This window comes from Antechinus flavipes, chromosome 4 (assembly GCF_016432865.1).
Source record: "Antechinus flavipes isolate AdamAnt ecotype Samford, QLD, Australia chromosome 4, AdamAnt_v2, whole genome shotgun sequence".
NCBI classification, from domain to species: Eukaryota; Metazoa; Chordata; class Mammalia; order Dasyuromorphia; family Dasyuridae; genus Antechinus; species Antechinus flavipes.
The window spans coordinates 463,917,751-464,061,929 of NC_067401.1; the positions used below are offsets into that span (position 1 = coordinate 463,917,751).

The 144,179-nt window shown below is 42.4% G+C and overlaps 1 protein-coding gene across 3 annotated transcripts; it reads right to left on the bottom strand.

Annotated features, from left to right (window-relative positions):
* Nucleotides 1–4,652: 4,652 nt before the first annotated feature.
* ATG4C (autophagy related 4C cysteine peptidase) lies at nt 4,653–115,115 on the bottom strand. 3 transcript variants are annotated; one of them, XM_051999526.1, is made up of 12 exons: nt 114,719–115,115; nt 106,290–106,394; nt 93,193–93,324; nt 91,573–91,656; nt 89,539–89,778; nt 85,835–86,159; nt 81,580–81,650; nt 76,352–76,488; nt 71,248–71,326; nt 70,505–70,581; nt 59,807–59,926; nt 4,653–4,890 (listed from the first exon to the last, which is right to left on the bottom strand). In XM_051999526.1, exons 2-12 carry the CDS (start codon nt 106,348–106,350, stop codon nt 4,690–4,692), a joined length of 1,527 nt encoding a protein of 508 aa, XP_051855486.1. In that variant the 5' UTR covers nt 106,351–106,394; nt 114,719–115,115; the 3' UTR covers nt 4,653–4,689. The 3 variants fall into 3 exon arrangements, with proteins under 3 accessions (XP_051855486.1, XP_051855488.1, XP_051855487.1); XM_051999527.1 differs by lacking the exon at nt 4,653–4,890 and adding an exon at nt 45,219–46,459 and having other exon boundaries at nt 114,719–114,851; XM_051999528.1 differs by lacking the exon at nt 114,719–115,115 and having other exon boundaries at nt 93,193–93,328; nt 106,290–106,387.
* Between the last annotated feature and the right edge of the window lie 29,064 nt (nt 115,116–144,179).

Consider the following 144,179-nt stretch of genomic DNA (forward strand, 5'->3'; position numbering starts at 1 on the left):
CTACTGATAGATGTACTCACTTAAATTGGATTGGCAGATAATTGGACAATGATCCCAGAATCAAATAGGAAGAATTTGGAATTGACTTTATGAACATAGATATTTTCCTGGTAATGCTGTTTGCCTAAAAATCATGGGAATATTGTGGTCTAAGAGAAATCATAATTGCTGATAATTGCTAAATGCAAGAAAGAAGCTTAGAGGACCTATCTTCACTATAATGAGTTGCACAGGAGATGTGGGAGAGTATCATAGATTTAAACTGAAAGGGACCTTTTAGGAAATTTGGCCACTTGTGAAAAAGCCCAGAGAGGTCAAGCTGCTAAAAGATATCACTGAGAACATTGCAAACAAGAAAAGTTTGGGAGGAGAGGGTACAAATGAATCATGACCTGCACTGGGGGAAGCACCATCCACCCTGATGAAACTATGGATACAAGGAAGTACTTCCATTCATGAGCCCACTTGACTCATTCAACTAGAGTTAGTAAGGGCTACTTATTTCCTTGTAGAAATAGGAAAAGAAATTTCAAAATTGACTCCCACTGAAATATCCTAGCTCTCTTCAAAAATTTCATGGTAAGATTCTGACCCAATCAGACTCACTTAGGATAAGAATTATAAATAAATCCTAAACACAAAAGATTTTTTTTTAACTCCAATATGTGGATACCTCTTCCTAGAACTCTTCAGAAGTGACACGCATATCTTATATGGTGAAATGTTGGCGGAGGCTAAATCCTGTCTGGTACCCATGAAAATAAAGATGAGAATTTAAGTTCTTCAAAAGAAGTAACAATCTCATGTTTGGGTTTGTATCCCTAGTACCTGGCATAGCACCTGTACATGGTTGGCACTTAATAAATACTTAATCAATGAATTGAACTGATCAATTAATGGCATTCCATTCTCTAATTCAAAATCTTTTCTTTTTGCCTGTTCATTAACTAAAGAAAGACAATGAGAAAATTCAGCTTTCATGAAGGAATCTTGATTTTTCCTACTTTCACATCAATTTTATTAAAGCAAACACTTTATCTTTTTAACATTGATTTTTTTTTTTCATTTACAGAAATTCTAAATAAGTGTTTATTTAAAATAAGATATTGGCAGTTCAGATGTAAATCTACATAAAGAGAGATAAAAGCAGAGGTTTGATTTGAGGTGTCAACATGTGGCAACCAGATATCAATCGAGATAAGAGACAGTAGTTAAGTGGGAAAACTAGATGGTGAAGTGAATAGAGCAGTGAACCTGGATCAGGAAGACCTGAATTCAAACTCAACCTCAAATAGTTAGTACCTGTGTGACTCTGGGCAAATCATTTATCTCTATCTGCTTCAGGTCCTTCAAGTGTAAAACAAAGATCATAGTAGTTCCTACCTCATAAAGTTGTTGTAAATATCAAATAAGATAATATAAAGCACTTGATACACAGTAGGCACTTGATAAATATTTATTACTCCTATGAAGAGGCATGAAAGACTCAATACTGTAGAGAGAAAGAAGGGAGGGGATGAACATAGTTTGAACCTTAATCTCATTAGATTTGGCTCAAAGAGGGGATGTGCTTTGCTGGGTATAGAAATTTATCTTACACTATAGGGAAATAAAAAGGGAAAATGGGGGGAAAGGGAAGAAGGAAGGTTAACAGAAGGGAAGTCAGAAGTAGAAAGGGAAATAGGGTAAGAAAAGGGGGAGATGATAGAAAGCAGGGCAAATTGAAGGAAGTGGGGATCAGAGGCAAAACATTGATAAGAATGGAAAGGGTGAAAGAAGAAAGAAAAATATAAATGAGGAAAATAGGATGGAAGGAAATACAGAATTAGTAATCATTATTGTGAATGTAAATGGCATGAATTCTCCCATAAAACAGAAATAAATAGCAGAGTGGATTAAAAGTCAGAATTTTATAAATGCTTGCTTGCTTGTTATCTTTTTTTTGGGGGGGGGGTTGGAAATGTGTCTCATAATAATTCAGATTCATTAGATAATCAGATAATAAATCAGATTTCATCAGACTCCAAAATCTGATGGAAGCATAAAACAATTGTAAAGGAAGACAACTTTGAAAGACAATAACCATGGACAATTCAATGACTAATCATGACTTCAAAAGAATGATGATAATCATGTTTACCACCTCTTAGGAAAAAGATGGTAGACTAGGAATTCAGAATGAGATACACAGTTTGAAATATATCTAAGGTGTGGGCCTATTTTGTGTGACTGTATGTATTTGTAAGAAAGGAAATAGTTATTCTTTGTGGGGGTGAAGGGATGAGATAAGAATGTATTGGAGAATGAGGGGAAACTGGTGATAGTTGGGTCTAAAAAATGAAGACAAAAAATAAAAAAGCATTGTTGTTAGTCATATATCCTATTCTTTGTGACCCCATTTGGGTTTTCTCAGAAAGAATTCCATTTCCTTCTTCAGCTCATTTTACAGATGAGGAAACTGATACAAACAGGTTTAAGTGATTTACTGAGAGTCACACAGTGAATAATTGTCTGAGGCCAAATTGAACTAAGGTCTTCCTGACTCCAGGTCCAACACTCTATCCACCACACCACTAACTGCCTTATGGTTATTACTACCATGTTTAATTCACTATAGTGGGGGCAGGGGGAGAAGCTGTGCATGAAAGACTCAACATTTCCATTATTTTTATATGAAAATGTTCATGTTTGATATCTATCAAGTTCACAATAAAAATGATATTATTAAAAAGCATGAAAAGCATCTATGGAAATTGGCATATTGAATGGAAACCCCAAAATGGAAGATTTTACTAAGTTTCCTAGAAGAAAGAGAAGTATCTTAAGGAAACTGTTTGGCTTGTCACCATGGACAGCAACATCCTCTATGGGAAAGTAGAGTTGTTCATATTGTTTTCCCAAGCATAGAAATATCCAAAGGATGCTCTGTTAATCCCCAGTATTGTCAATGGAGGACAAAATGAAGCTTAAAGAAACATATGTTTTGTGTTACCCAAAAGTTAATTAAGAAAAATATGTTAAGAGGCTAGGAAGGGCTAAACAATCCAACATTAAACTAAATTTCATTAAATTAATTCGTAAAATTCATTAAATCTCATTAAACTAAATCCAACAATCTTTCATTATTTGTCCTCCATTAGAATTCTCTCCTTCATCTTCTCTACCTTCTAGCTTCTTTCAGGTCCCAGCTAAAATTCCACCTTCTATAGGAAGTTTTTTTTCTGATCTCTCTTAATGCTAATGCTTTCTCCCTATTATCTCCATTTTGTATTTTGTATAAATATATGTATATGCTATGTGTACATATATCTTGTTTGTACCTAGTTGTTTGTATGTCACCTCTCCCAGTAGACTGGGAGTCCCTTAAAAGCAGGAACTGTCTCTTGCCTTTCTTTGCATTTCAAGCCATCATTTAGCAATGTCTGACAGATAACAGGTGCTTTATAAATTCTCAGGGCAGCTAGGTGGCAGAATAATAGAGTGCCAGGGCTGAAACCCAGAAGATTCATCTTCCTGAATTCAAATCTCAGATGCTTCCTAGCTGTATGACTCTGGATGAGTCACTTCACCCTGTTTGCCTCAGTTCCCTCATCTGTAGGATGATCTGGAGAAGGGAATAGCAAACTAGTTTCTTTGTCAAAAAAAAAAAAAAAACTCCACATGGAGTCATAAAGAGTCAAAGGACTGATACAACTGAGGAACAAATAATACATTTTCATTGACTGAACTTCACTACTATATTTGGTGCTCTGTGCTAGGCCTAGAGACTATGAGGATAGATTTAATACAAATCCTTTTCTGAAGGAAATTACAGTTTAGTGAAAAAGAATAAGCATAGGATAATTGTGATAAAAGAGAGAACGAGATAAGAGCAAAAGAGGCACCCATGCAAAATGTCCTGAGAAATTTAATAGAAATTTTTAAAAATTGATTTACTACATTAACAAAAAGAGACAACAAACTTCAAAACAAACCCATTTATACAAAGTAAATTCTGAGAAAAAACATTTGTCTGTTGATTATTAGTAGGAAAAAAAATGATGTCTGGTAGATGAGAATTTTAAATTTACCACATATGGTTGTTATGAAGAAAATATTTTGTGAATCTTAGTGTCGTACAAAATATAATTATCAAATTAGTCATCATAATTAGAGTATTAGATATTTAAATATTCATGATAATAAATCCCTCTACCTTTTATTCAGTCTGATAAATGAGACATCAAAATTGAAATTGTTAATAAATGTATTATTGAATATAAGTATTGATGTTTGGGGAAGAACATGTAATTTAGAGATATCTAATTTTATTGGTAGAGAAAACTCCCTTTGGCCAATGCAGATTAATAACTAGTCTGCATTTTATAGGTAGGTCATAGGGAGCATTGAGAGGGAAGATGAGTCCCCTAGAGTCACAGGGGTAGGAGACAATGAACACAGGTCTAAGGTCAGCTCACAATACCGCCTCTCATTACTGCTGTTGGGAATGATGAAAGGGGTGATGTTCTGTAGCTATGACCAACACTTTGCTCCCAGCTAAGCCAGACACTCCCAGCATTGAAGGGAGGGGAACAATAAAAAAATAAAAATACACACTTTCATTCCTCTTTAAATCTATGACTTAATAGTCCAAAAGAGAAATGTGTTTGTGCTTTGGTAGTCAGGTTTGAAATACGATTTATTTTTCAGTCACTTATATGCCATCATCATCATTTCAAAGAAAGAGACATCACAGAAAGGCCAGAAAGGTGGGAGGAAGTGGGGACAAAAAGAGACAACGTAAAAGTCTATACACAACATTTGAGGGAGGACACTGAAAAGCCAGAGAGGGGAGAGGACCTTAAGGTAATGTGAAATGAAGATCCAGTGAAGGGACTGGTGATATTGAATCTGAAGAAGAAAAGAGATACAATGGTAGTCATCAGTATCATCATCATCATCATCATCATCATCATCATCATCATCTTCATGACTATTATTATCATTATTATTATTACGAAATCACACTATAAGGTATATATATATTTCAAGGGCTGTTTCACAGAAAACAGATTACTCTTGTTCTGCTAAAAGGCACAGTTCATAGATAGATGTGGAAAAGAAGTTTTGAGCTCAACAAAAAGGAAAACTGCCTCATGGGGAAAAAAACAACTTCCTTACTTCCTACATATATTTTTGTAACAACACCTACTATGTGCCATGTACTATGTGTGACCCTCATCTGACCCTCACAATAACCCCAGGGGAGTAGTGTCATTATCTTTATTTTCTTTTGAGGAAACTGAGGTAAACCAAGCTGAAATGACTTACCCCAGCTCACATGACTAGTAAGTGTCTACAGTGGGATTTGAACTCAGATTTACAGTGTTGGACTCAAGATCAAAAATAAATTGTGTCTTTTGGGGGCATGACCAATGTGGGTATTTGTTTTGCCTGACTCTGCATATTTATTCTATGGATTTGGGTTTTCATTTTCAAAGGGAGAAGGAACAGAAGGGAGAGAAAATAAATGTTGATTGAAAATGCAAAATTACATCAAGTTAAAATGCAGATACTCTTAACCGTAGCACCTTCTTTCTTGGATTGCTGTGAGACTCAAATGGTTAATGTAGGCAAAGGATTTTGTGGACCTCAAAATGTTTAATGATAAACATCAATTATAATAATAATAGCTAATTGTCATGTAGCATTTCAAGATTAGCAAAGCCCTTTCCACACCTAGGACCTCATTGGATCCGAACAACATTTTAACAATCATTAATCTCATTCTTCGATATCTTTTAAAAGGCTGCATTTTTACTCTCTTCCCCAGGATGCCACATATCTTCTGTTTTCCATCCCCAAGAATTTATTATTATTATATTAGTATTATTATATATTATCACAATTATTTATCATTTTATAAGCTCTGCTGTGTGCCAAGCACTGTGCCAGGGGCTGGAGACGCAAAGATGCAAAGCCAAAAGAGAAATGCTTGCTGTCCTCGAGGATCTTCCATTCTATCAAAGGCTAGCGTCTCTTTACACATTCTCCACTCCTGTCTCACTGAAACTCGCACTGGGAAGTCTCTGGACTACAATGCCGTGTGCCCACGAAGGGAGAGCCAGACATGTGCCTCGTCCGTGTTCCTTCCTGTTTATGCAGTCGGTTTACATATTATTAAACCACCCATCTGATCTGTGATGGCAGTCCAACTGACACCGCCTGACCCAGGTTGACAATCTGGATAGAAATCGTAGGGCCGGCTGTTCAATGACTGTGACTTTAACAGCACTGCTTTGGGCCCGGAATCAATTCTCTCTGTTTACAGACCATTTCACAGCCCTTTGCCTGCAACATCACTTGTGTCAGTCCCATAAATACTTTGGTGTATATAATGCTTGAATTAGCATAATGGCTCAGGCTCAGGGCTTGCAGCACCAAGAAGGACATGTCAACATGTTCTCTTCACTTAAGCAATTAAGAGCCATTAGGCTGCTTCCCTGGAAATATCGTCAAGGTTAAAGACAATCCCAAATACCCCCTCTAACCTTTTTATTCTAAGTCTAATAAATGAGGCATAGAAATTGAAATGTTAGTAAACAGTCCGACTTGCCGGCTCTTTCTGTATCATGTTTAATCAGAGCTTTCATCCACCGTGGGCAACGCTAAGGGGTTCAGAGAGGTTCTTGGGAAATTCAACCTCTGAGTGCAGAGGACTAAGCCCCCAGGTTCGACTTCAATGTCCGCATGAACACCATTTTCCTCAGGGAAAATTTCTCTTCTTGATTGCAAAATTCTCCCATGAAATGGGGATGACTAGGACCTGCCTCCCAGGGCCATTAGGAGGGTCATTGAGTGCATGGATATAAAATATTTCACAAACCTCACAATATGAGATCATTATTATTATCATTATTGTGATATTGTTTGGGAAAGAGACCGTATGGAATAATGGAGGAAGGTAACAGGTACAACTGCAGATTCTGACACATTCTGTGGATATGACCTTGGGTGAGATATTTAACCTCTTAGACAATTTTCCAAAACTATTCGTTGGTGAAAAGGTACCAGGTTGCATTGATTTAAAAAATTCCTCAGCAGGAGCTCCCTATACTGATAAAATCATGAGTTCATTCAATAAAGTCTATGTGAGAATGTCCCAGTCTGTCAACCACTGGGGGTAAGGATAGAAGTGCTTTCTTCTTTTAACGAGTCCCAGATTTGGGGTTTATATAAATAAGGGGAGCCTGTTCTAAACAGCCTAGATTGTAAAGGAAGGGGTCTTTTTCATCTCTAGTTCCTCATGCTCCCAATCCCCCTAAAGAAAGTCACTTCACTTATTATTTTTTTTAAATCATTTGCCTCATGTTTAAAGTCTATACAAAATGGAGTAGAAAGTCACTCAATGGACAATATAAATCAGATATAGGACAGTTATTTATTTTGATCAAATAGTAGAATGGTCTAAAACACAAAAGACTCATAAGCATGAATTGAAAGAGACTTAAAACATGAGAAAGTCACTCCTAACTGTTATTATATTATCCCAGGAGGTTGATATTAAACATTAAAATATGCAGCATTTTGTAGAATTATTGAATAGACATTTAACCTTTACCTTGTCTTTGCAAAGCACAAAGAACTCCTTCATTGTCCAGATTTCTTAGCAAGCCAGATTATAGCTGGGATTCATCTTCATGTGAGTGATGGTTATCTCTGAAAAGGATATAAATGCAGAAAACTCTTTCTCTTCCTACTAGTCAACTCTAATTGAAGCATCGATGAGTTCCTGACCTATAAAATTCATAAAGTTGTTCCAAGGCTAGAAAGTTCATCTCGTAATTCCTACTCAGTCATCTCAAACACAAGATTTTCTGCTTCCTCATGGGATATCCAAGAGAGATGTTCGTAGAGTTCCAACACATTTGACAGATGGAAATATAGCAATCCGTGTGATGGAGGCATTTCTTTGTGATCTATTGAATGGCCCTCTCTTCCTAGCTCTATGTCTCGTCCTCTATGACAAAGCTTCTCCCTCCTGATGCCATCGTGGAAATCAAAGGTTTGCTGTATCAATCCAAAGTCCTTGAGCATGAAAACCATCTCCTAGGAAGAAGCCAGCAGAGCTCCAGCTGCACACATAGTGTGTAGAGTGAACTCAACATTCATTACGCTTATATAGTCTAGGAAGAAAGCTGTACATTTTCAAGTTCTCCTAAGAGGACCTTCCAATTGTGATCTAGTTTTCATTGTTACACACAAGGAATTTTATTAAGTCTCTTCATGATTCTAACAGGTTTTTTCTCTCTTAGGTGGCTCGTGTGACGACCAATTATGATAGACTTATGACTTCTTCAGGAATATAGTGATACAAAACAATTCCATGGAAAATGCCATCCACATCCAGGGAAAGAACCATGAAAACTGAATGTGGATTGAAGCATACTATTTTCACCTTTTTTATTTGCTTGTTTTTTTCTGTCTCATGTTTTTTCCTTTTGTTCTCATTTTTCTTTTCCAATATGACTAATATGGAAATATGTTCAAAATGATTATACATATGTAATCTACATAAGATTGCTTGTTCTCCTGGGGAGGGAGGGAGGAAGGAGAAAATATTTGGGAAAATATTTTAATATTTTAAAACATTTTAAAATTTGGAACTCAAAATCTTACAAAAATGGATGTTGAAAACGATCTTTGTATGTAATTGAAAAAGTAAAATATTGAAATTTTTTAATAAATGAAAAAAGAAGCATCCCTTGTAATAGTTCACCATCACAGCTAGAATTCTTAAGTTTGCAAAAGGCTTTACATCCAATTTCATTTCATTTGATCTTCACAACAACCTTGGGAAGTAGATGATATTGTTACCATCTTACAGAGAAAGAAACAGAGGTAGCTAAAGGTACAATGGTTTATTCGGGATCACACAAATAATGAGTTTCTGAGTTCAGATATGAAATCAGGTCTTTAAAAAAAAGAAGAAGAAGAAAGGAAATCTGGTCTTCTTGACTCCCCATCCAGCATTCTCTCTAGTGGGCCACCTTGGTAGACCAGGTGTCATTAAGACAAAACAAGTCAACACTTGCCACTGGCCACATCTGAGAGTATTCTACTACTTCTCTCTCGACCTCTCTATGAAAGAAGGATGTTTCACCATTGGTTCATGAATGTCCTAGCTGGGCACTGTGTTGAGCAAAGCTCTGACATCTTTCACTGTTCAGAGACTCCCAACTCTGGGGCAAGAAGGGATCTCCAAGACCATCTTTCCAACCCGTTGCCCATGGAGTCCATCCCAGAGATGTTTGGAACCAGAATCATATGGAGAAAAGCATCAGAGGCAAAATTTGAATCCAAGTCCCCTGACTCTAGAACCACCCAGAGTGGTTCCCTTTATCTCTCTGAGGGGGTTCTTATTTTTCCCTCCCTGTGTTCAGAATCCTGCCAAAGCAAGCTACAAGATGGGCCCTCCATTTTTCTCCTAGCCCTCCTTAGCTGTTAGGTACATTTTCAAGTCATATTTGGAAATCTCTCTATCATGATATTCTTTTCAACAAACTAGTGGCAGAGCAAAACAAAACTGGGGAAGGGAATGTCAGGCAATGGCCAGCTTCCAATTTTGTGCTGTCAACTCAGAATGAGGTTGTTTGGGGGTTTGGGGGGGAGGCGATGGATTGTCCGTGGGATTTCCCCCTACACTATGCTTAACTGGAATTTCAAAATAAATCCATTTTGCTCCTTCTTAAAGACATATCGCAAAATGATCATGGGGTCATTTTGTTTCCCTCCTGGCTGGGCTTCGAAGACACGCCACTGTGAGATCCACTGGAATTGGAGCAGGGACAATAATAAGCAAACATTGCAGCTTGGTTTGATTTAGGCTAACTCTCGTGTAATAACTTTCCTTGAAGAGTGGGCTGAGGAACAGGTTAGAGGCCCGAGGCCACCAGCTCATCACATTCTTGTTACAAGTCGCCTGCCCTGCAGTCCCTGTACTATATATCAGAGGGCCGGCGCGGGCTCTGGGCTGATCAGGAGTGGAGCCCTCTTTCCTAGCAAGACCGAGCTGCCTGAGACGTGCTCATGTCTCGATTTGCTTTAGAAATCTTCCATGAGCAAATGACAAACGTGGGCCCTAGAGAGGCCTGGGGGTCAGGGATGGGCTATGATCTCTTTGCCATTATTAGGAAACAAAGCATTCCCCCCAAAAAGCAAACACCCCACCGGAAAAGCAGAGGGCCACTCCCGCCGCCATTCCTGCCACTTCTAACTCTGTCGTCACCAGCACTGCTAGGACACCTCACACCTAAATGATTTTTTCTATATATTTTACACACACACACACACACACACACATACACACACACAAAGTCCTTATGGATTTAAGTTGGTTCTACATCCCCCAAGAGCAAAGCCATCCCTCATCTTTGTTTACCTCTAAATCCAGAGCTTGATGCTGACTTGAAACAGTAGTTGTTGTTGTTTAGTTTTAGTCATGTCCAACTCTTTGTGACCTCATTGGGGGTTTTCTTGGCAAAAACACTGGAGTGCCATTTCCTTGTCCAGCTCATTTTATAAAGAAACTGAGGCGAACAGGGTTAAATGACTCGCCAGTTATGTAAGATACTCAAATATTAGATACTTTAAGTATCTCAAGCCAGATTTGAACTCTTAACAGGTAGAAAGAAAGTGTGCACCATCATTACTCCCCTTCACATTCTCTATATTCCAGAAAAACTGGCTTTTTTGCCATTCCCAGACCTGGACATTTACTTCTTGGATCCATAGTTCTTTTAAAGACAAACTCCACTTCCTACAAGAAGCCTTTCTTGATTCCTCTAATCTTTAGGACTCTTATTTCCCTTCAAATCACTATTGTATTTTTGCTTTTCCTTAATCTGTAGTCATGCTATATCCTACCCCCAAATAGAATGGAAAATCCCTAACAAGTGGTATTATTTCTTTTGGCAACCCAAGCACAGTGACTAGCAAAGAGTAGGTGCTTAATACATGCTGACTGAACAGAATTGTTGTTGAATGAAATTAATCTGAAGCCAATAGAATTTCATCTGACTGGTTAAACGTTGTGATATAATAAATAATTAAATGATGGACACAGTTATTTCTTGTAAAACTTAAAGGAAATGGAAGCTATGGAGAAAGCCATCTGATTCTTGACCCTGACTTCCCTCAAGATTCAGCTCAGATACCACCTGCTGCCAAAGGGATTTCCCAGGCTCTTTCTTCCCTTGTAGTTCCTTCTCTTCTAAGATTCCTTCCCACCAACTCTATGGGCTCTTGTCTATACCTAGATATAGGAATGCCAATTTCTCCATTAAAAGGTAAATTTTTTTGAGAAAAGAACAGGCTTGGGAATTTTTGTACCTCTGAATCTTAGCAAAGTGCTCAGTACACAGTAAGAGCTTAATAAATATCTGTTAATTGATTCACTGAAGAATCACCTGATAGCAGAGAAATGATTCTAACAGTGAGACCACATCAGAAACAATGATGGAAAGATCACAGGTGAAAAAAAGAAATCATTATTAAAAAAAAAATTAACCAGGATTTAATTCAGGAAATCATCAAAAGAAGGACAATGAATTCCCAAGCTAAGAATGGGCTTGTTTTTAGCAATCAAGCCATTTACTATTTTTAAGTACCTATCATATGCAAGACATTGAAGAAACAAAGAATAATTGAATGTACCCCCAAAGAAGCTTCTATTCTAATAGAAGGGAAGACTTGCTCATAAATCAGTATTTCCTTGATCCATGCAAAGTACATGGAAGGGGAGCTGAGAGGTGAAGGGACTATCAGCAGGAGGAACTAAGAAAGGCTTCATGAGGAAGGAGACTGCATCCTAATGAGAATACAATATGTACACATATATAAGTGTATAGAGAATAAATACAAAATAAGTAAATGATGGGTTTTAGAGAGGGGGAATGAGGATGCTAGTTGCTGGAGAATTAAGAAAGACTTCTAGAAGTCTTGAGATCATCTTGAGGTCAACCAGGGATTGATTCCAACCAGGAATCTACCAACAAATCTTCTCCTTTTGGATAAGAAAAAAGCAATGGAATAAACCAGAAAGAGCCCAAGAAGTATCTCCGTTCAAATTTGGGGACGGGCGTTGTTTTCAACTGTGTTTTGGGTTCAAAGTAAATATTCTACAAAAGAATGAATGTGGAACAGAAAATTAATAGCCAATTCCAATGATCCTATAAGAAAACTTCCTACATATAAATCCTAAATGACAGAGTAAGTTCAAAAAAAGATGAAGATTATCAATAGAGAAGCCTGACAATTTAGAGGAGATGATTAAAAAGCATATGATCAGCAGTAAAACTGATCATTCACCACATGCAAGATTCTGGATAGTGCAGTGGATAGTGAGTTCAAATCTGACCTGAGACATTTACCGGCTATATGACCCTAAGCACATCACTCAAACTCTATCTGTTTTATTTTCCTTGTGGACAAAATGGAGATAATAATAGTTTCTATCTCCCCAAAGTTGTTATCTGGGTCAAATAAAGCATTTTATAAACCTTAAAGCGCTATATAAATGAAAGGTATTATTATTACTAATGATCATAATTGAGGGCTAAGTTCAAGGAGGTAAATTAGACATCACAGCTACCATGGAGATTTGGAAGAATATGACTTAAGATTGGACTAAGGTAATGGAAGGGTGTACCTATTCAAAAGGGCCAGATAAACTAAGAGAAGCATTATTGTATATAACAACAACAACAGGTAGTTATTTATACAGCACTTCAAGGTTTGCAAAGGGCTTTACATGTATTATCTCATTTGACCCCAAGTCTGAGAGTTAAGTGCTACCATCCTCCCCATTTAATAGATGAAGAAACTGAGTAAGAGAAAGGTGCCTGAGTGCCTTAAACCTTGGGGTGCTTGACCTTCTAGATCTATACAGTGCCTGCAGAATATTACTTGATAAGCAGTGGATTAAAACACTGAGCTGAACCTGATGAGATTTAGTTTAGTAGGAATAAATCTAAAGTGCTAGACCTGATCTCTAAAAACCAACTTCACTATTACAAAATGAGAGAGAAAGGATAGACAGTAATTTTCTGGGAGGGGAAAAATCAATATTTGAGTGGAGTGGGGTTTTAATATGAGTCATGAGTACAATATATTAGCCCCTCCAAAAAAACTCTATTTAAAGACATGAAGAGGGTCTAATGTCTAAAAGAAATGAAATGAGAATCCTTTCCTTTTCCCTTCTTAGACCACATAGGGAGTCATAATCAGTACTGGACATCACACCTTAGGAAGGATATCGATAGACTAGAGACCACTTGGAAGAGAATGACTATGATGGTGAAGGGCCTCAACCAAAGGGAGACCTTGGGGAATTTTAAAAGTTGAAAAATATTGGATTTCCCATGGGATTTCTAGTAATGGCCCCAGAGTAATAGTGGCTGATGGCAGTCAATACCAGGGGTTAGGACAAATAAGTCGGACTGAAGAAAGAAAGCCTCAAAACTATAGAAGGAACCTTCCCTCCTTTCCTCTCTCTCTCTCTCTTTTCTTCCCTCCCTCTCTCCCTTCTTTTCCTCCTTCTTCTCTCCCTCCTTCCCCTCCTCCTTTCCTCCCTCCCTCTCTTTCTTTCTTTCTTTCTTTCTTTCTTTCTTTCTTTCTTTCTTTCTTTCTTTCTTTCTTTCTTTTCTTTCTTTCCTTTCTTTCTTTCTTCCTTCCTTCCTTCCTTTCTTTCTTTCTTCCTTCCTTCTTTCTTTCTTTCTTTCTTTCTTTCTTTCTTTCTTTCTTTCTTTCTTTCTTTCTTTCTTTCTTTCTTCCTTCCTTCCTTTCTTTCTTTTTCTTTTTACCAAGCTGACTTTTGTGACAAATTGAGCATAAATTCACAATCTGATAGGTACATGCGACCTCAAGGACCATATAGTCAGTTGAACCCAAACCTGAACAAAAATGCCTTCTACCCACCAAGCATGTGGCCATCCAGCCTCTGTTTGAATCCTCCCCGTTCCTGATATACAGCGGCAGTACACTTGACCTGGGAATAGCTCTCATTGTTAAAAAGTCTTTCCTTGTGAAGCTTAAGTTTGTTTTTATGTAATTCTACCTTAAAATAAGTACATGGGACAGGGGATGGAGATAATATAAATTAAGATTGGAAAGGTAGGTGGGAGCTACACTACGGAGGGCTCTAAATGCCAGGCAGAGTATCCTCCATCAGCTGGTGTAGCTCACAATCCCAACATCCCACAGGACAGAGGTTCCCAACCTGCAGTTATTGCAAGGAGTTGAGAAATCCATAAATAAGCAATCATACCTTCTGTGAACTGAATAATGAATGAAAAAGCATTGATTAAGCACTTCCTACGTGTCAAGAACTGTACTTATAAATGATATATCTCACAGACATATATATTACTATTTTTCAAATACATGTAGATGCTGTTATGAGTAGGAAAAGTACAAATTCATTTTAAAGTGTTCCTGGTTTCTCTGATAAAGGTCTCATTTCTAAGATATATAGAGAACTGATTTAAATTTATAAGAATAAGAACCATTTCCCAATTGATAAATGGTCAAAGGATATGAACAGGCAGTTCTCAAAGGAAGAAATCTCATCATTAATAATTGAAGAAATCCAAATTAAAGCAATTCTCAGGTTCTACCTCATACCTATCAGACTGCAAAACTGACCCAAAAAAAGGAACTAACAAATGCTGGAAGGGCTGTGGGAAAATTGTTGGTGGACTTGGACCGGTCTAACAATTCTAAAAACTAATTTGGAACTATTCCCAAAAAGCTATTAAATTACGGATTCCCCTTTAACCCAGATGTGCCAGTTCTAAATCTATCCCCAAAAGAGATCAAGAAAAAGATAAAGGACTCACATATACAAAATTTATAGCGGCTCTGTTTGCAGTAGTACGGAATTAGAAACTAAGGGATACCTCGAGTGTAGAGTGATTGAATAGGTTATTTTATACGAATGGGATGGAATATTATTATGCTGTAATAAATGATGAAGGGAATGGATTCAGAGAAGGGTGGAAAGAGTTTACGAACTGATGCAGTGACATGAGCAGAACCAGGAGAACAATTTATACAATAACAATGATATTGCAATGGTCGACTCTGAGAGACTTAGAACCTCAGGTCACCACAGTGACCAATAACAGTTCCAGAGAATTCATAATGAGAGAAGCTGACCATCTTCTAATAAAAGGTGCGAGGGACTCAGAAGGCAGATTGAACCATATTTTTAAAAAATATAAAGCCAATTCAGAAATTTTTTTTGACTATAAATGTTTGTAAGAGGGATTTTGTTTTTCTTGCTTTCCCAATTGAGGGAGGAGGAAGGGAAAATAGGAGAGCAAAAAGGGAAGGGGGAAAGAAAGGATCTTACATTTATTAAGGACCACTGTGCCAGCCACTGGGCTAAGTGCATTGCAAATATGATCTTAATTGATTTTCATGACAACCCCAGGAGGCAGGTGCTCATAAGGTAAATCTTCACTTGAAAAACAAAATCAAATTTTATTTAAAATATAATAGTCATGTCCCCAAATTCATGGCAGCCTTTTGTCTTTATCACAGAATTTCAGAATTGGAGGCCAACCCAGGCCTGAGAAAAACATCACCATTACAACACTCCCAACGGGAGATCATGCAGCTTTTGTATAAAGGCAGTTAGATAGCAAGTAGAGGACACATCTCGCAGCCACAGAGATCTGAGTTCGGATGGAGCTTCAGAACCTTTGAGTGCTGTCGGTCCACCCCAGCAATAGCCGGATGACAATGTAGACTGGGTACAGCTCAGCAGCTCAGCCAGAGCTCTATTGCTATCCTGGGTACATATTAACCAGGCCTGAAACAACGCCCATTGGAAGTCTTAAAACCTTAACCACCAGTTTTACTTCTAAAATTAAGTAAACTGCCAAAAGTTCTGATAGAAGTGACAATTTATATTTTTAAGTGGTACAACTGGAAATTTCCTATGGCTGTAGACAAAGGAATCCTTATCTGGATAAGTAGAAGAGCACCAATAAATTTAAGGTAGCTTATGCAAGTTAGGCACTAATGAATGTCATCTTCTGTTTTGTCATGAAAAAAGATCTTTCTCCTGCTAAAGGAGACGGATTTAGATTATGAATAGCTGTAGTGATTTGCAAAAATGGCTCCAGAGAGATAGAATGAGACTCCATATACTCAAGACACTTGAGGTTTCTGCCCTTTTTGTTGGAAATTAATTTGTCCTGTGGGTTATTGGATTCAAGCTCAGCCAATGTATATTGCTCAGTCATCACAAATTTACTTAAAATTTAGTGGCGCTCAAGTTCATTCAACAAGACAAAAGTCTACAGTTGAAAGCTTCTAAAAATCTTTTTTAAAAACTGGCTAACGGTGTAATTGAAAGTGCTAGAATCTAAGTAGATTCACACAATGTTTTGCAGGTATCAATATATGATCTTTTATTAGGTTAGAAAGGGATTTTTTTTCCACTTGTTTTCTAAGAAGTCACATACAGAAGAGAATAGTGCTCTCTTGGAAGAAGCAACCCAGCCAGGGTGAAGAGATTTGGGTGTGTTTGTGCAAATACCCCAAAAATCCTTCCATTTAGATTGAGGCTTTTTTTTAAACATACAACAGTCACTCAAGCTGTTCATATGGCATAGGGGTGCTTTTGTAAACCCCTAGACAATCATTTTTCAAGTCCACAGGGAAAGCAACAACTAACATCCAAGAGGTTCTAATATATTTAAGGCAGAGAATTTTGTGTTTAAATTCTTTATTCTAATTTGAGAAGAATTTACTGGAGGCTCCTCCTTTCCATCTTAGCAGGATGGGGTAATGATATTTATGGCTTAGAAAGACCAGAGTGAAGGCAGTTTGGCAGTGTGAGTAGTGTTTGAGAGCGGAAGCTACTCATTCTCAAACGCACAATGGTTGGAGTAACAAACACTTAATAAACGCTTCTTCATTTACTCACTCACTCATCCAAGAGGAAAAATATTTCACTCGTCAAGTTAGTCCATGAGTGGGCAGATGCTAATGATGACACAGGCAAAGAAAGCTTTTGGACAGGGCTTGGGGGAGCAGAGAGCCTTTGGTTAATCCTTATAGGACAACAAATTTTCCTTAATTTCCTTCCTGGAAGTCACATCTCTCAAATCGATTAGTGGTCATTTGATTTTGAATCCTGGGTTGCTTTTATTCTTAGAAATACAGATGGATACCACAAAACTTGCTAACTAAAACACACACACACACACACACACACACACACAAATATCCACAACTGGTTGCCTGTAATTAAGACCACTCAGATGGCTCATAATTAAATTAATCATTCACAGAACAGAATGTGCATCAATTGTGTACTTCTCATTCGTAGAGGTGGATTATTAGATCATAAGTCTACATTTCTATTCAACAGCTTAACGCTGCAAATTAATTAAGAATTAAATCTAAAAATGATCAGACGGAACGTGACACACTTCATTAAGAAAACAAACACTATTTGAGGCCACCCAGGCCTGGGCGATTGGACGGTTTCCTTTCTGAGCCATGGTTCGAGCTTTGTTCTTGGCTTTGGAGCGGGAGCCGAGCACCCCCGGGAAAGTTCAAGGCGGAAGCGGCTCTCCCTCATCCCTCTCTTTTGCTTGGGGTACCACTGCACGAAATGAGATCGAGAGAGCTAACCAAATCATGACACAATGGACTGGAAATTTTAGATTAATAAACCTCTTCCAGTGGAGAACTAAATAACTTTTACAGTTTTATCTATGGTTATTTGTTTCTTCGAAGATTTATGGGGCTCGCCACCGATCTGCATCTTCTCCCTCACTCTTCAGATTAAAGGGAGGCGATTTTCAACAGGCTTCTGACTGGCATAATCTGAAATTGCCGATGATCTCAATTTTTTAAAAAATGCTAAAAGTGAACTTGCAAGTCAAATGAGACAGGTTTTGCGCATGTCGAGTATAAAGGCGCGCAAATGCACACACACACACACACACACACACACACACACACATACACACACAAACACATTTGCATCTCTCTAAATCAGGCAGATCTCTGGTTCGCAAGCCCAGCAACCATTCCCTCCCCCCTCACATCATCCAGCTGCAATCCATAGGTGCTTAACAAGGAATTAAGACTCTTGGGGCTGCTGTGGCTTTAATTGAAGGGTGCTCAAAGTTTAGAAAATAAAGGCTAACCAGATATTCCAGCAGGCGCCTCGAACCGAGCCTTCGCCTTCGAGAGCACGATCTTCAATTGGAAGTGGCAGATCACATTTTTAGGTTTCGAGCAGCTCTGTCATTCTACATGGAATGTGCCTGCCACTTTACACGATAGCTTGAGCTGAAAGACATGTACTTGGAATCAGAGAATCAATAGAACACTTAATGGACAATTAGGAGAACAGCTGTAGAGCTGTCAGAGACCCATCTGTACCCAGCACAAGCAGGCGAGCCGGACAGGGTATGGAAAACAAAGTGTACTGCTCGGGGGCACTGGCCCCATTACAAAATCTCCCTCTCATTTCCCATTTCATGTTAATCTAGTATTCTTTTCCATTACAAATTTTAACACGTGTAGAAAATTATGGAAATTGCCGAGGCCATTTGTCAACTTATATCATGCGAATTGATCAATAAATTTCACTACTTGGTTGTTAATGTAGATAAATTTTGGCATTTCATTAAGCTCCCGTGAAAATGTGGCCACTTTTAATTTCAGCAGATGCTGTCTTTTCATTTGTAATCCATAACTACAGGGGTAAATACAACCCCATCATGAGTTAGCACCAAATATTTATAGACAACACAGCAATTCTGAAAATAGACACCAAAGAATTTTACATCGAAACAATTACTCCGCGTAAAATCTGAAAGAGGTGGTGATGAACTCAAATGCAAAGCCGTGAAGCGAATTTTAATCTCCTGGCTCCACAAAAGAATTACGGATGTGTATTTTTTCCACTTATGACTCTGCTTCTGCGGATTACATCTATCCGCTCAGGAAGCTCATCTGTACATCCTTCCTACAAAATTATTAGAAAGGTCGAGAGAAACCATTCCCAAAATGTATTTTAAGGTTTTCGTAAGCTTCCAGAGATTGAAAATACACACACACACACACACACACACACACACACACACACACCATGTATCTTATATTTATTTTGATCAAATTTCTTTGAATTTTGTAGATTTTTTGATTGCTCCAAGGAGACCATTTTATTGTGATTGATTTCTTTTCATCAATGGGATAAAATGTTAAAGACGTCTTTGGTTTTAAAACATAGCTTTGTATTTGAGGCACAGAGTAGGAAGGGGATGGGATGTCAGACAATGGAAAGCAGGACTGAACTTTCTAGGCTCCTTCTCTCTGGCCTGAGGGGCCCCCAAGATGAAATCCCACTCTTGACAGCCAGAAGCCCTATAGCTTTAACCCTCCCCAGTTCAGTTTGACATGATAAACTGCCAGAGCCATTTCGAGGGGGGGGAAATGGGCTGCCTCTTGGTGATTTTGCAGGTGCCTTCGGGGAAAGGGGGGATGCGAAAATCACACGGCCAGTCGTCTTCACTGCGAAATCCACTCCCACGACCGATTCCCATCATTGTCTAAACTCCGGCCGGGGTCTCACCAGCTGCACCAGTTCTGAATTTTGAGCCGGAGAGGGCTGTGCACGTTGTGTGGGCACGGCCACAGGACACTTGCCTATTTCCTCTCGGGCATCAAGAGGAGGAGATTGGGGAAAATCAAAGCTGAAACTTGGGTCCCATTTTTGATATTTTCCACCTTAAATGGCAGTGACTGCCAAGGCCTTTAGGATGGGCTGTTGTCCTGGCAGAGGATGATGCGGTCGGATGCGACAAGCCTCTCAATTCAGACTTGTTAGAGAAAGCAGCATTGAGCAGTGGCTAAGTGGAAAACAAATTTGTTTTCCTCCTGTTTGTTCTAGACTGGGCCTTCTTGCTGAAGCGGGCCCAACCTTCCAAACTCACAGAAAATGTTCTAACTTTGGCTCATTGTCAATTTTCAAATTTCAGTCTAATATTCAGACCAGTACTAAGTATACTTGCGTGAATATTTGTATATATTATATGTATAGGGGGGGGTGTGTGTGTCTATTCTAAGGCTACTGAAATGTAGAATAGCTTTTCTCCAAATTATTGGTAGATGTTTATAAATAGTCAAATTAAACTATATATATACACACATAATATATAATATATACATACATATGTGTGTATATTTATATATGTATATATACATATGTTTGTATGTATTTAAACACACATATATACATGTGTGTGCATATATAGGTACATTTAAACATACATCAATAAAAGAGACTGGGAAATACTTCAGCAATTACATCCAGTGAGAAAGACTAAGTATTATAATTATTTTCCAGTCTCTGAATGGCAGGAGCTTCACAGAGATTATCTTCTCAGAATTTCTGCAGAATCCCCTCATCTTTGGAGAAACTGGCATGAGCGCTATATTATAGGACCTTACAGCCTGTGATCACAGCATTACAGATTGAGAAAATGGAGGGATCATCGTTTATTCCCATGTTACAGATGGGAAATTGAAGTCAAGAGAGACTTAAGCAGAAGCCCAGGATTTGCATCTAAGCCCTCAGATTTCAAATCCAGTATCCTTTTCATAGTAGGTATCACCCTGCCTCCATGGTCCACTAAATGCTTAGACATTTGTTAACTGAATGAAAGACTGATTAGTCTTTAGACTAATATTATACTGGGGCTATGGAATATTCATGATGGTCTTTGAAATATTCTTCCACTCCAGTGTTCCTCAGGTTACTCTTCCTGATATAGCGATCGATGGACCCTGGGTTATCAAAGGCCACTCGACAGGTATAGCCCCGGTTCTGGCAAACTCTGCTTAGGACTGGCGAGGTTCCTGGGACCGGCCAGTGCCAGACGGTGTGTCAGCCTCTCAGGACTAAGTTCCAAGAGGCTCATTCCCAGCTTATCTGCAGAAAAATGGATTCCTCATCCACAGCAACTCTTTAAATGGCCGAACAAATCATTGTGCTCCTTACCAAGAAGGGGACGGAATCCTTGCCATATTCTAAGTGCTAAAAACCTCCCTTTGCCTAGGCCACATCACTTCAGATGATTCCTTTTTTAGGCTATATCAGATTTTTACAATCTCTCTCTCTCTCTCTCTCTCTCTCTCTCTCTCTCTCTCTCTCTCTCTCTTTCTCTCTCTCTCTCTCTTTCTCTTTCTCTCTCTTTTTGGTAGGCAGTTGTGGTTAAGTGATTTGTTCAGGGTCACATGGCTATTAAGTGTCTAAAGTGAGATTTGAACTCAGATCTTCCTGAATTCAGGATCAATGCTCTATCCACTGTGCCACCTAACAACCCCTGGGTTTATATAATATGAAAAATATTGGAAATCCATGGGAGAAATTGTGAATTTTTTTAAAAAATAAATTAAATGACGGCTGGTTTTCCACCTCAGATCCTCACCATCACACAGTGTATGTCAGTCAATCGATAGCATTGATTAAATGCATTCAGTTAGCATAGTGCTAAGTGCTAATGATACAAAAAAGGCTAAAAACTGTTCTTACCCTCAGAAAACTCTGGAAGAGACCTTCAATAGGAGTCATTAACCTGTACACCACAAACATGTTTTTTTTTTTTTTTTTAACATTTGGATAGCTATATTTCTATGTAGTTGAAAGTTTCCTTTGTTAATTCATTTAACAACATGTCCCTGAAGATCCTGTAGGTCTAAAGGGTCCCTGACCCAAAAAAGGTTTAAAAAAACAAACAAATTTTATCCCAGAAGTCATCAAGTCAGACCCAAGATATGGATGCTACCGACCAGTGGGGTCAGTCTCTGCCACAGTTCACCCAGGTAAGTGGCGGAGGCCGGCTGGGAACCTTCCACCTCCTCAGATGAACTGCACCTTATGTTCTCCCCCTTTCCATGACAAGAGTCACCACTCACAATGGCATTCAGCCTTTCTTCTGGCTTTTCTTATACTGCCCTACAGAGATTCAAGATCCAAAAGGCAAACCAAGAAACAAATGTCAGAAGCCTTATTCTAAAGAAAGTCTGGTTCATTTCTCCCACTAATCATTGATCCAGTGCATTCTTAGAGCTTTACACAGATTTTTAAACCTACATCAAGGCTTTGTGACCCTCAAAAAGGAAAACAAGCACCTGCCACCAAAGCTCCATTAACACGAAGCCTTCTCCGAAGAGAAAGACTGAAAATCAACTGAAAACTAGGGAGACTTTCTTTCCAAATTATTGGCAGATGTGTATAGTCAAATTATACTACAGCCTTCCTAGAGGTAATTAAGTAATGTAGTGGATGGAAAGCCGAACCTGGTGTCAGAAAGAGCAACTTAAGACATTTACTAGCTGTAAAACCTTAGCCAAGTCATTTTATTCTGTGCCTGCCTCAGTTTTCTCAGCTGTAAAACTGTACAATATAAAAATAAATAGCATTCCCCTCAAAAGGTCATTGTGAGGATCAAATGATTTAATTGGCAAATGCTCGGTATAGTGCCTGGCACTTATTAGGCACTTAATAAATGCTTGTTTCCTTTCTTCCTGCACTCCATTGCTCCAACAGAAGTGGGATCTCATTAACGTGGTCAATCCACACAGCCCATTCATAGCTCCCCATGCTGTGAGTCTCATTCATGTTCTACTATAAATCACTTAGAGGGTGTCACCCCAATGTCCTGGGGCTTTCATTTAATTCTCATGACAATTGTCCGGATAACAATGACACACACAGTTGGCCATCAGCTTTCCCTGCTCTTGCTCAGTAACAAACCCAACTTTTCTTCTCTTTCAGCATTTCTCTGGTGGCCTCTTTACACCACTCTTTCTGTGTGATTCCATCTCTGAATATGTGACACCTTAGCCGTGCCCACCAGGTTCACTGCCCTTGCCCTTTGGGCAAACCTTTTCTTCTATTCTTTGGAAACTCCTCCACAGGCATGGAACATGTCCAAAAGAAATCTGATGTTGAAAAAACCCAACCATCCAAAATAATTGATTTCTCTGAACCAACAGAAAAATGTCCACCATGATTTGGGTGAGCTGCTGGTTCAAAGGCTAACTGAGCTCTGCCTCCTCATCTCCACGAGGATCAATCAATCCAAAATAAATTCCTATTACAAGTTAGGCACTATGCTAGGCACTGGAAATGAGACAATCAGGCAATGAGCATTTATTAAGTGCCTACTATATGCCAGGAACTTTATGAGACACTGTGGATGCAAATATAAAGGATCACCTTTATCCAAGATGAAGGAACACTGTCTATATAGGCTCGTGAGAAAAAAAAAAAAGGAATAACAATTTTTGAGAGTGATGTTTCTCCCCTAAATTTCAGAGGTCTGACTGCCTGTGTGTCTTTCTAACCATAAATAAAATATCTAAAAATGTCATTGTTTGGGGATCACAATTTGCTATAGGTAAAGCAAACTGTTTTAAAGAGAACAAAAAAAGTGAAAATCTATCCCCATATCATGTTCCAAAATACACAATTCACACATAGCTCCTTTAAGCAGGGTAATAGTAACTGCTAACCTTGGCTAACCATCAGAAAGGACCTTGCCCAAACAAATGACAAATTACTACTGTTTGGCACATGGCAAGTGCTATCTAAATACTAGCCCTTGTTATTATTATTAATTGTCGCTCAGTAGGTTTTCTACAGTGACCAGATTGATTTGTTCAACTGAACAAATTCAATGCACTAAGTATTTATTGAGTGACTGCACACAGTAATCAGAGCACTTTGCTTGATGGGACACTGGAAGCACCAAGTTTAAACACAGCACATTTCCTGCCCTCGTGGAGCTTTACTACATTGGACAACAGATTAAAGAGAGCATAAAATAATGCATCAAAGAGTGTGACAAAAGTAGGGGGGGAAGCATGTCTTTCTCATGTACTTATATTTATGATTAAAATTTTATATTCTTTTATCTGTATTTGCTTTGGTTTTCATAAATTGTGAGATTTTCAAGCTCATCTCATTTCATGGCTTTTAATCGATTGTTTTTCTATCAAGAGTCAATCTTGTCAATAGATTGTCAATAGATCAACTTCTTCCCACTAAAACTATTACCCTCTGGTCTAATTAGGGGGAAAACTTAATTCGAATTTCACACACTGTCATGGGATTTGGAACTGGAAGAACCCTTTGAGATCATCTGGACTTTATTAACCCTTATTATGTCCTGGCTCCTTTTGGAAATCTGTTGAAGCTCACTGATCTTTGAATAATCTCCATAAATGCAGAAAATAAAATTCAGAGGATTTTACAAATAAGACCAATTATACAGAAATAGTTATAAAATATTCCAAAAAATTCACAAAACCACTAATTTAGATCTAATTCCTCATTAAAAGAGGAAACTGGGATAAGAAGGAACAATATCCTGTCTGAGACCACACTAGTAACTTCTTTCTTTCCTTCCTTCCTCTATTCCTCCTTTCCTCCCTCCCTCCCTTCCTTCCTTCCTTTTTTTCTGTTGGCACCTGGAGTCCTTTGAGATTCTGTGGTTTGGAAGTACAAGATACAATCTAGCCTGATTCCCTTGTTTTATATACTAGGAAACTGAAACAGACTTTGATTTGCCAATAAATTACAAACATGGTGAATGGCAGAATCAGACTCTTAGTCCAGTTCCTCTGAATCCAAATTCAGAATTTTTTCCATCAAATATTCTGGTTCCCAATATGTCAATACATTTACTAATCTTATAGCCCCATCAGCACACACACACACACACACACACACACACACACACACACACAGGAATAATGAGCCTAAGGTTGCTTATTCTACTCTAGGAAAGACTCCCCCCCCCCACCTTTTCATATCAAGCCTTAATCTGCCTCTTTGCAATTCTAACCCATTCTGTTCAGCAGGCTTCCTTCTTTCTAACTTTAGTCCATTCCCAAAAACAAATTTAGGTTACAATAATACAAATTTGTCACTAGTGGAACATTCCAGTTGCAACTAATACAATGCCAGAAAAGGTCAGCAGTGTTTCGAATAATAGAAACATGATCAGATGGAAGATGGCCTTAGACTTTGAAGAACAGATTCATTAGTCCATATAAACTTTTGTTATGTTTATTTATTTATTTTTGGATCATCATACGGGAAGAAGAAGAAGAGAAAGAACTGGATTAGAAGTTAGAGAATAAGGGATATGCAAAGGAAGGAAAGAAGGGAGGGAAGGAGAAAGGGAAGGAGGAAAAGGAGGGAGGGAGGGAAAGAAGGAGGAAGGAAGAAAGGAAGGAAGGAAGGAAGGAAGCAAGGAAGGAAGGAAGGAAGGAAGGAAGGAAGGAAGGAAGGAAGAAGGAAGGAAGGAAGGAAGGGAAGGAGGGAGGGAGGGAGGGAGAGAGAGAGGAAGGAAGAAAGGAAGGAAGCAAAGAAGGAAGGAAGGAAGGAAGGAAGGGATTATAGTAGTTTCCATTATGACCCTGGGAAAGTCAGTTAATCTCTCAGTCTCAGTTTCCTGGTGTGTAAAATGAAGATACCTCATAGAATTGCTGGATAAAATGAGCTAATATATTTAAAGCACTTTGCAAAGCTTAAAGGGATATATAAATGTTAGCTATTCTTATTATTAGTTTAATTTTTAAAGGATTTCTTAAGATGAAGGAGGAAGTACATTTGTTTTGCTTGTCCAGGAGGCAGAATTAAAAACAGTGGAAGGAAGTTATAGGGAAGATTATTTCATTCAATATTTAGAACTTACCAAACAATAGAAATACCTATTACAGTAGAGTCCTAATGAGCCCCTCTCTGGAGATCTTTAAGCAAAGGCTAGATGCCCCTTTGTCCTGGAAGTTCATAGAAGAGAGTCCTGTGCAAATATTGACGGGACTGGAGGATCTGTGAGACTTAGGGTTTAGGGATCATCTCAGGGGTCCTCAAACTTTTTAAATAGGGAGCCAGTTCACTGTCCCTCAGACTGTTGTAGGATCGGACTATAGTAAAAACAAAAACTTTGTTTTGTGGGCCTTTAAATAAAGAAACTTCATAGCCCTGGGTGAGAGGGATCATCATCCTCAGCTGCCGCATCTGGCCAGTGGGCCGTAGTTTGAAGACCCCTGAGTCTTAGATGATCTTCAAACTGATCTCAAAGACCTCCCCCAAACTGGGTGAGATGCTTCAGTGGTAATGTCAGCCCTGGTTCAAATATGCAGCCCGGGGTATAGAAATAATATACTTACTAGTCTGGTCAGTGTTGGTTTAGATCAAATTATACAGAGTTTGAAATTGCAACAAACTACAGTCAAGCTGAGAAGGATCTCTTCATTGACGATGGCTAAAGAGCACTAAAATGCTAAGCAATGAAAAGCCAAACCCCTCCCCACCCCGATCACCCCCACGGTGAATGTGATCGGCTCCTTCTCCAATTCACTAACTGGATTTCATGTGGAGACTGGGGGAGTGGGTGAATGAGTGTGTGTGAGAGAGAGAGTGTGTGTGTGAGTGTGTGTGTGAGAGAGAGTATGTGTGTCAGTGAGTGTGTGTGTGTGTGTGTGTGTGTGTGTGAGAGAGAATGTGTGTCAGTGAGTGTGTGTGTGTGTGTGTAAGTGTGTGTGTGAGAGAGAGTATGTGTGTCAGTGAATGTGTGTGTGTGTGTGTGTGTGTGTGTGTGTGTGTGTGTGTGTGTGTATGACTAGGGGGGAGGCACTCCCAAGAATAAATACCAGAAGAAAAAAGATAAAAGACAGAGAATCTAGAAATGCTTGACAATATGCATCCATATATACAAAGGGAGCAAAGAAAGGGTAATAATCAGCTCTCAAGTAGTTTCACTTCCGACCTTTCCAGATTATGGGGGATGAAAATCAGGCAGTGAGAAGCAGAGAAAAGCAATTTGATTCAATAAATTCAATGTAATAAGTATGATAAAGTACCTACTATGCACCATGCACTATGTCAGGCTCTTAAGTGGCAGCGGTGTGGGGAGGGAGAATGAACCAGATCCTGTCCTCATTGATTTTATATTCTACTGAATGTACATATTATATATGTGTATGTGTATACATATATAAAATATGTAGGAGATAAGTAGAAAAGCCTTTTCAAGGTGGTAATAATCATTAATAATAGCCACCGTTTGTAGATCACATCTCTCCACTCCAGGCCATCTTCCTTGGTTATCTGAAAGACTCGGCCTAGTCATGTCTTCTCCCCATCCAAAAAACCCAGTGGCTCCCTCTTCCCTCCAGGGTCAAATATAACATCTTCTGTTTGACCTTGAGAGCCCTTCACAACCTGGAGATCCCTGAGTTTTCCAGTCTTTTTGCACCTTCAGGCCTTATTTGTTCTGCCATCAAATGATACCAGCCTCCTAGCAGTGATTCCTACATGATGTTCCAGCTTCTCACTGGTCGGCCCCCAGGCCAGGACCTCCCCCTCCCTCATCTAGCACTTGGTTTCCTTGGCTTCCTTCAAGACTTAGCTAAGTCCTACCTTCTACAAAAGCCTTTCCCAGTGTTCTTCCCTCTGAGATTATCCCTAACTTACCCATATATTTTTCATTTGTACATAATTGCATGTGATCTCCCTCAGTGAGCCGTGAACTCCTTCAGAGCAGGAACTATTTTTTTTTCTTTTTATATCCCCAATATGAACTGTAACTACAAGCAAGCAAGACAATCGTGGCCTCAAGAAGCTTATATATACCGGGAGAGTACGATACAAAAAAGTTGCTGAGAGGAGAGAAAGAGAAGGAAGAGAAAGCATAGTAGCAACGTCCAGAGAAGAAGCAGATGTGGGAGGGGGTGGAGGAATGGACAGTGGCTAGCCTGGGTCCTCCCCCATGTGGAAGGACTCGCCCAGGAGAAGGGAGCTGCAGACATGGAGAGATGCAACATGGGAGCAGACAACTTAGACCAAACATTACTGAAGCAAAACCAGACCATCCCCCAGCACCCCGATGACCGAACTAACCAGAGGGATCTGAGCTTGTAGATTTAAGTGTTTCTAGGCTTTTTGCGGAACCCATGTGAGTGTGAGCCACTGTTGTATTTATTACTAAATGTTCACTAAGTGCTAAGCAACCACCAAGTACACAAATTCAAAAATAACTAAACCAGTTCCTGCCCTCAAGAATCATATATTCTAATAAAAAGAGATAATATTTTTAGGGCAGTAAAAGCCAGGGAGGGAACTTTGGGTCTGGGGAGTTGCAGAAATGGTGAATGGAAGCATAGGATAGCTGATGGATTTCCTTTTTTTTTTTTTTGGCCAAGGCAATAGGGGTTAAGTGACTTGCCCAGAGTCACACAGCTAGAAAGTATTAAGTGTCTGAGACCAGATTTGAACTCAGGTCTTCCTGACTTCAGGGCTGGGGCTCTATCCGCTGCACCACCTACTTGCCCCTGGACTTCCTTTTCTGCAACAGTAGCAGATAACTGTCTCCAGAGCCATTCATGAAGGTGACCAAGGAGCAAGACGGTGGGTCTGGGCAGGGCTAACATGGTGAGCTCTCAGCGTTAGGAAATCCCAGCCTCCGGATGGGAGCCTGGGAGCCAAATGGGAGACCACAGCTTTCTTCTAGGAATTGTAACAATATGGCAAACCACAGGCACATTTGTGGGAGGCTCAGGAAGAAGCTGCCTTGCATGGGAAATGAGGACCCAGCTCGGTTCCCGGAGCCCTCGTCATGGATTACTGATCCCAGCAGCACCTCATGGCTATGCTGCTGTATACACCTATATTAAATGTACATAAAAAGTATCTTAATCCAATTCTATCTCAACAGATTTAATTCTTAAATGCTACATATAATACTTGTTTAATCTCTCATTTTAAAAGTAGAAAAGGTTAGATTATAACATCAGGTTAGCTCTCTTTGAAGCAGGTAATAATTAAGTTGATTCACTGTTGCAATTACTGTCAAATCCCCCTTAATTACCCCAGGTTTTATAGCAGCTTCATTATACGTCTGCTGTAATGCATCGTGGCCCAAAGGAGAAGGGTTGCAGGAAATTCTGCATTGCATGTATAATTCTAACCTGCAGTTATAGCTTCCAGTGAAAGCGCCGGTACTAAATTTATCTTTTTTTGACATTTCCCCCTGTTACTTAAGCAGTTTAACTGGAGTAACATCACTAAAATATCTGCCTAACTTTCTAAGAGAGAATTGATCTCTTCGTAGATATTAGATACAAAAATGAGATAGATTTAGGGTAAATTAGCAGCTAATTATTTCTGGAAATGTACTAAGTCAGATGTAATGATGAATCTCAAATGTGGGATTCAAAGAGAGATGGGGAAGGAGGGGGTGGTCGTTAACCCACCCACAACAAAAATGGGACTGTTTTATATTTTTATTTCACTAGATTAAAAACGAGTAGTTATTTCTTTAAACGAGCAACCAAATGGCTTTGAAAACAGATTACACAATCATGCTGAAATAGTCCTTTATGTCATAAATGCTCACTCCACAAAAATGCCCTACCCCACCCACCCCCACACATATCACCCCCACCCTCCATTTGAGACTAACTTCTCAGCAAAAGCAACCCCCCCCAAAAAAGGTCAGTTTTTCAGCTCCCCCAATTCCTGCTTGTTTCCACTGGAAAAATCTTTACAGATCAGAGCCTGTAAATTGAACTTGCAACAGTTCAAAACAGATAACTGAACAACGTCCCTCACAGATCCCATTTTAACCGAGGAATTTATTCCCCCAAATACATTCAATTCCAAGGGGGCTGCAATGTCAATAATCCTACTGGTAGCTGTGTTAACAGCTAAGGAGCGGGCTTTGTAAAGCAGTACAGTTATTAAATTTCTCCGGAGACCGTGACTCATTAATCAAATATTCATACATCTCTGTAAATACACACGGAACAGAGAATACCCTCAGAGACCAGCATCCCCCCAGTACAAGCCCTCTTTCATAGAACCCTGACAGAAGCTGGAGAACATGCAGTCATGTTTTGCATTTCTAATGCTCTATGTTCTCCTCAGTGCCCCATTTCCTAAAAACAGGACACAAATGTACTTACTGATCTCAAGTGTTAGAGGGTTACAATTAAAATGATTCCGCTATTGCTTCATCCCATTTTTTTTTAAGGGAGGACAGGGGACCGATTCTTCTACCCTCTGTTTACCATCTCACCAGTAACTTTTTCCCATACAGCTGAAGGAAGCTCGGGCCAGGCTTCTATTAATACAAGAATTTGTGTTAGCATGAAAACAAGCCACTACTCAGACCGAACAAGCCAATGGAGCTGCCGATCAGCAGCTGGGAACTTGCGATGTTTTGCAAAGTTTTCGATCTGCTTGGTATTCATGGAGTCTTCTTCCTGTTCTGGGGCACAAAAGGGTCCCTCGGGCTTGGAACGAGAAAAGATGGAGGTGTAAGTTTTTCTGATTCCAAACCTAAGGAAGGTCGGTCCTTCTGGAAAGAAATCAGGTTCTCTAGCTCAGGGCAGGATAATGTGCTCTAGAGAAGAAGATGAGAAAAGAGGATTCCTTCAGTAAATATCATGTCTTTAAATAAAAACACAGCCTATATTTGCACTGCTTTCTGCCCAGAGCATCATTTCAGGTGCTTTAGATGGCCAGTCATAAGAAAGAAAAAAACTCACGTCCAATGAGTTCACAAAAGAAATCCTTGTCAGAATTAAGATGACAAAAATGATTTCAATAGTTTGGATATTGTGCTCAGAGAGTAAACAATGTTGACAACTTCCATACATGGGAAGGGTGGGGTATTTATATAATTATCAAGTGATCCTACAGTTAAAGCTCAAAGAGACCTTAGAAGCCATTGCATCCAAGCCCCTTAATAAGTGACTTGCCTATAAACCCAGTTGCCTTAGGTTGGAAGAAAATCCAGGTCTTTCTGTTTACAAAACCAGGGCCTTATCTACTATGCTATATTGCCCCTATTTCCACATTTTACAAATAGGGAAACTGAGGCCCCATGATTTGCCCTAGATCACAAGTTGCCATTAGAATGCCTCTATCTATAACCTAGAACCAATTTTAAGACCAATTCATGTTAGTTCTGCAATATTTTTAACCTGAAGAAAATAATATTCTCTAGACCCTCATGCAATGGGTGGTTATCAGATTCTCACAGTTGATAGTGATAAGATGACAGATTCATAAAATCATAGAACCGGGAGGGACCTTAGAAGTCACTGAGTCCAATCCCCGTCCATCCACAGATGGCAAAACTGAGGCTCATTGAGGTGAAGTGAATTGTCCACTGTAACACAAGCAAGGAAGTGGGAAAACTGGGAATAAACCTAGATTTCTTGATTCCAAACCCAGCCTCTTTTCCGCCATATCACTCTTCTAGTCCTAAGAGTGTCTGTTGTTTTCATTTAAAGGAAAACACATATTTAAACACACATACAAGTCCAAATGGATATTGTGTTCCATCTCGGACCCTTCCTGGGGGAGCTGTGCAAAGGCACTTTGGGAGGATTCTCTGGGCAAGCAGGCTAAGACCTTCCCGTGCCTCATTATGACATTGATTCTGCTGTAGCACACCCCACTGACATGGAGTTAGGAGTCTGCCTCCTGAGCCTTGACAGTACCATAATTAATAGCTGCTGCCCCTCAGGCTGTTTAAAAGGGTTGGGGGACTGAAAAGAAAGGGATAAATAATTCTTTGCCCTTCTCCCTCTAGACTCTATTCAGAACAAGAGTATTCCATGAGTTCTGTTGATGTGACTTTATGTTGATTCATAATTTGCTGGTTCAGCTTTCTGTCATAATTAAAGCTTGATCTCCTTGATTCAAAACTAGCTCCCTCCTTGAACAGGGGTAATGAACGCTGCCCTACCAAGCTAGAAATGTACACAGAATGCCCTCCACCCACAAACAAGACTAAATCCTGGCAGAGAGCAGGTCAAGGTGTAATAAAGCTTGAAGATTATGGCCGTCTTAGGTATTCCTTTCTCATCTCTTCTCCAGCTAAGCCAGTGAGTTCTTCACAATGTTTGCGTCATGGAGCCCTTTGGCAATCTTGAGAAGCCTATGGTCCCTTTCTCAGAAATAACATATTTAAATGAATAAAAGACAAAGGATGATGAAGGAAATTAATTCTATTGAAGTACTGTTAATAAAATTGCTTTTTGAAAAAATAATTCCACTAAGCAGAAGTTAATTCTTGATCTAAGGCAACACCCTCATTTTACAAATGAGAAAACTGGTTCAGAGAGGAAAAGTTATTTGTGTCAGGGTCACACAGTCAGGAAATAATAAAACCAAGATTCAAACTTAGGATTTTTTAATCTTTAAAATATAAAACCAAATAAACACTTTAAGTACTTTAAAGTAGTTTCAGATGGACATTTATAAGCTGGGCAATGTCCAGAGAAGGTTACCATTGTGTTGAATGGCCCTAAATTTATGTTTTGTGAAGAAAGAGTGAAGCAAAATGGGTTTGTCTACTCTGAGAAAGAAAAGGCAGGGGTACAAGATGGCGGCCTTCAATTATCTGAATGGCCATCACATAGAGGGATCAGATCTGTTGTGATTGACCCCAGTGGCAGAAATGAGGAGCAATGATTAGACAAACTTAAGCATAACAGAAAAAGAATCTTCATAACAATTGGAGCTGATGTTGGATAGAATCAGCTATACCCAAAGAAAGAACACTGGGAAATGAATGTGAACTTTTTGCATTTTGCTTTTTCTTTTCAAGTTATTTTTACCTTCTGAATCCAATTCTATCTGTGCAACAAAAGAACTGTTCAGTTCTGCACACATATATTGTATCTAAGATATACTATGACATATTTAACATGTATAGGACTGCTTGCCATCTGGGGGAGGGGGTGGAGGGAGGGAAGGGAAAAGTCAAAACAGAAGTGAGTGCAAGGGAAAATGTTATAAAAAAATTACCCAGGCATATGTACCGTCAATAAAAAGTTATAATTTAAAAAAGAAAAAATAAAAAACAATTGGAGCTGATGAAAGGGGGAACGAACTGCCTCAGTAGACAATAGGTTCCCCTTCCCTAAAAAAGTGTAAAGCAAAAGTTGGATAACCACTTTTCACATTGTTAAAGAGAGAATTCTTTTTTATTTATGCATTGAGCCAGTTATTATTGAAAGCCTTTTCAACTCTAAAATTCTCTTTCCCCTTATCTGTATTACTTTTTTCTCTTACAAAGGGTACGGTAATAGGGAGCATCCTTTATCATCTTGGTAGAAAATCTTTCTCTTCTTCCTTTTCCTCCCTTCCCTCCTCCTTTTCCACTTCCCCTACCTTTTCCTCTTCATTATCAGTCTCCTTAACAAACAAAAATAACTCACATTGATCAAGTCTGATGGACGTGGCTCTTTTCGACAATGAGATGATTCAGACCAATTCCAATAGACTTGTGATGGAGAGAGCCATCTGCACTCAGAGAAAAGACCATGGAGACCGAATATGGATCAAAACATAGCATTTTCACCTTTTTGTTGTTTGTCTGTTTTTTGTTTTCTTTCTCATTTTTTTCTTTTTTGATCTAATTTTTCTTGTGCAGCACAATAATTGTGGAAATAGGTGTAGAAGAAGTGTACATCTTTAATATATATTGGATTACTTACTGGCTAGGGGAAGGGATGAAGGGAAGGGAGGGAGAAAAATTTGGAACACAAGATTTTTCAAGGGTGAATATTGAAAACTATTTTTGCATATATTTTGAAAATAAAAAGCTATTATTATTATTAAAAATAACTCATCTATATAACATTTTTTAAAGTATCTTTTAACTGATCAACACAGAGCTAGCCATGATATAGAATTAGAGGATATCTGATTAACAATTTTTGATCTCAAGAAGCTAATTATCTAGTAGAATAGAAGAGGCAGGAACTACAGATAAAGCCAATAAAAGAGACTTTTTGATCAGTGATATAAAAAAGTACCAAGAGTTAAGAGTTCGGATGAGAAGAAATCCCTTCCAGCTTTGGGAACAGTGAAATCAGGGAAAACTTAAGGAGAGAATTAGGAAGACAGTAGCATTTGAGCTGGACCTTTAAGGATGAGCAGGATTTCATTAGGTAGTGGTGATAGGAAGGGATGGGAAAGGGAACAAGCATTTATTAAACACCTGCTAAGCAAAAACAAGATGTAGAGGCAAGAATATAGAGGTCATATAGAGAATGGCAGGTCTGTTAGGATATTACAAGGATGTAAATGTAAATAAGACTGGAATGATACTGTAGAGGGCTTTGATGTCAAAATAATATTTTATTTGGTAAGGAACAGAGAGCCACTGAAGGATTTTTAATAGAAGAGAAATATGGTCAGGACTGTTCTTCAAAAAATACATATTAAAATTTTAACAAAATAATTAAAAATATAATACAGCAAAAAAGTACATATTGCCTTGAACATAATAAGTGTTCTATAAATATTTGTCAAAAGGGAATTATATGAAACTTGTTGGTAATGGATGGGATGGATTAAATGTGGTGGGAACTACAAGTGGAAAAGGCCAGCCAGTCAAGAAGCTAATATGATAAGTGGAGACTATTTCTAGAAGGGAGTTGAGTAGGGGGAACAGCAACAAGCTAAGGCTAAGGGAGATTTGAGTGTATGTGTAAGCACAGAAGTAAGAGGCAATCAGCTGAAGACTGATACTGTTGGGAGGAGGAAGAAAGGGAAGATGATAATAAATTGAAGAAAGTCTAGAAAATTGAGATTAAAGGAATCAAATCTACAATTCAGAGAAGTCTTCTTGTAAATATTATCTTTCTGAAAAGTGAAATATAAGTGAAATGGAAGAGGAGAAGAAAGGATCTTCTTGTCCTAAGCTAGGACAAGGGAAGCTGAGGGTAGTCACAATCTTAGGATGCAGGAATCAAGTGTTACCTATTCAGAGGGAGTGAGGAACAGGAAATGATCTGGAGGGCCTCAGGGGGAAAAAATGGTTTTTGGAACAAGCAGTATAGAGAATTTAAGTGGGAATGTTTACTTCCACTCAGTTTCTCTTCCCAGTGTTGGTAGTACTGGCACTAAGAGGCTTTTCATTCACACTTTCTGACCTACGTAACAGTCAACATTGAGGCCATATACCAGTGGGCATTTGGATGCTGCTAACTGATGATATCAGCTTTGCAATATTTCTAATTATCAGGCCCCTCTATTGGATCTCCACCGTGAGCTAGCTTTTCTCCTTTAACATCTCCTCAAAATGAATTCTCTGATCGTGAATTTGGTTGGGCTGCTTTCCAATGGTCGGCCTGAGAAATGAGGCTTTGTTGAATTTCTTCTTTTACGATCAACTCTGATTTTGTGGCCCAGAATCTGGCTTTTGTTGAGGGGACACTTGGCTCCTAAGCTCTTCAAGGTATAAGGAGTGAGGGGTATCAAAGGAAATTTTTCTACTGGATTGATAACATCCACGTATCCCTTCCAAATAATCAGTTTCTAACCAATTTTTCCTGTCATGGTGAGGGAAGAAGTGAAATTTTATAACTGCAGCTGTGAATGTTTTGGACCATTGCTTGCCACCAATAATGTTGAAGAGGATTGTAAACGGAAAGAGAGGAAAATGCTAGCTCAGAAACATATCTGCAATACTGGCTCTAAATATAATATTTTTCAAAGTTTATAGGCTAGGAGAAAGTCTTTAAATAACTATGAAAACCACACAAAAGTGCTTAGGCTTTCTAAACTGACTTGGGATTCAAACTAAAATATGACAGGAATTTGTTTTCCAGAACTATTAGGCTGTGTCCAATTTCTCCCCATCTGCTATTTCACCTTTTCAATCTGGGATCCCATGAAACACTGAGGAGAAAACTCAGATTTGGCCTAACAGCTCAAGTGAACAATAGTATGCAATCATCATCGATTGTCCGTATTAAGCCGGAGATGATGGTGAATGATAAATGTTTATTTGTCTATAATTTCTTGGAGACAGAAAGGTACTTTTCTTTTCATGGATGGTAATTTCCATTTCTCTGTCCTAATAACTGCCTGAATAAGGCATCATGAATAGCCCACTTCTATTTCTCCATTATTTTTATTCTCAATTTCCCCCTCACCTCATATCTATTCCATTTTCACCTCTTTCATCTTTTTTTTCTCCAGTTTTTGCAAGTCTTTCCTAGATAGGATATTTTGTTATTTTCTTCCTTTCTCCTTTTTAAAAGTTAGTGTAGTTTTTATAGACTTTATAGATGAATATAAGAGCTATTACTTATTTCACACTTAAGATACAGCACATCACGCAGATGATCAGCAGCGAACCCGTGATAAACCAGGACAATGACATTCTCAGGTCCGCAGCATTTCTGAATGGCAAATAAGAAATAAAAGCAGGAAAGTGTCTATGGCGCCAGGCGCGATTCTGGGTGCTAGAAGTACAAACGTAAAAATGAAACAATCCTTGCTTTTGAGGAGCTACGTTCTACTGGGAAAAAACAATAAACACAGAGAAGTTGATAGAAAATATCCGCAAAGTATTTTCCACGAGGACAGGACAGATGCTCACAGGAGAACTCTTAAACAGACAAAGCAGCAGAGCCCTGAGCCCTGCTTGGAAACATCTACCATCAGTCAGTGATGTTGTCTTTGTATATTATGTGGACGAGAGTCTAAAAATGTTCAGAAATGTGTTTCTTTAACTCCTAAAAGAAAATCCACAAGCAGACACCACCATTTTTAGTCACTGGGATTCTGAAGACTTTGCTGGACTTGGGATGGTTGGTCACAATTAGTGGCAAATACGTGTTTATCCTTGGATGATGTTAAATTCTACAAGGAAATAACCTTGATTTTTAACCCTCTCAAGTTCGCTCTTCACTAGTACAATTTTAATGGGGTTGGTAAATCAAATGCACCAATGAAAGTTGTTCTTTTTATTTTAAAACAATAAAAGCAGGATTGAAGTGTAGTTTTATTTAAATACATATGTATGTGTACATACACACACACACACACACACACACACCCCTAAGTGTATTTGCCCTTGGATAATGTTAATTAAGTCCTACAAGGAAATGACCTTAATATTTAACCCTCTGAAGTTCACTCTTCACTATTACAAATTTAATGGGGTTGGTAAATCAAATGAACCAATAAAAGTTATTCTTTTAGTTTTAAAACAATAAAAGCAGGAGAAACTATAATTTTATTTAAATACATATATATGTGTATACATACAGAGAGACACACACACACACAAATCTACATTTAAGTGCATTTGCCCTTGGACGATGTTAAATCCTACAAGGAAATGACCTTAATTTTTAACCCTCTGAAGTTCACTCTTCACTAGTACAGATTTAATGGGGTTGGTAAATGTAATGACAGAAAAATGAATACCTTCAGGAAAAAAATTGAATATTACTTAGATTATAAAGGATCTTTTCATTCAGTCACTCAGCAAATGATAACTCTCCAGGTTGCCTGCTGGTGGTTAACACATGACAAAGGGGAATTTAAAGTATCAAATCTCATGAAGAACGGAGAGCAGAAATCGTAACCATCCAAAAGTCCCATTAAGAATTTTAAAAATTCATTTCTGAAATGTTAATGCTCAGATCTTGAGTCTCAAAACTGTTGCTTAAGCTGAGGATTCTTCTGATGTGATTTCTCACAGCACACCTGTCTCAGACTCCTGTCCTTTCTGACTTCCCTTGATTCCTAGCTGAAAGAGACCATCCATCAGTTTTACTGAGTTTACCCACTGTCAGAACCTGAAGGAGAAAAAAAATCTCTGAGTTCAAAACAAAATCAAAACTCAAAATATACAGTACCTCTAAATCTAGTGATAGGAAGGGAAAACTACGAGCAGCCACAGTGAGCCTTTATCACAACCTTCACGACATCTGCTTGGCCCTCCGTTAGAGAAGTTGTCTGCAAGCATGAACCATTATCATGTAGCTTCGTATTTCCTAAAGACAGCGTTATACTCGATTATATTCAAGAGCCATCGCTTAAAATCATAGGATTGTAAGTTTGGAAATGGAAGAGACCGTAGAGATCATGAGATCTCACCCTCCTAATTTACAGGAAAGGTTGCCTGAGATCACACAGGTAATCGGTAAATAGCAGAAGTAACATTTGAATGGAGATGCTCCAATTACAATTCCTCCCAGCAATAGGACTCTCACCATCTCTGGCAAGGGGACAAACTTCTCTTAGAGAAACCCCTAAAGCAAACTCGATATACTTACGGGGGTTGGATGGGAAAGAAAAGTTTCTTAGGTTTTTGGAAGGACTCTAAACAAATACAACGTGTGAATTTTTATTATTGTTCAGTCTTTTCGATTGAACCCAACTCTTCACGACCCCAGTTGGGATTTTGTTTTTTTGGCCAAAAATAGTGGAGTGATTTGTCCTATAGTTCTCTGGCTCATTTGACAGATAAGGAAATGGAGGTAAATGGAGTTACATGACTTAGCCTGAATCCTACAACTAATAAGTGTCTGAGGCCAGATTTGAACTCATGAAGATGAAGTTTTCTGACTCCAGGGCTAGCACTCTGTACCCCTAATGGGTCTTGCCTTTCTTTTCTTTTTTTAAAAGTTAGCTGTTTTCATTTTTGAATCAATAAGGACAGTCATATAAAAAGTCACAAGAAAAAAATATAGCCCATGTAGGCAGCAGGAAATACTGGCTAGAAAGGGGGCCTCAGAGCTGAGACCTGGGTTCAAGACTTGCCCTCTGTCACATATAAGCTGTGTGACTCTGGACAAGTCATTTAAGTTCTCAATGTTGTAGGCAACTAGGATTATAAATTGTGAGTGAAGCAGAGGAAATTCGTGAAGGGGAGTTTCCCCGCACCATGTCCTTCTCTTTTAAATGTTAAGTACTTTCATGTTAGGACTGCTGAATCCAGTCATTTCTTACTAGCTTGTTCAAAGAAGATTTACTTCGGAAACATAAACCCAGTATACCAAGAGGAGCCCACACCCTCCAGAGGTGGCCAGTTCTATGTTGGGAATGTTCCCATTGTTCTAGGAAGTTTTTCTTGACTGAGTTTGCCTCTCTGCCGCATCCTCCCTCTGCTCCTAGGCTTGCCCCCCAGGGCCATGTGGGAAAAGCCTAATCCTCTCTCTCCAGATAAAAGGGCTTCCATATTTTCCCCATCTCTTCCATTCTCAGGACTGAAACTTGGTAGTTCCTTTAATTGATCTATGTATGGAATAAACTTCACCATCCTGATCACCTGTAATTGTCCGTGGATGATAACACCTGAATGATGATGACTGTGATTGTCCATGGATGGAACACCTGAATGATGGTACCTGTGATTATCAGTGGATGATAATACCTGAATAATGGTACCTGTGATTGTCCGTGGATGGTAACACCTGAATGATGGTACCTGTGATTGTCTGTGGATAATAACACCTGAATGATGATACCTGTGATTGTCCGTGGATGGAACACCTGAATGATGATACTTGTGATTGTCTGTGGATGATAATATCTGAATGATGATACTTGTGATTGTCTGTGGATGCTCTTCCCAAATGGGTGGCCCCTAGAACTACAGTTCTTCTAGTTTAATACTACAGTTATGGTCTGACTAGTCAACCCACCACCTCCTAGATCTTGGATGCTACACCTAGCTTAGTATGTCATGCCATTACTTTTGTGTCCCTGACTGCCACAGCACCCAAATGCATCTTAGACTTGTTGTGCACTAAAATTCCCATCATATCTATCTGTTGTCTAACCATACTCCCCTCATATAATACTGATGAATGTAATTTCTTGAACCCAGATGCGACACATTAAATTTCTTCTTCTTAGATTCAGTCCAATGCTCTGCTGCCAAGATCATTGTTGGATCCTGACTCTGTCACCCAAAGTACTAGTTAGCCCCACCCCAGCCCAGCGTCATCAGCAAATGAGATAACTAAGCCATCCATGCCTTTATTCCAAGTAATTGATAAGTTCATCAAGTTCAGATACTTAGGTATTCTTTGAACACTGCTCCTACCTATCTTTAGCATAAACTATCTGTTAATTATTTTTGTTTTAGTCATTTCTAGATCAAAAATCATTTTGCTTGACGGGAAAAAAAACAGAAACAAGAGTTAGGATTAGAGTTCCGTCTTTTCTTCATCATCTATTGTTATTGTTCGTTTAAGTCAACTAGATGGTGCAGCAGATAGAGCGCTGGGCCTGGAGTTAGGAAGACCTGAGTTCAAGTTAGTTAATCCTGTCTGGCTCAATTTTCTCATCTATAAAATAAACTGGAGAAGGAAATTACTCCAGTATTTTTGCCAAGAAAAATGGGTCAGTGACTGTTGGAGGGAATGTGGGGAAAGTGGGACACTAATACATTGCTGATGGAGTTGTAAACTGATGCAACCATTCTGGAGAGCGATTTGGAACTATGCCCAAAGAGCTTTCAAACTGGGCATATCCTTTGATTCAGCAGTGTTTCTACTGGGCCTGTATCCCAAAGAGATCTTAACGGGGGGAAAGGGACCCACAAGTGCAAAAATGTTTATAGCAGCCCATTTTGTAGTGTCCAGAAACTGGAAACTGAGTGGATGTCCATTAGTTGAGAGTGACTGAGTAAATTATGGCATATAAATGCTTTAGAATATTATTGCTCTGTAAGAAATGGCCAGCAGGATGAATACAGAGAGGCTTGGAGAAACTGACATGAACTGATGCTGAATGAAGTGAATAGAACCAGGAGGTCACTGTCCATGACAACAGCAAGATTATATGATGGTCAATTCTGATGGATGTGGCTCTCTTCAACATTGAGATGACTGATGCCAGTTTCAATGGTCTTGTGATAAAGAGAGCTATCTACACCAAGAGAGGTTATCACAACATAACATTCTCACTCTTTTTGTTGTTTGTATTTTTTCTTTCTCATTTTTTTCCTTTTTGATCTGATTTTTCTTGTGCAGCAAGATAATTGTGGAAATATATATAGAAGAATTGCACATGTTTAACCTATATTGAATTACTTGCCCTCTAAGGGAGGAGATAGGGAGAAGAAGGGAAAAAATTTTGGCATGAGATTTTGCAAGGGTGAATATTGAAAATGATCTATGCATGTGTTTTGAAAATAAAAAAAGTTTTAATAAAAAAAAGAAGAAGAAAGGGTCAGGAAAAGCCATACATGACTGAAAAATGACAAATAGCTTCTCTCCAGGCTGGCTTTTTTCTACTATGTCTCTTTATCCTGGGAGCTCAGTGCAATCTTGGAATTCACATGTTGGAAATACCCTTCCCTCACCCTCTCCATTCTTCTGCTTTTCAGCTCCCTTCAGACATCCCCCATTAGATTGTAAGCTCCTTGAGGTCAAGGGACTATCTTTCTGCTTGTATTTGTAAACCTAGTACTTAATATAGTGCCAGATATAATAAGTGTTGAATAAGTGTTTGTCCACTTGCCTATTGTGTGCTAAGCTAGACACAAAGAGACAAGCTCTTGTCTGATTCCCAAGCCACTAGGGAAGCATTGGAGTCTGGTGATGAAAGACCTGGGATGATCAGATTGGGCTTAAGGAAAATTACTTTGGTGCTGGTGTGTGGAGAATGGTCTGAAATAACTACTAACAAGGTATGGGGTTTATTCAAGTCCTTACAATAATTTAGGGGATCGTGATAAAGGCTTAGATTGGGGTATGCTAGTAAATATTTCACAACCAGCCCTCCGAAAAGCAGGACAAACTGTGTTATTAATCACATTTTCTTCAGTCTAGTTAAAAAACAAAAAATAAACCAAGCCCAATTTATGATATTTGTTGATTTCCAAGGAGTAAGTAAATGCTCATGCTGGAAATTCAACAACTGGCTCGGCCAGTAAAAGGCGGCTGGACAGAACTAAGGTAGCAACCATGTAGGTGGAGAAGAGACTGGATGCTAGAGATGGCGAGCATGTAGAAATGGCAAGATCTGGCAAATGACTGAAAACACAGGGAATTAACAATAACGCCAAGATCACAAACTTGGAAGACTTGGAATGGTTGGACCTTCCGCAGAAATAGGAAAGTTGGGAAGAGAAAAGGATCTGAGGAGAAAGATGAGTTCTACTTTGGACATTCGGAATTCGAAACGCTGACACGCCATCTAGTTTGAAATGTCCAATGGACAACGAATAATGAAAGAACGAAGCCCAGGAAAGAGTCGAGGGCCAGACACATAGTTCTTTTTTTCTTTTTTTTTGATTTTGATTTTTTAAAATTAAAGCTTTTTATTTACAAAGCATATGCATGGGTAATTTTTCAGCATTGGCCCCTACAAAACCTTCTGTTCCAAATTTTCCCCTCCTTCCCTTCACTCCCTCCCCTAGATGGCAGATAGTCCAATATATGTTAAATATGTTAAAATATATGTTAAATTCAACATACATATACACATTTATATAGTTATCTTGCTGCACAAGAAAAATTGGATTAAGAAGGGAAAAAACTGGGAAAGAAAACAATGAAAGCAAACAACAACAGAAAGAGTGAGTATGCTATGTTCCACACTCAGCTCCCACGATCCTCTCTTTGGGTGTAGATGGCTCAGACACATAGTTCTGAGAGTCACAGGCTCAGCTGTGATAATTGAATGCCTAAGAACACATGAGGTCACCAAGAAAAATAAATGGAAGAGGGAGAGATCTCAGGAAAAACCTTGGGGAAAACTCAGCATTTGGGGGCATGAAAGGAGACTGAGTAGTCAGAAAGGGAGAATCAACAGGGTAGTGGTGACCAGAGAGAAATATCTGCCAGCCAGAGGGTGGACAAGTGTCAAGTGCAGCAGGCCCAGAATTCTGGACGAGGCCTGAACATGCCATCAGATTTTGTAATTGAGAGATCATAAGGAACTGTGGAGAGAGGGTCAGCACATGAGGTCAGAAGTCGGATTGCAAAGGCTCGAGGAATGAGAAGAGGCAATGGCTCGGCTGAAAAAGGGAAGAGAAATAAAGGCTGTAGCTTGAAGGGATGATAGAGCCAACAGAAGAATTTTTGTTAAAGATGTGAAGATGAGCGTGTTTGGAGGCAGTGGGAAAGCAGCCAATAAATAGGGAAAGGTTAAAGATTAGAGAGAAACAGTTTTCCAATTGAGATTACAATCAATTAGAGAGACAGAAAGGGATGGGATTAAGGGTCAATTCCATTTTCCACTTGTCTGTATTAGTCTGGATTTCTCTATCATGGAAGTTTTCTATTTTATCGAGAACCTCATTACTCTACAAGATTGTACCAGTCTTGGTACTCATCCATTATCAGTACCCTCGGAACTCTCTGCCCTCTTATTGGAACGTGTCAAAGGGTTTTTCTTAAAGCCTCCATTTAAAAAGAGCACCCAAGTCAGCCATCTCTTCCTTTCCTACCCTTGTACTCCTTTGGCCCAGAGGAGGGGAAACCTTTCCCATTCTCTTTTCAGTTTTCTTTTATCTGTATTCCTTCCCCTTCCATTACATTGTAAGCTCGAAGGGAAGGGGTTGTCTCTTTTTTTGTACTTCTATCTGTGGCTCTGAGCACAGTTCCCGACACACAGTAGGTAGTTACTATTTATTGTCTGACTGGAACATATAGAAGGTTTGGTCTCCACAAAAAGAGACATCTCCTTGTTAGAGACAGCTGGAAAGTGATATTTAATGTCAAGAGATTTTGAGATGAAAAGAAATGGGAGCTGACATTGAATGGTTCGTATTTTCTCAGGAAAATGTTGAGATCTTCACATGATAGGGTATAGGAAGTTTAGAAGCCTTTAGGAGAGAAGAAAATATTGGGGGGGGGAGAGAGAGAAAGACAGAGAGAGAGAGAAGAGAGAGAGAGAGAGAGAGAGAGAGAGAGAGAGAGAGAGAGAGAGAAATGAGAGAGACAGAGAGAGAAATGTGAGAGAGAGAGAGAGAGAGAGAGAGAGAGAGAGAGAGAGAGAGAGAGAGAGAGAGAGAAAGGGGGAGGGAGGGGAGGGAGTAAGAAAGGAAGGAAACAAGGGAAGGAGGGAGGGAAGGAAATGAAATAACTTTGCTCTGACAATAATGTCACCTGCTCCTGTACCCCCACACAAACCAATAACGAAATACTAGATAAACTGCAATGTTTGCATCCTCTTTCCGCTCTACATAGAGTCATAGACACTTTTTAATGGAGAGATCTTAAAATCAGCCCCAGAGCTCCCAGGGACATACTTGTTTGATGAGTTTATTGCTGAGGATGTGACCAGGGCAGCCATGACATAACAGAAAAGCAATAGAGGCTTGCGGTGGATGTCCCGCTGTGAAAATTGAGCACACATTGTTTCTGATCTCAAAATGCAAGAACTTGTAGGAATCAGCTCAACTCTGGGTACTAGACATTAGGAGGGCTCTGATAAGTGGAGAGTGTCCAGAAGGGGCAACCAGACTTGCAAAGGGCTTTGGGTCCATTCCAAAGGAGAACATTGAAGGAAATGTGGCTGTTGGGCCTGAAAAAGAGAAGGCTCGGGCTTGATGTGCTATGGTTGCCTTTGAGTACTTGAAAGGCCCTGATGTGGAACAGGAATAAATCTTATTCCCTTTGGTGTCAGAGGGCAAACAGAATGAGGACAAATGGGAAGAAGTTCAAAAAGCTCAATTTAAGCTACATCTCAGGAAGAGATTTCTAACGATCGGAGCATTCTAAAGTGGAATTGTAGCATTTTTAAGAGTGGGAAAGCTCCCATTTAGTCCAACTCAATCCCCAACATATCACACCTGACAAATGGTCATCAAGCCTTTGCTTAAAGACCTCCCCAGAGAAGAACGAGCAGTTTCAAGGCGAGGTGGGGACCTTCCAAAACTGGTTGGACAACACTGGATTGTTGTGGTCAGGACTCCTTTCTGGGGTTAAACGAGATGGCTACTGAAGTCCCTCTTGGCTCCGAAATTCTGCGGTTCTTTGGCTTAATTTTCTGTCGGCCAAAGGAACGATCTGGGATATTGGGATGTTTTCTTTATTGCATCAGACCGCCTTCACTCCAAAATGTTGCATCGGTCTTATTACTACAAAGCACTCCGCCCCACACAGTCGGTGTTCCGGCTTTTGTAGACCAACAAGCCACTTTTGTGATTAGAGATCAAACGACTTCAGGGGACACACAAACACACCAGCTTTTCCACTGAGCCATGGAAGCTCCATAAAAAGTTAATATTTTGCTTGTAGAGCAATAATACTATTTGCCTTTATTACAAATCAACAGGATTCATTTGAGAAATGATTCTCTCAAATGAAAAGACTAAAATAATCCCAACATTAAAACCAAAGCAAAGGCATTTAATGGTCTCACATCTTTATTAACACATTTGTTTTACAATCCTGGCTCCGTAATAGCACTGGTACTTTTAAATCACAGATTTGCTCTTAGTGAAAGCATACTACTACTTAAAGAAGATTTACCTGGTAGATAACCTCGATGACTGAACACCCACACAAATGCACACTGATTTACAGTCACAGCCGAGAGACCAGAGGACGGACAGCTCCCAAACAAGGATATTTACTGGCTTCTCCCCTCCAGGTTTTCAGCCTAAATTGTAATGCTACAGCAGCACAAGCAGAGTCTTAATAAAATGACATGGCTGAGGCAGGAAACAAACATCGTTCCCACGTAATAATTGACTTTATCTGGCTTGATTGGGCGCAGTTAATATTAATAACATCGCTCTTAAAAAATGGGGAGAAAGCCAATATTTCAGTCACCTCTCATAAGAAGGCTTCATGTTAAGCTGAAGGAGTGGCCATTATGAAATCATACTGCTAAGTAGTATCTTAACTCACAATTCTGCCGCTATAATTGCACCCGTTACAGTGAGTAATTGCTATTCAGACTGAACAAGAAACACCTGGATGGATCCTTTGGCTGCATTAACATGTGGAGGGGAAGGCTAGGAGACATCAGGGGTTAATTGTCCAGTCTCGTCCATCAGCGAGACGAGTCTAAATCTCAGATGGCGTGTAGCAGCCTCGGGCTCCAGGATCACAGATGGGCAAAACCAAACCCCCGGGCCGCTCACAGTAAACGGGTCCCAGATCTATTGGACTGTGGGGGATTCATTTGGAAAACACACACACACAGATCATCCACCAGCCACTCCGCAATATTAGCCAGGACTGCCAGACGTTCATCAGCAACAAAGATTCTTTCAATCGGTCGCTTTCTGAAATATATACATCTTTAAAAATGTATATTTTCAAATGCTCTTTTGTGAAAGAGCGTTTAAAAAAAAATCCCTAAAATATTTACAAAAATAGATCAGTTTCTATGTTGTAGGTCTCTCTTATTTTTTTTTCTTTATTTTCAAAGAAATGTTCTGAGTGACTACAAATGCTCTGATGCAAAATGTCCTCAGAGCAAGACAAACTCTTCTGTGCTAAATCTTTTCAATCTTTTCTTTTCATCTTCTGAGAAAAGGTCGTCCTCATTGGTTGGAGTGCATGTGAAATCATAGTCTCTGGCATGACCCTTGACAAAAGTAAATAAAGGGTATTTCTCTCGAGAGGAGGCTTTCAGTACCTGCAGAAAGGACAAAGAACACACCCTTAATTGACAAGGAAGAATGCAATCGGGCCTCGTGGCAGCTTCGCCCTCGCTACCACTTGCAGCCATAGGAAAAAGCCGCCCCTCCACTGTCCCTGCTCACCAAAACCTCTGGAGGAGCAGCAGCCAGCCAAAATCTGCACCCAGAGGGGCCCACCGCCAGGGGAGACGCATCCCCCAAACCAGAACCCTTCCCTACAGCCTCCTCGGCCATTGACCTCTGGCCTTTGCTTGAAGACCCAAAATGGAGAGAGAGCCCCTTGTTTTTCTCTTCATCTGGGGATTCTTTCTCAAATTACTGCTCCTGGTTCAGTCGTCCAGGGCCAGACAGAACAAGGCACGAGTCCTTCACATGTCGACCCTTCAGATACGGTTTCCCTCACAGGATCACTGTTTCTGTAACTGAGAATATTTCTCCTGCAATGCCTGTCATAAACCAGTAGATTATAACTGATATAATTAGTGTGTGCAAACAGTCGGCTGAAGTCATCCTAAACAAACGGTTCTACTGAGGCCTGTGTCATTTGGACAACAGATCTGTACTTCCTGGAACTGTTTTGAAGTGTTCACAACTCAAGGAGCCTACGACAATAGCCTGCCCGCCTCGGAAATAGTCATTAACTGATTCAGCAGCATCTTCCAAGTTAAACCAAATTCCATTAGAAAAATCAATCAACTTTCATGAGCATATGAGGCAAGATTTGAATTAAGACTAACCGCTGAAGCCCAATTAACAACAGAAATCATGCTCTTAACTGAAAGAAGGCTGAACAGGAAAAAAAGAATATTGGAAACCAACTGGCTGTGATCACCTCAATTGTGATTCGTTTAAAAAAAAAAAAAAAGGACCCCTTCAGTGGATGAAATTCAATTTCCTAAAATGTTAACATGCCAGGTAGAAGATCCTCAATAATGTTTTTAAAACTTTATTTATTACTTCCTTTAAAATTTAATTAAACATGCACGTAGTACAACATATATACATAATCTAAAATTTAAAAAATAACTTTGATGAGATCAATGAAATAGAAATGTGGGTAGTAAGAGCTATTTAGAAAACCATCAAGTATTTAAAATCAAACAAAATAAAAATCAGATTCTACCATTTTTATAATGCTTTTCTATTTTACACTTTAGTCTGATCTATTATAATTACAACTTATTTGTTAAAAAAAAAGAGAGAGAGAGAGAAAAGAAAAAGTAATCATTGAAAAAAAAGATCAGAAATATGCAGGAGTTTAAAAAAAAATAAAAGACTGGGGACAGAGGATGAAAAATACTCATATCTAATTAAGGATTCTTCCTCTTCTGGCCATAGATTCCAAGGATATGCCTGGGATTCTGCCTAAAGTTATTGCCATTTTATGAACATTTCATGGCATTGATAAAAATCCAGTCGCTAATGTTCAGAAACGGGGGAAAGCCAGCAACAATCATTGCTTATGGGACTTCTTTCAAGTTCAAGAAAAGTCTTTGGCTCATAAGTATGATTTCTGAGCCCAATAAACTTGAAGACGTAAGTTTAAAGTCTGGGTCGCTGGGCAAAGTGTTTAGAAAAGGCTCTTTTTACCTAGTGGTGCTTGACAATGAAACAGGAAGGGAATGAGCAGGATGGAGCAGTACGGAGAGGGGCAGTCGTAGAGTCAGAAAGGCTGGTCTCAAGTCTCTGACACACACTAAGTCAATGTGAGCCTCTTAAAACTGCAAATAATTCTCTTAGTAAAGTAGAGCTGAGTCTGGACAGAATTTCCCATGGAGAGCTCCCCATGCCTAAAAAATAACAGGTCCCACCCACTCTGTAACATACTTTGACAAAAGCAAACAGATCTAAGTTGAAAATGACGTTCATAAAATGGATCAGCACGTGGTGCCTACTATGCGTCAGAGATGTAAAGTACTCTACATTGGACACAGGTTTGTGCCTTCCTCTGGTCCAGAAATAGGAAAAAACCCGAGAAATTACAACACTGCTCTAGATGTAGGATCACAGATTCAGAGCTGGAGGAGAGATAGCAGAAGGATCATCCCGAATCTGACAGAGGAGGAAAAGGTGGACGAGAAATGGGAAATGGATTCTTCCTAGCGTCAGATTCCTTTAGTCATGAGCAATTACTCCAGTGGAGCCCAAATTCTTATCCAAGGCCATTCCTTAATTTTTTTTTGATTTGAGACTAGTTCAATAAGTTAAACATTTATAAAACTCTAATTATAAGCCAGTCTCTGGACTAGAATCGTAAATATAAATACAAGCAGAAATCAGTCCCTGCTCTCAGGAAGCTTACCTTCTAATTTGGGAAGACAACCCATAAAAGAAAAAGCAGCAGAAGGGAGAGAAGGCATCCTCCTGGGAGTGTGGAAAAGAGAGTCCAGGTCCGGGGGGAAGGCTGGAGAGTCATGAAGACATGGCGGGCCTGGGGATGGCCCTGAAAGGGCAATTCTAGGAGGTATCCAAGGCAGGGTGATCTTCCAGGGTGGGGAGCCCGCATCCGGCCCAGGCTGAATTTCAGGGTCTCCCACATGAATGCCTAGCTTGGGGTGCCAGGACCCCGAGGTCCCAGAGCCATGCCCACCGCCGCCGCCACCACGATCAGCTATTGGATTTGGCTGGGCCCTGATGAGAAGCTACCAGGGCAGAAATTGCCGAGATCTCTCAGGTTCAACTTTGGGAGACAATGAAGAGATACAGGAGCCTTCCCAGACTCCCCCCTGCAATAACTGTATTATCAATACATGACAAGGCATTCGAGTCCAAAGGCTGGCAGGGCCCCCACTTCGTTCCCAGCCGCCAAAGCTCCTCTCTCCGAGGTTCCCTGCCCATGGTCTTTCCTGCTGCACATCCCTAACACTCCCCTTCCCGAGCCATAGCCCTCTCCCCCTATCTCCTGCTTCCATACAAGGCTCACTTGGGGGCCACCTCCTTCGGGAGGATCTTCCTGCTTTTCTCAGGTGGTAGCACCCCCAGAAAATCAGGTTGTTTTGTATCCAGCCTGTAAGTATCCCAAACACCTGTGTCCCTGGCACATAGGAGGTACTTAATAAATGCTTGTTAACTTGTTAATTAAACAGCAGCACAGAGTTCCATAAGGTCTGCAGACTCGCAGCTGAATCTCACAGCAACCCTACAGGGGAGGTGTTTCTACCACTCTACTTTAGCACAAGGGACTTGCTCAGGGCTTCACAGCAAACAAGGATGGGGACAGGCTTGTCCAGGCACTTCTGCCTCCAAGGAGCCCCACTCCTGGGTCCCCTGCACCAGCCTGGAACCTCTTGTCTGCAGAGTCTCTCTTAGTCCTTCCAGAATGCCCCAGGATACCCAAGCGGTGGTCGGGCCAGGGCAGAGGCCCTTCCATCCCCTCCCACCCTCATCCTGGGCCCCACGCTTCTAAGATCTCCCTGCCCCCCCTCTCTGTACAGCACCTCCACAGCCAGGTCTCTTTCAAATAAAATGCTGTCCCCAAGAGCCTGCCATGCGCCCAGCCATAACTCTCCCCAGGGCAGCCCCAACCTGATTAAAATGTCATCGGGAAATCTTAAGATTAGGGCACGATGTGGCCCACAGCGACCCCGATACAGATTAGCGTTCACCCCTTCTGTGTCTGTTAGCCACCCCTGCTCCAGCCACATCTCTGTTCACCAGAAGATCACAGAGTCTCAGAAAATCTCCAGAATACGAAGCTGGGACAATATGCTCTCCTGAATCAGAGATCTGCTCCCCAAAAAGTCTTACTTCTGTAAATCAAATCACATTTCCCTTTTGGCCACCATCAGAATTTCAAATAAGCTTTTATTCATTTTGGATTGATCTTCAATTGTCAGAGGATTCAAGTGCTCTTAGCTTTATGCCCCTTCATCTCCAAGGAACTTGGACACAGGCATCACAGAAAATCTTCTCTGTCCCAGGATTCATGGGTTTTGTTGTAAATTTTAACTTTCCTCTGTGTGCTTTCTTAAAGTAAAGGAAGCAGCGTGCTGCAGGAGCAAAGCAGGAAGCCCTGGCTTCTGGGTCTGCCTCATACCCTTTATGTGACTTGGGCTCAAAGGGCCTCCCTTTCAACCCTTTCCTCAACTACGTAACAAAACCTACCCTGACAGAATCTAGAACGCTAGCTAGGCAGATATGATGACCAAATAAAGCCTACAGAATAAGAACAACATGTAAAGAGCAGATGGACAGAGAGAAAGACCACAAACAAACAGGAGCCCTTGGCTACTTAGTCGGCTGCCCCAGCCCCTGCCTGTATAAAAGGGCTCAGGCGGCTGAGACGTGGTGAGCCGGGGAAGCTGCTCCTCTTTTGGGATCATCACACCAAGGAGATCCCGAGCTCACAGAGCAGGACCCACCCCCAGGTTATTCTCGCCCTCTGCCTCTCCACTTCACCAAAGTTCTGTCCAAAATGTGTCACGAGCTTCTGTCAGCATCACCCCAAACATCCAGCCATTCTGGAGAGCAATCTGGCTACAAAACTCTGCATGCCCTTTGACCCAGCAGTGCCATTATGGGGTCCGTATCCCAAGGAAATCATAAAGGAGGGAAAATGTTTGAAGCAGTTTTTGGTGGTGGCAAAGATTTGGAAAAAGAGGGGTTGCCCATCAACGGGGAATGGCTAAACAAGTTGTGGTGTATGAAGGTAATGGAACATTATTGTTCTATAAAAAATGGTGGCCAAGCTGGTGTTAGAAAGGCCTGGGAAGATTTTCATGAACTGATGCTGAGCAAAGCGAGAAGAACCAAGAATACATTGTACACAGTAACCGCAAGACTGCAATGATCAACTAGGAAAGACTTGGTTCTTCTCAGCGGTTCGGTGATTCAAAGCACTCTCCACAGACTTTGGCCAGAAAGAAAATGCATCCAGGAAAAGAACTCAGGAGAATGAATGTAAATCAACACATGCTGCATTCCCTGCTTTTTTGGTTGTTTTTTTTTTTTCTTTCTCTCCCATGGTTTTCCCCTTTTATTCTGATTTTTCTCTCCCAACATGATTCATAAAGCAATGTGTATTTTTAAAAAAGTTAACATCCCCAAAACATCACCCCAAACAGATCTGCAAGTAGTAACTCAATGATTCAGGCTTGTTCCTCAAACTTCCTACAATGATCAACAAATGAAACCTCAGCAGGTAAATTTTCTCCTCCAGCACGACTTACAACAACAATGCATCCGGCATGTAGCAGTGGAAATGTTCCAGTGTAGCCCTGGGGCTGTTTGCTAACCAAGACCCTTGGAAAAAGGACCCAAGTGGAGCTGACTTTGGAAGCCTCTCCAGGCCTGATACCCATGTTTTTTGTAAAGGGCTTTTCTGAGCTAAGGCCACAGATGGAAGAATAGCTTTGGGATGATTCCAAGGTATCCATGGGAAAATATCTCATTCTCATTCTCATTCCTCTAAAGATGCTAGCACCGTAATCCCACAAGAAACTTCCCTGACTCAGGCTAGCCACATTGTAATTGAGAACGAATGACCTCCCTTCTCTGCTTATCCACGGGGCAGCTCCACATGGCCACTTCAGGGCCTCTCTGAGTTAGAACCACTGGGGCAAGCCCAAGGACCCCAGCAGTCACTCCTCTTCTCAAGCCTCTAGGATTTGGAAAGCCTTCCCTTTCCACGACCCTGGGAGTCACAAAACCAGCCTGAACCTTCTAGTTTTACTATTTTTAACATGATGCACCAAACCTGTGGACATTCTATTTGAAAAGCACGTATAAGTGGAGTCACTAGGGGGGTATTGGGGGTCTCTGTCTATAAGTTTTAGTGGAGGGAGCTCCGGACTTGCCCACAGGAAGATGTGGACACTGACCAGCTGTGCGGCCAACTGTGTGACAGGGACAATAACAACACTCCCATCACAGTGTTGTCCTGATCAAACAGATATATATATAAACTTTGTGGGAACCCCAAAGCACTGCTTACAAGTCAACTGTTGTAATTACAATTTACAGTGAAACCTCTGAGACTCCATTTTGTCAACTACAAAGGACAAGAGTTGACAAGATGACTTCTGAAGTCCCTTCCTTTCTAAATCTATGAAAAATATCAGGGAGACTCAGAGCAGTTCAATGATCAATCTATTCGCAAAAAGGAAATCACTGACTCCAACCCAGATCTGATTAAATATAATGGACACCTCCTCATAAGTGTTTTTCAGACTGAATTTCAATAATAGAAACAGGATTTAATATTTTCCCTTCTTTGTATCTAGCCCTTTATTCCTAAAACTATCTTTATAATATATAGTTTCAATTTTATACTTGGATGCTGTTTTTTCTTAAATTTGTAATGGTGGATTTATTATCAAAATGATACTTTTCATCACATATTCTTTATAACATATCTTTGAAGATAGGGTTGGCAAGGAAAATCTACAGACATATGGGTAAGAAATCAAGATCTCAGAAGTAAAATCTCTCCCTCAAAAGTCACACAGATAATTAGTAGCAAGAAACAACCCAGTTTTGTTCAGCAACGGTCATCCCCGGACCAATGTGCTTTCCACAGTTCCAGGCTAGCACACACCAGAACTGTATCCAGCGTGACACTGTTCAAACCAGACACAGGTCACTTCAAAGCCACCACGTTATTACCTCCCACTTACCCTTTGACCCCTTGAAATGTGGCTTTTGAAATGTGACATCATTCACCTGATATTATTCTAGCCATCAAACTCTTAAATCACTAAAATCAATAAACTTTGCAGTCCTTACAAGATCACAGAATTTTAGAGTTGGACAAGACCTCCTATTTCATCTGATTCTAAGACCAAAAAGATGTCCTCCTTTTTCAGAATTTCCTCACAATTTCTGGTAAAGCTGAGCAAGGGTGCTCCCAAAGGGCCAAAACAATGCCTTCAGGTGAGCAGGGCCTTTGGGGTGGATGCCTTCTTGGACAATTCCTAAGAAAGGGGGTTTGTGACAAAGGAGAACTTGTGGACAGAAAAGACAAAGGAAGAAGGGGCCATGTGAAGTCTGGCCCCAAGAGCTGCTCAAAGCCCATATGCAGATCTCTAGGGAGATGGGCCATGTCTGAGCCAGCTGAGTCACCACAAAAGAAGAGAGAAAAGTCTGGGGGAATGAAGTAGTTGAATGGACAAGTGCCCGTGTTGGGGGGACTCCTGTGGAAGGGGGACAAAGACGGAGAGGGAGAGGGAGAGGAAGAGGGAGAGGAAGAGAGAGAGGGAGAGAGAGAGAGAGAAGGAAGAGAGAGAGACACAGACAGACAGAGAGACAGACAGAGACAGAGAACAGAGAGAGAAGGGGCTTAGAAGCCTGTTTTACAGATGAGGAAATAGAAAGCTTCTTCCCAAGGTGACACAGGAAAACATGGCGGGGGAGCCCTGTTGCTCTGACTCATGTCTGGGTTCCACGCGTGTTCGCTCCAGGACAGAGGCAGCACCTTGGACAGCACGAGCACCAAAGGAAGCTCCCAGGACCTGAGCAGAGGATGGCCACACAGGGAAGCCGAGGGAGGCCACTGAAGCCAGGACAGAAGGGCTGCCAGAACACCAGGAGACTGGCCCAGAAAATCCTCCATGAAACCCTACAGGAAAAGGGAAGAGGCTCATGCACCAGGTGACAGAACAACCCTGGGAAGTTCAAAGAAAGCTTCTCAGGTGTCCAGTTCTGGGGCAGCAAATGCCACTGAAAGATCACCTGGACACACCTGCAGGCACCTGATCAGCCTGGGAGCCCCTCACTGAGCCTCAGACTCTGAGGAGAGAGAAGCCTCATGGCTCACACCTCTGGGGTCAAATGGAATAGACTTAGCCTTCTTCCAGAGGACATCCCTCACGTTCCCCAACTCACCTCCTTTCCCCTAATCATCCCCCCAGTTCCTTTCCAGGGCCTGAGGAGCCTCCTCCAACAGCATCCTTCCTGAACACCAACACCAGAACTGAGCAGGAGTGCCCAGAGCCCAGGCTTGGGGCCTATGGGATGAGTCCAAATCTTAACACATGTAACACTTCCTATTTGTGTGGTCCTGGGAAAGTCGCTTACCTCAACTGAGAAGAAGGAAGAAGGAAAAAAGAAGAAGGAAGAAAGAAGGAAGAAAGAAGAAGGAGAACAAAAAGAACAAGAAGAACAACATGAAGAACAAGAATAAGAACAAGAAAAACAAGAAAAAGGAGAATTATGTCTAACTCTACATGAGCCTAAGGGCTTTGATCTGTTGTTTTTTCTTAGCAAAGATACTACAGTGTTTGCCAATTCCTTCTCCAGAGTTTCCCCATTTTACAGATGAGGAAACTAAGGCAAACTGGGTGAACAGGCTTGCCGAGGGTCACCCAGGTAGGAAGTACCTGAGACCAGACTTGAACTCAGGTCTTCCTGACTCCAGGCCACATGGATGTCCATGCTCAGCGCACAGTAGGTGATATATAAATACTTCTTTCCATTCCGGTTAATACTGGCTATTTGGATTTTCACTCTGGTAAAATCTAAAACTACTAATCAATTTTCCCACCTTTGGGACAAATATCTAACTAAAGTGCTAGCTATCTTTCCCGTCACCTGTCCCAGAAGTGGGTGACCCACAAGCAGGCACCCATGCCTTGATGCAAATCACTGATAAAATGGCAACATTTTATTATTATATAATTAGCCAACAACAATCCCTGAAGGCTCTTCACCAGCATCAAACCATTAATTGTCCTTTAGCGGAGTCCCTCAATCAGGCTTGAATCTACCTGACTACATTTATCCATGGCCTAAAACCTCTCCATTTCTCCCACAAAGAGCATGATGGACATTAACAACAATCTGCTGGAAGAATCCGTGACTAGCATCCAATGACCCTGAGGTTTGCTGAGCTTGACGTCTTCCCAATGACACCATGTTGAGTGTTGTGATCTCAGATAGGATCTTCCTGATGGTCACGGGCCATCCCACAAAAAGAGTCTCATTTTGCCAACAACTGGAAGTCAAACTCATTGGTTACTACTCCCAATCCCCTTCTCCTTCCTCTTATAAGACTCAAGATGGCCGACCTCAGTCTTGTGTCTCCTCTCCCACTAGCAACCCCACACACCCATTCTTTCACATCTGTTTGGGGGAATCTGTCTGGGGAATCTGTCTGGGCTCATGGTTTGGGCTGGCTAAATCGTGGCTGCCTAAGTTTTCTAATTATATTCTCATTTATCTTGAGGCTCAGCTCTATAGGAACCATTTTTATTTCTCAGTATTTTATAGTACTCAGATCTTTTTGCTTACCAGAGAAAACAGAAGCAAAACAGAAGTAATTCTGTCTTCTCAACTGTCTGCTACCATGACCCCAAACATCCAGAGCAGAAGCACAATGGGAATGGCCTTCTCTCCATAGGTGGCGAGTCTCCACAACGGAGGCCTATGTGAACCAACCTGATGACCAACCACTCACCAAAGACCTTTGTGGAAAGGTCCCCCTTGAAAGGAGTCTAGCCAAGGTAATCCCTGGAGTTTTTTCAAGCTCGAGGTTCTATGTCTTTATGAACTCGGATGAACTCTATGAAATTTCTATTTCTAATGGTCAAGTTATTGGATTTTTAATGTCATTATCAAAAGCCACTCATTAGAACTTAACAATTTTATTCCTTAATGGAAGTTAGCTAATTCTGATTGCTCTTTCATTCTCAAAGAGAACGGAAAGAGTATCACTACGTTAAGAGTCCAGTTAGTGTGTTTGGCCGTGGCTGATCAGACCAACACGAGCTCGGAAGGCTCTGCCACAGGTTGGCCACAAATTCTTCCATGTGAACATTTGGGACGGATTCTCTGAATTTGTGCGTCTTATGTTTCTTCTGAGAAGCTGCCTGATCCTACAGAAATAATAACTACCTTCAACTGATGTTTTAATTTGCTTTCTGCCTTTTTCCAAATTTCCCGACTACGAAGCATTAGCCCAAATGAATTTAAAGTAAGGCATTCTTGATTAGCAGGATGCTAAAAAAGTAATTTAAAATGTCCCTTCCATTTGGCCTAGAGAGCCAGCCCAAATAAAGTATTTACATCAAGGTGAGGAATGATAAAAAGGAAAGCCATACACACCAAAACACTGATTGCTGCATTTTTGAAGTAGCAAAAACTGGAAATAAAATAGAGGCCCAAGAACGGGCCTAAACAAAGTGTGGTTTGTGTATGAAATGCAATGTCACTGCACTTTTTAGGACGAGAGCTGAATGAAAAAATGTTATTAAGGACGAGCTAGGTACAAAAATCCCACAATAAAAAGGAAGAGAAGTATGGGAAGCCTTCTGTGAACTGATGCTGAAGAAAGAGAACCAGGAAATGAGAGATATGATGCCTAAAATCGAAGTGGAGAAAATGGGGGTGCTGTGAAATTGGAACAGCTGAGCATGACCCCAAAAGAAACATGAGCAGACGCCACTCTCCCTCTTCTGCAGAGGTGGGGCTATAGAACAAAATGGTGGATGTGGATGCTGTGCTATTCATGGTGAGTTGGGGTTTTTTAATTCCTTTTTTTTTTCCCCCTTAAAAAAAGGTTTGGCTTTTCTGGAAAGGAATAATTCAAAACTCAAGGAGATGTAAAAAAAAAAAAAAGGTAAAAGTAAATATTTAAAGGTGACGTAATCCAATGCCTTCCCTCCAGAAAAAGCACAAGGGCCTGCTTGTTCAGAACCTTAGGCTCTGGACCTGGTAGCGGATCTCTGAGTCAAGGGGGAGAGAGTCACCAGACACAGTTCCTTCTCACGTCAGATTGCTTACTTGCTTCTACCCCAGCAGTAGATCAGAGTTTGTTGTCCATTCTTTAAAAAACATTCTTTAGGGGTAGCTGGGTGAATAGAGCTATAGTGCAGAGAGAGCTGGAGGCAGGAGGAGCCGAGTTCAAATCTGGCCTCAGACACTTAATCCTCACTAGCTGTGTGAGTCTGGGCAAGTCACTTAACCCCAATTGCCCCAGCAAAAACCAAAACCAAAACCAACTTTCTACATGTTTTATTGAAGAAGATGTAAAGGCCTCAGAGGTCACTAAGTCCAACCCATCACTTTACACATGAAGGCCAAAAAAATCTCAGTGACTTATGGACTCTCCCCCTGGACCCAGTGACTATAATTATGGGGTGTTTCACCGCTTTCAAAACATTCTTACAGAGATGACTTCATTTGGTCTTTACAACTCTCCTATGTGGTAGAGGTGGAGATTATTAGCCCCATTTTACAGGTGCAGAAACTGAGCCAGAGTCTGAGGGAACAAGGGACAGACACTACACAGCCTTTCACCCATGGCTTCCGAGCTTAAGTCCAGGGCTCTTTATTTCATGTTATGTTTCCCAAGTGAGAATGCAATCTGCCAAACTAGGGAGTTAAAGGATAATAGGAGTGTGTGTGTCTAAAATATGTATATGTATATGTGTGTATATACACTCATATGTGTTTGTAGTGACTGTGTATCTAGGTGTGCATGTGTGTACATGGGGTTTGTGTGGCTGTGTGTATATGCACCTATATGTGTGTATATGGTGGTTGTGTGTCCATGTGTGTCTACACCTCTATGTGCGTGGTGTTGTGTGTCTATGTGTGTGTGTATATGGTGGTTGTGTGTCCATGTGTGTTTACACATGTGTGTGTGTGTGTGTGTGTGTGTGTGTGGTGCTTGTGTGTGTACGTACAAACACATCTAGTGGAAGAAGTTACGCCCCACACCTGGGGTAGCGATGGCTTCACCACATAAAGGGGAAAGCCGTCTGCTTTCTATGCCGAGGGCTACAAGGATCCCTCTTGACCTTGAGAGGTGGGTGAGGAAGGCGGGGGGCCCCACTTCTAAATCCCGGTGTCTATACTGTCAAAGGGGGGCACCGGAGGGCACAGAGTGCCGGGCCTGGATCTCCAATCCAGCCTCAGACACTTCCCAGCTGGGTGACTCTGGGCAAGTCACTTAACGCATCTGTCTCAGCTTCCTCATCTGTCAGAAAGGAATAATAATAGCCTCTACCTCCTCGGGTTGTTGTGTGAATTTAAGAGATTACATTTGGAAAGCACTTTGTGAACCTTAAATACCATCTGTATAAATGTTAGCTTTTATTATTATTATCACTATTTTTATCTAAGTAAGTGCTTTTGTTTTAACATCTGCTTCAGTCCTATCAAGACAACAACCAAAAAAGCTCAATCCCATTCACTAATAGTTTTAGATAGAGACTCTATCGGATACTGTCAAAGAAGAGACACCAGAACCGGGAAAATAGACATTTCAGCGTTCTTGGCCTGCCATCTTGAAAAGACACTGAAAGGGAAGACAACTGAAAAATGAAGCCTAAGAAAAGGTTCTCACATATCTCATTTTCTCCCCTCCTCATTCATTTTTCTGTCATGTCCGTGTTCAATTCCTTCTTTTACATGGCAGGTCATGTAAACTAAACATAACTTACAGGAAACTTTGGCTTTAACTTTAGTCATTGGATTTTTCTCGCCGGTGAAAAATGTTTTTGTATCTTCAGAGCCGATTTTCAGATTAAAAGTTAATTGGCAATAAAAATGAATCATAAGCCACTGACTCCTCTATCTAAACTCAATTTTAAAAATATGATCATGTTTTGTTTTTTAAAAAGTCACGTAAAGACCTGCCATCGAAAGGCCCTTGTCCTCGTGAGCCCTGGCTCCCACTGAGCTAGTTCTCCTGATGTTCGGTAGCATAAGGACTACTGGCCGTTACAGCTCAGAAGACGCTACTGTAGCAGTACTCGGAGGCCAGAAAAATGTGCAAGTTGAAAGATAATGAGAAGAAGTTAGATAAACCTATTTGAAATATCCTTTAAACGAAATAGATCTGATTAGGGAAGTTTACTGGAAGGTAACAATCCTACTTAGTCCTGCAGAATCCAAAAATACCATTTTCTCTTTTAAAAATCAAAGAAGCACTTGGACTAACAAGAAATAATGCACAATTTGGTTTGATCAAATCCTTCATTAATTTTTTCCTTTACCCCTAAGGGATTGCCCTTTTAAAATCCTCTTCAAATGGAATCTAATCTAATTGCTTGCACAAGGGCAGCAGTTGGCAGAAAGATTTTTATTTCAACAGTGCCACCTAGTGGCCCACTAGTTCCACAGTCATTCTAGGTGGCTCTCGGTCTCCCCCCTAAAAAAAAATCCTTTTTTTGGTCCATATTTCTCTATTTGCTTTTTGCGATTCATCACCAATTCGATCGATATCGTTAACATGTGTGCGTGTATATACATATATACAGAAGAGGGAGAACGGTTCAATAGCATAAAAATTTCACCCGCAGCTTTTAGGGGGATCCCTCAACACCCCCCTTCCCCAGGGTCACTCATTCTGGTGCCGCAGCATTTACAGCATGGTCAGGTCCCAAACAAATGTTGACCGTTACCTTGGTGATTTCTTCCGAAGCTCGCTCAAAGTCTTGGATGTTTCTACAGTAGAATCCTACAGTACAACTAGGGTCCATTTTTCTGAACGACATCTTTTTTGGAGAAGGACAATGAAATGACTGCAACGGAAGGGAAAAAAAAAACTCCTTTAGGAGATGAAAGCGACATATTTTCTTTTTATGGGCTTTACATAACGGGAACCATCACTTAGGATGGGTAACACAGCCATGCTTCCTGTTTCTCAGACTTAAATTCAAATAAACAAAACCTTTCTGAACCTGCCCTCTGCAAAGCACAGAATTACATCGCTAACATTACATATATTCAATTCCACGAGAATCTGCTTTATTAATTATTCAGTATCAGTGTCACCTTGCAGATTAAGGGAACTGTATGCCCCCCAAAAGTTTGCAGTCCCAATGGTTTCCATAAGCTGTCCCTCAGCACCTTTCACACAATACAAGCTCCCCGTATTGCCTAAAAAGCCTTCCTCCTCTTCCTCCTTCTTCCTCTAACTCCTTCTCCCCCTCCTCCTCCTCCTTTCCTCCCAGAGTCCTCTTCCTCCGTTTCCCATCAAATAGGCCCTGAGTAACTACTGCTTTCTCTGGGTTACCTCTGCAGGGGGTACAACTAAGCCGCACTACAGACCACAAACATACATGACTAGTCTAAGCTAGGGTGTCCCCAAAGTCTTAGTGCAGCTTTCAGGATCAATAGTTTAACACTGCACTAAGACTTTGGGGACACTCTGTATTTAAATCACGAGGTTTACAACCAAGTCAGATTCGTGAGAAAAACTCGGAGACGTTTCCTTCCATGATACAAAGCCGGGAAGGTTTTAAGTCCTTCAATAAAACAGAGGCAGAAATAAAACAAAAACATCTCAATGGCGACTAGTTCTGTACCGATGGGTTTATCTGAAGACTCTACATGATGTGACTGGTCCCAAGAAAACCAGTTAGTCTCCCTATCGCGACGGTTCTTACACAAGCAAGCCCAAGCTCCTCCTCTGGGCTCCTCTGAGGAATGGCAGGTTCCTCCAGTGGAGGCTGGAGACAGAGAAGGAGCCGAAAGAGAAAGGCCTCTCCCTTCACACGCCTGTGGTGGAGGCCCTTCCTTCTGCTGTCCAGGGCCTGGGGTGACCGGTGTCCACACTCCAGCCGTGACGGTCTGCAGGAGACCGTCCTGGGCCCCTGTCCTGGGTGAGACACAGTCTCCAGTTCCATCCATGGCCCCTCCGTAGTGACAAAGTCCCCAAACAGCCCTGGAGGAGGAGGGACAGAGCCGAGCTCTATTTTACAGGGGAGAGGCGCAGCCTCTGCGAGCTCTGGGAATGGCCGCCAGGTTCAGACAGACTCGGCTCTCCTCTCGACTCCAGCTCCAACTATTCACCCCCCAGACCGGCCCTCACCTTCAGGCCTTCGACTTCTGCTCCAATTATCTCAAATCATTCCAGACAGTGGATCTTAGTGCACGGATCACGCTCCCTAAACACGCCACAACATGAGTGGTCAGTCATGGGGGGGAGGGGGGGGAGAGAGCAGCCGGGGGCTCAAATTCACTTTGTGGCCTAAGCAAGCCCCCAACTTCTTGGCTCTGTCGGGTGATGCCCCAAGATCTGAGCTGCCCCACACAGTGGAGGGAGTTTCCTCTTCCAGAAGGCCAAAGAAACCCCAAACCGGGTGGAGAAGTGGGACTCGTGGTAGCAGATGGGCTTCAGAGAAGGAAGGTTCAACTTCCATGTGACATGGCAGGAAGAAAGTCTTCAGCTGAGAGATTCAGGGCAGGTTTTGAGGGGAAATGTCAAGAGATCAGGTCACAGGAAGACAAGAAAGATTCCCAAAGCAACTTCTCTAAAACCAGCTGGGCAACACCTGGTGCCTGGCCCGTCTGAGCAAGGGAGGTCTTCCTGGAGAGCTGCCATGGCCCAAGAGGAAATAAGGAGGAAGGAGCACAAAGAAGGAGGGAAGAACAGAAGGGGGAAAAGAAAAAAGGAAGGGAAAAAGAGGGAGGGAGACAGAGGAAGGAAGGGAGGAAGGGAGGAAGGAAGGAAGGAAGGAAAGAAGGAAGGAAGGAAGGAAAGGAAGGAAGGAAGGAAGGAAGGAAGGAAGGAGGAAGGAAGGAAGGAAGGAAGGAAGGAAGGAAGGGAGGGAGGAAGGAAGGAAGGAAGGAAGGAAGGAAGGAAGGAAGGAAGGAAGGAAAGAAGGAGAGAAAAAAGGAAGGAAGGAGGGAGGGAGGAGGGAAGGAAGGAAGGAAGGGAGGAAGGAAAGAAGGAAGGAAGAAGGGAGGGAGGGAAGAAGGAAGGAGGAAGGAAGGAGGGAGGGAGGAAGGAAGGAAGAAGGAAGGGAGGAGGAAGGAAGGAAGGAAGGAAGAAGAAGGAAGGGAGGGAGGAAGAAGGAAGGAGGGAAGAAGGAAGGAAGAAGGAAGGAAGGAGGGAGGGAAGGAGGGAGGGAAGAAGGAAGGAGAGAAGGGAGGAAGGGAGGAAGGAAGGAAGGAGAAAAGGAAGGAAGGAAGGAAGGAAGGAAGGAAGGAAGGAAGGAAGGAAGGAAGGAAGAAGGAAGGAAGAAGGAAGGAAGAAGGGAGGGAGGGAAGAAGGAAGGAAGGAAGGAAGGAGGAAGGAAGAAGGAAGGAAGGAAGGGAGGGAGGAAGGAAGAGAAGGAAGGAAGGAGGAAGGAAGGAAGAAGAAGGAAGGAAGGAGGAAGGAAGGAGGAAGGGAGGAAGGAAGGAGAAAAGGAAGGAAGGAGGAAGGAAGGAAGGGAGGAAGGAAGGAAGGAGGAAGGAAGGAAGGGAGGAAGGAAGGAAGAAGGAAGGAGGAAGGAAGGGAGGAAGGAAGGAAGAAGGAAGGAAGGAAGAAGGAAGGAAGGAAGAAGAGAAGGAAGGAAGGAAGGAAGGAAGGAGGAAGGAAGGAAGGAGGAAGGAAGGAAGGAAGGAAGGGAGGGAGGAAGGAAGGAGAGAAGGGAGGAAGGGAGGGAGGGAGGAAGGAAGGAAGGAAGGGAGGAAGGAAGGAGGAAGGGAGGGAGGAAGGAAGGAAGGGAGGAGGGAAGGAAGAAGGAAGGAAGGAAGGGAGGAAGGAAGGAAGGAAGGAAGGGAGGAAGGAAGGAAGGAAGGAAGGAAGGAAGGGAGGAAGGAAAGAAGGAAGGAAGGAAGGGAGGAGGGAAGGAAGGAAGGAGAAAGAACAAAAAGGAAAGAGAGGGCAAAAAAGCCTACCTGCTTGCCCCATTTCAGACCCCATTCTTCTACATCTTCCCTATTCCAGAGGACACCTAAGAGGTTGCTCCCCTCCCCTAGAATCCCCTTCCTCTTTGCCCCCTCTTAAAATCTTCCATCTCCCTCAAAGTTCTATTCCTGCTCAGACTCATTTATCTGCTCACCATCATCCCAAGCAGAGTGACTGGTCCTGAACGGGGATTCTTTGACTGGGCCTTTGTAGCTACACACACACCCTTACACACACTCAGTGCTTACAATATAACAGTTGGATCAAATTCCGCTGAGAAGAGAGAGTTCTAGATCAGCATCATTTGTATTCACCTACACAATGAATTCTAATCCAGAGCACAGACCATCTCTGAAAACCAAGTGTCTGCACCGGGATAAACGCCCTTTGGTCCGCTTCAATGTCTTGCTCCACAGACTGACCTATTATCACCCAAAGAATGTCCAACTGTAGTGTTCTCTTCTCTAGAATATAATGTTCTCCGGGAGCAGGTTTCCTGGGGAGCTTCTGGAGGCAGCCTCAGTTTCAGTTCAGTGTAACAATCACCTCCAATGCACCAGGAGTTAAAGTCCACTCCTTCATTGTCTCTTCCAAAGTAGCCCGGTTAGTTATCTTAGAGGCCTGTTTCTCCCCTTGATTCCAAGAGCTCCTGTTGCTTGTCCTTTGCCTCTGCCAACTTCAGTCTCTCGTCCCTCCGAATCCAAAGCCTCCAGCCAGCACAAAGGTGGAAGAGGGAGTGAATCTGTCTTGCCTCCGAGAGTGCTCTCCTCCTCTAGTGGGCTTGTCCTTCTGACTCGTGAATCTCCTGACTGAATCCTGGCTCTGAATCTCCCGCAGCTCCCAGTGGGCTTGCTCGTTTAGAGTGTGAACTCAAAGGTGTGAAAGGTGTGAACTCTTGCAGAACTCTAGCAAGTACTAAGCACATTAGTGCACCAGAGAACTGCTAAGCACCAGGCTAAAATTAGACAACTGACTTAGCCCCTTGTAAGAACCCTAACATCCAACACTAAATTTTTCTATGCGGTTGTTTTGATTACTAAAATCATTACATAAACAATTAATGCTTAAAATTGTCCAAACTTGAGGCTGTATGCTTGTTCATTCAAGCAGATTTTGAACTAAAAAAAAAAAAATACCAATTTATAATTCAGCTTGATTTCCGTTTATTACAGGCTAAGTCAGTTCTCAAAATATTATCCAACCAACCATAAGAAACTCGCCACACTATGTTTAGACACAACCCTACGGTACCTAGCTGCCAACTTACACCGTGTAATCAAGATGGATTACATCACTGGCTGGCAGGTTCCAGGAAGTTCCAATTTTTAAAAGCTTCCATCTCGCACTTTAAGAGGACTAATGTCCAGAAGGTAACTTTTCCTATATTGCTTTTTTTACATTTAAAATTAAAAGTCACCCTGGATTTCACTGCCAACCAGAGCCGACGACTCCGGTCCCTCTGTTCCTGCCAACATCTGCCTCCCACCCGGCACTGAGGCCTGAGGGAGCTTCCCAGCCAGCCCAGGGCTGAGAAGAGGGACAAAGCGTCCCATCTGTGGGTCACCTCTCAGAACCTGGGGAGGCTTGGCTGGGGCCACCTGGAAGATGTGTTCTCCCCAACCCTAGAGCCGCTGACTTGTCCGTGTCCATGTCACCCCTGCCAGGCTCTGACTGCCCTGACTGCCTGGGCCCCAACTGCCCAGGTCCTGACTGACCAGACCCCAACTGCCCAGCTGTCCAAACCCTGACTGCCCAGGCCCTGACTGCCCTGACTGCACAGGCCCCAGTTGTCCAGACCCTGACTGTTCTGGCCCTGTCTGCCCTAGCCCCAACTACTCAGGTCCTGACTGTTCAGGCCCCAACCACCCTGACTTCCCTCACCCTGACTGCCCAGGCCCTGGCCAGGCCCACCTCCTCCCCAGCAGTACCATAGCTGGGGCTCTCCCAAGGGCTTCAAGGGAGGGAGGGAGGGAAGGTGCTTTTGCACCAATGGTACTACATGCCTGATGTGCTCTCATTCCACCTCTTAGAAATGCCTTCAGGGCTTCCTCTCCCCTTCAAGGCCCGCTCTTGACGACTCTGGTAACCAGATTCTCTGTCCACGCGGGGCGGAGCGCCCACTGCGGGACAGACTAGGCCCTCACACCCGAGACGCAGATGGCCCTGGGCCCTGGGCCCCCTTCAGGATGGACCGGATGTTTGCTCGGGTGACCAAAACCCTGATAACATCAGACACCAGTTAGAAAGGCCACGCCTGCCGGGGAGGGAGAGCGGGGCTGTCGAGCATGTTTTCTCAGGAATCAGTGTGGGCGTCCCCAAGACAAACCCACTGAGCCTCCCCTGCTCTTCTGTCCACAACTGGGGTCGCAAAGTTTGGGGAAAGTTTAAGCTGTCTTTCTAATGTTACATCTAATTTGGTTCAGACACATTTAGAATCTCAGTTAAAAAACAGGATTTAAAAATTCTTCAATTTTAGGATTAAATTTTTTCTACCACAGCCTCTACCCCTCACCCTGCTGGGTTCTTCCTCAGGCTCTGTGAGATACCATCTTGCAAACCTTATAATCCAATCAGAGCGAAAGAGGTCCAAAAGTGAGCATTCAGTTGCAGTGGGGAACACTATTTTGTATTTTGGGGAAATCAAGGCAGCAGCTCCAAACAGCAGCTCTCCTACCTGCCAACCTCCTGCCCTCGAGCATAATCCTGATTTTTCTTTCTATCCAATGAGAGGAATAAGTGTCACCGGTTCTACTTCTCAGCAGACTTGGAGGCCATCAGGAAACCACGTCCAAAATTGTTTTCTGGAGCCCTTAAGTTGTGTATAGAAAATGGCTACAACAGGTAGCATGGGCTGCAAGAGACATGGCTTATGGATCAGCCTTTCATGATGACAGTGCGCAAAGAGTAAAATGCTAAAGACAAACGGGGTGAGGGTGAGGATGGGCTGGAGTGGCTGACCTGGCCCTGAGACAAATAAATGATCCTGACTGGCCGTGGTCACCTCCGCCAGAGTGACCTGAGGATGACAGAGTTTCTCCCTTGCTCCCAAAGCAGCTCCTCTTTCAGTGACGGCGCACTCCTCCACCATCGGCCTCCACCCTCACGTCCACTCCTCCCAGAGGCTGCCGATGCTTCCTTATTCACTCTCTCCTTCCCCACTTCCTCCTCTGCTGCCCTTGTTGAGACCTTTGTGACTTTACCCCTCAATTCCTGCAGTAACTGATTCTTCTCCTTCAAATTACTCCAGCAAAATGGATCTTCCTAAAACAAGAGTTCTTAACATTAATGGCAGAATGGCAAAGAATTTGGGGCCCTTCTCAGAATCATGTTTTTAAATGTGTAAAAAACACAAATTTGCCAAAAAATTATTCTGAAATACAGTTATCAAAATTTAAAAACAAAAAGCCAGGATCAGAAAGTCCTAGTCGAAAGGCCTCGTCCTAAAGCCCTGTTTGGATGGAGTCTTCTTGGCCTCCTCACCCAGGCGCTCACACCATAGGTGACCCCCACAGAGAAGTGAGATGCTGTCCTGGGCCCCCTCCCCCTCTGCCTCTGGACCACTTGATGGTCTTGCCAGCTCCTACGGACTGAATGGCCTTCTCTGTGCACCAATCTCTTTGCTGACTCCTTATCTGGCATCTCCAGCTGGTCTTCAGATACCTCAAACTAGACAGGCAGCAGACATCTTAGTCCAAAGCAGAAACCGCGAGCTTTCTCTCTGAACCTTTCCCTATCCCCCATTCCTATTATCACAAAGGGTGCATCATCTTTTCAGGTTCTTCATCCACAAGTCACCCTAAATATCTGACTGTCTCTCATGCTGGCCATGTTGGATTCACTCCTGCATGTCCCTCTGCCCGCCCTCCCAGGGCAGACGTCATCATCTCCCACCTGGCTACAACAGCCAGGCCCTTGTTGTAGGGAGGTTTAGCAGGTCTGACCCGGCACTCATCCCCAGCCTGGAAGTCCACCAGAAGATCTGCAGTCCCAAGCTCCCAAGCGCATGGCTCAGACTGAGACCAGCCTCTAGAGCTTGCAGAGTTCAGAACCAAAGGGCCAGGTCAGCGCTCCAAGACAACATACAGGTCCCTGATTTCACACTAAATATTCCAAAAAAGCAACACCAGGACCAGCCCAGACATTTCTAAGACAGGTACCACTCGGCCCTAACCAAAAGAATATGAAGTCAGGAGAGAAGCTGCAAGAACAAGCAAATAAGGAAAGAACCTGCCATAAAAATCCAATGTGGCGACAAGGATGCTTAACACCAACCCAGAAGAAGAGAATGGCTCCAAAACAAGCAAGCAAAACCTCAGACAAAACCAGCGGGGACACAAAGTCCACTTGGATTACTGAAAGAGAGGAAGCAAGTTTGGTTTTCTAAGAGTTAAAAATAATTTTTAAAAATGAAATGAGGAAAACCAAGGTAAAAACAGAAAAGAAACAAGAAATGTTTTTTTTTTTTAAAAGAGTTAAGAAGTAAATTGTTAGTTTGATACAAGAAATACAGAACTTTACCCAAACAACAAACTCCTTGACAATTACAATATAGCAAACAGAAGTTACAGATTCTGAGATAAGCAATATTAAAACAAAGTCAAGAGACAGAAATACACACACACACACATTATTAGTGAATGATATATGAGTATATATACATATATGTATTATATGAATATACATACATACATATATACACACATATAAAAATATTAATTATCTCCTCTTAACAAAAATACTGATCTATAAAAGAAATCAAGGAGCAAAATTTAAGAATCATTGACTATCTGAACACCATGACCAAGAAAAAAAGAGCCAAAAATATTTTAAGATATCCTAAATGCCCAAACATATCTCTTGGACCAAAGGGCAAAATAAAAACAGAAAGAATCCACCAGTCATTCACTGAAAGAAACCCCAAAATGAAAACTCCCAGGAATATTATAACTAAAATTCAGAGCTTCCAGGTTAAAGAAAAAACACTGCAAGAAGCCAGAAAATGGAATTTTAATGAAACAGAAGAGTCTAAATATTTCTGATGAAAAGTTCAGAGCTGCGTGGAAACTCTGAAAGTTACAAATACAGGAATTGTTAGAGAGAATAAAGTGAAAAAGTGAATATCATAAAGGACTAAAAAAAGATAAATGTTTATGAGATGCTACGTGTGTCACCTCTAAACTTTTATCATTATCAGGGACAGAGAAGAAGATTAATTTGACAGAGGACCTGGAAAGAGTATGTTGTCAAGATCTCAAATGAAGAATGGAAGGGGAAAAGAAAAGAAATATACTGTGGGGAAGGCATAGTTGAAAGGAGAGGAAGGATAGGGAAAATAATCACATAACTGGAGTAACAATAAGAATTATATAGTCAAGAAAGAAATGGTTTAGGGATCGGTTGATACTTGTACCTAACTCATCTGAATTGGTCAAAGGAGGGAAAAATACACAACATACTCATACAGACTTTGGTACAAAAATAGATCTTTCTCAAGATAGAAATGGAGAGCAAAAAGGAGAATAAGCAGGCAAGTAGATTAAAGGAGATAAAAATCCTAAGGAAAACTTTGTAAAGTAAAAAAAAAAAAAAAAAAAAAAAAAAAAAAAAAACAGTAAAAACTTTTTAAAACTTTGGAATTCTGATCAATGGAATGACTAATCATGACTCCAGAGAGCTTAAGACAAAACAAACTACTCACTTTTTACTAGAGAACTAAGTAGAAATTAGTTTTATCTGACATGTTTATAGAAGAGGTAAATTTTTTTTTTCTTTCTTTCTTTCATTTTCCAACTGGGGGAAGATGGAAGATAGATGTGAAAAGTAAATTTTTCTTGATTGAAAAAAATTTAAGGAAAAAAATAAACAATATTAAAATACATCAGAAGTCTGAACAATATAATGACTAGTCTGGCCCCTGAAGAAAATGATAATGAATGTTACTTCCCTCTCTCTGCAGAGAAAGTGGACCACAGATGTTTAAGTAGGCATACTCATATATGACTGAGATAGGTATTTGTTTCACTCCTTTATTATAAAGGATGGTTCTGAGAAGAATGGGAGTTTTGAAGAGTTAAAACAAGGTTTAAACAAATAAAACTTATTTTTGAAAGAGAAAAAAAAAAAATGATACCATGGAAAGCCCAGCAGAGTTAAGCAGAAACATCAGCAGTCAAAATTATTGGCCAGGCTATCAGAAGTTTTGAAATATAAGAAATTTTAAATATTCCTTTTCCAATTTCACACCAGGCCCTTGAAATTCAGAAAATGGTTAAAAAGAATTTTTTTAAAAAATCTACTAGAGCAAAGAAATTAATCTAAACAATGACTACAACAATGTACATGGAAAGAACAATTAGGAAACTGTCCAAAGAGAATATGGCAAACCTCCCAAGAACAAGCCCGGCTCCTAAAACATCCTGGGAAGACGCCATGCCGAGGGGGAGGCCCTGGTTGAGGAACACTGCAAAGTTTCAAAATTTTTGAATGTTCTGCACAAAAAATTGTTTGTTATGGCGGCTACCTCTCTGGAGGATAGAGGGGAAAGGATATTTGGAAACATTTTAGTGATATATTTTTAAAAATCAACAAAATTAATTTAAAAGATTTTTCAAACTCTGAAGAGAACAATAAGCATATGCCTCATTTACGTACCTTCCAACATTTCTAATTTATGATGCTACATAGAACAACAGAGATATAAAAAATACTAGATATAAAAGATGGAGATACAAAAGATTCTTAACTTGGATTGCACAAACTTGATTTTTAAGCATTTGGATAATGATTCAGTAGAACTGGTTTCCTATGTGAATTTTATTCTATGCATTTAAAAATATTCCTCTAAGAAAAGGTCCACAGAGGCTTCCCCAGACTGCCTGCCAAAGGGGTCCAAGACAGAAAAGGCAAGGAACCCTTAAACTAGACTAAACAACTAAAGCAAACAATTTAAAGCCTTAAAATCCCTTTAAAAAAGAAAATGAATTATAATTAACATATTATACTTAAAACTAATTAAACCAATATGCCTGTTACCTAACAAGATACATTTTCCTCCCTCGACTTACCACGCCAGACCTTCCCCCACTTGCTCTCTTTTATGTTTTTCCTTTTTTTTTCCCCCTTTAAATCTGCCTAACACTTAAGGTCTTTGGTACAACCCAGCTGTCTTTTCAAGAAAATTACTTGGAGTCTTGATCATTTATATTAGGGGATTGGGGAGAGGTGGGGGAGCAGGGAGGTTCCGGTATCCACAAGAAAGAGACAAAGATAAATGAAGTCTTAAGTATATCATAAATTAAAATTCCGCATCAAGTATTTAACCTTTGGCCATTTTTGTTTATTATGGTTTTACAAGGAGTAAAGCAGTGAGGAACATAGGTAACCCGAATGCCATAAAAGTACCGCTCGCTAGAGCATCTCTAAATAATTAGCATTTGATTCATATGGAAAGAAAACAAGACCAACTCTTAATCCGTAGTACCTCAAGAGGGAAATCCTTTATGCTGACATCTACAAAAGACTGGCAGTAATGAGGGTCCATGTATATCAAACTGTCATCTACAAGGACAAACAGAAGACAAGTAATTCAAAAAACACCTTATTATTACAGTGCTTACAATCCAATTTCTATGTAGAACAGTTTTTTTTTTTAACCTCCTACGAATAACAGCTTGCCAGACTGATACTCATTGAGTGAAACAGAGGTTTTCACAGGACAGATTAACTTTTGCATAATCAAATATGCTTGTATAAGCAGAATTTTTATAAAGTGATGAGACTGTCATTTAATTTTTGGTGATAAAATTACTTTTACAAACACACAATTATATTCTAGAGTTTGCATATGAAAAATGTATTGTACTATGTAATCCTGACAGGAAACTCATATTGCTTGTCATTGTAACGTCAACGAGCACCACTAAAAACTGCTAAAAAGTAAATCTGTGAGTAACAACCACCAGACTGGAACAGCAACGGCTTCCAAAGTTTTGTGAAGCCATCAATTCTGCCTTGTTTATGCAACAACTGAAATTAAACATACATTTTACGGAATCCAATTACTCTGTAGGGCAAATGACAAATGAGTGGACTTTAGTGGAGCTGATGAATTAATAAGGCCCTCGTTTGGCTATCTTAATCATCTTGTTTCCAAGTGATCCCATATTAACTTCCTGGGTTTTTAAAGAAAACTGTGAAGAAACATAATCTTATTAAATCACTAACCTTGAAATCCAGCAAAGTAATACGACTGCTTGGGTTTTCCACCAATGATGCCCACGCAATATTCAAGGCTTAAAATTCCCTGCCAAGAAAAATTAATTCATATTTAATAAAAGCCAACAAAACATGAAAGTTAATTTTTAAAGCAACAAAGATATTTCTATCAAGATTTTAATCCATGTTTTGTCCACTACACAAATATTATTTACACCGAATCATTCGAAGTAATAATCAAGACTGGAAAATAAATGAATGCCTTTATTGTAATAATTAGGACTGTCATTTCATTTATTGGTTTTACTTAAAGACATTTTGCCCTACTGATGTTAAAATCCAGGGTCTGGAAGGGCCATCAGTGGCCATCAAGCCCAAGCTTCTTATTTCACAAATGGTGAAACTGAGGTTCAGAGAAGGCCCATTATTTCCCCCTAAGTCACACAGCTTTTCCAACTGAGTCACACATCCCCAGCCTCACCCTGCAGTCAAGTAAACAGAATAAAAATGTCAACACATCCCAAGTGATTTTTTAGATTTCACACAACACCAATCAAAATAACAACAGGTAAGTTCTTAGAATGGGCGACTAGATTAAGTAGCTTCAAAATAAAGCAATGATTATAAAAACTCTTTGGATCCTAAATTCTGTTCCATTGAGTTATTTCCCTATTTTTCTAGTGTGTATAGATAGATAGATATACACGTCCACATCTATCTATCTATCTATATATATATGTCTGTATACAATACTGGCATCTTATTTTTAAAAAGAAGTTTGAAAATCACTAATCAAAACTGAATGGGGAAAACTAGATAGTCGTATGAACAAAAACAATATTTTGGTTCTATTTTTCATACTATATGACAAAAATGTTAACTAGATAAGTGATTCAAATTTTTGTTTAATTTTTCATTAAATAATGTACTTGCCTCAATTATGAAAGAAAAAAATTATTAATCAAGTGGAAGCTTTAGAGACAAAACCAATGGGTTTAATTATGTAAAAACGAACTGCATAACACAAGGCATAAAATGAGAGAAAGGAAAGAGATTGGGGGAAATAGTTGCAGTAAAGATAACAGAAAATACCAAATCTATGAGGAACTGCCATCATACTTGGTATCTGAATATCCAGACACTAGGACAAGGTCGGCATCTAATAGTTGCTTATTGTTTGATATATATTTCCAAGACTAATAATACACACTCGTCAACAGAATAATGGTCAAAGTATATGAACAGGCTGTTTACAAAGAAAGAAATTGTTGTGCACAAGCACAGATGGTCCTCGTATCTCCTAATAATCAGAACACAAATCAAGACCACCCTAACATATCAGCTTAGATCCCATAAATAAGAAAGACAAAAATGGCAAACAATTGTAAAATTCAATGTTGCTAGGACTATAGGGGAAAAAACATATGATAATTATATTTCTGGTAGGACTGAAATTTAGTGGCAAATATTTCAGGGAGCACTCGAACAATATGCAAACAAGTGACAAAATGAATCATATCTTTTAACCTTGAAATTCATAGTCTTAAGGACACAATTCTAAAATTATAAAAATAAAAAAAATCCTTATTAGGACAAAAAAAAATCCACAAGTATTTTCTTTATAACAGGAAAACAAACAAATAATAAACATAATGTAGTTATTTCTATGTGAGTATATATCTTTATATACATTTACAATGATTAATGTAATAAAAATGTGATATTATTTAAAATGTATAAATACTATAAAGAAATATGGGGAAGACCTTTATGAAATGATGCAAAGTGAAATTAGGGTAAGAGAACCATAAGCATGGTCTTAACAACTATATTTTTTTTAAAAAGAAAATAAGTCAAAGATAAGGTAACTTCTGATAGAATTAGAAAGAGATTTAGATTATATTAAGCTTTGGGAGTGCTTACTTTCAATTCATTTGGTCTTTTTGGTGTAAGGTTAAGGGTTTTATGTAATATTTTGTTTATGTGATTATTTGATTTTAATAGTTATTAAGTTTCTAGTAATTTTTTTAAGTTACAGAAACTCAAAAGATTACACAATATGCCCCTTCTACTTATGGTAGAATTCCACCTAAGATCTTCCAGTTACCACATAATTTATTCTTCAAAATATTTTTAAATTTTTTTTGTTTTTTTTCTTTAAAATATTCATGAAGGATTCTTATTATGCAAAACTCATAATATGATATACTTTAACATGTTTAACATATACGGGACTATCTGCCATCTAGGGGAGGGAGTGGAGGGAAGGAAGGGAAAAGTTGGAACAACAGGTTTTGCATTCCCCTTTCCTTCCCTTTGCCACAAGCCAGGGCAGATTTGGAGGGCGGGAAGCTGGAATTATAAGCCAACATGGCTGTCAAGGGGAATCATCTCATTGTTGAAGAGAGCCATGTCCATGAGAATTGATCATCGTATAGTTTTGTTGTTGCCGTATACAATATTCTCCTGGTTCCGCTCACTTCCCTCAGCATCAGTTCCTGTAAGTCTCTCCAGGCTTTTCTGAAATCATTCTGCTGGTCATTTCTTACAGAACAGTAATATTCCCTAACATTCATATACCATAAATTATTCAGCCATTCCCCACCTGATGGGCATCCACTCAGTTTCCAGTTTCTTGCCACTACACAAAAGGCTGCCACAAACATTTTTGCACGTGTGGGTGCCTTTCCCTCCTTTAAGATCTCTCTGGGATATAAGCCCAGTAGAAACATTGCTGGGTCAAAGGGTATGCAATTTGATAACTTTTTGAGCATAGTTCCAAATTGCTCTCCAGAATGGCTGGATGTATTCACAATTCCATCAGCAATGTATCAGTATCTCAATTTTCCCACATCCCCTCCAACATTCATTATTTTTTCCTGTCATGTTGGCCAATCTGAGAGGTGTGAAGGTATTTCAGGGTTTCTTAATTTGCATTTCTCTAATCAATAGTGATTTAGAGCATTTTTCCATACAACTAGAAATGGCTTTAATTTCTTCATCTGAAAACTGTTCATATCCTTCAACATTTATCAATTGCAGAACGGCTTGTATTCTTATAAGTTTGAATCAATTCTCTATATATTTTAGAAATGAGGCCTTTATCAGAACCCTTAGATGTAAAAAAAAATTTCCTCCCATTTTTCTGCTTCCCTTCTAATCTTGACTACATTGTTTCATTTGTACAAAAACTTTTTAACTTAATATAATCAAAATTAAGATCTGAAGTTTTAGAAAAAGAAAACTGCACAGAACATAGGAAAAGACTCAGCAGCAAGAGGAGGGAAAAATCATAAACTGGACACAACCCCTTAGTGGAGTAGAGAGAATAAAACTGCAGGACACTGCAGTAAGTGTGCTTCTTAAAAACCCACTCATCAATCAAGAATACAACAATCATGTTCTATTGGTAGGAAAAGGGAAGTGGGCCAAGTCTCTTGGTGGAGGGAGACAGAATTAAACATGAACCCTGAAAGGGTTGCCACCCTCCAGGTAGGGACCTCCTCATGGCCCAGGGCATGGCCCCCTCCTTAGCCAAGTCCATCACCTGTGGTGTTCTCTTCTTTTTTATAATATATGATGGTTCTCTGTGAGAGCAGGTTTCTTGGGGAGGTTTTCTGGAGGCAGCCTTAGTTTCGTCAAAGTAATAATCACCTCAAATACAGCCAGCTCATAAAATCCAAACATTTATTTCTTATCTCTTTCCTTGGGCCCAGTTAGCTTTCTTAGAGGCCTAGCTCTCTGCTTGGTTCCAAGAGCTCTTGCAGCTTGTCCTTTGCCTCTGCTTTCTTCAGCCTCCAGCCAGCACAAAGGTGGAAAATGGAATGAATCTGACTTTGCCCCGGAGAATGGGCTTGTGGGCTTCTGTATCTCCCAGAGTGCTCCTCTCCGACTCCTCGCAATGTTCCGAACTGACTCTCACTGACTCACTGAAGCTCTTTTTATGCTTGGTGTAAAAGGTTGACTCCTCCTCCGAGTGGGATTATGAGTTTCTGACTTGTGAATCTCATACTGAATACTGACTTGTGAATCTCCCAAAAGTGTGAACTCCAATGAGTACTTAAATACATTAGTGAGCTAGAGGATTTGCTAAGTACTATGCTAAATTAGGCAACTGACTTATCACTTTGTAAGGATTCTAACAGTCACCCTGTGGCCAGCCTGTGGGGGCCTTCTCGGCCTCAGACAACAAACACAAAGCCAGGGCACCCAAACTCCAGGGCCCCTTCTGCACCCCAATGGGCACCAGCTTTCACAGGAGCTGAAGCGCCTTTCAAATACGTGTGTCCAACATGCAGGTGCAGCCCCAGAACCAGAAGAAAACATCACCTAGATATTTAACACAATAAATAACCAAACTACAGAACATAAACAATGTTCACATGTGGTTTTCTGAGTCAATATGCAGCCAACTGGCCCACAAGAATCCCTGTGTATCTTTGGTAACCCCCATTTCTATTTGAGCTGAACACCAGTGCTTTAAATCGTGATTATTAAAGTTACAACAAAAACTCAAAACATTAAACCTGACTAATTAAAGGCAAATGTAGCTTTTTTCAGATTTTTTTTTCCCCTCTTGCTAAGCATCTCTCCCTGGAGATTAGCTTCAGCTGCTAGTTCACCTCATCACTTCTACCATTATAAAAAGTCATTCTAATCTCTTATTGACCTCACAGTAGCCCCAGAAAACAAATCAATGGGCAGAAAAAAAATCTGATGTCAATAAAAAAAAGTCTGTGTTTCTCTATTTGATCATTTTCAAGTACTTTCATTTATATTCAAATTATATACACAAAGGCATTTATCTGCATCTTAAAAAGTCATAAAGGCAGGTGAGCTGAACTGTAACTAGAATCTGTTTGTAATTACTGCTTCTCCTCAGGTAGCTCTGAGGAAAACAGATATTTCCACCTTACCCACAGAACACTGTGTGCTCTTCAATTATGTCTGAGCTCATAATACCCAAATTTAAAATCTCAAAAGTCAAACTTTACAACTTAGATCTACAAAATGATCACTACACATTTATTAGAAAGAAGGCTGCCAACCTTAATATTTTCTCGTATTTGCCAGGGTGGCCATTTTTAGAAAGGAAGGAACTCTAATCTCATACCTTTACAAATTCTAAGTAGTCCATGTTGGTTCTCTCCCCTCCGAGTCGGACAGGAACTAATATAATAACAGCTTTGTCTTCTGTATTCTCAGGGCCCATAGAAGAGCACTGTTTGTCAATGACATCAGCCTTGTAAACTGGAAAAAACACAATTAGTATACATTAGTTTTCCACACAAATGACTCCAAGATCATTTTTCTTTTGGGGAGGGGTATTATAACATTTATTAAAATAATGTTATGGATTAACAGAAACAGTAAAAAAATAAAAAAAGAAAGAAAGAAAAAGAATTGAAATGCAAGCTATGTAAAATCCCAACTAAAACTTGAATGTGTCTAATATATTCATTCAGTAGCTAACTAAAAGCCCAAGAAAGACAACACTCTCAAAATAATAAAACACTGCAAAACAATTGGCAATTTTCAGTTCCAAGATATTTCTCTCTGGACTTTTCACTTCCAGTTAAATGCCTCTCTCTGACCTCCAAGACAGCAATAACAATGTCCCGATCTCCTTTTAAGCAAGATTCCCAAGTGTCCCCCAAAGACTCCTTCTAAAGCAACATCAGTTTTCCTCAACTAAACACTCAGGTTCTTTCAAGCCTAATTGTTGATGATCACATATTTGCCCGATCCCATAACTCTCAGCAGGATGGAGGCCCTCATCTGTGGACTACAGAAACCTGCCCCACAGACTTTCCATCCTGTGCCCTCGTCCAGGTTGAGACCCATACTATGGGATCTTCTGCCTTTGGCTTCCACCTACCCTCCCACCCACTTTCTCAGATGTGCTCCCTGGAGCAGATGTATCACACAGAACATGATGGAAAAACAATTGAACTGGGAGCAAATTAAGCCCGGGGTTAAATCCTTCTCAGATCTCCTAGTCCAGGTCTTAGCTTCCTCATCTGTACAGTGAAGGGGCCAGACTGGATGACCCTCAAGTCCCTTCCAGTTCTAAATCTATGATACTATGGGGGTTCCTTGTATTTGTTCTGGTTTTCTGAAGGCCTCCTAACTTTTACTGCTCCATTCTCCTAATTCATTCCGATCTAAAAGGCTTCTATTATCTATACAAACAAGCATTCTAACCAATGAAACTAACCAAATTAAAAGTTCTATTACCACAAAAAGTGGTGTATAAAATGCCGGTGGCTCTCCTCCAACTTCACTGGCATTCTCAATTGCCTCGGCACAAACAATAAGCATTGTTCCTCTAAGATTCAAGGGCCTGGAGAGCAAAATCTTTAAAATCCACTTCAGATAAAGAAAAAGAACTTTCAAAAATTCAAATTCAATAAACATTGATTAAGAAGAGAAGAAACAAGTATTTATCAAACACGTGCCATGCACTAGGCCCTATGCAATAGCCTCTCCAATATATCTCACTTAATCACCCAACAACCTTCCAAGATACTGTGATACAGATGAGGAAATTGAGTCAGACAGAGATTGGGTGACTTGCCTAGTATCAGTATCGCTGTTAGTAAGAATCTAAGAATCTGAAGCCAGGTCTTCCTAGAACCAGATCCAGTGCCCTGTTTACTGTGCCGCCCGCTGTCTCTATTAATCTATTATGTCAGAAAATGGTGTTGCAAAAGTGAAAAAGGATCCAGTCTATGACTATTACAACCTAATATGAGGAGAAAACACCAAAATAACCCTAAGTAAAATTAGAAAGACGTCCCTTGGACAGCCTGGCCAGAGCAGCCTGGGATACAGTGTGGAGGTGGGGACTGGTTAAGCAGAAGCTGGAGGTCACGGGCAGAGATGGATCTGAAAGGCGGGGAGAGGGACCCGCACCCATGCAGGGTCATGTGCACAGTAGAAAGACTGAGATCAGAAGAAGAGAGAGTTTCCATCGAAGCCAGAATGAAAAACGTGTGGAACTGGGGCCCAAAAGTCACGGAAGGCCAGGAAGGTCAGACTAAAGATGGGGAAGGGTTCTGAGCAGAGGGGGAATCTGACCAATTCGTGAGAAAAATCTTATTAACAAGATGAAACAAAGTAGCAGATGTGCCTGAGAAACAGAAGAAAGGAAACATTAAAGACCAATTATGAAGGATTTGATAAAATGGAATTGTTGGCTTCTTCAATGGGAAAACATTATTTCTAACTCTTAAAAATGTTATTATTACATGGATAATTTGAAAGAGCTTACATAGGTAGAAGGCTTAGGGTTGAGTTGAATATGATGAGATAATCCTAAAAAATAAAGCTAGGTAGGGAGAAGTAAAATGGAGCAATTTCCCACACCGAAAGGTTTTGTGTGTGTGTGTAGTAGAGATAAAGTGAAGAACTTCCACGAATGTTTAAATTCCTCCTCTATATTTTAGTTTCTCTGGGTCTCTGTGACCTGCATAAATACGTTGAGTAGTAGGCAGTATGTACTTAGATTTTAGATATATGTATTTAACCTAGAATGATGACATTTATTGCTGTTCAAATTATCAATGTTTAGACAACTAGTTGCCTGTATGGTTCCTCCCGGAACTAGGGAACCTGCTGTTTTTGGCAGGAATAACATCCAATTAAGGGGTGGGAGGGCACCTATCTCTTAATGTTTTCCAACTCATGATATAATCCTTTGTAACTAAAACCTAGAAAAATTGTATATCTTATCTCTTTCTTTGGCCCTTCTACCGTGAGTTCTCTCTTTCCCTCCTCGTGGTGGAATTGCTCATTCTCATGAGAATTAATTAAATAAACAACTTTTCTGCTTTTTACTTCGAGAGGTCTCTGAGTAGTCATTTTTGGATAGGATTTTCTATCCCTCACAGTTTGATTGGAAGAACTGTTACAGAGGAGGCAGGAGGGGGTGGAAGATTGTAGGAAGATTCTCATTGGAACAATTCCACAAATAAATAAAGAAGGAATAACAACATATTTAAAGGAATAAAAATACAAAACTCGGAACTTACAAAGAGTAAGGAGGTCAAGGGGATAGGATAATTAAGGGAAGGACTCTTAAGAGGGAGCAGATCAAGAAACAAGAGGGAAAGGAAAGAAGATAAGGGAGGGACTTTCAGAAGGTAGACAAAGTAAGGAAGAGGAAAGTAAAGGCAGAAAATAAGGGAGGGATTCTTAGAAGAGGTCTGGATTGGGGGGAAGTGGTAGTTATAAGTAAACTAGAACTCTGAGGAGGTAGAGGGTAAAAAGAGAGAGAGATAAGGAAAAATCAATAAATAATGAGAAAAGAGAAATACTCAAGTGTTAACTTTGAATGTAAATGGGATGAACTCACCCATAAAACAGAAACAGCAGAAATGATTAAAAAACTAAAATCCAAAATTTTTTTTAGTATAAGAATTTCTTTTTTTTAAATCTTTTCCCACTTAATATTTTTTTTCCCAATTACATGTATAGATAGTTTTCAACATTCATTTTTATAAGATTTTGAGTTCTAAATTTTTTCTCCCTCTCTCCCTTTCTTCCTCCCACCCTAGGACTGCAAGCAATCTGATATGGATTATACGTGTCTAATCACTTTAAACACATTTCCCTATTAGTCATATCACCAATATTTTATTTACAAGAAACATTTTAAAATGAGACACATAGAGTAAAAATAAAAGGTTAAAGTAGAATTTTTTATGCTTTAGTTGATGCAAAAAAAAAAAAAAAAAAAAAAAAAAGCAAGGGTAGCTATTATGTGAGCTGATCCAACCACTTTGGAGAACAATCTGGAATTATATCCAAAGAGTTATAAAATGTGTATACTCTTTGACCCAGCAATACCACTATTAAGTCTGTTTCCCCAGGTGATCAGTGAAAAAGAAAAAGAACTTCTACGTCCCAAAACATTTGTAGCAGCTTTCTTTATGATGGCAAAGAACTGGAAATTGAGGGGAAGCCCATCAATTGGGAAATAGCCAAATAAGTTGTTAATATATGATTGTGTTAGAATACTACTGTGTTGTAAGAAATGATGAGCAGGTTGATTTTAGAAAAACCTGGAAAGATTTATAAGAACTGATGCAGTGAAGTGAGCAGAACTAGGAGAATATTGTATATAATGACTGCAATACTGTTCTCCCTCCAGGGGAGGAGGGAAAACACTTATTAGTGACTAAGTTATTTTCGGTATTTTAAATACTTTGATCAACTGTAAAGGACCTATGAAGGAAAATGTTACTTCCCTCCACAGAAAGAACAGAAATATGCATGGCGTGAGGTTTTACATACACACATATATATCTGTGTCTAATGGCGGCCTTCTCTGGTGTGGGGCGGATGGGAGGGAGAAAAAAATGATTTTTTTGGTCTCAGGATTTTAGCTTAACACCCCAAATCATCAATGGCTTCAGAAGTCACTGGACATTTAGAGCAGAAGGTGTATGACCACGTGCCGAGGACACATATGGGGGGTTTACACTTGGATGGAGTTTGGATAGGGGCGGTGGGTAGGGAAGAGCAGCCTCCAACCTCACACCAGAAGCCTCAGGGCCCCATCTGCGCTGCTCTCAACAACATGAAATACAAGACAAGTGCTCAGATTTTATACATGACAAATAGGACTTAACCAATAGGATATTCAAATGTATTCTTGAAAAAAAAAAAAATTAACCCTATATGGGGTATTTACATTTGGACATTTTTTAAATTTTCTCAGGAAATCAAGACCTCTATTTCAGTCCAATGAAGTTTCAAAATATTTTATCTATTAATAATTGAATATATTAATTAAATTAAAAATTAAATTAAAAAAACATAGCAAGAAACATATATTGTATCTAGGATATACTGCAACATATCCAACATATAAAGGACTGCTTGCCATCTAGGGGAGGGGGTGGAGGGAGGGAGGGGGAAAAAAAAATCGGAAAAGAAACGAGTGCAAGGGATAATGTTGTTAATATAAAGTAATCATTAAATAAAAAATAAAAATTAAAAAAAAAACCATAGCAAGAAAGCAGAAAATCACAGATAACAAGATTTTATTGTCAAAACACAGAACACAATTCCATAAAAGATAATGTGAAAATACTTTTTCTTCCCTAAAAATCATTTCTTAATGAAAAGTTCCTAGGCAAATGTTTTGCCTAGATATATAATAAGTACATGCATTAATATTAAACTTTTTTTAATGCAGGCAATTAATATGACAACATTGACTTCCCTCAAAGAACCTATAAATGCTATCGGGAACTCAAGCTTCAAAAAACATGAAAAACTGAATGTGTAGATTTGACAAAGGCAAATTTTTAAAAAATTAACTGGAGTACCTACCAGTACAATCCTGAGCAACATAAATTGTTATTCCTTGTAAATCAGGATGTCTTGCCTCTTCAACTGCTTTTCTATTTAAAAAAAAAAAAAAAGGGGACAAATATATGATTCTCCTTTAAAATATTAAATCGAATTTTCAGACAGTAACCAAAGCCCACTTAACCTCAAGCAGAGCTTTTCATTTCTGGCCTGAAGTGTAGTGTCGGACTGCTACCTGGATGATTCTAAGCAATTCCCATAACCTGTCTCAGTCTCGGCATCTTCATTGGTAAAGGAAGATTAAGAACAGAACTTGCCTTTCAATGTTGTTAGGAGAATCCAGTAACACCTACCGCACTTTGGAAAGACCTTCTGGTCATTTTAAGTTATCATCCCACTGAATTCAAGGTCAACAAAATTACTTCTAAGTTTCTACAAGATGCAGGGCAAACAATACCAGAATTCATTTCAAAGGAGTTAACATCCTAATTAAACTAGCCAAAGAACAGCGACAACCGGTATAATTTCATACACTAATAGCAGCTAGTCCTGCTCCAAAAGCCTGGGTGAGAGAGACGGACAGAGCTCCTGAAGGCTCGGCCCACAGGACAGGAGGGTCTACCACCCTTAAAAAGAAGCTCTGCGAGTGCTCTTGGGGATAAATCAGACGGCTTCCTAAGGATCAGAGCCAGGAGACTGGCCTTGGTGCTGAATTTGGGGCCACACCAGCCCATGAACCCAAAACAAGAAAAATGAGAGCCGATGGCTCCCTTCTCCGATCCAAAGGTGGGAAGAATCTCAGCTGTCGCACCAGGCACAAGCTGGGACAATTTGATCTAGAGAACATCACCAGAAGCACCTTCTGGGCCCAGTCTCTCCCTGGTGACTCCTGCTGCAGCTGGAAGCTCCCCTGGCCATGAGGACCCCTGAACACATTTCTATATCACATTTCTGCTCGTACTGAGAACAGGAAACGAAGCCCATTCTCCTCTGCAAACAAAGTCATAATGACCATGGAGGCTACATTGGAAGGAGCAGACCAGGCTCTCAGAGGGGAGCAAAGAGCCGGGCAGAACAGGCCTTAAGGGCCCAGAGGCAGCAAAATGGGTCCCTCTGGGGGAGCACCTGGTTTCTTGTGTTTCCATGCTCATGGAAAGACCACCAAGAAAACTGCGTCAGTGTAGACACAAACAATAATAGCTCACATTTACACTGTTAGGTTTGCAAAGGATTTTGAAAGTATGAGCCCACTTAATCCTCACAACTACCCTCCAAAGTGAATACCAGAGTTATCATCATTTTACAGAGGGGGAAACTGAGGCAGCAGTGTTTAAGTGACTTACCCAAATTCACATGGCTAGGAAGTGTTTAATTGGTAGGAAAATTCTGTAAAAAACTTCAAAAGTCCCTTCAAATTAAATTAACACAAACTTTGATACAAATATAGAAATAGGCAAGGATGGCAAAAAAAAAAAATCTCTCTCTCTCTCTCTCTCTCAATCTCAGAAAGCACAGGTCAAGAACAATGAATGAGAGGTTCAAAAGACCTGTGGCTTATTCTGAAGGTTCATATTTCTACATCAGGAACATAGATTTGTTATTAAAAAAAGAGAGAGAGAGAGAGAGACAGAGACAGAGACAGAGACAGAGACAGGAGAAAATGAGGAAAAGGGGGCAGGAGGTGAGAGAAAGGCAGAAGAAAGAAAGGGAGGAGGAAGAAAGATAAAAGAAAGAAGAGTTTGGGAGAAGGAGGGAGAGCACATTTCTTGGTCTACCATCAGTCTACCTCAAGGTGAGAAGATGGTTCTGGTTTATCAACACCCAGCCAGCAGAGAGCAAAGTCTGCCAACTGCTGCCAAGCTACAAAGCCTTAGGACCAGCCTTGGTCTGGACATCTGTGACCACGACATCTGTGACCACGACCTAGACATTCATAATCTGGATATCCGTGGCCGTGGCCTGGACATCCATGACCTGGACATCCATGGCCTTGGCCATGGCCAACCCCTGAGGACCAGCCTTGCTAAAGGCTGACAGGCTTCTTACTAGATTGGTCCCAGGGCCACACATTTGGGGTCACACCCAATTAGCCCCCAACACTGCTTAGGAAGTCCCCATTCCACTGGCCTCAGAGATCTGAGGTATGGAAGCGGGAAAGGAAATCCGTATCCATATGGAGTGCGTACCCATGATATCTCTGCAGAGCCTTTTCCCAAAGCTCTTTTTTAACAGAAACAATATTTTTTAAATTTTCTCAGGAACCCTTATGACCTGAAGAGGTGAATTTCCAACTGAAGGTATAGAACCCATGACAAGATTCACGTGGGGAATAACCATAGAGAGAGATGGGGTCAGCTCCCCAAAAGTATTTCTAGTGATGTTACCTAGATTATCTTCCTATTCTACAAATTAAATTAGGTTCCAAGAGATACATGTGCCAGTCCACACTGTCATGACGAGAGGAAGGCCTTATGAATTGCTCTACTTTTCATAAATCCCATACCAACTCGGGAACAATAAATATCACTCGATCATTATGCTGATGAAACAAAAACTAGACAACAGGAGCTAATCTCCCACTTTAATGGTTTGGTTTGTAAAATGTCTAAGTGGAAGAAGCCACGAGTCAAGACTTAAGAAAAATTTAAAATTGATCGATGTGTCTAACTGGAATAATTTACGCCTGCACCTTGACCTCTTATACTTGGATGACATATTAATGATTCCGTTTATGACAATACTGGGACATGCACAGAACACCTAAGACCATAAAAAACAAAAAATCAAGTAGTATCCAAATAAATGGCACATAAAAAGGCAAAGTAGAGTGAAATTTGACTTTCGACTTTTTTCCGCCCACACTGAATGTCACAGACCCTTTACTTTTACTATGATATAATTATAATATTAATAGTCCCATACATTTACAGTTCACAAGAATTTGATGTGTGCAAAGAAATGCTGAAAACATCAATTTTAGCTCTGACATTTCATTACACCATCAGTACATTACAGCCCCCAGGTTACAGTATTAAAAAAAAAAAATCTATAATGTTATGCATGTTCCAAGGTTGAAAGAGTTGTTAGTTTTTAGAACATTTCAATAAGGTGCTCTATCGACTGAAAGCCCGAGCGTTAAAGAGACCTTGGCCATTGGCGACCAACGGGGGGGAAAGGGGCTTGTCTCAGTAAATAAACTGAATGGGGCATGAGCAGGCGCACGCAAAGAAAAAGGATTCTTTACAGTGAGGTCTTAGAACTGTGAGAAATTAAAAGCTTAACATCCTTTCCATCCCCACTCCCTTCTCCTCCCCTACCATGTCTCTCTTTCTCTCTGTTATCTTTCTCTTTCTGTTTCTTTTTGTCTTTCCCTCTCCTTCTCCCTCTCCCCCCCACTATCTCCCTTCTTCCTCCCTCTCTGTCTCTCTCTTTCTCTCTCTCTCTCTCAATCTCTGTCTCTGTCTCTATGTCTCTCTCCATCTCTGTTTCTTTGTCTCTGTCTTTTCTCTATCCCTGTCTAACTCTGTTTCTCTTTTCTCTGTCTGTCTCTGCCTCTGTCTCTCTGTCTCTGTTCCTCTCTCTTTTCTCTGCCTCTCTCTCTCTCTCTCTCTCTCTCTGTCTCTGCCTGTCTCCTCTTTCTCTCTCTCTCTCTCTGTCTCTCTCTGTCTCTGTTTCTCTTTTTGTCTCTGTCTGTTTCTCTCTCTGTCTCTCTATCTCTGTTCTCTCTCTTTTCTCTGTCTCTTTCTGTCTCTCTCTGTCTCTGTCTCTGCCTGTCTCCCTCTTTTTCTCTCTCTTTGTCTATCTCTGTCTCTGTTTCTCTTTTTGTCTCTGTCTGTTTCTCTCTCTGTCTCTCTATCTCTCTCTGTCTCTCTATCTCTGTTCCTCTCTCTTTTCTCTGTCTCTTTCTGTCTCTCTCTGTCTCTGTCTCTGCCTGTCTCCCTCTTTCTCTCTCTCTTTGTCTCTCTCTGTCTCTCTGTCTGTTTCTCTCTCTGTGTGTTTCTCTTTCTGTCTCTGTCTTTCTATGTCCCTCTGTTTCTCTCTGTATGTCTGTCTCTGTCTCTGTCTCTTTTTGCTTGTTTCCATCTCTGTCTCTCTCTTGGTTTCTTTCTCTCTGTCTCTGTCTCTGTCTGTCTTTCTGTCTCTGACTCTCTCTCTCTGTCTGTCTCTCTTTCTCTCTGTCTGTTTCTCTCCCTTCCCCACCCCGTCTCCCTCTCGTCCCCTCCACTGGCTGGCTGACAAGCTCTGGCACATGAGGGGAATTTCCAGAGGACTTTACCTCAGAATGTGGGCAACCACAGCGGGGCCGTACCAATCTCCGGCTGTTTTCCCAGACTTCTTCCCGTGTTCGATGAGCTGATGCAGGCCAAAGCAAGCCAGGGGAGAGTCGGCGAACCACGAGACGATCTTCCGGTGGCAGCTCTCCTCCCCGCCCCCGTCCTCGGAGCCCCTCCGGGGCGGCTCCTTAACGGGGGCCGGGTCTTGGGGCGCCCTCTCTCCCGTGAGGGACGCTTCCAAGGAGGCCGTGAGTTTTTTGACGGTGTGAGACGTCCAGGATTCCGAATCTGAGTTGTCGACGTCCAGGGCGTCTGGCCAGGTCCAGGCTAGGATACAAGGAACAAGGTGTTCATTTTTTTAGGCAGCCAAGCTTTTAACAAGCTTAAAAAGAGATGCAGCCATTAAAGCAGTAACCGTACCTCACACTGGGCAGACCACGATTTTCAAGTCATACTTGCAACGACCTCTACCAACTATTTCTAGGTTTTCCATCAAAAACCAAAGCAGATTTAGCAAGAGACTATGGCAACATTTATGACATTTAAAAATAGCAAAAAAGCTATAATAGAATGAGATTTTTCTGTACTTATAGATTAAACTTAAATTTTTTTCTAGAAGATTTTCTTTTTCTAGAAAAAAAAATTGCAGAGGCGTCATGATGACGTAAATTTGAAAGCGACCCTGGCCAGCATTGAGGAGGTCTGAGTTCTGGTCAGCCATGTCCAAACGCTACCCCTGAGGCTTGATCCTGAGTGAGCCATGACCTGAATGGGTCTCGGTTGAGGGAATGGACCAGATCGGGGGCTCTGAATCTGGAATTTTACTGGGTTTGTGAACTTGAATGGGAAAAATTTACATCCTCATTTTGTTCGTCTCCAGCCAATGTTTGCATTTCCTTCTGAGCCTGGTCTACGGGTTCCACCAAACTGTCTAAGGAAGCACACCCCAGAAAGGCTGAGCATCCCCCCAACTCTCCGGCTCCAGAAAGCTCGTCCCTAGTCCCTCTCCGGTTCTTTCTCCGAGCTCCAAGTGTCAGCTGCAGAAGACACCGAGGAAACTCATCTCCCATTCTCAGGTGAGACAGGCCACTATGAATGTGGGATGTCAGTCACCTGGGCGGCCGGGACCGGAGGGTCCCTATGGCGTAAAAACACATTAAAAAATACTAAGTCTGCACAGGTTTGGTCGCCACAGGCTGTAGTATGGGAGCCAGCAGACACTGCACTCTAAGGTGACAAAACGAGCCCCAGAAGCAGAAAATCCACTATCAGGACAGATCCCTGCGGTCTGGCCCACCGTCACCTAGTACCGTAGCTAAACTGCCTCAGAAAAACAAAGATTTTCAAAGAACTGACTCCATCACTTCCTTTCCAAAACTATGACCTTATTTTAAAATCCTATTAGCAAAATGAGAGAAAGTATTGCTTACGCTTATGATATATACACACACTTTATTCACACAGGTAACTTAAAAGTCTCAAAACTCAGTTCACCAATACACGTTTTGGGAAGTAAATGTAAGAGTTACATGATCAGATAATTTAGTCATCTTAAAAATTATGAATCAAACTCATGAATAAGCCAGGAATTCTATCTCAAAGTTTAATCGTTAAAAATAAAAACAAAAATCAATATTACAGTAGGTAATTAAGAAATAAATCCAAGCAAAATATACCTCACTATCTGGGCAGGAAAAATTCTAACCTAGCCAAAGTGGGGAGAAAAACCAGAGTCAGATTTCCACATGGCATCCCTGAGGGTCACTGCAGGTTTTCCAGGCTTCCTAAACCTTATTCATGAAAAGGCCGAGGATTAAAGCGTCTTTACGGACAATTAATAAGAAAAATGAAAATCCCATAACTGCTCAAACACCGGTGGGGGACTGAGTTGGGGGAGGCAAATCCCCTCCCAGGCCCTTTCTTTTTCTCCAGTCTGAACTTGGAGGGCATTTGCAGGGACTTTCCCATCTCACGTAGCCAGGAGTCTCAGAGGCAGCACTCGAACCCAAGTCTCTCTGAGTCCCTCTTTTTAAAAAAAATGGAAAGTAGCTGTTTGGGAAAATGAGGAGTGAACAAAGTCCCAGGGAGATGCTGGAGGGCCACAAACTGCCCAGAACCACCAAAGACTGGCCCACACAGTGGGTGGGATGAAAGAGAACTTCCAGAAAATGGGCAATCTGAAGAGGACACAGATGGTCAGAGAGGAAGGACAGGGGCTCCAGGACAGTGAGCCTGAGGGCCGCCCCAAGGAAGGTCCCAGCAGAGGGGAATCTCCTATTAGGGAGGATGGACTCGGGGCTGCCCCCGGGGCCCTCGGCCCATGTCACAGGCTCCAGACCCCCGCTGTGCGTTCAGATTCGAGACAGGCAGAGATGGGCCGCTATCTGCATGATGAGAAGGGGGAGGACATGTCCATCACACACACAAGGAAGGCCTAAAATAAGGCTAAACTTCTGCTGACCTGTGACACAGCAGGCGCCAGGAGAAGTCATAAAAGGCGACTCCCAGCCTGCCATCTGATTAACCTCAATTAGACAACGAAGGACAAGGGAAAAGGTGGCGCAACAAAGGCTGAGTGCCTTCTTCCTCAACATCCTGCTGCTCTCCCAGCATCTGGAAATGGGGGAGCAGGAAGAAGGGGAGCAGACCTGGACTGGGCTCATCCTTCAAGACCCACCTGAAGAGAGAAGAAAGGTGAGGCAAAAAAGAGGTGGGGATGAAGAGAGAGACAGAGACGAAACAGAAAAGAGAGGAAGAGACAGAGAGAAAAGAAAGACAGAATAAACAGAGGAGAAAAAAAAGAAGAAACAGAAGAGAAAGAGAGAAGAAACAGAGAAGAAAAAAGAGAGAGAAAAGAAACAGAAAAGAAAGGAAGAGAGAGAAAAGAGACAGAGAGAGAAGAGAGACAGAAAAAACAAAAGAGAAAAGAAACAGAAGAGAAAGGAAGAGACAGAGAGAAAAAAGAGACAGAAGAAACAGAAGAGAAAAAAGAGAGAAGAAACAAGAGAAAAAAGAGAGAAAAGAAACAGAAAAGAAAGAAAGAAAGAAAAAAGAAACAGAGAGAAAAGAGAACAGGAGAAAAAAGAGAGAAGAAATGAGAAACAAGAAAAAAGAAACAAGAAAAAGGAAGAGACAGAAAGAAAAAAGAAGACAGAAAAAACAGAAGAGAAAAAAGACAGAAGAGAGAGAGAAGAGAGGAAGACAGAGAGAAAAGAGACAGAGAGAGAGGAGACAGAAAAGAAGAGACAAAGAAACAGAAGAGAAAAAAGTGAGACAGAAGAGAAATAGAAGAGAGACAGAGAGACAGAAAGACTGAGAGAGAGAGAAAGAGAGAGAGAGAGGATGGGGGCGCTGGAGGAGAGAGGCTGCATCTGCCACGAGAAGTGGTCAATGTTTCAGCGGGTTCTGCTAAGAAAAAGTTTTATTACTAGGAAACTACTGGGGGCAGGGGAGGGTTAACCAGAAATAACAGGGAAAGCTTTTAGAGGCTGAGAGCAAGTGTTCAGAGGAGGCAGCAGGGACAAGGAAGCCCACCCACTGACCTGCCCTGGCCCAGAAAGCACTTGCCACGGGCTGCACGGGAAATTCCGTTTGCTGTAGCAGAATCCGAGAAATGACCTCCGGGAAAGCCATGACCTCCAACGGCCTGGCCACAAAGCCCAGGGGGCCCGGCCCGGCCCAGGAGCAAGGACGCGCCCGCGCTCACCTCGGCCCAGGAAGTGCAGAATGAGCCCCTGCGCCAGGAGCATCTGGCCGGTCCTCAGCGTGCAGCCCCAGCCGCAGTCGGTGGTCAGCGCCGAGCCCTCGATCTGGGGGAACTCCTCCCTGTAGGTCAGCCATATTCTAGAAATGAAGTCTCTCCGGAATTCCTCCACGTTCCCAGAGACGACCACAGGCTCGTTCTCCCCCGCCCACTGCGGCCGGACAGGAGCGGGTTCGTTCTCTTCTGTAAGACAAGAGCACGGGTCACACTATGCACGGGGGCGGCCGGCCCCCCACCACAGCACTCGTCCGGGGGTCCTTGTGCGGGAAGGAGAGCCTGGCTCGGGCCCAGGACAGACGCGCCCCCGAGATCACTGTGAGGCCCTGGCCACGATCGGCAGCGATGACTGCGCCATTTACTCCGTTCTCTGTGTCACCGACTCTAAGGGATCCCCCACACCAGAGCTGGGCCCGAGGAGCCCCTCAGAAAGGCGGCAGGAGCTCTCGGGGCTTCGGGCACGGGCGCTCAGGCTAGCGTGCCCACGCAATCCCGGGGGGCTCCAGTACGGCCGAGCGCTGTCCGGTCCCTCGCCACCCTCTGGGACCTGCTGGGGGTTTGCTGCATTGGGGTGAGCCCCGAAGAGGTTCCCAGTGTAAGTGAACACCGTGCAGGATCCCAGAGACACTCTACCCAGCTCTGGCGTCCATCAGGGCGGCAGAAAGCCTCCAAAAGCCTCCCCATTGGCCAAAGGCCTTCCTTGCTCCTCCCAAGAGCTCCACTGGCAGGATTCCTCCCTACTCCGGCAGGCCGGCCCCCTTCCTGTCCCTGCGGCCACCCCAGGGCCTCCACCCCAAGGCCTCCTGGCCGCTCTCCTGCCCACTGCGAGCCCAATCCGCCCTGCTCCGGATTGAGCCCCCTCGTGGGTCCCAGCTGCTCGGACCCGCGCCCTTCCCCCATCTCAGGGTCCTTCCCTGGGCAGCCCCCTCACCCCCCACAAGGCTGACATGGCCTTTGGAGGGGAGCCCTAGGCCTGGCACATGCCTGCCGGGCTACAGCAGGTGCTTTCTATCTGTCCTCTAGGAACCCCTCCCTCCGGTTCCGGGGGGTTTCTGGGTCCCCAGGCCCGTCCCACAGCGCCCCCCTAGCTGCCTGCAGGCTCCTTGGTTCCCCGGCACCGTCTGGCACCCAAGGGCCCTGGTAAAGCTGCTCCTTAAATTGCTGAATCCAACATGGCCCTTCCTTGATGATTCACAGCCACAGAAAAGACTAGAGAAGACACTGAGACAAGCCGGCCAGATTCTCTGGCTAAGAGAAAGAGCCGCACTTGGGCGGGGACCCACTTCCCTCAGCGGGTCCCTCCTGGCGGAGAACAATCGCTCCAGAACTGAGCAGGAAAAGCAGGTCGGGCCTGACGGGACTTGGGAAAGGCCGAGGAACTTCCACCGACTCCCAGCAGCCCCAGCCCACAAACACTCTGCGGGGAACCTCGGGGCTGGAGATCCCAAAGGCTTATGGGAAGCTGGATGGAGGTGAACAGGGAGAGGAGTGGGCAAAGGGGGGCTCGGGAGCTTCCACTGAATGACGAGGCTGGGGGCAGACTGCCACGGCCCGAGAAGCAGCCAAAGGGCCCAGTCACGAACCTTCGCTGCGTCCCAGCTCCCGCCGCCTCCTCCTCGACCCCTCACGCCAGGGGACTCCCCCAACCCTCCAGCCCCAGCTGGCTTCTTTGGGGGCCGTAAGCCCCCTGAGGCCGGAACTCTCCCTTCCTTATCTGCAGCTCCAGCACTCAGCCCCTGGCATGTAAAGGGCGCCTAATAAATGCTCTCTGGCCCCCAGTCTCCGGGTGCTCTGAAGGGGGCGGAAGAGGCTCGGCTCCTGCCGGCTGGTCCGCCCTCGGGGGGCGGGAAGGGGAGTCCTGCAGCAGGAGAAGGCAGCTCGGCGCCGAGTGCGAGCCCCGAAGGGGACGACGAAGACCACCCAGCCCAGGGCTCGTTCGCGGCGAAGCTCGAGGGGGCCGCTAGCAGCCGGGGCTCTCACCTTCACACTTGAAGTGGTAGCATTTCCCCAGCAGCAGGACGGGCGAGTTCCTGCTGAAGTACGTCTTGGTCTTCAGCACCCAGCCTGGGGAGGAAGAGAGGGAGGCTCCGTCAGGGAGGGCGGCGGCTTCCACGGCCCCCTGCCCTTTGTGGGCCCGGCTCCCTGCGCCAGGGAGCCCTTATGGCTGCGTGCCGTGAGGGAGGGAAAGGGCAGACCGCGCAGCGGGACAAAGGGCTCTGTGCTCTCCAAGCGGCCCAGAGAAAGCCACACACGGAGAAGATGGCGGGCAGGTCGGGGCGCCCTCTGCAGCAAGGGCTGAGGAAGCGCTCGGGCCCGCTCTCGGCTCAGCCACGTTCCCAAGGGCCGACCTGTCTGAGACCACCCGGGCCGGGGCCCCTTCTCCCCGGCTGCCCCTCTGCCCCTCCCCAGCCCAGGGTGCCCCGGATCTCGCCCCAGGGGCCTGCCCTGCATCCCCAGCACGTGACCCCAGGTCCTCACCAGGCTCCAGTGGTCACTCTGGGGCCCTCCTCTGCCTCCTCCCCTCGGGCCATCCCCAGGCCTGGCCTCCCTTTTCCCTTCTCATTTGGCCTCAAAGCTCCCAGCTTCCTTCAAACCCCAACTTGAAACCTCCCTTGGCAGAGGCCTTCCCGGCCCCGGGGCCTTCGTCCTGCCGTGGCTGAGCCCTGTGCCTCCCCCGCCCACCTCCCGGAGCCCGCCCGGGGCCGTGCTCCCAACACAGAAAAGGGGCCTTTTACTCTCCAGCTGAGGCTCCGGACCGACTCCTCCTGCAGCTCCCTCCCAAGCCAAGGTCCTCCGGTTCTCTCCCAAACAAAGGCTCTGCTTCCAGGCCCGCAGCTGCCATGCTCCTCACCCCCTGGCTCGGCCCGCTCCCTCTGGCTCCTCACCCCCGGGCTCGGCCCCCTCCCTCTGGCTCTTCACCCCCGGGCTCGGCCCCCTCCCTCTGGCTCCTCACCCCCGGGCTCGGCCCCCTCCTTCTGGCTCCTCACCCCTGGGCTCGGCCCCCTCCCTCTGGCTCCTCACCCCCGGGCTCGGCCCCCTCCCCGCTCTCCTGGCCTCCAAGGGCCCCCTGCCCACACCGCCAGGTTCTCCCAAGGCTCTCCCTGCTCCTGGCTAACGGCCTGCAGCTTGTTCACCCGGTCCGGACGCGGCACGCGCGCCCACAGACCCCGGCAGTGCTGGCAGACGTCAGGCCTTTGCTAAGTCTTTTCAGAAAGAACTAACTGGTCGTGAAAGGGGCCACGCTCTCGGAGGCCTCCCCACGAATGCCGCTCACAGAGGGCGGAGGAACTCCCCGGGAGGAGGAAGCCACAGAAGAGGGAAAGCGGACATGGTCACTCCTAGCTGGAAGGGGGGCTTGGCCCACAGCCTCAGCCCCACCGCAGGGGCGCATCTCAGAACGCTCCTCCCAGCGCGCCTCTCGCTCCATTCTCCCCACAACCCCGTGGGGTCGGGGCTGTCAGGAGGACAGGGCGGCTCCCGGGCCCCCCGCTAACGGATGGTCGGAGAAAAGACTCAACGCAGCCCCTCCTGCCAGAGAGTCCTGCCCCAGCTGAGGACACCGAGACTCCATAATTCCCCAACGGTGACAGCGACACTTACTGTATTTCATGTTGTTCCACGCTGACATAAATTTGGTTTTCAGTTTGTCGACTTCGTCTCTCCCTGTGGCCTCCATGTTCAAGTGAAGGGAAAGCCATCCCTTGGTCGCGCTCTTCGGGGGAGCTTGCTTATCTTCCTTTACACACACAGAAAAGGCAAAAAAATGCTCATAAACACCGATTTCTAGCGCACATGGACACACATACACGCAGAGATGAGCGCAACTGTCCTCAGGATACCCAAATGACAAACACAACTAGGAAAGGGGCGACCAAAAGCTTTAATTTCTAGAAACAGAAAGCGATCCAAGTTCCATGAATATTTAAGTAACGAAAACATTTAATTCCAAACACACAATAAAATTATCCCATTAAGACAAACAAAACACCTCTTCCAATCGCTCTCGACTGCACAACAAAGCTGGCTAGAGTGTCCGTCCCCCACTCTGGGGATCTGAGCTACCCACACTTGGACTTTATTTGTTTTTAGAGAAGACTAGTGGAATCCCCATAAAAAATAGGGTATTTTTCAGAACGGAACCATTTACTCCCATGAAACAGATCATTGTTTTCATATGAATTTGAACTATTTTTTTAATTGAGGCATTTCCTCCCATCACTGAAATAAATGCGTTGCACTGAGGAGATTTAACTGTACAAGACAACATGGTCTGTGGATCAGAAAGGACTCTTGGAGCTTTCAGAGGCAAGTCAGACTCAAAACCAAGAGTGAGAGATATTTTTTGAAGGAAAATTAATTATACCCGAAAATACTTGCAGTTCTTTGTAATAATACACAACTTACTTTCCATGGAAAGAATATTACATGGAACATTAATCTTTCAAGTTATAAATATCTCCTGAAAAGTACTGACAAAATTATTTTTTTAACAACACACATAGTATTTTTTCAAATGTGCATTTTAAAATACTACTAATTGTGCTTTTTGTTTTGTCATAAAGTTCCTTCTTCTTGGCTTTAAAAACAAGCCAACCATTTTATAATCAAGTTGTTCATTCTGGTCAATTTAAAAATCTCAGCACTAGCAGTCCCTGCCTTTGCTCTCTCCCGGTGCAGATTTTCAAAGAAAGCTATTTTCCTTAGTGGTCAGGGAAACAGGAAAAAAAATAGGGGAAAAATACCCAAAGAACTGATTCACAGAAATCATCCTATAAATAGTCAATTTTCCCCTTACATGACCAGCATAATTACATGATTCATACTACCTAAGTGTAAGTGGATAACGATAGATTACGATAAATAGCATGTAGAGAAAACTTTTAGGTTTGCAAAAAATTTTAATTAAGTCGTTTCACAATAACCCTGTGAGGTAGAAGCTATTATTATAGCTTCCATTTTACAGACAGAGAAATTGAGGTTAAATGACTTGCCCAGAAACACATGGCTAAATGAGTGAGACTTAAATTCAATTCTTTCTGATGCCCAATGAAGCCCTCTAGCACCTAAAGGCTAAAGACTGAGCCAGGACCAAAACTTCATTGGCAAAGGGAGCACCTTAGGGAGAAAGCTCCTCTCCCAGTGCAGATCAGTGGCTCTCCTACAATCTAGTCCTAGAAACTCACCAGGAGTACTAGGAGGTGAAAAGTCTCTCTGGCTCACCTGGTCGGGTGGTGTCGGAGGTGAACAGATATAGGGTAAGCTCCCTTTAATTTGTTCTTTTGAATGGATGGGTTTGGAGAAAACAGACAGCTACATATTCTACAGTTTAACAATTTAATCAGTAAAAAACTGAAGGCTTCAAATGGAGAACTTCAGCACCAGAAACTAACCCAAATTACAAACCATCATCTCTACAATCCCTACCACAGATCAGGTGGCAATACATTGTTTGGAACTCACATGGGAAAACCCATTTTTTTCCCCAGTCAAATAATGTTATGAATTCTGGATCAGGTTCCAGGCTAGCCCACAAGTCTATTTAAGTAATCACCTCAAGCGTGACAAATCCTAGGAAACAGTACTCCTAGAATGCTAGCAAATAAATCAAACAAGTAAATCATGAAACTTTAAAAATAGCTTTTTGTTCCTTTTGTGAATGCTGACTTGTTTAACTGGAGGAAACGAACAGGGAAATGGAGACTTTTAGGAAGATTCTGAAGATAATTTCTGGGATCTTTCAAAGAATATTAGAGGATATCACTGGTTCTTTGCCATATCTGATTTGATTTTTTTTAAATGTTTTCTCTGACATCACAATAGCACTGCAAGTGTTTATCTGATATTCTGATAAAAGGAAGATAGTTAATAGAATGTGTAAATGCCAGAAAAACGATGGCCTGCGGCACTTCTAGTCTAAAAACTCCTGGAAGAGGAAAAACAGGGATTGAAACTCGAGTAAGGCCGTTCTCCAGACTGGCCCCGACAGGGCTCTTTGGTTGCTGCCGTCCAGAGGGAAAGCATGATAAGAATGGCGGCTTCTGAGTAGGCAGGGATCGTGGGATGGGAAAGGACAGGAAAGAGGCAGCAGACAAATGGCCATTTATACAAAGGACGTTCAGAACTCGAGTGCTCACATGTAGCACAGGACAGAGTGCTAGGCCTGGAGGCAGGAAGCTGCCACTTCCCCAGTTCCAATGTGACCTCAGACACTCCCTGGCTGTGGGACCCTGGGCAAGTCCCTTCACTCTCTTTGTCTCCGTTCCTCTTTTGTAGAATGAACTGGAGAAAAAAATAGTAAACCACTCCGGCATGTCTGCCCAGAGAAGCCCATGAAGTAACAGAGTCAAAAATGGCTGAATCATGTACACATAAACATGTATGTAACAGTGAACAGATAGTGAACAGATACACATGTGTGTTGTGTGCATCTACATACATGTGTTAATTGCTTATATATCTTGGATATCAAAGAGAAATTTGATTCAAAGATTTTTTCCTGTTCAATCACTTCCCTTCTTATTCTAGAGTCATTGATTTTATCTATGGAGAAGCTTTTCAATTTCATGCAGTCAGTTATCTATTTATCTTTTGTAACTCTTTAACCTTTGATTAAGAATACATCATCTCCTATCTACAGCTGTAACATGATGTTCCTCTTCTAATTTTTAAAAATGTGACTTTTATGATCACAAGCCTCTTTGTACCTTTAATTTCTTTCTCTAATCTTATTGCTATTGCAAGCATTTCCAAAAATAATAGAGAGAATAGACTCTTTTGTCCTTTACTTCTATATGGAATATATATGACACTAGAAAAGATTCTAATGTTTTCTCATTATGTGCAATGTATATTTTTGGTTTTGAATACTCTATGTCTACATAGTGTTGGGTTTTTAATCATAAATGAGTGGGGTTTTTTTGTTGTTAGGCTTTGTCTGCCTGTAAGATGTTTTAGATGAACCGTAGTTTTAGATAATTTTCTTTTTAATATATGTTGATTGTTTTCCTTATGTTGAACTGTCTTTGGATCACTGATATAAATCCAACTTGGACATGACAATTTCTAAAATGAACTCCTACAGTCTGATAGGCTTTTGTTTAAAATAAATTTTAATCAATATTCACTAATGATACTGATCTATACTTCTGTTTTGTCCTTCCTTGGCTTGGGGATTAAGGCTATCTTTTCATAAGAGAAATCTAATACAGTGCTTGCTTTTTCAATTTGTGAGAATAATTTGCTATTGGTGCTAATTGATACTAATTGTTCTTTAAAAGTTTATAGAATTCTACTATCAATCCATCAAGAAGAGAAGCTTTGTTTCCCAGTCTGGTAGTCTTTTGTAGCTAATTCTACTTCCTTTTCTGAAGTTGGGTTACTTAAGAGCTCTACTAGGTCTGCTGTTAAAGTGCTCGAGGTTTTTTTTTATTATTCTTTATTTTTTATTTTTAAGGTATTTCTCTAATTTGTGTACTCAGTTTTATTAGTATAACTTTTTTTTATTTCTCATTGTTAATTCATTTGACATTTTGTTGATCTGATTTTTGTCCTTTAAAAAAACAACAACAGACTCACTAAACATTTATCAAAAAGAATCAGTTTTGGGGTTTACTTATTCCTGTAGTTTGTTGTTGTTGTTTCTAATTTATTTTTCCTATAATTTTAATATCTCCAATATAGTGCTTATTTTAGGTTTAGTTGTTAGTTTTCTAATTTTTAAAATGCACATCTAATTCATCCTCTCTTTAGAAAAAAGATGGTTTTTTTTCCCTGCAGACTGTTTTAGCTACAATTCCAAAATTTTGTACATTGTTTAACTATCTTTTCTTTAACATAATTATAATTTGCTTTTTGACTCATTCATTATTTAGGTTTTTATTGTTAAGTTTATATTTGGGTCTATCTTTTGTTTATGTTCCCTGAACCAATTACTATTTGAAATTTTATAATGGCTTGTAAAGGATGTTTATTATTTCTACCTTTTAATTTTCTTTGCAATATCTATGCCCTGATATACAGTCAATTTCTGTAAAAGTTCCACATAGTACTAAGCTATGTATTCTTTAATTCTTTAATAGTTCCACTTAGAAGATACCATACATTTTTTTAGCTCTCATTTCTCCACGAATTTGTTCAATTCCATATTTTTCCTTTGTTCCATTTTCTTTTAGACTTGTCCAGTACTGAGAGAGGGACTATTACATAACTTTTTTGTGTGTTTTTTGTTGTCCAGTTACTTTTATCTTTAAAATTTTAGATGCTAAGGTATTTATAGCATATAAGTTTAATATTAGTATTCCTATTCATTTGTAGTTCATCATTCCTTTCAGCAAAATGTAGTTTTGTTGGTTCTCTTAGTTATGAATATTTGTTTTTCCTCTAACAGTATAACTGCAACTCTCGTTTTTCGGGGGAATTCATCTGATATATAACAAATTTTTCTCAGTCTTTATTTTTATCCTGAATATCTCTGTTTTTGGAAGTTTTTTTTTTTTTTTTTTTTTTTTCAGGGGAGAGAGGGGCTTGGTTTTGGGTTTTAATGTTTCTGAAAAGCAACAGAATAAGGGATTTTGTTTTCTAATCCAATCTTTTCTTTTTTCATTTTACTAGATTAAGTCCATTCACATTTAAAGATATGAGAGTTGGGTTTATATTTTCTGCCATTTGTCTCAAATATTGGATGGTTATTTTTTTTAATTAAGATTTTTTTCCTTTTTTCTCTGAAAATATAATACTTTGTCTCTTCGATTATTTTAACTTAATCTACTTTAAGGCAAATCTGTTCCCATGTCTCCCTTCCATTCATCCTCAAATTTCATTCACCTTTCCTTAGTTTTCTAGTTTTGCTTATATTTTATTAGCTCATATTTCTTTCTTCTTTTTGTATGATTATTTAGTTCTTCCTTTCTTTATTCCTCCTCCTAGGTTAGTAGTTAAATAAAATGTCCCTTTCTCTCCTGCCCTTCAACTCACTATGCTCATTAAGGTTTTTTCTTAATCTAATTTTGTCCCTTTTCCTTAAAAATGAGATTCCTTCCCTTCCACTTTAACCCATTCTCTTATTATCTTTTCTTTCTATTTTAGACTTTTATTCATTGATTTATGGTCATGGTACTTATTTCTTCCTTCTTCTCTGCATTCACCATAAAACTAAAGTTTCTAAAGTGCCAATTTTGAGTTACTACTTCTTCTAAATAATTTCTATTATTTTGCTTCCTGGGTTCCCCTTTCTGTTGTATTACTCTTAGAAATAGCGATTCCTGCAGATGATAGAGAGGATATCTTCTTCTGATAGTTTTCCTATACCCCATGCACATCATTAACAATCTTTGCTTTCCCCATCATCATTTTTTTTTCCATTTGCCATTAAATTTCCTTCATTCTTTTATGTCAATTCCCCCAAGAGCTCTGATTCTCCTCCTGAGGCAGACACTGTAAGCAAGAAATCCCTGAAGATTATACCCATTGTCCTTGATTACTGTATGAATGGCATTCAAAGCCTTTCAACACCTACTGCACTCCCATCTTTCTTTATTTCTTATGCCTCATTTCCCCAGTGATTTCGGCCCCTGCACCTCTCATATCTAGGTATCTGCTCTGTGTTTTCCATGCCTGGGATTCTTTCCTTCCTCCACTCTAACTCTTGATTTCCTTGGTTTCCTTTAAGATTCAACTAAAATCCTATAATCTCTTTTAAGTATTTCCATTTTATCCTGTAGATAGCCTGTTTTGTATACATTTCTTTGCTTCGTTTCCCTCATTAAATTGTCTTTTGTTTATTTTTTCTATCTAACCCTAACATAGAATCTAGCACATAATAGGTGCTTAATAAATGTTTATTAAAGTGAACGGTTTACCTCCCTGTATTCTGCTGTTTGGGTGGTTTGAAAAACAAGTAATTTATTTAGACTTTATTTTCTTTTTTGAAGCATCTCAATTGCCTCTTTTTATTGAATGTTCTTTGTTCATTAAGGGTTAGCTCAGGCTTGCCCTGTACATCACCTTGGAGTGCTTCTTGATCTTCAGAACACATTATTCCAAATCCTCCCATGGTTCTCTGGGTGCGCAGAAGAGATCTGTGTCATGTAAACTTTCTTCCCCCCACCCCCTCTCTCTATACATATATCTCCAGATCACTTGCAGAATTTGTTTGCAACATAGAGGTTTGTTCTGTTCTGGAGGCAATCAGTGGATCCTTCTGACTGGCACATTGTATTCTGGGTCCAGAACTTCTACACAATCTTCCCAGCTCTGAGCTGACGTGTTCTCCTGGGAGACCTACAGTCCTCAAGTATCTCTATGTATCCTGTCTTTGAGATCAATATGCTTTCCTAGTACGAGATCATGTTTCATCTTAGCATTTGCGTTTTTTGCTTCTCTTCTTTAAGAGTGCTCTCCTCTTTTCTGCATTTGCATCTCCTACTGATTGATTATTTTCCTTGGTTTCTTTAGGGAGACCCAGCAATGTGGATTAAAGTTATTCTATTCTGCCGAATATGTTTGTTGTGCAGGCCATAAATCCCAGTGTAACAATTCTTGTTTCTCTTTTAAACCATTCAGAAACATCCCGATGGGATTCTGTCTTCTCTTGGGAATCCACAGGCCCTCTGCTCCAGAGTTTCTGTACTACGGTATTTATTCAGAAATGTCTGGACTCTTTTAGCTGATCTGAAGCCCTCCTCTCTTTCTCTGCTTATGCTCAAGGTCTTTAGGTGAATTTTCTCTCTCCTGAAACCTCCGTAAGATCCTTAAAGACAGGAACTGCCCTTTGCTTCTTTTTGTATCCCCAGCATTTTAAGACTGTTGTCATTTGTCCTTCCTTCTCAAAGAGAAGAATTTAGGGTTAGAGTCAGGAGAGTTAGGGTTAGACATTAGAGAGGAGACACTGTGACCTGCAAGTGATTCGGACTGGGCAAGCCAGCATCCTAGGCCTCACAGCTACAGTGGGGTAGGGACAATCCTAACAGCTCCAGGGCAGAAAAGAAGGCTCCTGGTCAGATTCCTGGAAGGATCTCTGAAAACCCCTGAAGCTTGAACCAGTTTTGCTTTTTAAGGCATTCTTCTCATTAGTTTTGCCCAGCAAAATAAATTTGTAGCTACATTTAGAAGAACTGCACCTGTTTAACCTATATCTGCTTGCTTGCTTTCTTGGAAAACGGGCATAGGGAAGAGAGGGAAAAATATCTGAAACACAAGGTTTTGCAAAGGTCTGGGTTGAAAACTATCTTTGCATGTATTTGGAAATATAAAATGATATTTAAAAACTAATCAATAACAACAACAAAAGACACCGATCACTTCCTGAAAGAGTAAAAAACCCCAGGCATAGCATAGCCAAATTCTGGAACTCCCAGATCAAGGAGAAAATATTGCAAGCAACCAGAAAGAAAAATTCAAGAATAGTGGAGCCACATCAGGATAACACAAGATTTAGCAGCTTCTCCATTAAAGGACGGGAGGGCTTGGAATAAGATATTCCAGAGAGCAATGGAACTAGGATTGCAAACAAGAATCATCTACACAGAAAATCTGAGCACAATCCTTCAGAGGAAAAGGTGAATGAATAGAAACTGAGGATTTTTAAGCATTCACAATGAAAAGATCAGAATAAAAGGAAAATCTGATTTTCAAATACAGGAGAAACATAAGGAAGGAATCAGGAAAGCTATATCACAAAGAACTTAATAAGGTTTGTCTGTTTACATTCCTACATGAGAGGATGACACTTGTAACTCATTAGAGAGTTCTCATTATGGTCATTAGAGGGAGTATATATAAACAGAGGGCAAGGGTTGGAACTGAATAAGAAGGGATAATCTTTTTTTTTTTTTTAATGGTGAAATTAAGTGGTGAGACAAGAATGTAATAGAAGAAAGGGAAAAGGAAAAGTATCTGCCATAAAAAAGAGGCAAGAAAAAGTTTTTACAGTGGAGGGGCAGAGGAACAGAAGAGAGAGAGGGAGTGAATCTTACTCTTATCAAAATTGGCTCAAATAGGAAACAACATATATACAATAGGAGTATGGAAATCTATCTCATCTTGCAGGAAAATAGGAGGGAAATGGGATACGATAAGGGAGGAGGGTGATAAAAGAGAGGGAGATGAAAGATTGGGAGAGAATGATTAGTAGCAAAACAGTTTTTGAGGAGGGGAAGGGTAAAAGGAAAGAGAGAATAAATTGGGGGGGGGGAAGGGAACAAAGTATATAATTAGCAAAAGTAATTGTAAAAAAACTTTTGAAGCAAGTTTCTCTGATGGAATATTATTGTTCTCTGGGAAATGATGAGCAGAATGTTCTCAGGGGAAAAAGAAACCCAGAAAGTCCTCCCTGAACAAAGTGAAATGTACTGTATACAAAGTAACAGCAATGTTCTGGGATGACCAGCTGTGAATGACTTTGCTATGCTCAGTAGTACAAGCATCCACAACTACTCTGAAGGACTCATGGTGAAATATCTTATGCATACCCAGAGAAGAAACTGACTGTATCTGAATATAGATCAAAGCATTCTCTAACTTACATGAACTGATGCTAAGTGAAATGAGCAGAACCAGGAGATCATTATACACTTCGACAACGATATTGTATGAGGATGTATTCTGATGGAAGTGGATTTCTTTGACAAAGAGACCTAACTCAGTTTCAATTGATAAATGATGGACAGAAGCAGCTACACCCAAAGAAAGAACACTGGGAAACGAATGTGAACTATCTGCATCTTTGTTTTTCTTCCCGGGTTATTTCTACCTTCTGAATCCAATTCTCCCTGTGCAACAAGAGAACTGTTTGGTTCTGCAAACATATATTGTATCTAGGATATACTGCAACATATCTAACATATATAGGATTGCTTGCCATCTAGGGGAGGGGATGGAGGGAGGAAAAATCGGAACAGAAGTGAGTGCAAGGGATAATGTTGCAAAAAAATTACCCTGGCATGGATTCTGTCAATATAAAGTTATTATAAAATAAAATTTAATATATAAAAAAAATTTAAAAAAAAAGATTTAAAAATGTACCACAAAAAAAAAAAAAAAGCATTCTCTATTTCTCTCTCTCTCTCTCTCTCTTTAACTCAATTTTTCTTGAGGGTTTTTATTTTCATTACGTTGGGAGATCTGTTTTCTTTCACAACCCAACTCTTATGGAAATGTTTTGCATAAATTCACATGTGGATTCTTAATTGTGGGTGGGAATAAGGGAGAGAATCTAGAACTCAAAAATCTTAAAAACAAATGTAAAAAAAAATGTTTTTTTGAATGTACCTGGGGGAACTTATTAAATAAACAAATTTAAATTTAAGGGAAAAAAATGAAAGACAAACAAGAACAACAGCAACATCCCCAGCATTTGGCTGGGGAAGGAGGGAGTGGGAAGACAGCAAAGGAAAGAGGGAAAGGGTAGAGTTGAGTTTTGTTGGAGCCCCACTGGACTGTAGTGGGTAGTGGATGAGAGGTTAGGGTTAGGGTTACATATGTTAGGGGCTAGAGATGAACCTTCTCTGCTGTTAGTTCATTTGATTGTTACCTCATTATGGTTTTGGGTGTCCCAGACTATGTTGGTAGCTGAAATCATTTTATCTCTTGCCCATAATTCCTATTTTAGAGCTTTGGGCAGTCATGAGAATGAAAGAAAATGTTTAGTCGTACATGTTGTTAGTAACGCAACTGGCCATCAATCCCAAACAAATTCCTTTAGCTACTTGATTAACATTTATTTGACTAAGGAAAAGAACTGCAATGGTTTACACTGCAAACTGTACATAAGCCAATAATATTTCTACTTTAAAAACCAAACTAAGGAAGCCCAGCACTTTGATAACTGATCCTGCAGAACTGACTAGATCTTTTGCGATAGGATTCTAGCTCCAACTCATTCTAAGAAGCCCTAGTGAAACTGGTCAGAAAAGAAATTCTTCTGGAGTCCTAAGGCCAGGAGAGGGTGGCTTAGAACTTGGCCTGTGCCCCGTCAGTAGTAAGGAAGTCAACAAAAACAGAAAACTGCAGTAACTTTAAAAAGGTGTGTCCCTTATTGAGGTATCCCAGATTATAACTCTATCCAGAGTGTTGACTCCAAAACTGTATATTTCAGAACAAAATTTGCATTTCAAAATTTCTAAACAAGTTGTGAGAAAAGAAAAATTGCTGAGACAAAGGGGTTTCTTCCCTCTTCTTAAGGAAAAAAAAATAATTTTCTTGTAACATTTACAGATATCTGGTATAATGGTTCAGTCATGTGAAAAACCCAAGTTCCTCAATTCCATTTCCCACTAACACTCTGGTCAAAGTGAATTGGAATACTTGCTGACCCCCTGCCAACTTCTGCTTCATTTTAGAAGAGATGGGGTAGAATCTGGAAGGAGTTACTGCTGTAACTGCACACTTAGCCTCTTACTGCATTTCCTTTATCTCTGTTTGGAGATGAAGAGAGAAAAGTCCTTCAAGGCGACCCCCGAGCTGAATACAGCAAGGATAAAAGAAATCGCAATCATCGACAAAGCAAGAGTTACAGTCTCACTGCAAAATTCCTAACTCAGGAAACGTCTTTCCAAAAATCTATCCCATCTTTAACTTGTTTTGCTTATAAATCACAAAGTAATGCACAACATGACAAATATGGAAATCTGTGTAAAAGACAGCACATATTTAACCTTGATCAGATTGTTGGCAATCCTGGAGAAAGGGAAAATGAGGAAGGAAGAGAGAAAAATCTGGAACACAAAGTTTTACCAAAATGGATGTCAAAAACTATCTTTATATGTATTTGAAAAAATAAAATACCATTAAGAAAAAAATCACAGTGACGTGATGATCTGACCACTTTCTTCTCAATTTCAATCTCTTGATATCTAAATTATCTGGTTTGATTTGATACACTGACCAAATTGATTTCATAATCCAGTAAACCTAAGGTATATTGTTCACAATTTCTAAGTTATCTTAGGAAGCATTCACTGTATCAGAACTCTTTCCAATTTTAGGGACACTCCTGTCTTTAAAAATAATGATAATAAATTAAGATAAAGGATATCTCTGGTTAATTTGCTTAACAATTCTGATCAACTAAAATAGCAACATCCCATTTTTCTCCTCCTAACAACTCCATTTTTAACTGGAAGAGAAGGCAGTTAGTGATGAGCAAACTGGATTCCCTTCCACCTCACCACTGACAGCTAAGTGCTGGTTCCTCAAACCTTCGTTGTGAGCCGGGAAGCAGAATCAACTACAAGGAGGAGTCTCTTTGGGAGACAGAGATTCCAGTTGGAAAATGTGATGTAGAAATCACTGCTTGAGTCCAAGATGCCACTTTTACAAAATCATTTTTCTAATTTTCTAATCATTTTCCATCAAGAGAGTCAATAAATTATGAACGGATCAATGTAAAGGGCATTCAAGGCAATGGCCTTGATGAGCAGGGGAAGGAAATCTTTTTTTTTTTTCCTGGCAATAGGAGATGGAACATTTTCTCCAGTCAGGATTTAATGCAAGTAAAGGAGCTGGTTCTATGCCCTCTTTATCCCGGGCTCCTTGAGTGAAAATCAAAGAGTCCTAACGCTCCCCAACAGTGCTCAGTCACCGGGCACAAAGAGAAAGGGCAGTGCAGATTTCTGGGGCTTGCTACTGCTTTAAGCGCATTCCCCAAATGGCATTCTGTGGCAAGGTGAAATATAGATATTGATTTAGAATTTCTGATGGGCTTTTAGCTACCCGCTCAAATAAAATATCCTGTGAATTCTGCCACAAGGTTTTATATCTGCTGGAACCCTTTCTGCATGCTTGCATTTTTAGTAACAAATGTCAATTCCTCTCCTGACCTTGAAGGCCTTCAGCCCCCGTGCTCGATTGTTCCCAGAAATGCCAATTACCTTCTTTTTCACTCTGTCTCGTGCTCCATTCTTCTACACCTGACATCCTTCCGGCCCGCGCTTTACCTACTAAACTGAGACCTAGAAGTTTTCGGTCCGGAACCCGCGACCCCCAAGTAAACCAAATGCCAGAGGGGCACCGTGGGGTGGGGGGGCAGAGGGGAATTTCCGTTCTAGAACAGCGATCACTCACACCGTTGCCTTTTTTTTCTCATCTACAGTAAATGGGCCATTAGGAATTAAAGCTGGGTTTGGGTACTAGAAGCCACGGAGATTCCAGCCCTGGGGATCAGGTTTGGGAAGAGGGAGAAGGAGGGTAAGACAGGAAGTGTGGGAACACTCTCTAAGAAAAGGGAAACGTGGGTTAGAAATGCCCAGGGACAAAAGCCAGGACAGGGAAACGCCGCCTCTGACAGGTGCCAAGGGGACAGAAGGGGATGTGCCAGGAGAACGGAGGCCCGGCCTCCTCGGCCTCCACACTTTGGCGCTCGGCCCGGAGCCCGCAGTGACGCTCTCGGCAAACTGGCTCGGAGGCCTCGAGTCAGGCGCAAACAGCCTCGCCAGCCTCACCTCCAAGACATCTGGGCCCAGCGGCTGGGACGGCCACAGGTGCTCTGAGAGAAGCGGAGGCAACAAAGGGCCTGGTCCCGCGTGGGCGCCTGACGGGGACAAGGCCGGAGGAGGGCCGGGGCCCGAGAGCCACGACCTCCATTCAGCTCCCCAGAGGGACTTCCCTCGGCTCCTCTGAGCACGGAAGCTTTTCCCAACACCTCCCACGGTCAAACCCCAAAGAGCTGCAGCCCGTCCAGCTGCGACCCTCAGGAAACTCACCCAGGGGAAGAGTCCAGAAGGATGCGGATCCAGGCCCAGCCCTGACGACCAAGGGATGCATGGCTACAGGCAAACCATGTCGCTTTCTGGAGCCTCAGAAGCAATCTGGAAAACAGAGATGACAAGAACAGAGCGTTTTTCCGCAGGCCCGAGGAGAAGAGCCCCGAGTCCCAGAGGGGACAGCCAGCGATCCCACCGAAGGATCCAGACAAAAACGCCCTGGAGGCCGGGGGGCTGCGTACCTGGAGGAGCCAGCGCTGGGGTTCACTCCGTGCTCTGAGGCAGCGGAGAAAGCCGGGCCCTGGGGGGAGTCTCTCAAACCCACCAGAGTCCCCGAGTCAGCAAATAAGGGAGCGCCCACTCATGCTGGGCGTGAAAAGGGAAAGCGTGCTCAATCCCAACGCCCCAGAGCGCGCCTCAGGTAGCGGGATCCGTGCCGTCAATCACACAGTACTAATGCTCCTGTCTGAGCGCGACACCACACTAACTGCCTCCAACACCAGTCAGACTCACAGCAGTGTAACACAGGAGCCTCGGCCATTCGAAAGTCAGTCAAGAAGCACTTATTGAGCACCTACTGCATGCCAGGCCCTGGCCTCAAGGCGCTCCCAGCTTAGGGGACGCGAGCATGCAGCCAAGCACAAGTGCTAGAGAGGCCCAACCGGAGATAACGGACAGGGGAAGGGGAAGCAAGAAAGGCTTCTTGTAGAAGGACACAGAGGAAGCAGGGGACCCCGGGAGGCAGAGGCAAAGGCGGGAAGGGCAGCCAGAGAAGCGGCCAGAGCAGGGGACGGACAGTCCTGCCGGAGGGACGGCAAAGGGGCTGCCGGACACGGGAAGGTCAGGGGGGCAGGTTAGGAAGGGCTCTGACCCTGGAGCCTATTAAAGAAGGGGGTTCTGGAGCAAACACATCTCCAGCTGTCTCAGAGGAATTGTCCTGGGGCAGCCGGGTAGGGAAGGAGCCTCAGCTTCAGGCTGGAGGAGCCCCGGCTGCCGCAGGACGCCAGGCCCAACTGGAACCGGCCCGGGGTGCCGGGCAGGCTGCTGGCGTGGGCACTTACAGGGGAGCCAAGTTCTAGGCTACCGCTCCAGGCCAGAGGGGAGAACTGAAGCTTGCAGCCACTGGAGCCTGGGGACCCTACCTGCAGCTAGAGGGGGAAAGAACATTGGGCTCTGAACAAAACAAAAAACAATTATTAATAATAATAGCAATAGGACCAGAGGCCTAAAGCGCCATCACCCACACCCCAGAGGTGATGATCACAAGAACAAGCTGCTATAAATAAATGAATAGATACACAGATACATAAATGGAAATGAGTAATCAAATACTCAGAGAGAATAGAGAAAATATGCGGTATCTTCAGAAGAGGATACTCAAGGGGAAAAAAAGCTTCTCTTACCACAAAGAGAAATGTCAAGTGGTCAGCTGCTTAGAAAGAGACCCTGGAAGCATTAAAAGGACTTTACAAATCAAATAAAGGAGGCTGAGGAAAAATTAGAAGAAAAAAGAACAATCTAAGGAAAACAAAAAGATTATAAAAAGAAACAATGAGTAATTTTATAAAAGAAAACGATAATAAAACATACCAAAACACAGCAAAAGTGAAATTAATAAAACTCAATGCATGAAAACCATTAATAAATAAATAAAACTACGAGTTAAAATTACAAAAACAAAACAAAACAAATTGCTAGCATTTAAAATGAAAAGAGTATATATATATATATATATATAATATATATATATATATATTATATATATATATATATATATATATAAAGATATAGATATAGATATATGTAAATATATCTATATATATCTCATGCTGAAATCAAAGCCATCTGGTGACTCAGCAGCTGGGTGATGGAGGGCCTGGAGCACTGGGCCTTGTTTTAGGAAGCCCCTAATCCAAAGTAGCTGAGTGGGACTGAGGCACCAGGCGATCTGTCCAGTAAAATGAGGCTCACACTAGCCCCTCTCTCTCTCACAGGGGCTGGATCAGATGCTCTCTGGGAGGCAGGCACTTCTACTTGCTAACAGTCCTCATGAGCGGGCCCAGGACTGAGCCCACCTCCTCCCGAACTCTTCCCTCATGTCCCGGCCTTCTCATCCTAGGTTACACTCTTCTGGTTTTTATTCTAATTAGGATTAATTGTTAAATTTGCTCAACAAGTCTGTGGACCCCTGCTCTGAAAACAATCGGTGAGCAATTATTGCTGACCTGCCCAAATGTAATCAATTGGATGGTTTTGTGGTTGTTTGGGGAAGTTCTCCATCCAGCACTTACTTCCTCACTCCGGTGCCTGAAAGGGGTAAAGGAAATGCGATGGAACTCGAGCCCTCAACCTGGATCCCCAGAAAGCGCATGTGAATCCCAGCTCTGTCCCATAAATCGCTTTCCAAGCCCTAAAATGCTTCAGCAATGGCAGCTATTATTTATGATGCTCTTCTTGAAAAGATGGTGGTGAGGAAAGTGTTGTGTAAATCTGAAAGCACCAGATAAATGGGAATCATTATTGCCAGACTTTGCTACTGCGGAACAAATAAAAATGACTATTAAAAACCTACTTGGTCAAAAATAATTTACTCTCTCATTAGTAGACAAGTTGACTATAGAATATTTCAGCCAAGTTTTGAAGAAAAGTCAGCTGCTATTTTTGAATTTATCAACTTTAACAGAAGGTCAGAAAAACTTCTTATCCAAAAGGGGGATCTGACTGGGATTTATAACCACTGAAGCTCCCAGTTGGGAGGGGCTTCTAGGCTGGCGATTTCCAAAGTTGGACACAAAAGCTGATCCACTGGGATGAAGAAGAACATACTGGAGCTTCTATTTATATGAATGTTTAATTTAAAAATGAAAGAAATCCAGCCTTATTGGTATGAGACACGTGGACAATGGCTCCTTCGGTGTCGCACAGGCTATGGGCAGTGTCCTGAGGGAAGATACTGCGGGGGAGCCGCTTCCCTTCCTCGTTCCCTCATCTCTGATGTGCTGGAGTCCATGAGCCCGGCTAAGTGTATTCACAGGTTATGTTGTCTCATCTTATCTAGACTGGGGCTCCCAGAAGGAGCCTGGGGGCCAAGCACAATCAGCCAAACACCTCTGGGCCCGAACCAGGCTTCCGCCACCGGAGGAGCCCGGCTGTCCTCCCCCCCGGAGCTTCTCCTCTGGGCAAACCTGCAGCCGGCTCCCCTCGGCCCTCTGCCGTGGCCACCCACAGCCCGCTCATTAACGTTCCCCCAAAGCACGGGCCTCCGGGCAGCCGGACCACGTCGGCGTGGCCGGGCCGGCCACCTCTGGCTCCTCGGCGGCGGCCACCATTTGGCTCAGCCAGCCCGGGTTCCATGGGCCCGAGGTGCTCCCTGTGAGGAGCTCGGTCAGAGCGGGGCCCACGGCCGCCCGCCTACGACTCTGGGAAGGTGACCCCGTCCTCCCCGGCCCTCGGGCTGCCGGACCAGCCCCGAGCTTCCCCAGTGTACAGCTTGCCCACGATCCTCCCCACCATCCACCAGTCAAGACCTTTGGGGGTCCCGGCCGTTAATGCGGCGGCTCCTGGCAGATGAGACGCGGGCCCCTGAGCAGGCCCCGCGCGGGCTGGGCGAGGTCCCGTCTAGCTCCGCACTCAGTGTCCCGGGAGCCCGGCATGAGGGGTGGGGGGCCCAGCAGCAAAGCCCCCCCCCCCCCAGGGCTCTGGGCCACATCCCAGGGCGGTTCCGCTGTCAATGACCAACGCCAAGTCTCCTGCTTTAGGCCTTTACACACACGGCCACGGGGGCAAGGGGGGGTTGAGGCCATCACCAGCCTGACCCTCAGAGAGCCCGCAACGCGAGGGGGACAGAACCCCTGTTCTCGCTCTGGGCCCAGTCACCGACTCTCCCAAAGCCACAGGGGATCAGAGAACCTGACTTGGAGCCCTGGCCAACTTGTAGGAAGCGCCCGCTGCCTGCCGGGCACTGAGCCGGGCACTTGGTCCGAGATCGCTTCATCCTTACAACAGCACAGTGAGGTGGGTACTGTCCTGCTTCCCATTTTACAGCTGAGGAAACTGAAGTAAGCATCTGGCCACGTGGGGGGGCCAAGCCCTCTGACCCCCCTGGTCCTCGTTTCCCCGTCTGCGACGTGAGGGGGAAGGGCCAGATGTGGGATCTCCTGTGCTGTGAGTCTCCAGTCCGGTGGTTCTCAGGGTGTGGCCAAAGGCTCCCCAGAGACCCCAAGACCCTCCGGGGGCTCCTGAGGGCCGGTTTCACAAGGAGACGAGGCTGTTTACATTCCCAACACGGTGACAGTTAATGGCCAGAAGCTCTGAGGGGCTGCGCAGGACCAAGGGTTTGGAGGGGCCCGAGACGCCCATGAGCTGGTGCACTGCACTGTCCCCGGGACGGGGCGGGGGCCTGACAAAAAGGAGACTCCCTTCTCTGGGAGAGCCCGAGCACCCCTTCAGCAGCATGTCTCCGATCCGGGGCCCGGACCCAGCTCACAGATTTCCTTCTTGGCCCTTTCCTGAAAATGGGGGTGTCCCCTTCTCCGATCCCCCCCAGCTCCCAGCTCCTCCATCTCGGGGCCGGCCCCCCCGAGGGCAGGGACACTCCCCCCAGCTCGAGGGTCCCTCTGACTGAGCTGCGGCCGCTGGAGCGAGGGGAGGAGCTCGGCTTGTGTCACCGACACGTTGTGAGCAGAGCGACAGGAAGAGCAGCAACGCCCACCAAGGAAGATCCCGGGGGCTCCGTTTAAGGCTCGCCGTCTGCAAGAAGCCCTTCCAACCCCCCGTTCTGTCCCTCGCTTCCCTCGGCTCAGGGGGGCAGAGGGGCAGCCGCCCCAGGGACCAGCGGTCACTCGCAAGCCCAGCATCCCGCCCCCTCCTGGCCGCCGTCCGCCAGAGACCGTCCAAAGGAAGCAGCCGCACACACAACAGTCGCTGAGAAGGAGGGAGACAAGAGTCCCCAGACCCAGCCAGTGGGGTCCCAGATTAAAGCCCCCCCGGGCCAGAGAATCCAGTTCCCTGACCCCCTCGGCCGAGTCTCACGGCCCCACGGCTCCCCCAGACAGCCGGGGCCGTCCCAGGCGGGACAAAGGGAGTCGCCTCCCTCAGGTAACAGGTGTCACTGGGGCGGGGACTCCTGCTCCCCCGGCCCGGTGACTGTGGGCGTGACAGGCAGGGCTGCTCTGACTCAGGACACCGTCACCGGGCAAGCCCGCGGGTCAGCCTGTCCCGGGGACACAGCCTCCCTGACCCCTCCCTCGGACCCCCTCCTCTGCCAGGGCCCCCGGGGGCGCAGCCTCCAGGCCGGGCTTCTCCAGGGCCTGCCTGCTCTGGGCTCCCCGCTCTCTCCAGAGACGGCTGGGCCAGGGGACGAGCCGCTCCCATTCCCCAAACACCCTCAGGATGAGTCGCGCCATGGCCCCCCCCCCATCTCAGAACCAGCCCCGGCCCAAGGCCCAAGGCAACCCCCTCCCCTAGATTCCCAGCCTGCAGATTCCATGCTGGCTAAAGGGCATGTGTAGCCCCCAAATCAGCCTCGGGGCCCTGGCAGCACTCGCACTCGGGGCAGGGCAGCAAAGCGTCGGCGTGACCTCCCACGGGTGACCCTGGCGGGGACCGGGCCACGCTGCCGCGTTCTGCCCTGTTTCATCTCCCTCTCAGAAGGCAAGTGTCCTTTCCACGCTCCGTTTAGTGCCGGGGGGGAGGGCATTTTTGTGCTTTTTTGGTGATTTTGCCATTTTAAAAGGCCCCAAACATCGTGTTCCTGAGCTCAGAGGCTGGGAAGCGCCTTATGGAAAAATATGTGTCCAACAAGCTTGTTCAGGCCTGAGTCACAGAGCTGCCGGCCACAAGTGCAATGTTCATGGATCAAAACACGGAGGAAGGTCCAGAAAAAGGAAGAGGAAGCTCGCTCCCTGCGGCCAAGCTGCCCGGCCAGTGCCCAGGGAACCCGGGGCCCGAGCTCGCTCCCTGCGGCCAAGCTGCCCGGCCGGTGCCCAGGGAACCCGGGGCCCGAGCTCTCGGAGCCTGCCTCCTCCCACAGCCCCGGCTCCCGGGGGGCTCCTAATGCAGGAGTGCCCCAAAGCGGCCGCGGTGCCTCCTCCTCGGTCCCCGGGCCCTCGTCCCGTGAGCAGAAGCCCCTCCAGGAGAACCCTCCCCTGGGGCTCCGACACCGCCCCCAGCGCCCGCCCTACGGCTGCTCCGGCCACCCCAGCCCTGGAGAAGGGCGTCCCCCAGCCCTGGGCACTCTCAGGCCGCTCGGCGTCAGGACGGGCGAGGGTCTGGAAGCAGAGCCGGCCCCAGGCCTCCTGTGCCGGCCCGTCTGGCGTGGCTCCGCGGGGCCGCTCTGGGGGGCGCCCTTCCTCCGTCCCCCTCCCCGGGAAGCTGTGAGCCAGGCGGCTCCGGGCCGAGAACACGCGCTTCCCGAGAGCAGCTCCGGACCCGGGGCTCGGCGGCTCCCCAAGGATGAGTATTTGGAAAAGAGTTTCTGAAAGGAAGGAAGAAAACCCGAGAGAAAGCCCACGGAGGGGAAAAGGGGCCGCCCCTCCTCAATTTAAAATGAGCATCACCTGCCAGGGGCCACATGTGCCGGAAGGCCCACCCCCGGGCCAGGTTGTCAGCGCAGGTCCCCTCCAAGCCCCGATGGGTCGCTTACCCCCGGGGACCCTTAGTGGATGGAGAGGCCGACTGGGGAACTTGGGGAGAATCAGTCGTTGGTCAGACCCGTCCGGCAGCCCGCGGAAGGTCTCGGTCCCTCAGGCCCAGCGCCCCCTCGGCCACCCCTCCTCCCGGGAGCGTCCCACCGTTCTTGTGCCCCCGACCCCCCCGCCCCCCACTGGCGGCACTCACGCCCAGCTCGCCGGCCCGGGGGTCAGCGCCCGCCACAGCTTCCTCCTGGCCTTCTGCCCTCAGCCCTCGCCCCAATTCAGGCTCTCCTGGAGCCCCCCCAGACAAGGGCCTGCTTGTCCCTCCTCCTAATGGGGGGTGTCTCTGTCCGGCCTGGCCCCGGCCTCCTCCCTCGCAGGCCCAAGCTGAGCACAGCTCCCGGCATGCCCGGGCACCCCCCGCCCCCCGCGCTGCCCGCTCGGCCCCGCCGTCCGTTCTGCACAGACTGAGGGGACGCCCGGCCAGATGCAGGGACGGCCCTGTTTGTCTCCGATGCCCAGGGCCGGCAGAGTGGGCGCCCAAGCCCTCGTGCCCCGAGGGAAAAGGAGGGTGAGGGCGGCAGAGGCACAGGGGCAGGCGGAAGGCACGGGGCCTTGGGGAAGTCTGGCGTCCCCCAACTCTGCGGCGAGAGCGGGCACAGATGCCAGCCCGGCGGGGGTCTCGGGCACCCACATTCACCCAGGGCAGGGACACCCTCCAGACAGCAGGGTCCTGGGGACAGGGACTTCACCCACACACTCAGTGTCCAGTGCCCACTGCCCGGCCCGGCCGCAGACCCACAGTGCCCACTGCCCGGCCCGGCCGCAGACCCACAGGGACCAGTGCCCACTGCCCGGCCCGGCTGCAGACCCCCAGGGACCGGTGCCCGGCCCGGCTGCAGACACCCAGGGACCGGTGCCCGCGGTCCGGCCCGGCCGCAGACCCACAGGGACCGGTGCCCGGCCCGGCCGCAGACCCCCAGGGACCACGGCCCGCTGCCCTCCTGACAGAGCTCCAACTCTGGGAGCCAAGGGGGCCGAGCCTCGCTCTGTCCAACAGGACGGAGAGGAGACTGTAGGGCCCGGAGGCAGCTGCTGCCCCTCTGCAGGGGTGCCAGGCACGTTGGCCGGATAGCGCCCGGCCCCAGACGTAGCAGGGCAAGGAGGGGCAGAGTCTGGGCCGGGCCTGTGTCTCCCCTGCCCATGGGGAAGCGCCCGGGGGCCCCCTCCGCCCCATCTCCTCCAGGTCGGTCCCTCCCTCTCGTGTTCCCCCCTCCCCCTCCCCCCAGCCCCTCGGCTCCTGCCCCTCTGGGCTCCCCAGCATTCAGCAGGCGCCCCATGACTGCACCCACCCCGGACCGAAGGGCGCAGGGCCCAAAGCCCCCGCTGGCTGAGGACGCCTGGGGAGGAAGCGAGCCCCCACCCGCCTCAGCGTCCCCGTCCCCAGAATGGAGACGGGAGCAGCGCCGACGCGACACAAAGTCCTTAGTCCGTGCCCGGCACCCAGCAGGTGCCACATAAATGCCGTCGCCAGCCCGCCGAGGGGCGAGGAGTCGGGAGCAGCGTGGGGAGCGGCGGACCGAGGCCCGGGGTTCCAATCCCATCCCTGACCCGAGGAAAGTCACGCCCCCTCGCGGGCCTCGGTTTCCCCAGCGGTAAAAGGAAGGGAGAGGGAGCCCGGAAACTCCCGGCTCGCCTCCCTCCCGCGACTCCCGCCCTGCCCTCCCTGGCGAGGCCATGTCTGCCTCTCGGGGGCGCGGCCGGGGCCCGGGAAAGAGAGCAAGGAGAGACACTAACCCGCCACCGCGGCTGCCGCCGTCCTCTCCGCGGGTCCGTCCATCCGTGCGCGCTGCCGCCTCCGAGCCACCGTAGGCAGAAGGACCCGCCTCTCGGGCCTCGTCCCGCCCCCTCTGGGCTCCGCTCCGCCCCCTATGGGCCTCGTTCCTCACTAGAGTAAACCCCCGCTACCAACGCCTTCCGAGCCACTGTAGGCAGAAGGACCCGCCTCTCGGGCCTCGTCCCGCCCCCTCTGGGCTCCGCTCCGCCCCCTATGGGCCTCGTTTCCCACTAGAGTAGATCCCCGTTACCAACGCCTTCCGAGCCACCGTAGGCAGAAGAGCCTTCCTTGCCTCCCTCCCCAGTGGAAGAGAGAACACCTCCTACCAATACCTTTCAGGCCACCATAGGCAGAGGGGTACGCCCTTCCCGGCCTCGCTCCGCCCCTCCTGGCCTTGCTCCGCCCCCTCCCGGCCCCGCTTCCCAAAAGAACTGACAACCTTTGGGCGATACTTCCCCTTCCGGTATTAACGGGTGGATGCTTTTTTTATGGCTGCTGCCATGACAACTGCCCCACCCACATCTGTCCTTTCCTCCCTGGACCTGGGCTATTTCATTCTCTTCTTTACTGCGATCAATAGACAAGTATTGTTCCTAAGCAGGTTATCCAGTCCAGGATAAATAAATTGTCCCTTTGTGAGCGTCTGGACTTTAAATCCCAGCATCCCCCGCGAAGGTTCTCCCAAGCCGGGGCCAAAACTCCAAGACCCAGCATGCAGTGCGCCTAGACTTCAAATCCTAGCATGAAGCTTGTGGCTCGTCTTAACACCAACAGAAACTAAAAGATCCAGCATACAGTGCGCCGCCGCTCCGCCGTGCAGTACCAACGACACAGGGACTACAAAACCCAGCATGCAGTGCGGCCAGAGCTTGCCCCATTCCCAGTAGCTTGTGAGCTCTAGTAGTTAGGCGGGAACTAGGACCTCGCGATTGTTTTCTAAGCCATAAGCCTGTGTACTAGGAGATAGCAGGGAGCACACATTTGTTAACAAGGACCATGGGGGAAGGGGTGGAGAGTTGTTTTTTTTTTTTTTTTTTTTTGGGGGGGGGTTGTCTTTGCTTAACTATATATTTGTGACAAGGATTTGGTTTTTCTTTTTTATTTTAATAGTTGGAGGAAGAAAAAAAAATTTCATTAATTGCACAAACAGCCCCTCCCCGCCTATCCTGAAACTTACACTCTTGCTGCAGAATTGCAGGTTGGGTCCCAAGAGCTGCAATTTCCAGCTTCTTGGAGCCCCCCATAGAGTCGTCTCTCAGTGATCAGCCGGGAGACTCACTGATCGTCAGTAAAGGCATTTTTGAGGGGCAGCAAGACAGGAAAATTCAACATCCTCGGGTCAAATCTGGCCTCAGACACTGACTAGCTGTGTGACTCCGGGCAAGTCACTGCATTCTGCCTCAGTTTCCTCATCTGTAAAATGACCTGAAGAAGGAAATGATAAACCACTGCGGTAAACCCCAAAGGGGGTCACGGAGAGTTGGACGCCACCCACAACCACAAAATGCTTGTTATCGCCATGGTTCTATACCTCCCCGTGTACAGATTGCTCCCCTCGCGCACCCCGCCCCCAGACTCTCAGCTCAGCGAAGTCAGAGGTTGCTTTTCTTTTGTGTTTGCGCGCCACGGCCCAGCCCAGGGCCTAGAACAGTCCTCCGTCGGCTCACAATCAACTAGAGAAATCAGCACAGAAGCAGCTGGTGGGCTACACAAAACGCACATGCGCAGTGAGGGAACAAAGCCGGAGAGACTTGGAGGGAAGAAGCGACCTTCGAAGTAAACCGTGAGGGATCAGAGGCGGCAAAGGCCTGGAGGCAGGAGACAGAACGTCCCCGTGTCTGGCAGGAAGCAGTTTGTGCTAAATGATGCAGCCCAACCGCGTAAATATTGAAAATCTCAGTCCGTGGGAAATCGGCTGGTGCGTTTCAGAGGAACGCGTCCTAAAGCAATGGGTCGCAGTTAATGCCCAGAGCCTGTCATTAGCTTCCCTTCGCTCAGAGTGGGCAGGAACTGTGTCCCATTTCCTCATCCTTTTATTCGTGATGTGTTAGAGCAGCTTTATAAAGATGCTAACTATTTCATAGACTTCTGTGCCTTTAATGACCCATGGTGTAAATGAACTTGAACATGACTTGTAAAGTCTGCCGTGGACTTTTCAAAATAGATTCTGACAGCTGCAAGATGGACAATGGCCGTGTCCTTGACCCCACTGGGATCTTTGGATTTTCCAGCTGAGCCGGTTGCAGAACCTGGGTTCAATTCCCAAATCAGAGAAACCCTTGATAATTTAGAAAGCTGAGAATGCCTCATTATACAGAAAGCACTCCATTCCCCGGGTTCCATGCCCAGGAGTCTCTCATTATCAGCGCTTTCCCTTAGCCACAGTGAAGTAATAATTAAAGGGGATAATAATGCCTAAGATGTCCAAAGTTTACAGCTGCCCAACTGCACCATCTTTTTAAATACTTTTTGAATATTTTTTCCAACTGCATGGAAAGCAATTTTTAAAAATTTGAGTTTAGATTCTTTTTATCCTCCTTCCCCTTTTAAGATGGAAAGCAATTTGATCTAGATTTTACACCTGCAATCATGCAAAAATTATTCCCATATTAGTCATATTGGGAAAGAACACATATAGAGGAAAAACTAAAGAGAAGTTTCCCTTTTACCTTCCTGGTTCTTTCATGCTCACGCTCCACCTGAGTGAGGACCCCATCACCTCTTGCCGGAAATATTCCAGTGTCTTTCTCACTGACCTCTCTGCCTCCAGTTTCTCCACAGTTTCCACAACAATCTACCTAAAATACAGATGTGACCACATCTCTTTCTGATCTGGAATCTCTGATGCTCTCCCCAAGTCTGCTATTTAAATCCCTTAAAAAACTAGCTCCTGCCTCCATCTCCAAAGGCCGCTAGGCTTGTGTCTGCGAGCCAGCAACCCTGTATGTACCCAGTGATGACTTTTACCCCAAGATTTGCACAGAGCTTATCCTGGGGAGGCCTAAAGGAAATGATATCGAGGCTGCCCCAAATAGGCTGACCCAGGTAGACTTAGCATCCTTCCAGTAGAGGGCAAAACCTGTTTCCTTTGTCTTGGGAACCTTAGTGTCTTCACTGCTGCAATGTCCTGCCCAGAGAAGGGGGCTAATAAATGCTTGCTGAATAGCAAGTCCTGATGGCCCAAAAAAGCACGACCTTTCCTTTGGTGTAGGTTAAACATAGAGAGATCAGATGTGTAATTATATGTTTTCTAATTCTTTAAACATTGAAAACCACATGGGAAATGAATGAATGGCTCATGCAAAGTTGCTCTTGCCAAAGTGACTTCATAGAAAGGTCTTTGGCTAAATCCCAGGTAGGGGAAGAGAAGGGAGGAATTCTATTCTTTGCTTCCCAGCAGAGAGAAGGTAAGGGTTACATACACACTGTTCCCTGAGCCCCCATTGGTGGGTACAATCTGTGTTGTTGAGTAATGGCCCATTCTTTGTGATCCCCTGGACCACGCTGTCCACGTGGCTTTCTTAGCACAGATACTGAAATGATTTTCTTCTCCAGAGCATTCAAACAGGGCAAAAATGACCTGCCAGGTCCCACAGCCACTAAGTGTCTGAAGCTGGATTTGAATTTGGGTCATTTCAATGACAGACTTAGCACTCCATCTTCTGAAGCAGTTTTAGTTCCTTCTAAAACATAAAGAAAAAGAAGGAAGGAAGGAAGGAAGGAAGGAAGGAAGGAAGGAAGGAAGGAAGGAAGAAAGGTCCAACAGCCTGAGCATTGGGGTGCAGTGGATCCAAGTCTTTGGTCAGAGGACCTTAGTTAGAATCCCAACTCAAATCCCTTCACCTCTCAGCGCCCAAACCCTCTCATTTGTCAATTCTGGGAGAGGTTCTTAACATTCTTTGGATCACTGACGCCTTCGGCAGCCCAGTAACACCTATAGGCCCCTTCACAAAATGCTGATTTTAAAGAACTGAAGGAAATTTCCCTTTTCATTTAGAGGGCAGTGACAATCAATTTTCCTCATCCAAGTTCACAGATCCCCTTCAATGTATCCCTGACTTCTGGTCAGTAGATTCCAGGTTAAGAACTTTAAAAGGATATAATCTCAAAGAAACTCTTCAGCTTTAGATCCTCAACTTGAAAGTCGTCATACAACATTGTGTTTCTTAAATTTATTAGGATTTTGGACAGCAATATAGTGATATACAAGAAGAGGTTTGGAGTTTAGGGGCAGCTATAACAGAGTGGATAGAATACTGGGCCTGGAGTCAGGAGGACTCATCTTCCTAAATTCAAATCTGGCCTCAGACACTTAGTAATTGTGTGACTCTGGACAAAGCACTTTACCCTGTTTGCCTCAGTTTCCTCATCCGTAAAATAAGCTGGAGAAGGAACAGCAAACCACTCTAGTATCTCTGCCAAGAAAACTCCAAATGGGGTCCCTACTATTAGATACTAGTAGAAATGACTCAATGACTCAACAGCCACAACAAAAATAAAATCTAGACTTGTGTTTATATTGGCATAGGGAAGGATCTCTCTCCCCCAATGCAAACCAGTGCCTTCTCTTCCATTTATACTCTTAGAGAAGGGAATGAAGTTAAGTGGCTTGTCCAGAATCACATAAGTCAGTATCTATAAAATTCTGGTCTTTAGGAATCATAGTTTTCGACCCCAAATTTCTGGGTCCTGGGTTCAAAGGATTCACTAGGAAAACATAAGAAATGCTATCAATGGTTGATTTGGCATTCTGGGATTTCCTGGAGACTATATGGATAGAGCAAGAAGTAAATACTTTCAAGATGGTCCTTGACAGAGTTTTTCTCACAGCCAACAGTGGAGAACTGGGGGCTTGCGTGGATGGTGGAACAGGGGAGATGAACTGCATGGAGTTTGCATCTTGGGACCCTGGCCAGCAGAATGTGTCGGTTCCCTGGGAATTTTAAAGATGGCAATAAGAACAAATTGGTATTTCTTTTTGGAACAGAAAGGCCAGGTCCTTAGCTATGGCTGACCTTGAATTGGGGTTTAAACAGAGCCTCAAGACATATGTGAAAAGGACTTGGCTCAAGCTCAGCCTTAGCCAGGTGGTGTTTTCCATGTGGGTGACCCAAGTGCTGGCTATAGACCAAGGACTTGGGCATTATCATCAGGGCTTGGTAGACACTAATGGCCTCTGGACACAACTTTTTCCACAATACAGAGATAACATGAAAAGAAAAAAAAAAAAAAAAAACAAAAGACCAGTTGTGCAAAAATATTTATAGCTATTTTGTAAGGGCAAATAACTGGAAACAAAGCCATCCAATGACCCACTGAAAAGGGAAATAAATATAAATGTACATATAAATATATATAAAGGCATAGTCATAATCTATAGATAACAGATTTGTTTGAAAACCAGCATCCAAATTTATATGAGAATCCTCATCTCTAGTGATATTTTAAATTAGAATTTAGAGATGTGATTAATGAAAAGCCTGAGTACTAAATACTGGGTATTTAATACTGGGTAATAAATAACCAATTTATTAATTAGGCTAGCTACTAATAAGTTAATGGTCAGAGGTTTCTCTTGGTACCAAAGACCCTTTATGGAAACATTGAATGCCTTAAATCGTTTTTTGAAAGGGAATGCCCCTAACAAGAGCAATTACTCCTGATTGGTGAACATTTAAATGAGGAGGTGGACTAAAATGCTTCAGCCCCTGCTGCTGAGAAACTTGTCTTGACCAGGAGACTCAGCTGCTTCCAGCAATCTGGGCAAAGGGAATCTACCTGCATCCAGACTCACTTCTTCATGAGCTGGGACACCCTAAACCCCAATGGATGATGCAAGAACATGGACTTATTCCCCCAGGGCAAGAATTCAGCTAGATTACATTCTGTTTATTCTATAAACAGAAGGAATTCTCCTATTTGGGTGGAATCCTGCCCAAAATGGAAGAGCATTTCCCCTGAGGATTAGGGCAATATCATCCAACAGAAATGGGTCTTACCTTTCAGAGACTGACTTTCCACAGGGGCTGGGCCTTAAATGAGGAAATAGAAACTTGGATTCTAATTAATAATGCAATTAATATATTAATATAATTGTGAATACAATATTTATTAATATAATAAAATAATTTCTGAGGATTCCCAAGGAAAACAAAAAATTAGCCCCTCTTTCCATCTGCCTTCTGAAATATTACTAGATTCTCTACCTTCCTCACTTAGTTTCAGCAAACACCTTTGAAAGACCTTTTTCATATTAATGTCTCCTGCACAAGTTGACAGGCTCCTACCCTTCAGATCCCCATCCTGCATAAATTCACTACTTGCCCCTCAGGGGGAAGGCCTGAGTCCAAATTCAGCCCCAGACATTTGGGTAGGTCACTCAACCCTATTTGCCTCAATTTCCCCATCAGTAAAAGCCGAGAAGTATCTTTGCTAAGAAATCCCCAAATAAAATGATGAAGAATCGAGCATGGAAATTTAAAAAACAACCATCCTCCTCTCCCCCTGCTCCAAGCAGCAAAATATAATGCAAGTTGTTGTGTACTTAGAAACAGAAGGAATATGAAGCGATCGGTGGTCCTGCATTCTTCCTCTCCCAGGGGCCACTTGTGAGACCCTGGGCAAATGACTTAACAGGGCTGAGTGCCGATTTTCTCATCTCTAGCTGGAATAATAAGAACAACGTTTATGGCACTTAACGAAGTTGTCGTAAGTCCCAATGAAATAACAGATCTCAGAACTCAAGGCAAAGATCCCTTCTGACTTGGCCCAAACTGCCTCTGAAGGGGGAAAGAGCAGGGAGCAGAACAATATCTGGCTGACTTATTTTTTTCTCTATCCACTCATCTCTATGGGAAAATTAAAATGACTTGAGATTCGTCTGTTCCCCCCAGATATGGCCACTATTGTTTCCACCTAAATATGTATAAGCATGTCCCCCCCCCCCATCATACATCCCATGTTCAAAAATGATGGAAAACCTATTAAGTGGGCACAACAGTGATCCAGTCAAGTCAGGTCACTGGTCCCACTAGTTTTGTCTGAATTTGCTATTATCTTCATTTTATGATTTCTTCAAAACCATAAGACGCGTATTGATTGACTGAATCCACCCGCACCTTCCCAGCTCTCCAATTCCTTGTTTGCTCAAGTCTTCTAAGAGATTGAAACAGAATTGTTCTGTTGAACCTTAACTTTCCATAACCCCTCAAATTCTGAAAAACTATTTCTTGGTGATGCCCACTACCCTACACTACCTTGAAGTTTGCAACACTCTGGGAAAACCAACTTTCTAGTATTTCTCACAATAATGACAAATTTTAGAGCATTAGAATGCACAAAAAGATCAAGTGGAACATTTTCCAGCCAAAGACAACTTAGAGATCAAGCAGAAAAGGTCTGTGGCAGCAGGATAGGAGTCCTAGTCCCAGTACAGGTCAAGTCCCAGAGTTTAAGTCCTCACAGAAGTCTACAAGGATGGAAATAAAGGGTTAGAGTTAGTGAGAAAAAAGATTCAATTCCTCTGGAAATCCCTCCCACCCACCACCCTCGAGCCCACTGGGGAGTGTTAAGTTTTGGGAAGACACTAAATCTACTCAGAATAGGAAGAAAAGATTAGGGATTTTAAATACACATGTTTTTTTCCTTCTCCTAGTCTCTCTTTGTGTGTGTTTGTGTGTCCAGTCTGGTCTTGATGTTGCTCTGAACTTCTCCCTCCAGCTAAGTTACAAGTGACTCCAAAGGTTGGCTATAAAAGCAATTGATAAAGAGTTGTTCTGGGATGACTCAGGCCATTCAATGATCATGTGATGAAGAGAACCATCTGCCCTAGAGAGAGAACTGTGAGAACTGAGTGAGAATCACAACATAGAATTTTCACTCTTTTGTTGTTTGCTTGCGTTTTTTTCCTCTCATTTTTTCCTCTTTGATTGTTCTTGTGCAGCATGATATTAGTGGAAATATATATAGAAGAATTGCACATAGTTAATATATATTGGATTGTTTGCCATTTGGGGAGAGGGTGGGTGAAGGAAGGGAAAAATTTAGAACACAAGATTTTGTAAGGGTAAATGTTGAAAATTATCCATGTATATATTTTTAAAATAAAATAATTTTTAAAAAGTTGTTCTAGAACAGAAGAGGAAGAGTGTTCCTTTTTCTGTGTGTGCCCCACTGCCCCATTCCCTCCCTTCAGCAAAGATGGATGGATGGGAAAGAGAGAGAAAGAAAATATATCCAGTACAGTGAAGATGGTAAAAACAAGTGAAAGAGGGTAGGAGAAGTATCTGATCAGAGTGAAAAAGAAATGAGATATGCATTTTTAAAGGGGCTTTAATTAAAGTTCACTAAAGGGATTTGTATATAGAAAGGTAAATGAGAAAATTTAAGCATGTAGGAATGAAAAGAGCATGGACAGAAAGGGAGGTGAGATTTGAGGAACTTTTTTAAAAAGGGAAAAAATAGTCCAATGCCACTTTAAAAACTCCAGCTAGCAAGGAACCTGTGACTTCATTATCAGAACTCAGATTTGTGAAACCCTTCCAGGAAGCATCTCAAGGTAAAACTCCATTTGAAGCAAAAACTGGCACTTAACCCTTTCCTGATTCACCAAAAAAAAAAGTTTGTGTGAATTGCAGAAACAGCTGAAAGGTAATTTTGTTTGAATGGAACATCTAGTTAGAATTCAAGGAATATCACAAACTAAAGTACTGATTAATTTTCAAATAACTTTTAAATTGGTGGGTGTTAAAATTGGAAACTTGACTGTAAATTACATGAGACTTCCATCCATTTTTGTGATAGCTTCAGTTGTATCTGAATTTTGAAAATTGTCTTGTTTTCTCCCTGAACTAAAAGAGAAACTTGTTTAAGGTAACAGGTAAAGAAGCCTCCTGAAAATTCCCAGAACTGTAATAGCTTGGAACAAGAAAATCCTACCACTTGAGTCCACATGTTGAGACTCAATGAATACAAACTGATAAGCAATGGGCTCTTCCTGAGACTGTAGAACCCAGATGTGGTTTGTAATCTAGGATACTGGATATTATTAGAGTATAAACTGAAAAACTAAAAAAAAAAAAAGGTGGAAGGTTTTAATTTTATTTACTTATCTAACCCAGCAAAAGTAAGTTAGTTATTTCCATTTTTGCTTATGAGTTTAAAGGAAATTACAGCTAATACTATTGATCTATTATGAAAATTCTAAAATTGTTAGCTACATTTTTTGGAGTTGTTGTCACATTAAAACCTAAAATTGGTAATTACTGTGTGTGGAACAAGAAAGATGAGATGAAACACTTATCAGTTCACTTTTAAATATGAGGGTGTGCAGCACTCTTTCCTCACTTTCCCAGAGTGAAATGGGAGTGGATGGGAAGGGAGAGGTATATCAAAGAGCATAGCCCACAAAAGCCCTAAGGATAATTGAGGTGAACAGGCAAGAACAAATGTATTCAGTTCCTTCTCTGAGATCCCTGTTGATTCCCTTTCATTTGAAACCATACCGTGAGTAAAGTCATCAGCCCTGGGAAAAGAGCTTGTTTGGGTTTTAAATTTTTCACTCAAGAGATGGGTTTACTGAGAAGCCTCAAGTTTGTTATATAGAAATGATTTTTAATGATTGCTTTTTATTCTAGGATAGGTTTAAATATTTTAAAAAGTCAAAAATGTTAACCGAATCTCTTATGTATGTGAGGTTTAATAAACTTTGTCATTGTGATAAGGCTAATTTAATCAGTTACATTGAGTCATTTTAAAGATGTTCCCATTGTTTAAAAGGATTCTGAGAACAGTAGCCTATGTTATTTGTCTTTTTCAACATATTTAATACTAAACATATTTTTCTATAGACAATGTTTCATCAAATTTGGTGGATTTTTATACAATTTAGAATTTTTGTGTTTTTCTAACCCGATTATTGGTTATTAAGCATCTTTAAGCAAAATGATTTGTACAATGTTGAACTTAAAACCATCTTCTTAGATATCAAGATAAGTTGTGAATTTTCCGTGATGAATCTCTTGTTGTCATCAATGTAAGATTATAATTAATACTTATTTAGGATATATGATCCTTGAGAGCTAAAGCCACCTGAAGCTTTGATTAATGAAACTTGCCATTTGAGATGAAATCTCTTGGGACTATAACTGATATTGTTTTGAGTTTTGAATATAGGTATGAATGTCTGACAGATCATTAAATCAAGAACCCACAATCCGAGAGAAATATGCCACAAGCTGCTCAGAGTAGAGATCTCTTATCTGAGCAGGATCTGGGAGAACAACCTTGGCCTCCGCTTAAGGGGGGATCCTTCTGACTCAATTTCCCAGTTCTGTTCCTTTGTATAGGAATGACCACCTGATTATTCCTGAGTCTGGCTAAAAGGCGAAATTATAACTACCTGATTGGTTGTCAGCCTTGACTATTGCCTAAAGTCAAACTGAGCTAAGGATGCTTTACCCTGTCATGCATGTGCTCTCAGGCTGAAGCCTGATAATTTGATAATTCTTATCAAAAATTTCTATAATCAGAGCAAGTGGTCAATAGAAGCCAGGATAATATAAGATTTAGCAGCTTCTACATTAAAGAATCGGAGGACTTGGAATATGATATTCTGGAGAGCAAGAGGAGCTAGGATTACAACCAAGAATCAACCAAGAAACCAGAAAAAAATGAGTATAATCTTTCAGAGGAAAAAATGGACAGTACTTTCAAGCATCTGTGATGAAAAAACCAAAGGTGAATAGAAAATTTGTTATAGGACTCAAAAGAAGCATAAGAAAGTAATAAGGGGAAAAAAGTCATGAGGGTCTTAACAAAGTTTATCTATTTAGATTCCTGGGGAAATGATGCTTATAACTGATAAGAATTTTCTCATTTTTATGTTAGTTAGAAGAAGTAAGTATATACAGAGAGCACTGGTGTGAGTTGAATATGAACAAATAACATCTAAAAAATAAAATCAAGGAGTGAGAGATGAATGTATTAGGAAAATGGGAAAAGGAGAGGAAAGAGGCAAGAACAAGTTTTTACAGTGGAAGGAGAGAAGGGGAATGGAGGGGTGCTGAATGAACTTTACTCTCAAAAGAATTGGCTCAAAGAGGAAATCACATGCATTCTCATTGTGAGTATATAAATTTATCTTACCCTGCAGGAAAGTAGGAAAGGAAGGAGGTTATGAGATGATAGAAGAAAGGGCATATTGAGGAAGTGGGGAGGATGATAAAAGAAAAGGCATATGGGGAAGGAGGTGGTCAGTAGCAAAACACTCTTGAAGAGAGGGTGAACAGAGAGAGAATAAAATAAACGGGGCGAGGGGGGGGAATAGAGTTAACAATAGGAACTAGACTTTTGAAGCAAATTTCATTGACGAAGGGCTCATTTCTTAAATGTATAAGTTAAAGTTATTTTTTTAAAAGGGCCATTCCCCAATTGATAAGTGAGTAAAAGAACTATTCCCAAAAGGCTATAAAATCATGCATATCCTTTGACCAAAAAATACTATCGGGCATGAAACACACAAAAAAGATTTTAAAAGAAAAAGGACCTATATGCACAAAAATATTTATAGCAGTTCTCTTCTCGGGGCAAAGAATTGGAAACTGAGTGAATGACCGAATAAATTGTGGCATATAATTATGATGGAATATTGTTGTTCTAGGGGAAATGATGAGAAGAATGCTCTCAGAAAAATCTGAAAAGTTCTCCGTGAATGCAAGCAAAATGAAATGTACTATGTACAAAATAATAGCAATGTTGTGGGATGATCAGCTAAGAATGACTTTGCTATTCTCAACAATAGAGTATTCTAAAACCACTCTGAAGGACTTATGATTTAAAAAATGCTCTCCATACTCAAAGAAATGATTGTGTCTAAATATAAATAAAGATTGAAGCATATTCTTTTTTTTTACTTTATTTTTCTTGAGGTTTTTTTTGGGGGGAGGCGGGTCAGGGAAGGGCGATCTATGTTTTCTTTCACAATGTAACTTTTATGGAAATGTTTTGCATAACTTCACATGTATCTTAAATAAAGGAAGGTGGAAATGGGGAGGAAGGAAAAGAATCTAAAACCTAAAGTTCTAAAAACAAATGTAAAAATTTGTTTTACATGTAACTGGGGAAAACAAAAAATACTAAATAAAAAAATTTAAGCATTATTACTATGAAAATAACTGCCCTCGTAATGTTGTTTCCCCTAAAACCTTATATTTTCAGTGGACCAATAAATCAGATTAGGCAGAGTCTGATAAAAATTAATGATTCATTATAAACAAATATTTGATCAACTGTAATGTATTATACATACATAATATAATTTATCTCAAGAACTCAATGTCTTTTCCAAGAGAAACTTAGAAAATTGAATTGTTCTTCACTAATATCATTAAACTTGGAATTTATATCAGCTATGCAGACATATTTGATGGAAATAGAGCAGTTTTTTTTTATTATTCTATTTGTCTTTTAATTTTCAACCAAGAGGCCTGTTTTGTCAAAAAATAAATAAATAGATAAATAGATAGATAAATAATAGCACCATTAAACAAACAAACAAAAAAAGAGGCCTGTTTTGGTTCCTAGTTGTGAAAACCCTCCCATTAGTATAGATTTATTTTGTATATATACTGTACTTTATCTGTCTTTAATTTAATGTATCTCCTTAGTATATAAATATATAAAAGAATTGTTTTTAAAGGCATAAAATAAATTACATTGGATTACAAAGGAGATGGATTGTATTGAAATACAAGTATATATACACAAGCACACATGTGAACAGGCCCCAGCACTCGGTATCCTGCCTTCTAGAGGTCTACACAAAGAAAGAACATCACTTTATAGCACTTCACCATTAATCAGCAAGAAAGTTTAGTTTATCCCTTTCCCCAGCAGATGGCATACTCTTCCAGCGACCATCCCTATGGTGTCTGCATTGACTCATGTGCAAAATAAAGCAGCTTGGGGCAAGCCTCAGCAGCCTGTGCAGCCCTGCCAAGGCAAAGAGTTGAGCAAAGAGAAACACTTACTGACCTGAACTCTAAATGAATGTGGAGACAGGATATAAAATAAGCAGGTAACTTTTCTGTGGCTACATTGTTTAATTAAATACAATGAAACAAAATTGCAACAAAACTGTTGCATTCGCCCAGTCACTTCCTTAACTTTCCCCTGCTCACCATCCTGATTCTTTGGAGAGAGGGATAAGGGAATCCCATATTTCTTCTTCCTACAAGTTATAGAAGAGACTTAGGAAATGATTGCACATCTAACACCAAACTAGATACCTTATGGAGCAGTCATAGTCAATGGAACAACCATATGAGACATTCAAAAATTCATAGCAGACCCAATCCAAGGAAGTAGCCAGGAATAAAATCCTTGCCCTCATAGGTCTACAAACAAATCCCCCAAACCATAGAAACTAGAGTTCTTAACAAAAGGAAGCAGATATCCTTGAAATTCAATGGGATCAAGTCAGTGGCTTGATATTATTTTGGAAAAGTATACTTCTTAAGTGAAAGGACAGGTAAAGGGAAATTTAGGATCACCATACATATTAAGAAACGATACTATCATAAAGAAATTCAGCACCCACAGGGGTGGAACATGCTGGGAAACATTTGTATATTGTTCAATGGAGGAAGAAACAGACATGATTTCATCCTCAGACTACAGTACAGCTGGGTATTGCTGTGAAGAGTAGAGCTGGCTGGACAGTACATAATCCTTTCTGTTCCTTCCTCCTTCTTGGACAGAAGTAGAACTGAATCTCACTCAGGTCTTGTATATATTCCTCCCTTGGGAGATGATTTATGATCACTGACCTTTTTCTCCAGAGATGTAGTCAACCACTCTCTATTACAATAATTAGCTATTTAGGGATTAGCTGCAAAACAACAACAACAACAACAAAAATGACATTTAGATTCACTTGGCCCTTTGCTATTTATAGACTTTCTATCAAATGAAAAATTATTGGTATAATTACAATAGCTCATAGCCCCTCGATGGGAAAATTTCCTAACATTTAAGTAGAAGTTTGGATTTCTATACAAATTTAAATTTGTGTATCTTCGATTAACCCCCCAGTCTCTCTATATGTAAAGTAAAAATAAAGATACAGGACACATGTAGATAAAGAAGTGAACATAGTATATTACAGCATCTATTCCTGGACAAGCATGGGGAAGAGAAGTTGGGGGAAGAATTGGCCTTTTTGGAACTTCACTCAATCCCTCAAGAAGGAATATGACTCCAACCTGTGTCCTCTCTTCCACAATAGTTGCAAAGAGCCAATGAACCATATTGATATCTTCCTTCTCTGCCATGGCTTTGCCTTCCTTTCAATTTCTTTTGGTTCCTGTCCCTGAGCCACTAATTCTCAGTTCAGTGCTTTAGGTTTCACACAGGGCTGAGAAGACAGTCTCATTGATCCTTCCTCTCTGTTTTCTTAAAAGCTATGAGGTCTCTTTTAAAACTACCTAGCACAATTCAAGTCCTTCCACTTCAAACATCATGATAGTCCAAATCGCTCTTAGGGCTGTGAGAGAATGCTTCTCCCTGTGATTCCCAGAATCCCAGTCACTGCTCAAACTGACATTAGGAGAGTAACTGGAGGGGACAGAACCAAGATGGTGGCATAGAAGGAAGCAATGCAGCTGAGCTCCCATCTATAGCCCCTGAAAACAGATCTATAGAGTGCACCAGACTGAATCCAGAGAAAGCTACAAGGAGTCCATTGTCCATCCCAAGCTGGTATAAGAATATAGAGAGGTTTGAGACACTATTGACAGAGTCAGAGCAGGAGCACATATTCTAGGGGTGGAACATGTCAATACTGAGGGAGAATTTGTAACTAACATAAATGGAGGTCCCAGAATCCTACTGGGTTACCAGAAGACCCACATTAGAACACTAGAATAATGACAGAAGCAAGGTGGCAGCCTCATTGTCTACCACCCAATCCTGGTACACAGATTCAGAGCAGAAATGAGAACGGGACCTGCTCATGGCACAATTAGGAAATGGTGTTGCCTTTCCCAGGTAGAAAGGTCCTGGGACCTAGAAAGGAGGAAATACAGAAGTCAGTAGCAGCAGTGATCTGGTTCAGATCCCAGCCTACAAAGGAATGACAGAGCAAGAAGCCGAGACCAGAGAAGAATCCTATAATTCTGCCACTTTGAACCACCTGAGCTTTCCATCTTACTGGTAGGGTTAGAATCTGGAAGAACAGACCCAAACCCAAGTCAGAAATTTTCAGAGCACAGATTGGAGGGGAAGGGGGCAATGATCATATTTTCCCCTGGATGAGAACTCCTTGAAAACACTGAAAAAAAATTGACAATCCCCAGCCTTTTCCTGAGATCCTAGAATGAGACAACATTCAATACCCCAAGGATCATCCCAGACCTTTCCTATAGCTTAGTCCTTGCATCAAGTACAAAGTCCAGAAGTAGACTAGAAGAATGGGGTGGGAGGGAAAAGAAACAATGAACTCTTGATGGTGACAGGGATATTTAAGTTATAAGCCCAGAAGAAGAGAATGATTCTAAACCATCTAGGAGAAAAGCCTCAGAGAAAAAACAAGGTGGGCACAACTTGATTCCTGCAAAAATTGAAGTGAATATTTTTTAAAGAACTTAAAATGGCTTTATAAAAAAAAATTGGGATGAGCATGCTAGAGGAAAAATTAGAAAAGAAACAAGAACTAAAGAAGGAAAAAATGGAAAGGAAATTAACAGCTTAGAATAAGAGGTACAAAACCTTTCTCAAGTAATAAATTCCCTGAAAATTAGAATGGACTAAAGCCACTGAATTCAATGAGACAAATTAAAATAAAGACAACAGGCTTGAAAAATGAAAGAAAATGTAAAATATCTCATAGCAAAAGCAACTAATCTGGAAAAGACCAAGTAGGAAAAAAAAAATTAAGAATCACTGGAATAAGTGAAAGAACTCTGGGAGATGACTATGAACCAATTAATCCCTCTATTTTTGTCCACCTGCATTTTTGATTTCCTTCACAGGCTAATTGTACACTATTTCAAAGTCCGATTCTTTTTGTACAGCAAAAAACCTGTTTGGACATGAATACTTATATTGTATTTAATGTATACTTTAATATATTTAACATGTATTGGTCAACCTGCCATCTGGGGGAGAGGGTGGAAGAAAGGGAAAAATTGGAACAAAAGGTTTGGCAATTGTCAATGCTGTAAAATTACCCATGCATATAACTTGTAAATAAAAAGCTATAATTAAAAAAAAAGAATCATTGGAATATCAAAATCTCATGACCCAAAAAGTAACCTAGACATATTATTTCAGGAAATCTTAAAAGGAAACTTTCAAGATCTTTTAAAATCAGAAGGCAAAGTAGAAATCACAAGAATCTACTCCACCTTCTAAAAAAATGCCAAATGAAATCTCGCAGGAACACCCCAGCCAAAATCCATTACTTCCCATTCAAGGAAAAATGACTTTAAGCAGCCAAAAAGAAAGAATTCAAGTGTGGAGGAGCCACAGTCAGGATCACATATGATTTAGCAGCCACCATTATAAAGGAGCATAGAACTTGGAATAAAATATTCCAGGAGAAGGATGGGAAAGTAAGGCCAAGAATTACTTACCCAACAAAACTGAATATAAATCTGGACAAGGGTGGTGGGCTAGGAATGGACCCCCAATGCAATAGAAGACTTTCAATCATTCCTGATGAAAAGATTTAACCTATGTAAAACCTTTGCACTTCAAACACAGGAGTAAAGAGAGACATAAAAAGGAAAATGTGAAAGAAAAGTGATAAAGGACTAAACAAGGATCAATAGTCACATGTGGAGAGATGGTACATGTTTCCTCTCTGAACACTCGCAGGGTTCAGGATGCATAAAAAGAGTCAATTTAGGCGAGGCCTGGGAATGGTCTTACTATGTCTTAATAATCATAAGGAGGGGAAATGGAGAAAAAGGGAAGAGAATTAAACAGGGAAGAAAAGAAAAGAAAGGAAGCTTAGGGGAAATTATCTCATATAATCCAGGTATACAAATAGCTACACAAACAAGGGGAAGGTGGATGGGACTGGATGATACCTGAATTTCAGTCTCATCTGAGCTGGTCAAAGGAAGGAAAAACACACACACATACGCACACACATACACACTGCTGTCAGGTTCAAAAATCCATTCCACTTAACAGAAGGAGAGGGGCAATTAAAGAGAGAGTACAATAAGGAAGGAATTGGTTCTAAGCAAAGTGAGCTCTAAGGAGATACCAGCACATATTTGAACATAGGAGGTAGGATTCAAACCCAAGGCTCCATACTCCCAGTAAATAGCACAGTAAATAGAGTACTGGGACTGGAGTCAGAAAAGACTAAGTTAAAATCCAATTTTAGACACTTACTAGCTATGTTACCCTGATCAAGTAACTTCACTTATTGGCCTCAGTTCCCTCAAATGTAAAATGTAATAGCGCCTACCTTGATGGGTCATTATGTGAAGATCAAAAAAGGTAATGTTTGTAAAGTGCTTAGCACAGTGCCTGGCACATAGAAGGATTGCAAATTCTGCTTCTTTTCTTGCCTCATTCCAGTCCAGCACTCTTTCTACACCATGATGGCTGCATCAGGAATATTAACTTTGCAGCTCTGTGAAAGATGATTTGGAGAGAAGAGAAAATGGAACTTGAACAGTCAGGAGCTGTTGCAATGGTCTAGTCAAGATATAGCTAGGCTGGTGGCAGACTGGGTGGAAAGGAAGAAGTGGATACAAGCTGAGACAGCATTATGCAGTGGAAAGAATATTGAATTTGGACAAAACCTGAATTCTAATACCAATTTGCCAGTTATTACCTGTATCACCTTATGTGCAAATCACCTAATCTGCTTGTGCCTCAGTTTCCTCATCTGTGAAATGAAAGGGCTGAATTAGAAGGCTTCTGACATTTTGTTGGAGCAGAGGCTCAGGTGAGCTCACTGCATGAGACCATTTGTCGCCTATTGGGAGCTAACAGAGAACTGACATCCCTGGTCCCAGGAGTCCACATGGGAACTCTGGGTCCTGCTTCTGACCATATGTGACTCAGGGTTAAAAGGCTTTGACATGACAAAAAAATACCTTTGGATGGGGGGACTGATAATTCAAAAGATTTTAAAAGGAAAAGCCAGTGCTATCAGTTATTTCCTCTTTACTGGCAGTAAATTATGTCTGAATTGTCTCAAAGTACTCCCAGAGAGAGATTGGTGGGGAAGGGCAGCTTGCCCTCTGTTCTTGTGTGGTCCTCCACGAGGCCTTGACAATATGGCAGCTTAATTACATTTGTTTAGAAGAGCCCAGCTTTGGGCTGTTCCTCTTGTGTTTGTTCTTTCCTGAGCTGAGGTAAATATCTGCCTCTTCCAAGATAAATACGTCCAAGTTTGGAGTTGACTTTATGAATCTGAGTGATCCTGTGTCCCATAAGGTCAGAGCTGAAGAGCAACAAGGGAAATTTCTGCAGTGCTATTAGAGAAGACTGCCTCTCAGTTCCAATAGACTCACGATGGAAAGAGCCATCTGCATCTAGACAACAATGGACATTGAATGTGAAGCAAAGCATGATGTTTCCACCTTTTTGTTGTTATTGTTTGTTTGCTTGTTTTTTTTTTTCTTTCTTATTTTTTTTCCCCTCTTTGGATCTGATTTTTCATGTACAACATGACAAATATAGAAATATTTTTTTAAATTGCACATATTTAACATATATAGGATTGCTTGTTTTGTTAGGGGGGGAGATAAGGGAGGGAGGGAGAAAATTTTGGAACACACAGTTTTACAAAAATAAATGTTGAAAACTATCTTTACACATATTGGAGGAGGAATAACATAGTATAGAAAGTACAACCACTCAACAGCAATATAATATGATGAGCAATTCTGATGGACGTGACTCTTTCCAATAATGAGACAATCCAGGTCAGTTCCAATGATCTTGTGATGGAGCCATCTGCACCCAGAGGGAGGTTGTGGGAACTGAGTGTGGATCACAACATAACATTCTCACTCTTTTTGTTGTTGTTCACTTGCATTTTGTTTTCTTTCTCATTTTCTTCCCTTTTTGATCAGATTTTTCTTGTGCAGCAAGAGAATTGTATAAATATGTTTACACATATTGGATTTAACATATATTTTAACCTGTATAACATATATTGGATTGCTTGCCATCTAGGGGAGGGGGTAGAGAGAAAGGGGGAAATATGGAACACAAGGCTATGCAAGGGTCGATGTTGGAAAATGATTTGTAGGAGCAGCTAGGTGGTGCAGTGGATAGAGCACCAGTCCTGAAGTCAAGAAGATCCTGAATTCAAATCTGGTCTCAGACACTTAACATGTCCTAGCTGTGTGATCCTGGGCAAGTCACTTAACCCCAATCGCCTCAGCAAGAAATAAATAATTAATTCGTGAATATGTTTTGAAAACAAAAAGCTTTAATTAAAAAAAAGAAAGAAAGAAAGAACTGCCACTGATTAGTCCACAACTTGGCCATTTTATCAACAACACACTAGAAGTTATTTGGACAGGGCAAATCAAGGCGAAATGTAGAATGCGTAATCAGCAACCTCCCAGATTCTTTTATGAGCTGATGAAGTTTAAATATCAACTGTCTAGCATTCTGTAATGGCAGTTATAAAATAAGTTATTGAATCTCATTTGAAGTGTTTGTCAAATGCCTGCTTATGACTATTTAGCATCCTTTTATGCATAAGAAAGAAACACCTAATTTTTATTGTACAACTCTTTCTTCTGCCACTTTAGGGAAACTTTGATGTGAAGCTCACACTAAGCTTTAAATAATTTGTCCTGGGGTACCAGGGTGGTGGTTTAACAAACCAAAGATTGAGAGAAGAAATCCTAGCCCAATTGTTATCAGTGGTCAGGCACTCAGGTGCTGAATCTGGTCCAGATTGCCTGTGTGGCTCCAGAGCAGCTGGCTCCCTTCATGGTGATGGAGTGAGTGGAGTAGCGCAAGCCCCCTGGATCCAGCAGCTGTTCCTTAATGTGATACCTCATTGCTTCTTTTGTAGATATTTGACCTCAAGCAGCTTTTCTATCCTTCCTAGACCTTTGTTTCCTCATTAATGAACTGCTTATCTCCAGAGTCCCTTCCAGCTCCAAATCCTGTCACGCTCTTCGACTCTTGACAACCAACCTGCCCCTGTCACTTCCACCCTGGTCCCAACGCTGATGTCTGTCTGTGACTTCCTCTCATTGCACCTGAGTGTCCTTCTGTGGAAAGGATTCCCTGACTCCCTTTCTACCCACTTTTACATCCCAGCCCAGCCCTTCTTGATCTTTACTTCTTGGTGACTGATTACTTGTGAGCTCTACTCTCAAATATCACATCTGTGTAACAGACCTGATGGGAGTCTCATTTTCAGATATTCACTGATGAGATCTGCCAACCTAACCTAGCCTGGCCCCATTTATAGTAGAGCGGGGGTGGGGGGATCCCCTGGGACCCTAGCCAAGGCTTAACTATCTAACGTACGGTAGAATATTCTCATGGGACTGAAAACCACATGGGGAGGCACTCTTTAGGATCTGTAGAAAAAGAATGGGTCACAATGGGGGCAAGTCCTTCTGCTTACTTAATTAGAATAATTAGATAATTGGGAATTATAGAATTAGATTATATCTAGTCTCCTAGAAGAGATATATAAACACCCAAGAATTTAGCCTATCTATCCACAGGGAAAAACAAGGAGAGAAAAAGTATCTGTTGCCCAGCTTCCAACATGCATTTAGATGAACACAGTAAACATCTTGTCCAACCTTCATGTAACAATACAGATTAACATTGAGCTGGAACCAGAGTTGAGAAGGAAAGAGGAGACTGGATGGATCTGGGGAAATTACAAAATCTTTTAACTGATGCCAAGTTTTTCACTAAAGCAAAGATACTGGACTGAGAGTCAAGAAGACCCCGAGTTCAAATTCTGCTGAATATCATTACTGAGCAATCCTAAACAAGTCACTTAATTTCTGTGAGCTTCAATTTCTTCATCTATGAAATAACAAAATTGGACTCGATGGTCTCTTGGATCCCTTCCAGCTGTAAATCTATGATTCTATGATCCAAAAAGCTATATTTGGGAGCAATATTTTCAATAGTGATAGTGACTTGAGGTGCTACTTAGGAGAAAGACATGGAACATCACTGCCTCCAGAGAACTAAAGATTAGTATCACACAGAGGTCATGGAGAGACAAATGGTAGACACAAACAGGTGCTGAAAGATACCAAAGGAACTGAAGAAAAACAGGAGTAAAAGATGCCATGAAGGAAATGTACAATAAGAAGTGAAGATGGGCTATTGCAGTAGGACAGTGAGAGTGCTCCACTATGACCCTCACCCTCCTGGGAGAAAGTAAGGACAATCTCCAGCAAGTTAGGAAAACCCTCTTTTAGAAGGACATGGATGAGAGCTCCCCAGGATGTGCTACCATGAATGGGATGCTGTCTGCATCATCAGAGGGAACTCCTGATTAAATGAAATCACAGCTTCAATGGGGAGTTTTGAAGATACAGGAAGTGCTTTTACCAGTTTCATCCAGGAAAGCTCTTAGGAGGGTGTAGCTCATTTGGGTCTCACAGTTTGTTTTGGCCATTTTTCATTACTTTAAAAGGAGGAACTTCCTATTATCTCTTGTCACCCCGCACCAGGGGTCCTCAAACTAAGGCCCACGGCCAGATGCAACAGCTGAGGACGATTATCCCCCTCCCCCAGGGCTATGAAGTTTCTTTATTTAAAGGCCCACAAAACAAAGTTTTTGTTTCTACTATAGTCTAACCCTCCAACAGTTTGAGGGACAGTGAACTGGCCCCCTATTTAAAAAGTTTGAGGACCCCTGCCCCACACCATAGTATTTTATAAATACATTTCTGTCCATATGCTGTAATTTGGCCTCTGTTTTTCCCCCATCCTGGTCTTAGCTGGTCACAAAATCCATAGCTGAAATCTAAGAAGTATGTTAAGTCATTCAGCAAGGGAGAAAGCAAAAAAATGGATGACCCACTCCCTTCAAATGTCTGAAAAAAAATAGAATTCAGAGAATATAGAGAATTCAAACAAAGAAACAGTAGCAGGCTATCTTGGCCAATGTGGAGGCAGTTTCACAATAAGACACAGAGATTGTTTGAGATGTATAATGGGAGAGAAAACTCCTGTTACATTCCCTGCATCAGCCTTTGGCTCAGACTGGGCTCTGGTCAGCATAACCTAGGTCCTGAGTTAAGCATTAAATTAACCTGGTCTCTAAGCAACAGGTCTGATTTCTCAACCGCAGAGGATTCAAACAATGCCATAAAGTTTTCCCACACTGGCTGAGGAGGTTTTGGATTATTTTGGCCTCCTTCACTGTGGGAACTATTTAATATCACTTAAACTTTTACAGGAAGTGATAATACCCATAATCAGTGTTGTTGCTGTTCGGTCATTTCAGTGTGTTTGGCCCTTTGGCAAAGTTTTCTTGGCAAAGATATGGTTTGCCATTTCCTTTTCTGACTCATTTTATAAATGAGGAAACTGAGACAAACACAGCTAAGTGACTTAGCCAGGATCACTTAGTAAATGTCTGAGATCGGATCTGAACTCAGGAAGAGAAGTCTTGACTCCAGACCTGTCCACTGACCATCCTTGTATTCCACTCGATTGGACTGCATTTTAGCTTTGAAAGTCTCAGTTGGCTCAAAGGCAACAGAAAATGAACACGAACCACACAGGTGAATAGTGTATTTATCTTGACATTATTGAGGAAATGTGTGATTGGAAAAATAGAAAAGCTGGTCAGCAATACTACAAGGATGATAGCTACATGAAGACTGGAAAGAATAACAGATGAATATCCAGAATTGTCTTGTTTTCTATAAAAAATAAGCAACCTAATTACCCAGGCATGGGTTCTGTCAATAAAAAGTTATAAATTTTTTTAAATAAAATAAACAACCTAGAAAAGGGGCCATAATTCATCTGTAGATACTCTATAGAAGAACAAGGATTGATTGTACATGATAAGAAGGTGGGGAACTGTTATGATCTACATGCACATCAATGATATTATGGCTCAGATTTATATAGCATTTGAATACAGCACAAAAGCTGATACCAATATTCATGAGCTGACTTAGCATAAAGAATGATGAATTTGGAAATCAAGAAATCTGGGGTTCTAGTTCCACAGTTGGACTAGCCTAACTAACCTTGGAAAGGTAACTCTTTCTCTAGCCTCCTAATCTGAAAAATGAGGGTACTGGATCAGAATCTTATCAGATGATTAGACTGATAATCTCCAAGTTTCCTTCCAGCTGTAGGGCTCTATTTCTCTCTGATAAGGGGAAGGTAACATTTCATCAGAGGAAGATTGTGGATTCCATCCATCACCATCAACCTTGGTGGTTAAATTTCAGTGCTCTTGGGAAATGGTTTTGGGGAGGAAGGAGAGAAGAGTTGGGTTTCTAGCCCAGTGATCACAAATTCCAATTATATGTTAGTGACACAAAGAGACTACGGATTTGTTTTCTTTAAAGATTTATTAACCTGTGGGGGCAGGGGTTAGAGAGGAGGGGAAAGGGAGAGGTTGCTAAGGCAGGTTCCATATAATGTATATTGTAACTCTTCTGTATTTTATAATTGTCTACTAACTAAGAGGTTGAGGAGACTTGCCCACAGTTCTGAGACCAAAGTCAGAGTCAGGGCTTGACCCCCAAATCAACCTTCTATTCCCTAGGCAATACTGCCTCTCTTGTCTCGTTATTGTTGTTGTTGGATGAACGCAGCCCTGCCTGTCAGGATAAGATTGTAAGCTTCTCAAGATCTCCTAACTCTCTAACTAAAAGTTCATAAGTGAAAAATTTCTCTAGCGGTCTGAGAAGAGAAACTGGGTCCCCAATTTCACCATTAAATGTTGCCCCAATAAGGGAAATGAGCATTTATATGACAAGTCACAAAGCTGGGGAGGCAGAGGAGAGGTCTCAAGGCAGATCCTGAACCCCCCTGCTATCCCCGCTCTATGGGAGGAGGGGCAGGTGAGACCAGAGGGAAGCCCCTCCCTCTTACAGGCCGCCAGGTGTTGGGCTGCCATGATGGAGAGGCAATCCCTCCAGTGCTCCTCCTGCTCGAACTCAGGACAAGGACTGGGGAGTCTCCTCAGAAAGTTTCCATGACACCTAAAGCACGAACCTCTGGGGTTCCCAGAAATAGCAGCCAAGAGTAGGGACTTTTCTTCAAATCTCATTTTAATTCTGTGGCCTCTCTCCTCTGCTAAAGCCCGATTCCTATCATTAACAGCTGTTTTTTAAGAGAGAATTTGAGGGGTCAAATCTGACTCGGGCAGCTTCCTCCATATATTAACATAAACATCTCCCCAGGACAGATCAAGGAGAGCATTGGCCTTGGATCCCTCAAAAGGCTGGGTGCTGTCCCCAGAGCAATGGCCAGCTTTCTCCTCAGTTTGGGAGAGATTTGACAAATCCTGAGGAGGAGGGAAGAAAAGATGGAAGTCCTGGGATTTTGTTATGGGCTAGAACTTGAAACGAGGTGCTAAGTCAGTGGAATTGATAGAGACAATGCTTGGTTAGCATGGTGCTCAACAGTTCTCTAGTTCAGTACATGTTCTAAGTACTTAATATAGTTCCACAAGATTCACACCTTTGATAAGAGACCAGATAAGCTCAGACAAACTCAGCCAGAGTGAGAACTAGGCAAGACAGAGAAGTAGAAGACCTCCAGAAAAACTAGCCCAGCCCCAAGTGAAGGAGACAAGACTTTGAAGGAGAAAATAAAGGATTTGGACCTTAACCTCTGGCTACTTGTGTGGTGATTACTGAACTGAAACAAAGGCTGCTCCCAGAGACCCCCAAGAAAACCTCAACAGAGAACATTACATTTTAGAGAGAATAGTATAAGATTTAGTCCAGGTGAGAGAGATAGAGTTAATGAGATAAAGTCCTGCTTTGAAAGGGATTTAGAACTGCATAGGGATGCAAAGGGAGCCTCCCCTGTCTCTAGAGGGGCAGGAAGGAGGAGTTTGACTTCCTTCCAGCAAATTTAAGCAGCATCCTACAGTGCTGTTTTAATTTAAGCTTTTTAGTTTTGAAATCTTTCAGGCCGAATTTGTCTTTACCTAAGGAAGGATTTTTAGAAACAGATATTTTGTCTCATTTTGCCATGAGCCTTAGTTGTTGGGTTTTTCCTCAATTTTATAGCTCCTCATCTGTCTCTAGAGATGGAGAGATGACAAAACACTCCCTGAGTAAGGGGACTTTTGTCAGAGAATGCAGGTATTCTCAACCACACGTCCCTGAGAGAATTCTGCTCGAGCCTGGGGCTCTGATGACTCAAATCTTCTGGGTATTTGAGTGTCCAGCTATAGAAATAAAACAAGAAAAAGCTTTACCTTGTCCAGGTTTTGGGGGATCCCAGTCGGTCAGGGAACCAAAATGATGCCGTTAGTGGCAGTGCAGAGAGTTATGGGAATCCCCCTTTTGGTCGGCACAGGTATCTCATTTGAACCTCATAACAGCCCTATAATTTTAATGGTAATAATCTTGCAGATGAAGAAACAAGCTCAGAAAAGTGGATTGACCTGCCTGTGGTCTCACAACTAGGCAAGCATCAACTCCGTTCTCTTCTGAGTTTTGGTTTGATGCGCTCACCCTATTCATCTGTTGGTCTCTCGAATATTTGTCCGAATGAGGAGATGGTGGGATTTTGATGAGGTGCCAGAACTGAGGGTAAGAGATCCCCTCCAGTTGGCTTCGTAGATCCCTTGTGAAAGAATTCGCAAACCCGAAGTTTGTGACAAAAGGGGATTTATTTGCACTGAGAAGACAGCTTTCTCAGGGGGCAAGGTCCTGTCAGGACTATTGTAAAGATGGGTTTACACTGAGAAGAAAATCCCTTCATCAGTGGGCCACATCCAGAAAGGCAAATAGCACCTGATTAGGAATTAGCAAAGGTGAGTTAAGAAAACAGTAGCTGAGAAGAAAACTTTCTTAGCCGCCAAACTCCCAATTAGGATTTTGGCAAAAATTCGGGCTTCAGAATCGTCTTTTATTAGCCTTCGGAGGCTTTATCGGGGTTTGCCCAGGCCAGGAGCTGGAGCAGAACTAATCTCCAATTCAATAGAAGGTAGTGATTATATCCCTGGCCCAGATTTCCAGGTGAATAAGATTACTTATCTTGGGAAGGGTTGTCTGGGAAAGGCGTGCCCCACCTAGAGGAGAGTTTGAGACTGGGGGCACCCTCCCCCCCCAAAGGTTCTTTTCCAACCCTTCTCCCCCCAAAGATCATTACATTTACATCATTTTCACATAATGTAGCTTGGAGGATGGAGAGAAGAGGAGCCTGCAAGAAAACCCTTCCACCATGAACTCAAGATCACTGTTGTAATAAATTACAATAAATTGAGATTGTCTTCCATAACAGAGAGGAGTCTCTTAAGAAATTCACTCTTATCTCAGCTTTTACAAGAAGCCTTTCCCAATCTCCCTTAAAACCACTGCCTTTCTTCCATTGATTATTTCCCAAGGAAAACTCATGAATTCAAATCTGGCCTCAGACACTTATTAGCCATGTGATCCTGGAAAAGTCCCTTAATCCCGTTTACCTCAGTTTCCTCATCTGGAAAATTAATTCAAGAAGGAAATGGCAAACTGATGAGATGGCTACGATCCTAGCAAAAGGTCGCCTCCCTGCTAGCAAACCTGCAAGGCGGGCCATAGAAAGGGCATTGACAGGAGGTTTTTGTGGAATTTAAGTGGGCCTTTGCAGCATGGGCCCTAGCTGAATTCCCCAGCAACTCCCTAAGGCAAGCATGGAGAGGCATTGATTATCTGGCCCCTTGGCTGTCTTAAATAGGCCCTTGTTAAATTTCTCATGGAATTCCTTGCATTGACAAGATGATCCTTACTCCTCAGCTGCTGTATCTAATCAGACAGCCAAGTCCGGTGTCAACCCCGAGTTTTCTCCTATAAAGGAACCTATGTTTGTTGGCTAACTCTTTTTTGGGGACCTTAGCCCACCAGTCAATGGTCCACCAGTCAATATATATAATTGCTGAAGCAATTAGGGGAGCCCAGGGTCACACAGCTACGAGTGTTAAGTGTCTGAAACCAGATTTGGTCCTCCTGACTTCAGGGTTGATGCTCTAACCACTGAACCACCTAGCTGCCCCAATCCCAACATAGTTTCAGGTTCACCCCTATACCCCAACAAAACCACTTTAGCACTTTTACCAGAAAATCTACTAAAATGACTGAATAACGTCTCCACCTTGGTACTGTCCACCTTTGTAACTTCAACCATTCAAGTTCCTTTGTAACCTCACCCTTTGTTGAATGTGCCCAACTTTTTGTGACCCCATTTGGGGTCTTCTTGGCAGAGATACCCGAGTTGTTTGCTATTTCCATCTCCAATTCATCTTACAGATGAGGGAACTGAGGCAAACAGGGTCAAGTGACTTTCCCAGGATCACACAGCTAGGAAATATCTGAGGCCAGATTTGACCTTAGGGAGATGAGTCTCCAGACCCAGCGCTCTGTGCACTAGCTGCTCCTAACCTCATTCACCACTCACTTAACTCAAATTCAAGTTGTTTGGATCAAAAGTCATTGCAGACTATTCCCTTAACTATCAACTGAGGATTACTCCCCTCCCTTAGGAAGTAATGGTGAGGAGCTGAAGTTACTCTTCATCAAATTTCTTATGAAAATGTCTCCCAATGGGGATTGTCTTCCCTTTGCACCTTCGGTGGGAGGGCTTACAGAGCCCTTTTTGGGGTGCTCATCCACCTTTGGTGTTCACTTGTCACCCAACTCACTTGTAACTCAAAGAAGTTGTGCTCACGACCCAGTAAACCATCTCAGTGGCTGGCTAAAGCAGATTGAAAGGAACTCTCGGGGCTCAAACCCACTGATGAGCTAGAAGGATGTCCACCTCTAGCATGAAAGACATTCCCAGACAGAAGGAGTGGATGAGAACCATTCGTCCCAATGGCCGGGAAGCTGGCTGAAGCAGGTGCTGAGGAACAGCGCTCCAAGACACCAAGATCACCCACTGCATCTCTAGTCATCACCAATTATCCAGACTCTCCTCTTTCCAGTGATGACTTGGAAAAAGGGAATGAGACCAATGACTTGTGCAACTCTGTCTCCCTCCAATTCACTCATGAGTTATGATGTCCCCTAGGATGTCATTGTCTCTTTGAAAAGGAAGGGTTAACAACAAGCACCTTTGCAGGGGAGGTCAAATGATGTATTGCCAAGTCAATCAGAAGAAAGACACACTAGGCTTAAAAGATCCCATCAGCCCTCATTCAGGTTTTTTGGTCTTTGAGAGAGGCTGTTGTCCCAATTTATTGGTTTCTGCTACCTGACCTAATAAATCCATCATGCTCAGAATCTTATCTCTCAGCTTACTTTAATTTTCAAACATGGTGGAATAGTGCCAAATACATGGGAATCATTTAATAAAAGCTTATTGGGTATTTTTCCCCCAAAGGAGAGGACATCACAAATAAATAAATGAAAATGAAGATAATGATTAAAGTTAATCTTTAAGGTTTGCAAAACATTACAAGTTATTTCATTAGACCTTCACAAAGTCTTGTGAAATGGGTGCTATTTTTTGTGCCATTTTATTGATAAGGAAATGGAGACCAAGAGAGTTAGGGTCATGAACGGTATAATGGATCAAGAGCTGGATAGAACATCACCAAACCTGAGTTCAACTTCTGACTTGAATCCTATTAGGTAAAAGTTATAAAGTTTCATTTAGAAGACTCAAAAACACAATTGTGCGTGTGTGTGTGTGTGTGTGTGTGTGTGTGTGTGTGCGCGCATTATGGAATCCCTCTTAAATATTAAGAAAAGCCTGCTTAATGATTGTCGGAGGCTGAAAACGTTAACTATATTATTTTATTATGGGGTTGAATCATCATCCAAGGAGAGAAATAGAATTTAAATTTGATTCCAATCCACCCTGCTTATTCCCTGGTATTCTGGGTCTTTGTGAAGAAGGTGCCACTTGGCTGGGATATTATCATCTTCCTTTCAGAATGATCTCCTAACTGACACCTTCAAAGACCTCTCCTTGCACCATTACCTACTTCATTGGAGAGAACATCATATAGGATTCGTGTCAACCTCGTTATAAATCTCTGGAGGCCGAGGGATGATCAGCAGAGGCCCCGCTTGAAATGATTATGAGCATGCTAATAACTATGCTAATCCCCCATTACACTCCTGATTATTATGCAGTTCACTCTCTCTGACTCCAGACCTGATTTATTCGGAAAGGGTTTTGCAGGCTCAGCCCCACAGGATTTCAAAAGATGAAAATAATTAGATCTTCTCTCGCTTTCCTAAAATAGTATTCAAATTAAAGACG

Excerpts from the sequence above, each read along its gene's own strand:
- ATG4C (XM_051999526.1), bottom strand. The coding sequence starts at position 106,350 with ATGCATCCCTTGGTCGTCAGGGCTGGGCCTGGATCCGCATCCTTCTGG. Across the intron at positions 76,489-81,579 it reads TGTTGCTCAGGATTGTACTG|TTTACAAGGCTGATGTCATT; the intron begins GTAGGTACTCCA and ends TGTTTTTTCCAG. Across the intron at positions 70,582-71,247 it reads TTACTTTGCTGGATTTCAAG|ATGACAGTTTGATATACATG; the intron begins GTTAGTGATTTA and ends TTGTCCTTGTAG.